General features: G+C 28.0%; 1 protein-coding gene across 4 annotated transcripts; it reads right to left on the bottom strand.

Annotated features, from left to right (window-relative positions):
• Positions 1-14,601: 14,601 nt before the first annotated feature.
• On the bottom strand, positions 14,602-103,092 carry LOC135927777 (uncharacterized). 4 transcript variants are annotated; one of them, XM_065463955.1, is made up of 25 exons: positions 102,987-103,092; positions 94,681-94,911; positions 93,698-93,826; positions 92,350-92,614; positions 90,287-90,351; positions 78,214-78,755; positions 74,261-74,356; positions 36,665-36,929; positions 34,720-35,024; positions 32,378-32,510; positions 32,114-32,220; positions 30,434-30,593; positions 29,859-30,058; positions 29,166-29,296; positions 28,715-28,836; positions 27,193-27,386; positions 26,608-26,963; positions 25,302-25,468; positions 24,888-25,122; positions 24,149-24,762; positions 23,319-23,399; positions 23,134-23,218; positions 21,640-21,951; positions 19,804-19,924; positions 14,602-14,847 (listed from the first exon to the last, which is right to left on the bottom strand). In XM_065463955.1, exons 1-24 carry the CDS (start codon positions 103,060-103,062, stop codon positions 19,834-19,836), a joined length of 4,962 nt encoding a protein of 1,653 aa, XP_065320027.1. In that variant the 5' UTR covers positions 103,063-103,092; the 3' UTR covers positions 14,602-14,847; positions 19,804-19,833. The 4 variants fall into 4 exon arrangements, with proteins under 4 accessions (XP_065320027.1, XP_065320029.1, XP_065320030.1 ...); XM_065463957.1 differs by having other exon boundaries at positions 14,603-14,847; positions 23,134-23,188; positions 102,987-103,091; XM_065463956.1 differs by lacking the exon at positions 14,602-14,847 and adding an exon at positions 15,071-15,089.
• Positions 103,093-108,573: the final 5,481 nt, after the last annotated feature.

The raw sequence follows: 108,573 nt of genomic DNA, 5'->3' as shown, positions 1-108,573 counted from the left end.
CCCATATAGTAGGTAATTTATTCTCATGTAAGAAACTACTATTAAAATTGATAACTTGCTTCCTTTTTATCTCGATGATCAGGTAATTCTTTAATAAAGTTTGCGTCAGACATAGGAATAAATTGGCCTCTAGTTTAAATTGAATAATGATATGGGTAGCAAAATGGCGTCCCAGCTGTTTTTCATTGATGTACCCTTTTAATGAATGCATCGCCAGTTTGAGGTATTATTATACGTCATCGGGCCCCGCCTAATATTTTATGTATAAATTATCCGGCCCAGCCCAAAAATTTTCTATGCAAATTATTTATAACAAATTTCCGGTAGGAAGATCTCTAATTTGGACATCAAAAAAAAACGTCACTATGATTTTGAAAAAATAAATGATAACGTGACTAAAAAAAAATTCGGGGAAACATTTGGTGTATACTTGCTAAACAACTACCAAAATTTTATTAAAATACAATATGCTCCCCAGGATGTGATTCAGATTAAAAAATATTTGTAAATAAATGCATAATTCTTATTAATTTTGCCACCTTTTCACCTTATTTTTAAGAATTTTTTTTTTTAGTTGACAAAATTTTTGTAATAATTTTTCAGTGATTTTTTTTTTTTTTTGCAAAAATAAGCATTAGTTTAAAATTATGAAATGTCGAGTATACCAGGTATAAAAGTCAGCGACAAATGACAGTTTTTAATTTTTCGCTAAAATCCAATTTTTATATTTTATCTCGAATTCGACCGGGTACTGAGGGTTCTTACAAACTTTGTTTAGAAATAATCGAGAAAAAAAAATGAAACAACAAATAAATTTCTCTTAAATGGATCCCACATCATAATGTCGTACTGGGAGGGATCGGGCGATAGGGTATCCATGGGGATACGGTGTTTTCTCAATCATAGATCATTTGTTGAGGGTGATTCTTAAAAAGTTTAGCAGTCGTATTTGAATGGAAATTTATTCCGGTGGGCGCCGAGAACCCCATACTGTAAAATTTTTAAGATAATTTTGTCGCGAACTTTTGAATTAGTTACGACAAATTTTACAGCAGCCAATATGAGATACATGTAAACTTATTTTTGCACTATTGTTTCCTGGAAAATTTAAAAATGTGTTATAGTTTCTATATATTTTTCCAAAAGAGGATTACCGATTCTGGTTCTAGGTTTCCAAGATTTTCTCCTATGCCGAATATTCATTTTGATTTTCAAACTCTGATTAAGGTGTATTTAAAGGATTATATATCTATTAATTTATCTGTAGTGAAAATATTTTTTCTTATTTTTCTTCTTCCCTTAACCAACCCAAGAAATATCAAAATAGAAAATTCAATGCCTTACAAAAATGGTAAAATAAAAATATATCTTTCACCCGATGATCTCGTATAAATTAATTATAAAAATGCATATTTTTTTACCTTTATTTTTGAATTAAATGAGATTTTTTTAAAGAAAAATATGTGTGATTCAGTTTATATTTAATTTATATATAACAATAAATATCCATTATTATTATTGGAATTATATTTATTAAAAAATTTTTTAAAAATAATAATAATAAATTCCTAAAAGATAATACATTTAAAAAGTGATAAAAACTATAGGTCGGTGGTTTTTTTGGTGAAAATATTAAATATTTATAAAGATGATTGTTCTTTTTATAAAGTATAAAAAAATCCTAAATATTTTGGCATTATGATAAATTATGATATACCTATAATTTTTGAATATATCTGAATTTCAGTTTAAAAATATTGAGTTGGGATATTTATTTTTTTTAAAATATGTGATTTCAGTAATAAATCAAATTATATTAGAATATATATATTTTTTTAAATTCAATAATATATATTTAAAGGTACACACACTATATAGATCGATTTCTAGTGAAAATGATCATTTTAGGTTAATTAAATATTTATAATAAAAATGTCACACAACTTTAAAAAATATAAATCCTGAGGATTCATTTATAAATATTTATAAAATATACACATTTTAAAAAAAAGAAAATTTAATCAAAGAATTAAATTATTTTTTAAGAAATTAAGAAAGAACTTATTATTTCAAAAAAAAAATAAACTAAAATAAATATTTTTTATTTTCGTCAAAAAATCAATAATTATAAATTTAAAAAAAAAACATTAAAAATAAAAAAAAACCTTTAAAAAAAAGAAAAAATAAGATAAAAATTTAAAGGTTTTATTAAAGAGAAAAATTGGAAATTATATTTAAAATAAAAAAAAAATAAAATATAATAAAAATTTTAACGATCAATTTCATTCGAAATTTATATATAAGGTATCAAAAATTTTGTCAATCGTCGTTAAAACAATTTGAAGAAAAAAAATAAATGTAATAATATAAAAATGATAATTCAATAAAATTCATAATTCATAATATACCGAGCTAATGAGAGAGATGTCCATTCTTAAGGTAATTAAATATAAAGATAATTATTCAATCTCGTAAAGGTTGAAGGATTATTTTGAATAGAGCTTTTAAAAAAAATGTAAAATCAAAAATAAGCTTTTGAAAACACGAGTTACCCAAGAAACAATTTTTTATAGGTTTTTTGAAATTATTTTATAAAAATAATAGGGTTTATATAATAATTGAGGTTTGACTAAGAATACAAATGAATAAATTTTTTTGAGAGAAATGATCTCACTTCACTAAAAATATAAAAATCTGTAAAAATGAACTAATATATATATTTTATCTCTTTATAATGGTTCTGCTAGATCCGTGAAGTTGGCAGAACGACTTGAGGTTGCAATTAACAAATTTAGAGTCTAAATTACACCTAATTGCACTTCTATTCGGACATCAGAAGAATGAACTGTTCGTGAAGTTATGAGCAACTCTGCCTAATGTACAAATTTTGACAAGATCTCAGGCTTCTAACTCTTAAGAGTGGATAAATAAATTTATAAATTAAGCCACTTGCCGGAATGGCCCGGTCTTTCCTGCGCAAGTTATTTTAATAATATTCTTTTCTTATTCAAAAGGGTCCCCCGTTGTGACATGACAATTTTTTTTAAAAATTATATTCAATCTCGTATTCTTATTATATAAAAATTTGGAATCAAAAATAATATTTAATTCAAAATAAAAAAAAAGGAAAAATTTCATAAAAGATTTGATAATTCTTAATTTTGTTATTATTTTGATGCCACTTTTAATTTTAAATTTCTCAAGATTTTAAAGACAAAGAAAGGTAATAACTTTTTGACAACCTCATAAGTTATAACGTGAGATCAAAAAATTTATTTGATATTTATTATCTTAAAATTTCTACTAAGTATTTAATTATAATTTTGTGAATTTATATATTTTTTTTATTTTATATATCAACGTGAGATTAATGTAAAATAAATAAATTAATAATTTTTTTTTAATGTTTAGTATATTTTTAATTTTTAAAGAAATGGTTTCAAAAATTAAATACAGATACGAAAAATATAAAATTAATATAATATATTTAAAAAAAACACAAATAAGAATATTTTAAAATTTATATTTAAAAAAATAAAATATATATTTTATATATAGAAAAAACATTATAAAAGAACTACAAAAAAAAATTTAAAAAAAATTTATCTATCACCACCAGACAAGAGTGAATGCTTAATAATTTGGACCAACAGATTTGGAGAGAAATCTGCCGACGAAGACAAAATCCTTCATTGGGGTTCCCTGTGATCTGTCTCATTTTTTATCCTATAGTTATAATGAAATTGAGGGCCTCACTTCTGAACATGCCTAAGGTATTGGTAACGATGAACACTGTGTTGGTGAGGCCAGCATATTTGTTTTTTTAAAGACTTCTTCCTTTTTCGATGGCAGAAAATGTGAGGTTGGACTTTGCTGCAAAATCGACACAAGTATAGTCCCAGGTCAGCGGGAAACCGTTAGTCCATGGAATGAGGAATATACCATAAGGAATTATGGTGTTTTTATTTGAAAGGCCCACTAGTTCGGTTCGAGATTGGATGGGATATTAACTTTTCTGAGGGCAGCGAGGAGTATGATGTTGATGGATTTATGGCGGGGTTGTCTCCCTCGAGAGAACTTGCAATGCAAGGGATGGTAGGCATTCGATTCCATAGGCTGGCCATAATCAATGCCAATGGAGGGTACTATAGCATTATAGAAGGCGAAGGGCTATGGATATACGGGGCTGTTTGCCAGTCATGAGGAGGCCAAGATTGGGAATGGGCTTCCAACCATTCATAGCCTGAGTTTGTAAAATTAATTAATTTTTTTTTGTATAAAATTTAGTTCATTACTTTATGCTGTATTATTTATTAAGAATATCTCATTACCAGGACTATATAAATATATCTTTAGAAAAAAATATCCCCCCCCCCCTCCTAGACTCTATAATAATTTATTTAATATAAACTTTTATAAATGAACAATATACACTTCAACACAAATTTTGGTTTTATTAACGTTAAAATATATATTTTTTAATGATATCCTTACAACTCCGCATGAGGTATAATAATATAATACTTACATCATATATGTAGTCTTCGCAACAGCCAGGTTAATATTAGATGACATTATCCATTTCATTACAATATATTCTAAAAATATAAACATTTATGCTACTGAGTCATATTACCAGCCTTCGTTGATATTTAGAATCCCATTGAGCGGGTTTAATATTTCAGAAATAAAAGGCTAGTGTGGATATCAGTCTCATGGCATAAGAACAAAAGGGTATTCTTGGAAATAAAATTCTTAATAATGTATCGGAGTATTTGTAAAATCAAACACTCTTATCTCTTCAATTTAGTACTAGCAAAACAGGAAAACTTATTTTTTTTCTGAAAACTTCCTTCTTACTGTCTTAGGAAACTATGTGAAGAAAGATCGTTTTTTTAAAAAAATATCAAGGATGAATAAATAGTCTAAAGTATCACCGAGAATCCTAAAGGGGAAATACTGTTTCCTAGCTAGCGTGAATTCGTGGGATATAGAAAAACACACTTCGCTACGAATTCTGGCAAACTGTGAATGCAGGGTAAGGCAAAAAATGTTTATAATTGGAAATCGAATTAAAATTTTTTCTTGCATCAATGCTCAGTCGATTTACAATTCTTTAAAAATTTAATTAGAAAAGTCGCAATGGATCTATAGTTTTGAACGGCTCGATATGGTTCGATTTTTAGAAAGGGCCAGATTAAGAATATAGCAAAAATAATATTATATCAGCCTGGATATTTTGCACATAGATGGCCAAAAGGTTTAGACCTTTTGCTCTATTTGCCAAATCTCGAATCTTGCGAAAATATCTTATTCTGGCTAAAATAATCGGGCAGTTTTTGAAAATCGCCAATCGGGTTGTTTAACAACACCTATCTGCCTAAATTTGGGTAACTTAACAACACTAGTATTTTTAGATTTTTTTAAAAAAATAAATATTTATTTATAACATTTTTTTTTTCTGTTTTTTTTATTAATCTATATTAGCCTCATTTTTCTTTTTCTTTTTAATTTAAATATATTTTAAATTAAATATTTTTTATTAAATTAATATTATAGCAATATATATTTTATATTAATAATTTAGTAATATTTATTTTATGTATTTCACATAAGAATAAAAACATATGATATACATAATCGAAAAAAAAAATTATATATATTAAATATTTAAAACATAATTGTTTAATTATAACGAAAAAATTTTTTTGTGGCTAAATTTTAAATATAGTTGCAATGCAAAATATAAATAAAATTAACAAAACAGTTTTTAATATATAATAAATAACTATATTTGATAAACTAGGAGGAAAATGGGAGTGTTTCGAAGAAACATTTGTAGTTCCCCTTTAGGATTTCAAATTGGACTTTTTGTTTAAGAGATAGGGACTCGTTTTTGACCCCTATCCTTAACGAAATTCTTCTCAATTGATTTAAGAACTTTAAGGATTGGGGACCGGGGTTTCCAAGGACGCTAAAAATTAGGGGAATAAATATAAAAGAATTAGGGAGGAATCTATATTTATTAAACTTATTGGTTTCTTGTAGTTCCAAGGCGTCGGTATTTCCGTTAGCCGGAAAGGAGGTAACACAAGAGACTTCTCAGACACGTCTTTTGCCGCCGTGCCAAGACTTTAAAGACATGCCGTCGGGGCGCTTACCGTCCGCATTTAGGAGACTTAATGGCTCCAAACTATTAGGGAAACCGGCCGAAATCAAGGCTTTGCCGATTAACCTATTAAGGTTGTCGTGCCTCAGGAAACGGCCACTGACTTTGAGGCACGAGGAACAATGTCTAGAGAAAGGATCAACCTGTTTGTGACAGGCGGCACAGGTGTCCACAGAAGGGATAAGGCAACCAAGCCTATGGCCAATGGCAGTTTGAAACTCATCGTCTGTGAGTAACGTTTCCTTTTTACCACTCGGAATCGCGTCTAGCCATTCATGGCCGTTAGAGTTTTTTTTGCGTTTCTGAGCAGTTGAAGGTTAGTTAGATCGGGATACATACAAAGTTTTACAAACGAGCATTGAAGCATAGGGACCAGGAAGCTCTTTAGATGACAGGAAACTGGCTGCTCGGAGCCTTGGGTGATTAGAGTAAGCTACTCTTGTTTAGCTGAAGATAGAAGGGGATCGTCCAACTCGATAAGCGAGGAAATAGAATCGGCGAAGGATATTCGAGATGAAAGAAAGCACGCAATTGCCATAAGGAAGGGGGGTGAAAATCCCAGTCCACCCCGGTAAGCGGGCATAGAGGCGAGGGACCAATTGAAATCGGAAAAATTTAAGCCTAAAAGTAATTCGATAAAATGTTTAAATTTTAATTCGAAGACCTTAAGGAGAGTATTGTACTGAAAAACGGGGGAAGATTTAAATAAATGTAAGAATTTCGGTAGAAAAAGACATTTTTTGGTGAGAAAGAAGAACTGATGCTTGGGGAGATGAGGAAGATTCTTGAATGAATTGGAAAGGGACTGGATCAAATCGTCAAAAATTTTTTGACAAAAGGAAGTTGAAAAACCGATCTAAAAGACAGAGTTCAGAAAGGGAAAAAACATATTTAACCAGGCTTGTTAAATTTTTTAAAATGAAATTGAATTTGGCCAATTACTCCGGTCGACTTGAGTCATCTATGTACACTTATCTTAACCCTGTGATAAAAAAAACCGAATTGATATTATACTGGTATCCAAACAACAGTGATAAAGTTATTATTCGGAACTTTTCTTATGATTTTCAGTTTTCCCCATAACCAAATATGTAAATGGTTAATAAGAGGAAAAACCAAAATTTTATTTCCAGTTGTATTTTTTTTCCAAAATAAAAAATACGACCAATTTATTTATCGATTACGAATTCATGTAAATAATATACTTTAAATTGATAAAGACCTAAATTTCAGAGTTTTTAAACAGCTCGTTTTGAACCGATTTTTAAAAACGGCTAACAAAATATCTCATCTAGAAAAATATTACGCAAGCCTGAATATTTATTGCTCATTAGAAGGAACAAAGGTTTAAACATATATTATCGAAATCTCGAGGCTTAGGCAACATTTTTTTTGGCTAAAATATTGAGTTAGCCGTTAAAACGAGCAGTTTAACAACACTACTAAAAAAATTTTTTTTTAATTTACTCAATTCATCGAAATTGTAAAGTTTGAAAATAGTGTTATTTAAAAAAAAAAACTCAATTTCATAGAAAAATTTAGTCATATTCATGCGAAATTTTAGAGGGTTGGCTAAGATCACGATGTAGTCATTTTTTTAAAAAAAATTGGCTAAAATTGAGTTTTTTGACACATTAATTAGAATAGAAGATGTTTTATTGAATTCATGTTTTCTCCGTAATTAATTATTATTCTTATTTATTAGTATCACATAATTAATTTGTATAAATTTAAATATAAATATAATATATATTTTTTTGTTGTTGCATTAACATAACATAAGAGGAAAAAAAATATAATAAATTATTTATATATAAGGAATATAAAATTTAATTATTTTATTTTTATTTGTTATATCGTTATTTGTATCTTTAAAAAATTAATTAATTTTAATAACAAATCAGATTATAATTTTGTTTTTTTCTTTCTCTCACACGTCAATTCATTTGGCACTCTCCTCAGTATACACATTTCACAAATTTAATTTATTTTTTTTAGTTTCTTGAAAAGTGTTATGTTGATTAAAAATATGCTGCTATTATTTGAATCTTAGTTCATAAGCGTAAAAAAATTGGAGGATGGGGGGGGGCGGATGGCACCGTTGTGGATGGTTACCCTAAGAAATATTTTTCGCGGATTTTTATGTGTCTCTTTATTATAGGTCTTTGGGCTGGTTAAATGTTTTTTAAAAAATTATATTTATTTTGCAATCTTTTTAATAATTAAGATGCATTTTTTCTTTAAAAATTTTTGAATTTTTAAATAAATATTTTATAAAAATTTAAAATATAGTCATTTCTATGAAAAAGGGGATGGGATATTAAATAATGGGGTGTGTAAGGATGAAAAAGTTTGTAAGGAAGAAAGAAAGAATGAAAGAAAGGAATGAATGAAAGAAAGGAAAGAATGAAAGAAAGGAAAGAAAGAAAGGAAAGAAAGGAAAGAAAGAAAGAAAGAAAGAAAGAATGAAAGAAAGAAAGAAAGAAAGAAAGAAAGAAAGAAAGAAAGAAAGAAAGAAAGAAAGAAAGAAAGAATGAAAGAATGAAAGAAAGAAAGAAAGAAAGAAAGAAAGAAAGAAAGAAAGAAAGAAAGAAAGAAAGAAAGAAAGAAAGAAAGAAGGTTTGAAAGACTCTGCAGCCTGAAAATATAAAATTGCTAAATCAATAATATAAAATCACGTATTCGAAATTAAGGATCCTTATTGTTACATAATCCATTCAATACGATTCAAAATAAAATAATCCAAATCATTAAAAAAAAATTTTTCCGGTTCATGGGTTACTTTATATAAAAAATTAATTAATATTATAAAAAAAAAATCCAAAAATAAAAAAGTGAATGCAAAAAAAAAATGTTAAAAACGTTCAGGTACAAAATTTTTCCTAATTATATTACGTACCAATATCCCTCCCTCCTTTTATTCTAATGCCGATAGTGTCTTCAAAATTCCTTACATTTACCCCTCCCCCCTGTTATAGAAGTTCCGATTAGAGGTGAACGTGGGTCTAATTTTTTATTCAGGGCCCGTCCTCTCACAGTGGAATTAAAATAAGCCCTACGCACTCAAAATATTTTGACCGAACCCGCTCGCTCAGGAATGACAATATACGGTCTTTATTGCTATTTTAAGCCTTTTTGAATTTATTCTAGCATAGTTTTTATTTTCTTGATTTCATAATTAATATAACACAAAATAATTACAATTTATATATCAAAATTTTAGTTTAGAAAAAGAAGGTTGTGCATCTTTTTTTTTTTTTTAATAATGTTCGCATTTCCTAAGCGATTATCTATAGAAAATAACGTTCCATTAGAAGCTGAACTTGCCGGGGATGACAAAATTTTACTTATATTTACCTGCTTCCAAAATTTCAAAATATTGTAATTGTTATTCGTGTTATGAGCGATTAATCTTTTAAGTTCATCTTTACAATTTTCGTAGATGTTGCTGCTTCATCATAATAATCTAGAAATTCTCTAAATGTTTCATTTAGAATATACGGTTTTTATTATGTGTGCAGGATGAAATTAGAAAAGTTATAAATGATAGTTGGCATTGATTTATGTATAACATCTAATTTCAGTGCCGTGCCTAGACATTTGGCGACCCAAAGCAAAAATTAATTTGCCGGCCCCCTTAAAAAACACTTACCTAAGCTTATTTGATAAATTTTCGCAAGGAGAATAAAAAACATAACATTTATTAATTCTAGTATATTGAATAAGATTCTAAGAGCTTTAATTGCTGGGTTCCTCCAACTAATTACTCGCCTTATTTAGTAATATAATGAAAAATTCAATGTCATATATTTTTTTTAACATTTAATAGTCGAACCCATCTTAATTAAAATAATAACTCAATCTAGATTATAGTAATTTAAAGTACCCACCCCAAAAGGTCTATATATTGAATAACTATTGTGCAAAATTATTTATTTTAAAATAGACTTATCAGAATATCTAAAAAGTGCCTGTTAGCGATTACAACTACAAAAACTGGACCCCTACGAGAAAATAGGTTTTTTTACAAAAAAAAAAGAGAAATGTAAAAAAGACGTGAACCATTGGAACCAAATATATATCAATTTATTATCATTGGTTCATATTTATACAATCATAATTAAAAAAAATGTATAACATATTTACTCATATTTAAGTATTAAATATACATATACAAACAACATCCAAAAATCCATCAACAAAAGAACATCTGATCTTCTTCTTACATTAATCCTCCAAAAAAACCAAACTCAAAATCAAATGATCCTTTTGATTGACATTTCATATATATATTTATATATAAATACAAAACTACAACACTATGTATTGTACATGTTAGCGTCATTGTGTTATTTCCTGCAATGTGTTATTTCCTGCACAGGGTTGCCATGTCTCCCCCCATCAGTGGGAGTCTCCCACAATTTTTTAGTTTACCCACATACATCTCACTCCCACAAAACTCCCACAATTAGAAATCTTCCACAAAAATCTCCCACAATTTTTTAATTTCTCCCACAATTTTTTTTTTAGCTTATGTTTTTAATATATAAATAATAATTTTGAGAGACAGTATTTGATTATTTTTATATTTTTAAAATAAATTTTAAATATTTATTCGAAAAATATGTCTAGTTCTTTTATTTTATTTTTCCGCTAATTTTAAATTCTCCATCCAATCCAATCCATTCGACATTTTCAAAATTTGAAGTTAGAATAGTATGGGAAACTAGTGCTTTTTTTATATTTTTATTTATATATACCATGATAGTTATCTTCTAGGTGAGATTTAGATTGTTTTGAGGTTAAAGCACTAGTTTCCAATACTGATGTTGTTTTTTGGACAATAAAATGTTATAATTAAATATATAAAAAGAAAAATTATTTTCAATATAAATTGCTTATGTACTATTATATATTAAAAAATATATTATTAATATTAGAAGTAATATTTTTAAAAATTAGCAATGAAAGTGGAACTCATCTTAGAAAATATTATTATCCTAATCATCTTTAATCTAAGCTTAAAAAATCCTAAATATTATACATATTTTATATTTTTATTTATATATACCATGATAGTTATCTTCTAGGTGAGATTTAGATTGTTTTGAGGTTAAAGCATTAGTTTCCAATACTGATGTTGTTTTTTGGACAATAAAATGTTATAATTAAATATATAAAAAGAAAAATTATTTTCAATATAAACTGCTTATGTACTATTATATATTAAAAAATATATTGTTAATATTAGAAGTAATATTTTTAAAAATTAGCAATGAAAGTGGAACTCATCTTAGAAAATATTATTATCTTAATCATCTTTAATCTAAGCTGATATCCTAAGAGGCCGAATTAATGGTTAAACAAAATTATAAAATGTCATGCCAGGATTTTTATAAATATCTTAATAACGACGGTAAACGTTTAGTTCCATTATTTAAATCTCATATAAAATATAATTAACTATAACTTTGACTTCTATATTTTATAAAATCTTATTTATACATTTGCATAAAATCAAATAAATTTATTTTTTACATTGTAAAATTAATATTTTGAATATTTTGGCAAATCATAAAAATAAAGAAGCATTACAATCTCCTCAAACATGACATCATATTAAATCTTATTAATAATTATCCGATAATAGTAATATTCTTACTTTGGTATTTCTGCAGCATAATTTAGTGAGCCTTTATTAAATTATATTCTTATGATTGCAACTGCATATTAACAGCATATAGTAGATTTCCTATATGTAAAATTCCTAAATATACTTCTGCCATTTATTTTTGAAAATTATTTTCAAATAGGACAGCTTTTATTATCTATTTATTTTTTAAAGGTTTGTATTTTAAAATTCTACGATGGCGCGTATTAGGAGGAACCTGTCAACCAACATTATGCTGACTCAATTCTGTAAATACACTCTGGTTTTTGCCAAATTCACTGAGGAATTATCAGATCAGAAAGCTACCATGCAATTCATTGGTAATGCCAAATCTGCCATATTTACCATTATATATGGTTAGCTATGTCTTTGGATATTTCATATCTGGAGAAAATTTTTTTAATAGTTTTATTAAAATGACATTAATTTTGTTGAAATAGGGGAGGATCAAGGGAAATGTTTTGATATCTCCTTATTAGATGCATCTGTTAGAATTGCATATGTTTGCACATCTTTCAAATCGTCAAGAATTGACTTTCTGGATTTATATCCTAAAACATTGTTGATAGCCTTGCTCATTTTGTGTTCTACAAAGTATTCTATTCATTTATATTAGTCGTTAAATATCATGGGGAAAGATTCTACCAACATTGAGATGTTGAGTAACTCTCTGAATGTTGTACTGCATGATAGGTATTTACCATTTCCGCAACTGTAGTTGCATCTATATTATTTCTTATTTTTGAAGAATATTTTTGTTTTGAAATAGATGTTGATAGAATGCCCTGTACTGATTTATGCTTTGAAGATTTGATACCTCAAAATATCATATTCCCTTCCCCCATTTATTTTTTTACATTGTAAAATTACAATTTTTTATAAAATTTTATCTTGTTTACATTCTTTTGTATTTAAAAAAGATCGTTGGTTATTATTTTTAAACAAAATTAATATATTATAATAAATCAATATGTTTTTTTAATAATATAGTACTCTAAGAAATTTTGTGTCGTACAGTAATTACCTATTTTGAAAAATAGTTGGGTATTTTATTTTGGAAAATAGTTAACTATTTTATTTTGAAAAAGAGTTGGATATTTTATTTTGAAAAATAATTAGGCTATTTTATTTTGAAAAAGAGTTGGATATTTTATTTTGAAAAATAGTTGGCTATTTTATTTTGAAAAATAGTTGGCTATTTTATTTTGAAAAAAAGTTAGCTTTTTTATTTTAAAAAAAGTTAGCTATTTTATTTTGAAAAATAATTACCTATTTTATTTTGGAAAATAGATTAGATTTTATATTTATAAAAAATAATAAGTGGATAACTAAGTCAATTCTAAATCCCAGTCCTTTACAGGCCTTCGGCCTGCAAAAAAATTTTTTTTAGCAATTTCTCCCACAATTTTTATATTTCTCCCACAAAATACCTAATTTCTCCCACAATTTGAAAATTTTGACCTGGCAACCCTGTTCCTGCAATGTGTTATTTCCTGCAATGTGTTATTTTTTTACAATTTTGAATAATTTTTTGAGCTCGTTTTTTAAATTTAAAAATTCAGATTTTACAAGAAATATGTTCTATCATGTTTGGAATACCTACCTATCTTATGAATTATAGACTCATTTGCTGTTAACCAATTTATAATTTATATAAAAAATATATGGAAAATTTAATATAAATTATATTAAGTTTAAAAGTTCACGAAAAAAATTGTCTGAATTCCAAACATGACGGCATAGACTTCCGGTAAAAATCGGATTTTTAAATTTAAAAAAAAATGCGCTCATAAAATGTTAAAAGTTGAAAAAAATAACATATTGCCGGAAAAAACACATTTGATCGTTAACATATGCAAAAAGAAAATTCTTACTTTTTTTACAAAATTTGGCTGGTCCTAAAATTGTCTAATTCCCCCCCCCCTAAAATCTACACGAGTCTGTCTAATTTTATATCATTTCGCATTTTCATGGTTGTTTTATACATATCTTCCTTTTTCTTTGCCTATTAAAAACTTAAGACTTTTGAAGTTTGAATCTCGAATTTAGCCGATGACCAACTTTAAATAGATGAACCTTGGGCATAAAGGTTAAATAGATTGTATACATTATATACAAATTGAGATTTTTATGCTCTAGCATTTATAATGCATTAAAATTTTTTTTAATTCATTCATTCATCTTTCCATTTATTCATTCTTTATTCACTCATTTAATATTTAGTTAATAATTTTGAATATTTATGCTAACTAATCTATTCCTCTATCTTAGTTGCAAATTATTTAGAAAAAAAATATAAGCAATTATTTCTAAATTTAGTATAGTTTGATGACCGGACTATTACTCTTGGGTTGTTTAGTTTCCTGAAATATGTTAAATACTGACCAAAAGGAAAAATAAAAGTTTTTTTTTACCAAATTCTTTTGAAATAATATTCTTTCTTCAAAAAAAAATAATGATTTTAAGTTTCAAAAAAATCTTAGATTTCATTATGCAAGAAATTACAAAACTTATAGAAGGACCTTAAAAATAATATTTGGCATATTGTGGTAACTTTTATAAAATAAGTTTTTTCTGCAAAATTAAATATTTATATGTGATTGTATAATTTTGAACACAAAAATATATCATATTTTATTATATTCTATATATGTAATGTAATATCAAAGGCATAATTCTATATAAAAAATTTATTATTTTGGATATTAAGTTTTATATATTAAATATAATCACCGGATAATAAATTAAGAGTAAAAAAAATCATTTATCCCAAAAATTTATATTAAAAAAAAATATCTGTATATAAATAAATCGAAGCATTTTCATATATTTATTTGTATAATGATATAATACGAAATACAGTTTTAGTTTTATTAAAAATAATTTTTAATTTTAAATAATATATTTCTATTTTCCTTGAGTATAATTATTCAAAGTTTATTTGATTTGATTCTTAGGACGTTAGTCCAAGAGTTCATATTTCATCGAATATAAAATAGGACCGTACCTTAAATTAAACACATTATAACAAGTAATATAGTATACGTCATAGACTTTCTGCGGAGTAAATTTTGACCTGCAGATTGATTTCCGATATATGCATAAATCAAGAGAGTTTTAAGGTTTTTCTACATGTTTTTAGAATTTGGCCGGATCCCAGGGTTTTTAAAAATCTATTTCTTTAAAATTACAATATACACTGTGTCCCAATTGAACGGATACTCCTTTTTATTTTGGCAATTCTCAATTCTAAAAAATAATTCAATATATATTGATAGAGGGATAAATGATCTCAACCTTCTCGGGCAAATTTCATTAGATTCTATTCAAAAGGGTCAAAAATTATCCAGATTCAAAGTTGGACAAACAAAATTCAAACTTTCCATACCAAACTTTAATCGATAAAAACATGAAAGCATCAACTTTTAAAATTAATTTGATCCAAATGTTGTTTTTCAAAGCTGATGCTTAGAATAATGAGCCATTGGCTCGAATAGACGCTCCAAGGCGATCTCGCCATTCATTGATTGCACTATCATCAATTCCTTGATCAAAACCTCCACAAGTCGCAGCTTGAGATGGTCAACATCGCGTATGCGGATTTGTTAAATACTTTATTGAAGGACGCTATATTATATAGTAGTCGACCGGATTGTGATCAGGGTGATTAGGGCCCAAAGAGTGGGTGAGATAAAATTTGGAGTTTTTCTTGAAAGCGGATCAACAGTTTATCTAGCTCGGTGAGCTCACAATGTTCTGCTAGAATATGAAAAAATTTACTGCCCGATAATTGTTTAATAGCAGGATAAGTTCTTACCGAGTAAAATGTCACGATAGCATGCATCATTAATTTTTACCCCTGGATCGATAAAGATGATCTATGTTCAGCTAAGACTTGGTGCCCCTATTGAAACCATGACGAGTTTAGAGAAATTTGAAAGATTAGGAAGAAATCGATTGGCGGCAACTTGTTTTTCTCATTGGAACTGCGATGTATATATCCTATCATTTTAAAATTTACCTGTAAAGTTGTAAACAGCCTTTCATCGTGAATCACATGATGAACTAATCTCTAAGGTTTTTTAAGCATTTCAGCTGCAGATCTTTATGGAAAATCTCAGGTGCACTGAAGTGTGCGAAATACCAGCACTTGACAAATTGTTCTGTGGGTGTCAGGTCGGTTTTCTTGTCTCAATAGGAGCGTTTCAGCAGAATCAACATTTTCCATAGTATGAGCTGTGCTTGGTCTACTATCACCATACCGTTTTTTTCTGCTGATCCGGTAGCATCAATTTTCATAGGATTCAAGGTTGCGATAAATCAGTTTCTGCTAAGAAATCCTTTCAAAAATACTTTTGGCTCCTTAATATTTTTAATCAAAATCAAATCATTTTTGCTGAAAACCATTAAAGTCTCCCCCCCCCCCCACCCCCACAATAGCTCGTATGCCAAAAGGTGCCAGAATTATATTTTCACAATTTTTTTAGCTATTTTAACCACCCTAAATAAAAATATTAAAAGCTTAGATAATTGGATTAAATTATTATCATTTATATATTTAAATATACATCTTCCAACATCAAAATCAAATCTAACACAAAGCATCAAAAAAACATTAAATTCAAATGATAATACTTATTTTAATATTCCCAAACAACCTCCACATTCTTTCAAAAAGCTTTTGACAGATAAAAAAAAGGCCGAGCTTATTGAAAATAAAATAAACCTATGCAATGTAAATTCAGTTATCAACATAGACTGTTCAAGTGATACTATGGCCCCCAATAATGTTATAACTCTCATAGCCATGCAATCTAAACATCCTCAAGATTTTTTTTTTCACAAATCATCCTTCCACTATCTACGCATTTTTTAAGATTGAGGGAAAGCCCGTCCCATTCCACTAACCGAGATGGAAATATTGGAAAAGACATTCAAAAAATATTCTTCAGGAGGCATCGATGGCTTTCGAGCCATTTATCTCCAAGATATAATTAAACCAACTAAACCCCTATATCAAAACATACTTACACAATTCACCATTTTGCTTAATCATATCTTTCATAATAATATACCTAATCTCATTCAGCCCATCATTTTGGAGCCCGCTTAATATCCTTAAATATAATCAATGGGGACATCTGGCCTATTGCAATAGGGTCACTCTTCCGGCGAATCATTTCCAAAATAATTAGCTCCCGTATAAAGTCTAACCTATCCAATCTACTACAACCAAACCAGCTTGGTTTTAATGTTCCTGGAGGATGTGAGGCTGCATCCCACTAGACACGTGTCATCCCCCATAATACACATGATCAATGCATTCTCAAAATCGACCTACATATTGCTTTCAACTCACTTAGGAGGGAACATTTTATACCTTCTTTTTGTAAACTTTCCCAGATTATACAACATACATCGCTGCATGTTACAATCAACCCACCTTTTTAAAATTTAATGATTCTATTATTCTCTCTAAACTAGGCATCCAACAAGGAGATACTTTAGTTCCGGTATTATTTTGCCAAGGCATCCAATTAATTATAAAAGAGATCTCTTTCAATTGTGATCTTAAATTAAATGTATGGTACCTGGACGATGGCACACTAGCAGGCCCTTATAACGAAATCATAAACATTCCATCAATTATAAATCACTTAGCTCCTATTACAGGACTTTCACTAAACCCTCATAAGTGTGAATTTTATTCCCCTTCTGAATCAGACTGCCCACCCGAAAATTTTATTTTAGTGGACAAAGCCAACTTTACCCATTTAGGTTCACCTATTGGAGGGGAAAACGCTATATTTCATTTTAGAGATGTCCTTGCTAAATTTAATAGAATGAAAAATATTCTAAAATATTTACCTGCTCACCAGGCTTTCTATTTACTGGAAATTTTTTTATTCATTCCAAAAATTTTACTCGCCTTTCGTTCATTTACAATTTTCACATCCCCTGAGGTATTATTGGACCTCGAAGTCCACTTAAAAAATTCTCGAATCCATATTAAATATCAAATTTTCATCATCCTCCTGGATGCAAGGGGCTCTTCCACCAAAGCTAGGCGATATAGGCATACAATCCCCCATATCCCTAAGCATTTTAGCTTTTCTATCCTCAGTGGCTAAATTTCGACACACACTGAGAGACTTGTATATCGACCCACATCGAACGGCAGCACTAGAGCTCTGGAGCAAAAATGCCCCAAATCTCATATCCAGATTCACTAAAGCAAAGAGACTGGAACTTTCCATTGATACAGCATTGCGTTTATTACTTACTTCAAAGCTGTTCAAAGAAAATCTCCATCGCTCTTTCTCCACCAAAACCCTAACCCAATTATACATAATGACAATAATATCCAGATCCAATAATTCCAACATCACCCATATGCCATCTAGGATATGAATGGTTAGAAGCTGTACCTAGTTCTAATCTAGGCTTGTTATTAACCAACGAAGAACTCAGAATAGCCATAGGCCTTCGCTTATGATGTGAAATCGTAACACCTCCATCATGCGTTTTATGTGAAACCCACATCGATAGTCTTGGACACTACCCCCTTCACTGTCGTTTCTCAAAAGGCAGATTACCCAGACATCATGCTATCAATTCAATCATCAACAGAACCTTGAAATCCTTAAATATTCCCTCCACCCTGGAACCATCCGGCCTCAGCCCCGACAATCAAACCAGACCAGATGGTATGACGCTAGTCCCTTAGAACCAAGGTCTACCTCTCACCTGGGATTATACTTGTGTGGATCGTTTTAACAGATCTTTTTCTTCCAACTCTATCACGAAAGCCGAAAACACAAAAACAAACAAATATAGCAACCTTAATAATGTTTTGTTTGTTCCGGTAGTCTCAGATACCTGTGGATCATTTGGAACCCAAGCCCAATTATTCAAAACAATAGGGCAAAGGTTACGCTTAATCACAATGACCCAAAAGAAGGCTTCTACCTTCGACAGATATTATCAACTGAAATCTGCCGGTCTAATTGCATATCCATACATGGGTCTATAAGCCCCGTTGATCATACCTAATTAAATGTTTAAATATTATTTTATTTAATATAGTTTTTATATAAATTTTATTTTACAAATAGTTTACATGTTATTTTAAATATATATAATTTTTAAAAAATAAAAGAAATGAGAAAGATTTTGTTTTATTATCGCCTGCTTAAATAGAAACGATCATATTTTTTTTAGAGCAAGTAATAATGTATGCAGTTCACAAAAAAAATAATTTTTTATCATTAAAGATGTTGGAAAGTTCGAATTATGCTTGTCCAATTTTGGAATGTCAATCTCTTTGGACCCTTTTAATAGAATTTGATGAAATTTGCAAAATGCATTGATAATATATCCCACTGTCTCAATCTATGTCGCTAGAATAAAAAGGGTGACAGCTCAATTTAGACACAGTGTATTTGCCATATTGGGAATCTATGGGAATTCAGAATCTCTAAAGTTTTGAATCATTCGAGCCATTTTTAAGTTTTTAAAAATTTGATTTGGCGGGAAATGTGTTCCATCATGTAAAGAGTTTTCCACAATATGAGTTCCAAACAATTTTGCCACGACGATTATTTTTTAATGATATTTTTCATATGAATTAAAAAAATAAAAAAAAATTGTGAATATTCTGATAATTCATAGAGTAGGTGCTCTACACATGCTGGAGAATGCATTTCCGGTTAAATCAGATCTTTAAAATGTTTAAAATCGCCCCTGAGTTATTAAACTAAAAGAGCTCCTTCCGAATCCCCCATGTAAATTAGGTGCTTGTTAAAACCGGTTCTAACTAGAGTTTTCCAGAAGTTAAATTTGATTTTTATCAGTTCTAGGCGTTCTAGCCTCAGGTTGCAAACTCTGATGAATAAGCTTCCTTTGTTCTCTTTGGATATAATGATATATAATATTATATTATATACTCTTTAATTTGAAATACCTTCAATTAAACTAAGTCGAGAGGCTTTGGTTAATAATCGATGGATTTTACCAAGGTTTGCAACATTTGTTTTATTTGAGATATTTCGGTATTTAAATGCGTTTCCAAGTCAGTGATTCGTCTTAATATAATAGAAATAGAAATTTAAATTCAATATTATACCTAAATTGGAGAGTATTCATATTAAAAATATGGGTTTAGAAAGTGTACATAACATGCATAGTAGACAATTAGTGTTGTTAAACGACTCGATTTAAATCGATTCAAAAAATACGGGCTAGAAAAATATTACCCAAGTCTCGAGATTTTGCTAATAGATGTCTAAACCTTTGTGCCATCTATGAGCAAAATCTCCGGGCTTGGGAAATACTTTTCTGGAATTGATTTTCCCTTAATTTTTTTCTATTCTATTTTTATTTTAGAAATTTAATTTAAAAAAAAACAATAAATTTTTATATCGGATGCATCAGGCTAGGCTGGATTTAAAAAAACACACATTTTTTAAACCCGGATCGGTTTATATGATAACTTTGCGGCCCGGCCCGGATTTTCAATTTTTTCTTTTAAAATCATGCTCTGGTCGGGCTCTGTAGATCTCTGATATATTTATAATATATCAAATTAATATCATTTGGTCAATGTGGACCATAAAATGATGGTTATAGCTGACTCTCATATGCGAAGACATTTAAATCGTTAATATATATATGTATTTTACAAACTAGCTAGCTTACAAAATGAGTTAGTTTACTAACTATTTAGCTAGGGAGCTAATTTTGGTTTTAGAAATTTTTTCAAGATTTTGGGAATATTTGATAATTTTTAAAATTTTTTGTTCTCTTTTATTCATTTTTGAGAATTTTATCAATTTTTTTTTATAAAATCTTAACCCGGGGTTTTCCAATATTTTTGCGTACTTTTTTATTCTCTCCATCTATTTTTGATAACTTTTTTCGAAACTCAATTTTTCTCTCATTTCAAATTAATTTCGAGTTTTTCCCACCATTTATTTAAAAAAAAATTTTATTCTCATTTTTCTTAACTTTCCATTACTTTTATATTTGTTTTCAATTCATTTTTTTAATAGTATTTTATAATTTCTTTAGTTTAATTTTCTTTGCATTTTCCTAATTATTTGCCTTAGTAAGTATTTACTGATTATTTTTTTTAGTCCGATATAACCAAATTTTATAAATCATTTTCTTTATAATTATTTTCCTCCCTTTTTGCTTGATATAAACCGCTCTCACTTCTTACTACAATGATTTTCCAATGATTTTTCATATTTTTGAAAATTATAATTGAACTTTATGTTTTAATTTTCTATACGTTAACCTTCCATTCATAGTTATCACGAATTTAAGGTAATATATAAAAATACAGTCAGTAATATTTTGTATAGTTCGCCGCAAATTCTAGCTAATTGTGAATGCAGGGTCCCTCATTCGCTGTTAGCACCGAATTGCCATGTAGAATGTAAAAATATAGCGTATTTTGTATAATTGGCCGCGAAATTCGCGCTAACAAAGAATGAGAGGGGTAATGCGACATACTAGAAAAATTACTCGCACCTCTGTTAGCATTATACATTTATCGGTAAGGGATTCAATACTAAATAGTTATTTTCTCATAAACACATTTTTAGAAAGGCCAGCTTTTTACTCGCATTCCTTTTAAATTTTAACTCCTCCCAAAGGTTTGTAGAATAATGATTTACCTTCAAATTCTCACATTGACTTTACAATTTCGCGCCTTTTATTTTGTTTAAAATTATTACCTTGTGGGAGTTTGTAAGATAGCTAAGCCACAAAAAAAATTATATAATATGAACCTAACCGTGAAAGGTGGTCTATTTTATCGTCCACAATCGCTATAAAATCTTCCGCAAGTTTATAAGATGTTTTATCGGACATTTTGGGTGTCAACGTATCATCTAGGATTTCTTGGTTCGCGTTGAACAAAGTTTTTGTGGAAGATAAGTGCGAATCGTTTATAGTGTACCTATTAAGGTACATGCTGTTTGAGTAGGAGGGGTGACGTACTTTGACGAGAGGGGCTACAGGGTCCTCCGCGTACTTGGGCCGACCCTTGGCTCCGAGAAACGGAAAGGAATAGGATTTAATAAGCTTGCAACTATCTAATTTATATCTAGTGAAGCATTTATTATAATTATTCAGAGATTTGTTATTTAATTTTAAATTAAGTTTCTTGAACCTTTTTATTAAATTAGCTGTAACTAGCGATGTTAAACGGCTCGTTTTAAGCAAATTTTTAAAAACGGCTAACTCAATATTTCATCCAGAAAAATATTACGCAAGTCTGAAGATTTTGCTCATAGAAGGAATAAAGGTCTATACATATATTATAGAAATCTAGAAGCTTAGGCAATAAGTTAGCCGTTTTAAAAAATAGGCTCAAAATGAGCCGTATAACAACACTAGTTGTAGCATGTCGTCTTCTGCATAATTTAACTATCATTCTTAATAGCTTAATTAATGTCATTTTTTTAAAAAAAAAAAAAATTAGTATATTTGTTATATAAAATATGGCAAATTTTTCTGGAATTCTTGAGGATTATAAATCACTCAATTTTAAACCATTTATGTTAAATTTTTTTTTAAAAAAATATGATTTTAATGAAAATTGTTTTTATTTCGCAATGATTACTTTATAAATTCGAAAAAAATTTAAAGCTATTAACTCTCTTAAATGTATGTGTATATCGATATTTATGTTAATTTAAAAAAAATATATATATACAAAAAATTCATAGCCCATGTGAAACTCATAAAGCAGGTACTCTGCAGTAAAGTCAAGCAGGGCTCGTTGAATATTTAAAATAATCCAATAGAGATTTAAAATCAATATTTCAAGTTTGTGATTAGTGTTGTTAATTAAATGGCTAGATATAGCCAATTTTAAATAAGATGATAGCTACTCGAGATTTTGGATGTCCAAGCCTTTCTGCCATCTATGAGCGAAATCTCGAATCTTGCATTATTTTTTGGCTAAAATATTGGATTAAGCGTTTCTAAAATTTGGGCCGCTTAACAACGCCATTTGAGATTTCGCCCCTATAAGCTTTTCAAAAACTTTGACCGCGTCCGGAAGTGTGTATTAAAAGAATTAGCGGGTTTCGGGTGGCCTATGACGGATTTTTTTTTTACTTGGGAATATATTTCCGGTAAAATTATATTGTATGAATTTAAAAATGGTCCACGAAAAATAATTTTTTAAAAATTTGAGAAATTTCAAATCATCAAGTATTCCGAATAAAACTAATGGCATTGTATTTTTTCTTTTTTAAAATAATAGTAATAAGGTAAATACTTTTTGTTTGATTTGAAAGGTGACATTTTGAAATACATGCTTTTGCGTCCTAAACCTTTTAATATCGATAAAAGGAAATATAACACTTTAATTAAATATATATTATTTGGACACCTAGCGGTGATAATTAATATACCATATTAAAATTAAGGATTTCGGTTAAAATGTGAGATAAGTTATGATACCTTTATGGGCGACATCGTAATTGTCGAAAGTGAGCGTTTTGGTCAGATCCGTAAGGCTGTGTTTGAGATGAGAAAAGGCATCTTTTTTAAAAATAATTTACATCCATATAAAAATAATATATATGGCAGAGATATGATGATTGGATGAATCTGAAAATCGATATATTTCAACTTCATAGTGGAGATGGACACTGGGCTTATGAAGAATGGGTGTGTTGTAGTTGTTCAAAATGGCAATTAAATAATTTAAATAACAGCATATTATAAGGAATGTCAATCAATTTGGATTATGAATTTTGTTAAGGTTTATTAGAGATTTATGCTGATAAATGTGTTAATCGAGATTTGATTTATTTGATATCATTTAAATTTAATCGAAAAATTAGGCTCATTTTAGGTCCGAAGCGACCATGTTAAGTAGTTTTCTTTAGCTGGGGTCTAGATTTCTGAATTCATTATATTTTATAATTCGTTCCAGGACGGGCTCGGGACTTAATAAGTTTTTCTATTTAGCAATTATAAAAAATATTACTAATTTATAATAGTTATATTTTTAGTAAAACAATATTGTAATGTTAAATCTCTTAAAATATCCTTGTCCTAATATCAAAACCCCAGAAAATAATAATAATGAATAATCTTATTGATCAAAAAACAAAATACGCACGTGACTATTTTCGATCAATCGAAAATTGACTTCTTGATTGACGTTTGATTAAATAATATTAATCATACATACTTTAAACCTATGACAGTTATAATATATATATATATAGCATTATAACTTGCAAAACTATAAATGATAATAATTAATAAACAAATAATATTACCGTTAAATACATTGGACAAGGAGCCGTGTCTATTCGCCTCGTCTTTATTATCGACATCAGTTTGAGCGTGAGGTGATAGAAAACCAACGGAAGGTGTGGGACGAATTCGGCACGACGAGCTTAATAAACTCCTATATTTTTGGAGGGGACACGAATTTAGACTATAGGACTGGACAGGCGATTTTACTATTACGATGGACGGGGGCCTAGATTTTGCGTAAGTGTGTGAGTGGGAGAGGGTAGCCGTATGATTACTCGATCTCTCAAGTCCCTCGTTGTTCCTTTCAAAGGTATTAAGGTCTTGCGGAATCGGGTTATCATCCTGTAAGATATATTTCGGTTTGCCGTAATCAAACTTTTTATTTTCCAAGATTACTGACTCTGGGGAATCGAACAAAAACTTAGAGGCGTTAGCTGGAGAAAACATGGGAGGCGTGAGCCTTTCATAGGCGTAGGTTTTGTCGCGAACTCGTGCGGAAGAATTATCCATTTCGATACTGCTGTTGCTGTCGAAGTCATGGCTAGACAAATCATTTACCAAAGTTCGGCCTATAATGTTCGTCCTCCCGCCGCTTTTATCAAGTTCATTTATGAGTGAGTTTTCATGACCGAATCTTTATTTTTTTTAAAATATAAAATATATATTGTATAATCTAAAAAACAACAAATAATTTTTGATCGTTAAGAAAAAAAAATGGCGGAATAGAAAGAACGAAATTAAAAAATCTAAAGGTGAAACCTTTGTTCGGAAGAAGACTTCCTAGTTGTGCGATGAAAAACTTCCCCACCAAACCTTCTGTTTCGCAATCGAAAGGGTCTGAGCATTGTAAGAAGAAATTTATCACCCTTATTCTCCATTCCATCCTTTGCGGTAGAGTCGGCAAACATTTCGGTAGGGTCACCGTTATCGGGCGAAATGGAAGAGATTTGATTGGTTAGTTTAAGCGGATCCAAGGCTACGCTTAACTGGAGAGCTATTTGTGTGGTGAAAATAAAATACTTTTTTTTTAAAAGCATCAAAAAATCCCTAAAAAGAGTGTAGTTTTTATAAATCATATAGTAACTAACAACATAAGTTGCGAATAATAAGGGATAAAGCAAATTAAGGGAGATAGACTGGTTCAAATAAAAATTAACATTCCTTTAAACAAACCGGAAGTATGATTTAGTAAGGGTTCATTAGTTGATCTTCTATCGCCATTGGAATTACGCGTGATACGATGATCGTCCGATTTTGGCAGAAAATGTTGTATGATCTTGTTCAGGCTAAGCTTGGCTTTGCGATGGGAAGTTTTAGAAGTAAAAGTTTTATCGTTTTTGCTGGGATAAAATACAAAAGTTGATTTGATTTTGAAGTGGGAAAAAATATGTTTTTAAAAAAGTGATAAACTTCTCGAAGAACTAAGCCAGTGATGCTAACCCCCTCCCCCCCTTACAAATAATGTCAAAAATATAAAATGATTCAAAGACTAAAGAAAGGAGGGGGGGGCAGAACTAAATAGCAGGTGTTTCGCTCTTTTGCGATAAAATTTTTAAAATATTTTAGAGGATAAAACTAAGTATATCATTGGTCTACTCTGGGCGCTATTTAGGGTTAAGTAAAACTAGTTCTCATTACTATTTACCAACCTTGGGTAAAATGGTAAGCTCTTCGGGATGACAAATATCAAATTTAACATATAAAAAAAGATTTTTTAAAAATTTTTATTGTTATAATTAGCACATTTTTATTTAAAAATTAATCTTCACAATATGTGTACCAGTAAAATGGATCATTCCCTACCACAACTTGAATGTGAGGACATTTCGTAAGCTTTATTCAGTATTTGCGTTTATTTATTTGGATATATAATCTTTGTAATTTTATCGTTTTTAGAGTTTGATAATTTTTTCATATGCAATTGAATGAACTTTTATTTGCCATTTTACCCTCTGACGTTTAGCTCCAATGACTATGAAGACTATTCTAGATGAACCAGAAATTTGAGAACAGGTTATTTTTAAAAATAAGGAGGTCTCGTTACTAAATGAACATACCGTTAGGTAGTATATATATATGGAAATGTATCTTTTGACTCAATTTAAAACAATTAGTTCTAACAGTTTGTCTTTTTACTCCACCCACCGGATAGCACTGAACTCCGTTACCCTTGAGATATCCCTCACATAGTGTTGTTAATTTTCTTGATCGTAAAATTTACGACCCAATTTTGTGGTCAGAGCAGGTTTAATCGATTTTTAGACCCAAACCCCGGGCCTGGGTTTTACATAACCAACCATTTAACAACACTACCTTCACATATATCTCTTGATATTTCATGAAATGATTGATTAATCGTTTCCACCGCTTAGTTTTAAGACTCGGATTTTGACTAATACAATATTCCTTTTCATAAATATACTATTCAAATCAGGATATTTTTTTTTAAATACATATATATAGTTTAATATTTTATTACCCCGTTAATTTTTCTATGTCATAAAGCGAGAAACATTTGGCATGCCTGATGGAGGGCGACAGCTGTTTGAATTCATCCAATCTTTTTTTAATTTTGGAATCAAACAGACCATTTTTAACTTTAATTTTGACGACATCGGTATTTATCAAGGGTTCAGAGTCGCCCCTTTCGGTAATCAATTTTGGAGAACTGCCAGAGAAAAGTACTGACGGGGATGGGATGCAAGCAAAAGTAGTTGTGCTTTCTGGGAAAGGAGGTATCTGAGATTCTGGACTATTAACGTATGCTGGATTAGGTAGTGACATCCTATCTTTCCGATATCTGGCATAGGATGGATTGGAGAAATTTGAGTCTTCCTGTTTTAAGAAAAATAATATTTGCTTTTTATATACTATATAAATAACTTATAAAAATAAAATATTAATTCTTTAATAACAAAATGTTGGTTTTGAAATGATTTGGTCTGAAATATTTATAATATATATATATACAACTATAAGCTAAAGTTTTATGTATAATATTTCTAAAGTAACTGTCTCATAAACTGACTGTATATATAAGATGTATATCAACGAAATGTCTTACGTCTCTCAAGTTGAAAGTCAATTCCAAATTTTGTATGAAATGGGGAGCGAATTCGGGGTACATTTCCAGTACATCTAACAAATCCTCCCTGTGAATCCTGTGTAAATCGCAATAGGTTAACGCTCGGACATTGAAGTTAGATTTTCCGATGGAAGAAAAAATGCAAGGATTTTCGCCGAAAATATCGTCCTTCCCTTAATAAAATTCATTATTTTTTTAAAAAATAAATAAAATATAATAGAGGTCTGCAATTGGCAGATTTTAAACCGCTCCCGTCCATTTAAAAAAAAAATATAAACAGCTAACTCGTCCGTGCGCCATTTATCTAAAAAAATTGTATTTTCTTTAACCAGCCCCGTTCAATTTTTAGAAATTATTTTATTGATTTGGGCTCTTTATTTATTTTTATTTTAATAAATTTATTTTTAACTTATAAAAATATGCAATAAAAATGATTTTTTAAAATAAATAGTAGGGCTGTTCTATTCATTTCAAACAGAAAAAAAGATATCTCAAATTCGCCAGGCCATTATTTAAATATTTATCTGCATTGTAGACCTCTGGATCAAATATTATGTCGCGTAATAGAGATGAAATAATATTTCATATTAGTTAAATTCTATATATTTAAAATTAACTTTAAAAAAAAATAAGGAGATCTTTGTTGAAGAAAACCTCAAATAAGCGTCATTTTTTTTTTAAAAAAAAGGCTTATAATAAGATTTTATTTAAAAAATATATAAACAACCTATCGAGATTTGGTTATAAGTGGGCTAAAATTTTGTGCCATCTAATATCTTGAGGTTTAGGTTATTCTTTTTTTTGGCTAAATTCTTCTATCATCTAAAATATTTTAGCTAGGTAATCTTTTTATAGCTAAATTCTTCTATCATCTAAATATTGAGACTTAGGTTAATCTTTTTTTTCGGCTAAATTCTTCTAACATCTAAAATATTTGTAGATAATTCTTTTTTTCGGCTAAATTAATCTATTTGAGGCTTAAGTTATTCTTTTTTTGGCTAAATTCTTCTATCATCTAAAATATTTGAGGCTTAGGTAATTCTTTTTTTTGGCTAAAATCTTTTCAGCTATTTTTGTTTTAGAAAAAAACATTTAATCCATAGCGCATAATTTCTTTGAATGCAAGATAAATCCAGGTATTTTTGGCAACACTAATGGAAACGAGATCAAATTATGCACTTATTTTCGCTACTCAATAAGCGTGGCTCATGATATAACTTATAAATATAATTCTTATTCAATGTAAAAAAACTAAGAAGCTCTTATATCTCAATTATATAATTGTTTGGAAGAGAATGGCTTACATAAATCTCATTCCAAAGACGAATGCTAACAAAGGATAAACACAATTCCTCTAAGACTTGGGGAACTAGATTTAAAAAGAATTCCCGTTTTTCTCGAGGATTAATCTACGCTTTATATTTTATTTTATTTTATACAATCGCGGAAATATTATCTCAAAATACCTTCAGAATAAAATGTCATGGTTTTAATTATTAACTTAATATGGCCATAACTTCCTCGTCTTTCAGGATTTCGATAGAACCCTTGGCTATGAAATACAAGTTCATGAGCACGTCTCCCTTGTGAACTAGAATATCGCCAGGCGGCGCATGCGTAGTTCTAGTTAATTAATTTTTAATAAAAAAAATATATAAAACATCAAAGTAGATCAATAATATCAGAGACCTGCTGACTCGGACCTCCCGGGCATATTTAAAAATAAGGGGGCGGGCTTAAAAATACAAAATTAGGACCGGGGCTAAAAAAAAATTTTTTAAAAAAAAATGCCCAAGTTGGGCCGTTTATATGGTACCTCTGCAGATCTCCGAATAATACCAGAGGCCTAATGATTCACATTGTTTCCCGCTTACCCGAATAAAATTTCTGGGGTAATAGGATTAGAAAGGTTAAAGCAGGAAACTATAAAAAAAAAACATAAGCTTAAAAACTTGAATCGCAAAGATAGGGCTCTTAAGCAACCGGGACTCGCTTTGGAAAACGCTTTGCAGTTGCTGAAGAGATTTCGATTTAAATGTAAACATATATCGGCTTGTAAACATTCGGGAAATCCTTTTAATACCTGTTAGAAAAAAATAAATGTTATTGTATACATTTTGAATAATTAATTTGTTAAGATAATAAAATTAACAAAAGAGAATATAAACTTAAACTTAAAAAATTTAACTTATTCCCAGTTTTTTAATTTTCTTTTCTTCCCTTTCATCATTCCCAGAGAAAGAAAGAAAGAAAGAAAGAAAGAAAGAAAGAAAGAAAGAAAGAAAGATAGAAAGAAAGAAAGAAAGAAAGAAAGAAAGAAAGAAAGAAAGAAAGAAAGAAAGAAAGAAAGAAAGAAAGAAAGAGAAGGAAGGAAGGAAGGAAGGAAGGAAGGAAGGAAGGAAGGAAGGAAGGAAGGAAGGAAGGAAGGAAGGAAGGAAGGAAGGAAGGAAGGAAGGAAGGAAGGAAGGAAGGAAGGAAGGAAGGAAGGAAGGAAGGAAGGAAGGAAGGAAGGAAGGAAGGAAGGAAGGAAGGAAGGAAGGAAGGAAGGAAGGAAGGAAGGAAGGAAGGAAGGAAGGAAGGAAGGAAGGAAATTGAAAATTAACGATTTTATTTCAAAGAAGAAAAAAAAATAAATATTTTTATACAGAATTCATATCAATGCCATTGGTATAAGACCAAGCGTGTTGGAAATATTCTTCGACTCTGTGCTTTAAAGGATCCGGGATTTTGTGAAACTTTATGAATTCTCGAACTTTCATCATTTGGGCGTGGTATCTGGCCGTGCCAGAATAGAGTCTTTGTATGATAGCGGATACGTTACCGAAAACGCTCGCATACATTAATGCTAAAAATAAATTGGATATACATCATTTACGTCTAATAACCCTTTTATTAAAGCAACTTTCCCAAGACCTATTTAAAAAAAACCATGATGATTAGTTTTGATCGGTTTAAACGGGGACCCTTCGTCATATATAATTTATTAATTTTTTTTTTGTAGCAGAAAGGAAAGATCGAAAAACCCAAATGTAGCCACGGGAAAAAGGGAGGGGTGGAGGTGAGAAGAAATATTTAAAAAAAAAATTTTATTTTCTAAAATAAAATAGTTTTAGGATGAATGACTTAATCGGAATATATTTAACAAATGTAAAAATGGTATATAGGGCATTAAATATTTTTAAAATATATATATATATATAAATTTAAATATTCATTTTACATCCAATCAGCATGACGCATATGGAAAACACTTTTTCGGTGTTGGTGTTCGGTGATACGTTCCCGAAACCTACGCTGGTTAAGGAGCTGAACGTAAAGTAAAGCGCGGTTATATAACGCGATTTTAAAGATGGCCCGCCCTGGGTTGTGTTGACGTAATACTGATTTTTGATATTTAAAAAAAAATATATATAATGAATTTATATAACGAAATATATATAATTTAAAAAAATATCTTTAAAAAGGTATTATTGATCTAAATTTTCCTTAAAGTTCAAGTTGGAATAAAAGATTGATCATTCTAGTCAATAATAATAATAATAATAGGTGTAAAATATACATTTAAGTCCCGCAACAAATGGTTAATGGTATATAAGATAGAAGGTTATTGATTTTTTTTAAGTGTCTTTTTTTTTAAATAGGGGAGACAGGAGTAAAACGATTGGTAATTTGCATTTTTATACATGAATATTTTAAAACAGAAGGAATATGTAACCCAATCCCTTTCATATAAAATAAATAGAAATGTAGTTCTCTACCTATAATATTGTAGGAGCTATGATTAACTATGCCAACTGTGCCATCATCGCCATAAAGTGGGGTTAAAAATAAATTTTGAACATGAACTTTAATGTTTATATTGAGTGCAAAAATATTAGCAATTGATATCTTTTAAGAAGTTATATAATAAAAACTAATCAATATTAATAAGGGAATGTAAATAAATTATCAAAAATTGCACATTTTTTGAGTGTACCCATACTAGGCACATAGTGAATTTCAATTATTCTTAACCTTTTCGATTATCTTTAACATTTTTATTACACACATATATATATATAACACATAAATTATTGATTAATGTTACTCTTGGCTCAAAAATATCTTTTTAATATGTATTAGATGATAGCGTGGCTTCACTTAAAAGTTATAGGTTTCAGATAAATCTTATTTTATTAAGACCTTACGGCACATTTATACAAAATTGAAAATCATGATGATAAATATTTTTTTTTTTAAAAAAACAAATTATACTAGAAGGTTAAAATTTTATAATTTTTGAGTAAAAAATGGGTTTTTTTTTAGCAAAATATGACAAACCAGAAAGATTTACCAAATGATGAACATAAGATAAGAAATATATAAAAATACATCTTCATACCAAATTTATAGTTTTTATGCTCAAGGGTAGTGCTGTTAAACGGCTCGATTTAAACCGATTTTAAAAAACGAATATTGTCTAAGCTCGAGATTTCGTTAATAGATGTCCAAACCTTTGTGCCACCTAAGAAGCAAAATTTTAAGGCTTGCATAATATTTTTTCCTAATAAAATATTGAGTTAGCCATCTTTAAAAATCGGCTCAAAATGAGTCGTTTAACAAACACTACTCAAGGGTTAAGAATTTATTCGCGTTAACATTTTCACCCCCATCAATCGCGTTACCCCGATCTACCTTATTAGATACCGCCGCAAATTATATTTATACACAAAAATTTATCGTTGTCTTTGAATAGCCTGTTTGACTCAGAAGCTAGAGACCTTAGGAGATGAATCCCTATATGGGTATCTAATCCAGGTCAGTGTTTATTAAATTTTCTTTTGGCAAGGCATATATAATATAATTATGGAAATTTATATAAATATAAATATATTTGAAAAGACTTTGAATTGAAATTAACCTGATGCGTTTGTCTGGATAATTCATCTAGCCATCCTATTTTGGGTTCAGATAAAAACGGTCTTTCCGCGTGACCAATAGCGTACCATATACACGCCAACCAATGAGCTTAAAAAGCATAATTTAAGTTTCATTAACTCATATTTTTTTTTATCTACATATATTTCATTTATATTAGAGAGCCTCTTAAAAAAGGGAACTAGATTATCGGTGAAAACGAAATTGAACATATCCTATGAAATTAAGAATCGGAGCTTCTAATTACCAATCAGAGCGAAGGTAGCCATGAGCAATAAAAGAACAGCTGTGCCATATTCGGAATATCGGTCCAGCTTTCGAGCCACTCTCACGAGCCTCAATAATCTGGCAGTTTTGAGCAATCCGATTAATGTGGTCGTCTATATTTGACAGACATGTAATCATCCATTTATATATATATATTTTAAAAAAAATAAATTAAAATAGAAATTTTAAAATTAACTCGCTTATTATTTTTGGAACCGGAAGGAAATACAATAACTATAGTTGGTTCTTTGTTCTTAGCTGGGGGTTATAGCTTGCAAAAAATGGTGGTAAGACCTAGCTCCTCCCCAAAAATTATGACTACCGACTGGGGAGGGTGGGGGGTTTAAATATAGCTCAATTTTGAAGTAAGTAAAACCTATAATGTCAAATTATCATTTTAAAAATAATATATTATCACCCTATATATATACATTATCATTTATAATTGAATAAAAAGAAGGAAATTTTATTATTGATTTGATTTTGCCAATACAAATGTGAAGGCCTCACTTTCCGTTGAATGTGTAATAGTGTGCACAAATTGAACGACGCTGCGTTGAAAAAACGTAAGCGTAGCTATGTTTAAATTGAAGCGTTATTATATTTTTTCAATATGAAACGTCTAAATTCTTGACAAAAAAAAGGGCTTGCCCTATATATATAATTAGCAAATCTTTTTGTAATATAATTCTATATGCTAAAAATATTATTGTATCATTTAATATAATTATTTTACTTTTTAGAAGATGGTGTACCCATGCCTATCACTTCAAAATTTAAAAACGTTTCAAAAAACGCTAGATATTTTGTTTTTCAATAAATAATTTAAAACGAAAATGTTTCCAATTTAAACAAATGCATTATTTGCGTTTTGAAATGTTGTGTTGAAACATTCAATTTGTGCGCACTATAAGTAAGTCCTGACATTTTTTTACATTGAAAAAATTTTTTTATTATGATTTTCTATTAATATATTTAAAATTATCCCTTACTTTAATCTTTAATGAATTATTTATGAACAATTTTATTCCTTTGTGAATGCAATTTTTTAAAGTATTTCCTGATTTTTTTATTCATTATATCTAAAAGAAAATAATTACAAATTGTTTTATGCCATTTTTGATCCAAAATATAACTGTTATAATAATAAAAAAAAACTTTATTAAAATTAGTATCTCTTTTATCCCACAAAAGTAGTGTTGTTAAACGGCTCGTTTTGAGTCGATTTTTAAAAACGGCTAACTCAATATTTTCGCCAGAAAAATATTGCCTAGGCCTCGAAATTTCGTTAATAGATGTCCAAACCTTTGTATCATCTATGAGCAAAATCTTTAGGCTTGCATAATATTTTTTCTGAATAAAATATTGAGATATCCGTTTTAAAATCGGTTCAAATCGAGCCGTTTAACAACACTACCCCAAAAGTTATAGATTGATGCATCTCATCTTTTCATCCTATAATAACCATGACTATTAAACAACCTAATCTATACAAGCAACTGCACATAGATATATATATATATAACATGTTATTAATAAAATAGGATACTACCTCATATAAATAATATTTATTACCTATACACTTTAAATTTTATAGTCATTGTAAAGTATAAGTAAGATACCAAATTTGAGATTTAAAATAAAACGAGCAATAAAAACAAAATTAGCACCTCTTCAAGGTATGTAGGATAGTGTAGTGTCATAAATAATGCTAATGAAATTATAATGATTCTTTAAATTTGTCCGATTAAATATCCTTAAAATAAGCTAAATTTAAATAAAAAATTATGGGCCCAAGCCCATGAAAGAATTGTTTTTAAACCCCAAGCCTGCAAGAAAATATGCTATGTCTCTGATTCCAATTCTATTATAAAGTAAAATTTATCTAATTTGAGATCTGATAACTGCGGCATCCTTAATTTGACCAAAATTATGAGTCCCAATCAAATCATAACTACTATAGAAAGTAAAAGTATTGTTAAATTGGGCTAATTGTCTAAGTCGGGAAAAATCTTGGTCCTATGCCAAAATTAGACAGGTTTTTACTGTATTATAAAATTTAATTGAAACAGCCATCTTATAAAGAAAGTAAGAAAGAAAGAAAGAAAGAAAGAAAGAAAGAAAGAAAGAAAGAAAGAAAGAAAGAAAGAAAGAAAGAAAGAAAGAAAGAAAGAAAGAAAGAAAGAAAGAAAGAAAGAAAGGAAAGGAAAGAAAGTGTAAAATTTGCGACACTAAAATGCACTCAATCTAAAATTAATTTGCGATAATATAATAATGAAAATTCTCATTCTTAAAAGTTTTAGTTTTTTTTGTGCTATATACTTCGTCAGTTTGAGAGCCAAAAAGTAGTAAATCAAATGGGATGGCTGCTAATAGATCTATGATTAACCAACCTCTGAAGTAGTGAATGGCTATCTTTCTCGGATCACTAACAACCTCGTCATTATTGTTAACAAAAGTGGTTCTGAAATTTATAATTATATCTATCATGAACATTATGTCCACCACCAGGTCAAGTATAACTAAGGGATCTTTGTATCCTTGAGACGCCGATGAGGAGTAGGAAGACTTGGCAAAGCTTTTTGTTGAATTCTTATCAGAAGGTTTGTAAGTCTCTGATCGGATTTCTAAGGTAAAAATATAAGAGCTATATATCAGAAATATACAGGATAAGCTAATTTAAAAGCAGTATTTTTAAATAACTCATGTAAAAAGATCTCAATTTTTTTTAAAATTAATAATGTCTTTTTGTTGTAGTTAATCTGATTTTACATCTAATTTGAACAATCGATAAAGGTTCACTATATGTTACAGCTATTTTAATAACCTAGCTAGTTTAAAAATTGGCCATATGCTTAGTCAGTATGGTTAAAATAAAATTAAAAGTAATGGTAAAAGCGAAATGTTAAAATAAAAAATTAGTCGAAAAAATTGGAAAATATACAAAATAATGATAAAGGGGTGTTATATAACGATAACTATAGATTCGGTACTAAAAATTCATTATATTAATAAAACGTATTTTTTATTATATTATCTAACTAATCAAAAACTAATAACAATGAGGTATATATATATTACAAAAAACAATTTAAACACAAACAAGGTTATAAGCTAAAATAATCGTAACATATTAAATAGGTTATGTTCAAATAATACCAATTAAAGTCAGGGTTGTGCGTTTGGCCGGTTAAATACGTTTCGGTCGACCGATATTTGACCGGTCAAATATGGTCAAATACGGTCAAATGTGGTCAAATTCAAATATATGTTTTTTTAAGTTAATAATAACTTTATTTTGAATAATATAGTAAAATGAAATCTACAATATTAATTTTTTAAATCATTGTCATTCAATAATTAACGTGTAGCTATCTGTAGCAGAGTTTTGTTCTGATTCATATTCAATATTATCATTTTCTTTAATATTTTTTAATCAATTTTCCTGATGTCTTAGATCTTCAATCGATTTCTATTTTCATAAGAATATTAACCCAAATCGACCTATTTCTTTCTAAAGAAGTAGAACTAGGAATTGTTAGTCTCTTAATGGGCAGGGTGGACAAAGTTTAATCTATTAACTAGAGGTCGGAATTGATTGTTTCTGGAAATTACTACTTTCCACATAATTTGCTATATTAAACATGCTGTTTTTGCTTCTGAAATTAATTATATCACTTAAAATATTTTGGTCATCACTACCTTGTAAAATAGCTAATTCTTGAATTATATCACATACTTCATTAATTACACCACTAGTTAGTTCTCCTCTTGATATTGTGGACACAAAAAATAAGCAAACATTGTGATCACATGTATTTACATCGTTTTTCCCTTTTTTAAACATATCTTTGATTTATTTTTCCTTTAAATTTTTTAGAGTATTTGACCGTATTTGACAGGTCAAATACTCCTCCGGTCAATTGACTGAATTTGACTTGTCGATTGACCGACTTGCCAACCCTGATTAAAGTTATATAAAATATCAATATAAATTTAAATATATATAAAAAAAAATCAATCTCAATTTAACAAAGGGAGAAAAATAAAGTTTTTATTTTAAAAAAACTATCACGTTTATAAACTCGCTAATACTATGTTTGTTAATAGCTCTATAATATTATTGATCTATAATGCATGATCAAAAGATCGCCTTGTAAATTCAATAAAAAAAATTTACTTCCTATATGCACTTCTGCATATAAAATGTAAGAAATGGAAATTTCCCTACACTTAGAAAATATAATGAGTAGTTGGGTTATTTTACTGAAAGACGACGTTGTTTGAAGCGAGTTGACAGTAGTGGTACCCCTAGAAGTTGTTGATTTAGTCAACAGTTCCTCGTCTTCATTGTGGTTGAGCAAGAAGGCTGCCACGTAAGGAGTAAAAACGGCAGTATAAATGACTAGCAATAAGACTATCCAATCCCAAAATGCTTTGAAAGGGGAATAATGTACTATTATGTACCTGTGCTTGTGATGCGATTCCTGAAATCTGTATTGAGGTAAAATCTCGGCTCCCAACGTTAACACCTTAATATCGTGTTTATGAAGCAATTTTAAAGTATATAATTAATATAATATTGAAAAAAAGAATCAACACATTATAACGACAATTTATGAATGAATATCTTGAAATTAATTAATAATAAGTAAAACGGTTGGTAAATGTGTAATGAGTTACTTTTTACAGATCTAAAATTGTAACCAGCTACTTTTAAAAAAGGAACGTTAACAACCCTATTATTTGTATGATCTATAAATTGTTAGATTTGCTATATATGCTAATATTGTATTTTATCACATTTTTAAATTAGAATAAAAGTTAGATAACCCCTCTCCCCTCATACTGACCCCTGATAAATTAAGCTATCTGGAAAACAAATAATGGCGTAAAATCGAATGGGGATATCCGAATAATACTTAACAACTATAGTGTCGATCGTAAATAGTCAGCAATACTCTTATCCTTATCTAAATAAATTTTGAGGTTATTATAAAAAAATACTCAACTCAGAAAAATTGTTTTTTAGATAGTCGCATCATTAATAAGAAATTCTGCCAAATTTTTGTTTGCTCTATATAGAAGGGAAGCAAATCTTTATCACCATCTAGTCTATTTTAAATGTACTTAATTAATTATTCTAATTTTATTTGAATTTTTGCATAATTTTAAAGGTCCAATATATAATTTATATATATTATGTTATATTGAGATGAACAACTCATATTTAATTAATTAGTATTAGTTTCGGTCTTTCATTCCTGTCTAAATCTGTTTTCCGGCTAAACGGTGCAATGACGATATTACCCCGGCCGCTACCCCCTGATTCAAGCAAAAAAATAGGAAATTTAGATCTCCTTCCACTCCAACCTCCCCTCATCTTTATCCCTCTTATTTGCCCCTCATTTTTACTTTATTTTAATGAAGATAGTTTTGAACAACTCCTTACTCCCATTCGATTATAATGATGATTTTGCTCTTCATACTCTTTCTGGTGGAAATTTTTGCCTGTCAATAACGTCATATATTGATTTATAAACCTGAAATGTTTTTTTAAAATACTTATAAATTTTTGTTAAAAATTTCTATCACAAACATATAAAAAATACTATAATATTAAAACACTGTAAAATTAAAAGTACTAAAAAAAAATTAAAAATTCAATTTCATAATTTTAATTCCTCCCCAAAAAAGAAACCATATATTTATCTAAAAAAATTTCTATCTGTATTTTATGACGTATATGTTATGTTAGCGACAATGTGTTATTTTTTCAACTTTAAATCATTTCTTAAAGCGCGTTTTTAAAATTTAAAAATGTGATCTTACCGGAATTATATTCCATCATGTTTGGAATACCTAACTATAGACAATTTCGTAGTTAACCTATAAATTATATAAAAAATTTATGGAAAATCAAATATAAATTTTATTAATTTCTAAAGTTTATGGCAAAATTTTCTCAAATTTATAGGGTAGGTATTCCAAACATGATGGAATACATTTCCAGGAAAATCAGATTTTCAAATTTTTAAAAACGCGTTCAAAAAATGATTTAAAGTTGAAAAAATAACACATTGCCGGAAAAACACATTGAATAAAATTCTTGATCCTCGTTTGTAAAAAAGCGAAATTTTTGTGCCAAGATTTTTTTATAAAAACTAATAGGTTAAATGGCAAAAAAAAATGCCCGTTTGTGGATGGAAAAAAATCAAAAAAATAAGTCAATCTTATAAATTTTAACACTAAATATAATAATATAAAATAATTTTAATTTTAACCTCATTAATAAATAATGCTACTTTTTACAATTGATCGAAAGATATCATTTTCTAAGTTTTTTAAAAATGCTTAATAAATAAGAAAAAACATTTGATCCATATCTAATTTATTAAAACAAAACAAAAACATTACAAAAACTATTTATAGGTCGTGTCGCGAAACTAGAATAGGGTATCAAATACCCCTAATAATAAATTTCCTATCTAATATATATACAGTCTCAGTTATCAAAATATGATCGTTTTCCGATCATCTTAAAGTATTTTTAAAAAAGAGAGGAGACTCTACATATGGGTTTTTAGCCCAAAAGCCCGTAGGCCCAATGTTTAAAAATTTTTAGCCTGCCCTTACAACCCGCCCATAGTTTTAAAAAAAATATACCCTCCCGCCAGCCCATTAGTCTAAAATTTTTTTATCCGCTCGCCGGCCCATTATTTATACAAAATTTTTAACCCGTACTCGTCAACGTAAAATTTAAATATGCCCATCCTTTCAATTTTTTTTTTTAAAAATATGACTCAGTTTCAGCGCTACATTCTCTAAAAAAAAATGTGTTTTATAGTATAGGAATAATATCCAATTTAAATTACGGATAGGGGATTTATTCGATCCAATAAAATATAAATAATAAAATCAATATTTATTGATATTATTTGTATTTATAAATGCAAAAATAATGATTGAATCAACATTTTCTGGTTTCGAAACACATTCTTCTTAGTTCCAAAAACCTCACAGCAATGCCAACTAAATCCTCGTTTAGAAAGAAGCAATAGTTGCAGGAAAGTAATTTTAATCAATTGTGTATAAATTGTAGCCTAAACTAAGTAGCCTAAAATCTTGTCACATTTAAACACCTTGTTATATCATTAGATACTGTGCTCTCTCCTGTAACAACTTCATCCTTCCATCTGTTGTGGTCTAATTTTGGCGTGGATACCATCTATTTCAAACATTCGCATTTATAATTTAATACCCTTTAATTGAATTCTCTTTGGTAAAAAATCAGATTTTTCATTCATGTAGATGTTATATCCTTCCATGCAAATCAAATCCAACATGTTTTCGATATATATATTTATTTTTTTACTTCATTTTAATTTCTTCTGAAGAAAACATCCTCAGTTGTAGTAACTTTGGTATTAAAAATGTTGAAATTTTTTAACCTGCCCGCCTATAGTTTAAATTTTTCTAATAACCCGCCCGTCCATTCTTTAAAAAAATTTAGCCAGCGTTCTGGCTAAAAATCAGCCCGTTGCGAGCCACTACAATATATCCTAATGCTGTTTTTTTTTGCCAACTACCCCTTAATTTTACAAAAATAAATGGAATGTTATATATAAAACCAACCTTGAAACAGGAAAAATTTGATTAATAATTATTATATTATATGTCATGGTAAAAAAAAAGGGTGTCAAAGTAGGAACGACGTGATACAAATCGCTCATTTCGTTACTATACCTTTTGCGTTATTATTAGTCTTTTACTTTTGTAATAGCATTTTTAAGCCCATTTTAAATTGTTTTTAATTATATTTACATTTATTAACAATTATATAAAAAATTCTGCAAAATTCAAAATATTTTTTCCCAATATAATATATCCAAATGGATATCAATTTTAAAATTACTAATAATTTGTGATAATTGTTTTTTTTTATATTAATAAATAAAAAATTAATAGATTAAAAGATAACATTTTATAATTTTTCAATTATAAAAAATAATAATTAATAATCATTAAAATCAAATTTAAAAAAATAATATAAAAATATAAAATTTACTATGATACTTTAAAACAACATGAAAGAAATCATCAAAAAATCGATATTTGGGAATTACAGATTAAAAGTGGGGTAATATGGCAAATATTTTGGCACCCAAATCAATGGAATTAATTATTTTTTGTTAAACGGCTCAATTTTTTTTAAAAAAACGGATAACACAATATTTTAGCCAAAAAGAAAAATTACTCAAGCACCTGTAGATTTTTGCTCAAAGATGACTGAAAGGTTTAGGTTAGACATCTAATAACGAAATTTCGAGGCTTTTTAATCTAAAATTGGTTAAAACGAGCATTTCAACAAGCAGTAATTTGGAGAGTTTTTTTTTTTACTGAATGTTAATCATATAAAATAACAGCAAAGTTTCTAAACTACCCTATAGTTCCTTAAATCTAACTTTAGGCTTACGAAATTTCTGATAGGGGGGAATCGGGGAAAGTTGGGGACATGGAAATGTTATTCCGATTCAATTTATTTTTAAACTGTTATCTTATAAAATTAGAAAATTTAAACTTAATATAACCCAATTGTGTTATAAATGGCTATAGCTCTTTTTTTAAAAATATGTATAAACCTCTTCTTCCTAGCGATTTATTAACCATACATAGCTGAACTTTAACCTAATCAACCCTAACCAGTAAGTAGCCAGCTATTAACCCATCTATATTTTGCTACATTTTTTTTCTTTCTTTTGTTCTAAACCCGGCAGAACTATCATATTTCTGAAACATTTCCCTTCGAAGAATTTTAGTGTTAAAAAAAACCCTTAGAGAGCAGGGTTAAAGAGGGTTAATATTTTTTTTAAAAAAATCACTGGAGATCAATAAATATTTTGCTTACCACCTAAAATGTATCTTAACGAGCACTTCAGAAAGAAAGAAAAAATGTCGAGTTGCAAAATAATTTTAAAATGAATATTCATCAATTTATATTATATTATATTTTAATTTTTTTTCTTTTTTTTTAAAAAATATTTGACTCTAAAAAATCAAATTTTATTTTTACATTATCTTAATTGCGAAATATAACTTTAAATGCTATGTTAAGTTTTTATAACGATAAGAATATGTTTTTTTAAATTTAATATCAGAACCCGTATTCCATTTGGTAACTAAAAATATCTCGGCACGTTATGAGGTATATACGTTGGTTTAAAAAAAATATATATTAACAATTTTAAATCGCTTGATTACAAAAGTATTATATTATTTGATGGGTTGAATATGAAAAATGTCTTAACTTTTTCGCGATCACTAGTGTTGTTAAACGGCTAGTTTTGAGCCGATTTTAAACGGCTAACTCCAATATATTATTCAGAAAAAATATTAGGCAAGCCTGAATATTTTGCTCATAGATGGCACGAAGGGTTGAAAATTTAGTAGCGAAATCTCGAGAGGCATTATTTTTCTGGCTAAATTATGTAGTTAGTCGTTTTTAAAAAATCGGCTCAAATCCAACATTAGAGATCACTAATACATAATAATTTTGGAATAGATTAGATTCTAAATTTTTTTAAAATAATATAAGTATGATCTGAAGAGATGTTCTTGATATTTTAATTGATCATAAATTATTAATAATTATTTTCATATTTATACAGCAATATATCTTTAAGAAAAAAAATAGATTGATTTTTGTTAATTGTTTTATATCGTTTTTCTTGACATTGACACTAATCGAAATAATTGCCTTAGATTATAATATTGTATTTTTTTTAATAATATAATTACGTTAATTAAGTAATAATATATATATATATCTATTTCTACAAAAGTATTAATGCATTTTTCAAATTAATTCTGGTTGCGTAAAAATGAGACTCAAATTTATTTCTCATTCCATCTTTTTTTTTGGTTGTAGAAGAAGTTACTCAAATTTTGACATAGCTTTATATAACGCAATTACAATAATAAATGTCAAAAAAATAATTAATTATGCATTATAAAGAATTTGTCCTGGAGGGTGGGGTGGGATGGAACCATAAATGTAATATAGGCCCACCTCAATTAAGCCAAATGAAGACCAAGTATGGGAGATATGCCCTAATAACCAGTGTTAAGAGTAGAGGCAGCTGTTTTAGCAATTTTGATATACTTTCAACCTTGTTTACCTTGAATATTGTAATAACTTGTACAGTGGGGGTATGTTAATTTTATTTTTGTATGTTTTGTCGCTAACCCCAATAACCATGGTGAACAAGGAGGAAAGTGGTGCATCAAAATGATATAGGAGTATAATCTTATGGGGGGGGGTGCATCATTCCTCAACTAATTTGAGGAATATGATACGTCACCCCTAAAAATGATAATATGCAATAGCTTTAAATATATAATAGGACAAAACATATTTTTTTAACGTTTGTGTTGAATGCTAAATCAGGTTAATGGTGCTTAGTTTGAGGTGGGATTTGGATGCAACAATTTCTTTTCTTCCCGTGAAAAATATTTTGATTTTTTATATAAAACATGTGAAATTTAAATCCAATATTAGGGTTTTGGGGTTACAGGCATTTATTCAATTTTATTGAAAAAAGAAAGAAAGAAATAAAGAGAGAAAAAAAGAAAGAAAGAAAGATTAATTCTCATTTCCTTTCTCTTTCAATATTCCCAAAATGTTATAAGATTAAAATTATATAATAAATCATTGCACATCCCAAAGTATAAAGGGATGATAAATGGTAGGGAAGAAAAAAAACATGTTAGTACACAGATATGAAATAACAGTAAGGTAAATTTAAAAAAAAAAAAATTAAATATACAATATTGTTTTCTATTTTCTATTATGCTAATCTTAAAGATGGTTTTTTAAGCACAATTTAAGAAAAAATGGAATAATATAATAAAAAGTATATTTTCGAAGATCTATTTTGCACGTTAAAAAGAGTATGAAGTGTAATGAGTAAAATCAAGTTGATCGCATCTCAACCTCGAACCACTAATCGTGTTGTTAGATTTGAGCCGATTTTTAAAAACGGCTAACTCAATATTTTAGCCAAAAAAAGAAAATAACTTAAGCCTAAAGCTTTTGCTCATAAGATGGCCACGAAGGTTTGGAATATCTAATAACGAAATCTCAAGTCTTTGGCGATATTTTCCTGGTAAAAATCTTGAGCTAGCCATTTTTAAAAATCGAGCCATATAACAACACTAACCACGATAGAAAAATACTTTCAAAATATTTTAAGAAGTCTTCTTTACAATTTTAATTATCTTTTATAATTTTAAAAAATTTTTTAAACATTTTAGTATCATTGATACAGTAAAACAGATAAGGCAAAAATTCGTATATACCCCTTTCCTTTTATAAGGTTTGGATTAGAGAATAAGAGAGGGCAGTCCGGAAATTCGAAGCGAAGGCCGGGTCGGGATATTAAAAAAAAAATTAAAAAAGACGGGGCGGGAAAAATATTTCAAAATTATAACGGACAGGTCATTAAAAGTCAGACAGGGTCTGGTAAATCTTTGACTTTTTGGTAAAATTTTAATAAGCTAACCCGGGCATTAAAATATTAAAATTTTAATATAACATTTTTTTTCGAACTATTTCAAAATAATGTTTATTTATTTTTTTTTAGTTATTTTAAGAGTGTCTAATTAAAATTACGAAATCTAATAAATATAATATATTAAATTCACAAAAAAAAAAATATAACAATTTATTTATTTATAATATTAAACAATTTATTATTTATGATACGATACAATTACAAAATGTAACAATACAGGATAATATAAACACAATTAATTTATAATAAAAACTGTTGTCGTAGAAGTAGAGAGCAATAGAGGAAAGATATAAAAGCCTTGACATATGGTGGGGCGGGGGATAAGATATATATATATTAAAAATTTAATTGCCGGAAGATTGGTATAAGCAAAATTTAATGGACCGGGGTGTTTTTGGGCCTGACTTTACGTAAAATCCTTACAGGCAAGGGATGGGCAAATTTAAATAACAATTATAACGGGTTGGGCCAAGCAAATTTTTTTAAATAAACTTTAACGGAACCGTGCATGTTAAAAAAAAATTCGGGCTTTGCCGGGCAACGCGTGCGAAAATTCGTAACGGGCCGAAGCGGACCAGGCTTCGCAGACCTCTAGATTGGGTATATATATATAACCTAAATGTATCAATTTGTTTTGCAATGTATAAGCCATAGACTTATATAAACACGTAGACTGCTCAACGCCCAGTTGTATAAGTTATAAAAAACATCATTTAAAATAATCGTCATTGTAAATAAAAAAATATTTAAACGTTTAAAATCATGATAAACAAAAGCAAAAGTTACTCTTTCAAATTTTATTCAATTTATAGGATATATTCCACTATGTATACGCTACTCTAGCTCATCTAAAAAAAAACTACTGGAGATATTTAACTCTCCTCCAGCCATGTGGCTATAGAAGTGGTAATGTAAGAAATTTGAGAAGCAAGAGCTTCCCAGGGAAACAACACTACAAAAGATATTAAATGAGTTATCTGCCTGTCAAATCTACCCACAAAATCCTGAATATTTTTACCGATTAATAATATATTTGTAAATCATCGGAAATGTTTTTAACCATAGATGTTATTCTTTCTCCCTTATAGGAATAACTTGATAGAAGATAATTATTGAAAAATATCATAAATGTCAATGGGATCAAATGTTATTTTTTATAAAGGTTAATAGTTGATAAATTTTACAGAAATGTGCGCTTAAAAGGTTTTCGAGAAAGGTTAGAACCCAAAGGTTTGAACCGATATAAATCGAACCTCAATCATTAACTGTTATTTTTTTTTATTTTGAACTTATACCTGAACTGAACGATCTAACTTAATGTTACTTAGTGTGGTTAAACGGCTCGTTTTAAAGCCGATTTTTCAAAACCGCTAACTCAATATCTTAGCCAGAAAAAATATTTTGCCAAAGCCTGGAGATTTCGATAATATATTGCGTAAATATCTTTCTGGATGAAATATTGAGACCGTTTAACAACACTCATGTAATATAATTTAAGTAAATTCCTAGTATATTATTCCTCCCTTAAAAAAGCCAAAAACCAAGCCGAATATTTTCTAAATTTGATCAAAATCAAGATTTTAAAAAAAAAAATTACCTTCATTCTCGGAATGATGTCAAAAATATTTTTTTTCTAACAGCCTAAAATTTCATTTCTCCGAGGAAAAAAAAGGCGAAAAAATTTTAGGTGCTAATTAAAATATTATATATATTAATTTTTTTTGCGAATTCATAATTAATATATTTTTTTGTTTATAGAAAATTATAATGTGATTTTGTATAATAAATAATGTAATTTTTTTTGGACAAAAAATAAAAAGAGATTTATTGATTTATTGGAAAATATTAAAAATGATCTATTTTGTATACTTTTATTTTTGAAATAATTTTAGTAAATTAAAAATTGTGAGTAGTTTTCTTTGTTTTAATTAAAAATAGTTTAAAAACCTAAGCGTTAATATTTATTATGATAAAATTATTGATAGGTATGTAGATATGTAAGTAGGTAAGCAGGAAGGAAGGGAGGAAGGAAGGAAGGAAATATGGTGGAAAAATAGAGAAAGTTATTCTAGGAAAATAACAATTACGAATTTTATATTAAAATATGGAGTTTTCTTGCTTGAAAAAGTTAATTGAGTATTAAAAAAGTTCTTATAACAGTTGCGACAATATAATTTATTAATATTAAAAAAATAAAAAAAATTTTTTAAAGCAAATTAAATAGATATTTGTGTTATAAATCGCAAATCAATGTTCGCGGACAATCATTATAAACAAAATTATCTTGAAATTAAAATTTTTTTTGAATACCGAAATTTTAAAAAAATAAATATATATAATGACCTTCAAATTTTAGGCGTAATATAAAAATTAACATGATTATTGTATATAATACAGGACATTGAAATTGAAAGAAGAAAAAAAGAAGAAAAATAATTGATGAAGATTGTTAGAAGAAAAATAATTGATGAAGATTGTTAAAAGATAATAAATGGGAGTTTTGATCCATTATTAAATAAGATGTTTCATAAAAAATAAAAAATTTCCGGTTGTGTTTCTAGATCGGCTTAATACTTAATAGCCGAACTAAGTTAGCCGTCTTCTAAGTGTGGGCTAAATAGCCAAAAAAAAAGCAAAAGTAAAAATTAAAAAAAAAACGTAAAAAACAACAAAAAAAACAAGAATAAAATACAAAAAATTAGTAATATACCACCAAATATTTTAAATAAACCAAAATTGGATGTTCTAGATTAAATACTTTTTAACCTGTTCTAAAAAGTAATTAAGTTATCCAAATTAAGCCGACCTACTTAGGACACGGTTTTCAGATTCATTATACGTTACGAATAATGAAAAGAAAACGTTCTATATTCGAAATTATTCGCAAATATTTGAAATTTTTTAAGAAAGTATTCGAACATATGTTTCTTGTAAAATTTTTCTACTAAATATGACAATTCATATTTTTATTTTCAATTCGACCAATCGAATTAGTGTTTCCGTTTTATTACTCGTAAAAAAAAATTATGAACTGGGAATTATTCAATTCTTCCATTATTGTAGTACCAACCAATAAAATTATTATAAATGCTTAGATCTTACCTCTGTGTGTGTATGCATAGATTTTTTTTAAAAAGTTATTTGTGAGGATTTTTTTTTCTTTCAAACTTTGATTATTAAATTGATAACTTCTCTAAACAATTATAAATTTCTTCAATGGTAGACATGCTTAACTCAGCTCTTTCTCCTTAAGCAGTGAAAATTGATAGTTGCATCAGAAAAACAAAAAAAAAATTCTTTTAAAAAATAATGTTTTTTTAATTCTCCTAAAATCATTCCAAAAAAAATAAATATAATATGGAAAAGATGTGTCGTAATCGCAAAACGAATCTAGGAAAATAATTCGCCGGAAGAAAAATCAGCGGGAAAAAATTCCCTAAGAAAATAATTCCCCAGAAAAAATTTCCCCCCTTTTTTTTATATCCTAAAAAAATATTTAAATTATTTGTAAAAAAATTAATAAAATAAAGGAAGAAAAAAAAATCCCCGGAAAATAAAATATGTAAAATTTGTAAATAAAAATCGTTAAACAAGATTATGAAATAATAACTAGTGAAGTGTTTAAATATTGAATTTTACATTTTTTTTCAATTTTAAAATTGTAGAACTTCTTCCCATAATTTTCATCTATTTCTAGTGTTGTTAAACGGCTCGTTTTGAGTCAATTTTTCAAAAACGGCTAAAACTCAATATTTTAGCCAGAAAAGTATTGTATAAGCCTCGAGATTTTCAAACCGTTATGCCACTTATGAGCAAAATCTTAAGGCTTGCGTGATATTTTTCTGGGTGAAATATTGAGTTAGCCGTTTTTAAAAATCGGCTCAAAAATAAGCTTTTTAACAACACTATCTATTTCTATAAAAACCTATCATGTTTTCTTTTCCAAGATGTCATAAAATCTATACTTTTTATGCTATCTACCAAATTATAAAGTATCAAAGCTAACAACCGATTTATCAATTCTCATATTTTTAGATTACCCTATTTAATCGCTTAGAAATTAAAACAGAAATGCTCAAAAAATCCTTTAAATGTCGAGAATATAAATACTTCAACGTTCAGAAAATATTGAATATAATTTTCTTTTGGAAATATTTTCGTTATTTTAGTGTCGTTATTTTTGATAATTTTTTTTTAAAAAAAAATTTCTGGTTTTTTTTTCCGGGGATTTATTTTCCTCTATATCTAATTTAAAATTTAAAAAATGGGGAATTTATTTCCGGGGAATAATTTTCTACGGGAATTTTTTCCCGGGTAATTATTTTTCTAGGATTCTTTTTCCGAGGAATTATCTCCCATTTTTTTCGGGGAATTATTTTCGAGGATTTTTTTTTCCCTGTTGCGGTTTCGATTAACAAAAATCTTATAAATTTATTTAGCATAGCAGTGGAATAAATTTATTAATTAATCCTTTCAATTATGTTTATGATTTAATTATTTTTTTTAATGCTTAGGTGTACAAGGGAATAAGTGTTTCGATTTTTAAAAACGGCTAACTTATTATTTTAGCCAGGATAATATTCCATTAGCCTCGAGATTTCGCTAATAGATTCCCAAATCCTTGTGCCATCTATGGGGAAATTTTAAGGCTTAGGTAATATTTTTCTGGATAAAATATTGAGTTATGCCGTTTTTAAAAATCAGCTCAAAACGAGCCGTTTAACAACACTAGAATAGACAAGGATTGTAAATTAAACTATGCCAATTTTACTTGCCATAATTGTAAACTGGAAAAATTTAAAGGGTCTGAAGAGGATAAGGGAACTATTTAAAGACATATATTGACTGGACCTTGATAATATTATTCAATGTCATATAAAACTGTCTCAAGGTAACATTTTTATATTAAAGCACCCCCCCCCCCCCAATTGGATATCATATACTAGCTAATTGCATTATTTCTTGTGGATTGCCTTTATTTTAGCTTTGATCATCGGAACACTTCCTCTTTGCTGGAAGGAGGGCCGGGTGGACTCTGACTTAAGGGAAGGGGAGGGGAGGAGAAGATGGGAATTTTTAGCTCACCTTTTTAAAATAAAGGGAATTTTAATAACAAGTTATATCTCGAGATTGGTCTACAAGGGAGAGGAGTGTAATAAAAATTATATTTTGTAAGTTGTTTTTTATTATTTTTTTTTTAAATGTTCTTTTCCATGATACGATATATTTATATGATATTTGATTTATATTTGGAAATTGATGTTCGCTTATTATTTTTGATAGTGTTGTTAAACGGCTCTTTATGAGCCGATTTTTCAAAAGACTAACTCAATATTTTAAGCCAGAAAAATCATTGCCTAAGCCTCGAGATTTTGATGATATATTTCCAGATCTTTGTTCTTTCTATGAGCAGAATCTTCAGACTTAGCTAATATTTTTCTGGATAAAATTTTGAGTTAGCCGTTTTTAAAAATGGGATAAAAACGAGCCGTTTAATAACACTAATTTTCGATTTGATATATAAAACCCGAAGTTGTAAGATTTTCAAGCTTGGCCCCCTGTTTAAAAAAAAAAAATTTTTGATCATTTTAACGGCCTTATAAGTGTGCAAAAATTGAACGTTTCAACACTTAGTTTCAAAACGCAAATAATGCATTTCAAATGCATTCGTTTTAAATTGGATACATTTCCGTTTTGCATTTTATATATAAATATCTTACGTTTTTTTTTGAAACGTTTTTTTTAAATTTTGAGGTGATAGCATGGATAACAACATCTTCTAAGAAGTAAAATAATCATATTAAATGATTACAATAATATTTTTAGCTTATGGAATTATGTTATCACAAAAAAAGATTTGCTAATTAAATATAGGGCAAGCCTTTTTTGTTTTGTTTAAGTATTTAGATGTTTTTCATATTGAAAAAAATAATAATAAAGGTTAACGTTTCAATTTAAAAATACCTGCGTTTGCGTTTTGAAACGCTGCGTTGAAACGTTCAATTTGTGCACATTATAAGCTGTGAATCTCGGTGTATTTATGTAGTGTGGTTAAACAACTCGATACGGGCCGATTTTTTGTAACCAGAGTTGTTAAAGGATCGTATCTAGATCCTCTATCTAGATATAAAAATGTGGTATCTGTATCTGTATCTAGATAGATTTTTGATTAAAATATCTGTATCTAGATATTATTTTAGACGATGTATCTGTATCTAGATCCATTTTAAAAGTATCTTTTAACAACGTAACTCACTATTTTATCAAAAATGATTACGCAAAAAGAACTTTTCTCAGAGATGGCAAGAAGGTTTTGAACATCTATTAACGAAATCTCGAGGCGTAGGGCAATATTGTTCTGGCTAAAAGATTGAGTTAGCCGGTAGTCTAAGATTCGGATCAAATCGAGCCGTTTTAACAATCACTCAGATTTATATTTTTAAAAAAAACCAAAAAAAATGGGTTAGTAAATTTATGAATTGCGATATATCATTTAATTCAAAAATGTAAAATTATCGAAAAAGAATTCAAATTATTAAATATAAAATAAAATAATTTGTAATTAGAAGAAAAAAATCGCTTAAAATTGTGATCAATGAATTACGAAAATTAACGGTTTCTTTTAATCACGAAGAGCAGAGTTTGGAAAAAAAAATCTTCAAAAAATTTTTTTTTTGAAGAACAGAAATTTTTGATCAAATTTTACCTAAAAATGCCAAAATCTTTTGTAACAAAATGAAATCCAAACATTTTTTAAAAACCCTGAAAAAAAGAGTATTCGATCCCGAAAAAAAATAACAATGGCCTACCCAATGACATATAATCATACTTAGACTGACGCTACATTCAGAATAATGTACTCGTTGAGTGCAAATCAGCTGGATTCGCCATTTTGGTAACCCATATGGTAAATTATTCTCATGTTAAAAACTGATATTAAAATTGATAATTTGCTTTCTTATTATCTCTGATGATCAGGTAATTTTTTTAATAAAGTTTGCGTCAGACATAGGAATAAATTGGCCTCTCGTTTATAATTTGTAATAGTGATAATATGGGTAATCAAAATGGCGTCCCCAGCTGTTTTTCGTTGATGTACAACTTTTAACGAATGCATCATCAGTCTAGGTATTATTATATGTCATTGGGCCTACCCCGATAAAAATTTGAAATAAAATTTTTAATATAATTTTTAATTCACTCAACAAATAAATTTGTTGTATATACGCAACTAAATTTATGTAATATTTTCATTCAAATATTTTTTTTTCCCCTCTTATATAAAATCAAAAAAAAAATCATCCTTTTTCAAGAATAAATATAAGATCTGGGGCTATAAAAAAAGGCGTGAAATAGAAGTTCACTTTATGTACCCAAACTAGAGATGTTAAACGGCTCGTTTTGAGATTTTTGAAAAAGGCTAACTCAATATTTTATTAAGAAAAATATTACGCAAGCCTGAACATTTTGTTTATTTCATAGAAGGAAGAAAGGTCTAGACAAATATTATCGAAATCTCGAGGCTTAGGCAATATTTTTCTGGCTAAAATGCTGAGTTAGCCGTTATTAAAAATCGGCTCAAAACGAGTCGTTTAACAACACTAACCCAAACTCAATAAAGAATATTATGGGATTTTCGTGATCTAAAACTTGCTTATTTATATAAATATAATTTTTTTTTTAAAAAAAATACATCAATTACATATATTTCACCTGACCCTGACGATCAATTCATCAATGTCAATACAAATCGGTCTGGTAATATTTTGGTTTCAAATAAATAAAAAAATTCTAAGATTTTCATTTAGGCATCACCAGCTGATTATATTTAAGGCTTCAAAATGCTCATAGGAATTAAACTGTTATATTCCATTAGTGTCGTTCGGGTTCGATTTAAACAGATATTTTAAAAACACGGCTAATTTCGATATTTTGAGCCAGAAAAATATTGCCTAACCCCGTGAGGATTTCGCGAATAGATGCTACAAACCTTTGTGTTATCTATGAGAAAAATCTTCAGTCTTGCGTGATAATTTTTCTAGATAAAATATTGAGTTAGCCGTTCGTAAAAATCAGCTCAAAACACTATATCTGTCACCATTGTCTCCGCTGTGTTCAATTTTTTATTTTTTTGAATGTGGCTACTACAAAGGGATTAATTTTTAATATTTCATTTGTAAATGCCTTTTTTGATTTATGTTTTTTTTTTGGTGTAAATAAAATATCAATATGATAGAAATTCATAATATATTTAAATAAAAATTATTCAACATATGGCCCAAAATCCTACAAAATTTTTAGCGTTATTAGGTTTTTTTTGTATAAAATTTTATTAATTTTAAATATAATATTTTATTAGTAGAATCATATATTTTATTTAATTTAAAAACGAAATTGGATATTATTAAAATCGAATTTACGCACGCAAACATAATTATAAGATTTTCTGAATGTGTATAATATGTTTAACTTAAAAAAAAAAGATGTTATTTAAAAAAAATTGAGTGGTAATAATTAAAAAAATGGCATTATTTTAAAATCGAGTTTTTATAATTTAATTAGATCTGAAAACTAGTGTTGTTAAACGGCTCGTTTTGAGCCGATTTTTTTAAACGGCTAATTCAATATTTCACCCAGAATAAATATTACGCAAGCCTGAGGATTTTGCAAGAACAAAGGTTTGGACATCTATTAGCCAAATTTTGAGGCTTAGGCAATATTTTTTTCTGGCTAAAATATTGAGTTAGCCGTTTTTTTCAAAATAGGCTCAAAACGAGTCGTTTAGAAACACTAGCGAAAACCTATAACGTATTCCTTAGTATATTAGTAATAAAAATGAAAACTAAACAATTTTTGTTTGACAAATGATATTTATTTTTCATAATCCCAAAATATTCATTCGTGTAATTTTTCGTGGTCAGTTTTCAAATTTTTTATCATATTTCAGGTTACAATAAAAGCTTACAAATGGTGTTTAGAATCTAAAGTCAAGGCGTAGCGGATAGGGGCTGAGGCACGGCGTGCCCTTAGAAAATGGAAGAAGAAAGAGGAGGGGATTAGTGTTCTTCAAAGAAAATTCTTTTCCAAATACATTAATATTCTTTTAATTATTACGAAAATAAAAATTAAATATCGTATTTTTTTTTCTATAAGAACAAATTTGAAAATTTGAAACATTTCATTTAGTCCAAAATTTCGGAAAAAAATTGATGTGTTTTACAAGATAAGTTGAAGGAGATCCGTAAATACTGAGAGGCTAAGGATTTTACTCCAACTAAATTTTTGCCCCCCCCCCAACTTAAAATATTGCTGCAGATTTGGTTATTTTCGTGACAGAGTTAAATTTTAGTATACTATATTATTTAGTGACAAAAGTAAAAATTGTATAAATTTCCAAAAAATAATCTCAAATCAATTAAGATAAATTAAAAGTGTTATATATATATTTTTTTGGAGAAATAGGCTTTTCCCTTCAATTTTAGGACTACAATACTGTTAGAACCTAAACTAATAGGGATTCTGATTCCAGAAGTAAATATATATTTTTTAAAGTGATTACAGTTTCAGGTATTTAGATTGCGCGAGGTTCTGAGGGTTTCAAGTCTGGGTTTTAACTTTGCATATGAATGATAAAGTGTTTACTTGGAAATGTTAAGCTCATTAATTGGAAAAGTAAAGCTCAGCTATCAATTATTTAAACTCAAGATATTTTTATTGGGGTTTTCCTGTTACGGAACAGGTGTGGAATTTAAATTGGGCATAATCTTAATTTACAGAAACCACTCAATCAATTGTGAAAAGGTTGCCAATTATAAATTAGCACGTGTTAAAAAAAAAAATAGGGCCTATGTAAGTTGTCGAATTTGTGCTTGATGATCTGCATCGATCCCAATCAAAATTATTTTTAAAAAACAACTTGTCCCACCGCCCCGATCCCGAAAACAATTTTTTATTTGTCCCGAAAAGTCCGACCCGAAAAATACTTATTTGCCCGCCATTTATTTCAAAAAACTGAATGCCATTTTTAAAAATTTAAGGCCCGACCCGGCCCGGCCCGAAACCCGTTCGGGTAGGTCAGGATTTGCCTATCTCCAATTGACATAATTACCTTTCCTTTTTTGTTTTTCATGTAAAGTGTACGAAAAAAAAAATATGGGAGGAAAACGTTTGTGTACTGAAAAATGTTCAAAAAACTATATAAAAATCTTTTTTTATCGATTTTATTATATCCCAAAAAAATATACGAAAAACAAAAATTTAACGTACGAATGATGAATAAATAAATCTGCGCTATAAAAAAAAAGTGGATATTCTCATAGGAGCCTGTATTTTTCGTAAATCGAAAATATCGACTCCTAATAATCATTATAAAAGGATATTATAAATTTATCAAAAATTGTATATCTTTCATTATGACATAAAAATTAAAATTTGTTAGGAATCCCCGGTAGAGTTAAAATTGAGCAGAGTGTGTTTTAACATGATTAAAAACACACTAATAAATAATTTGGCCATTTACGTCAAATTCCTAATTTATCATGGACAAATAAAATATAAACATAAGAAGTAAAATAGTGATTAGAAAAAAAAAATGTTTCATAATATAAATGGTCAAAATAACCAATAATCATTAAAATAAATCAAATTTTTATTAGTAATTATTAGAATTCACCTACCCATTAATATTATATATAGCAATATTATTTATTAGTATAATGTATAATAAGCGTTATTTAATGTGTATTTTTATTTATTTACATTTTTAACGAATATTTTGGACAAATATGAAATTCCTTTATCATTCCTCTCCCCCTGACCTTCCAAATTGCTAGCGCGCGTGTCACTGAGAGACGAATGCCTCGGATCAACTGCCCTGCTACCATTAGACATTATCTCATTTTCGTTGAATTTATCTTTCCCGCCATCCACCTTTACATGGCCATTAGATTTTATGACACTTTTCCTTTCGTCATTATGTCGTTCTCCATTTTTAGAAATAGTGGGCTTGTAATGGACGCCTACTTTAGTCTTGTCGCAATAACGATGAGTGGAGCTAAAAAAGTTACCCCTCTTGGCGGTTCTCTTGATTAGGGTGGAAGTTATAACGTTAGGGAGGGCGGAGGTGTTCCCCGAACCGGATCCTTCTCCCCCCTCTTCGCCGTTCTCGTGATCCGCCTCATCGGTCGACGCTCCATTGTTAGCCGACCCGTTACCACTCGTGAAAAAACTCAACCTTTTCCACTTGGAATGATGATACTTCTTAGAACCAGGAACTGTGGCCGTTCTGTCCAAGTCAAACGTTTCGAATGTTACGCCTTTCATGCCAGAATTTTATCAATAAATTCATTACCCCCCTTCTTTTGAAGCTCTAGGTTTTTAGTGAGTATCGTTTTTTTTGAAGAAGATGAAGTTCCTGGATTGTGGAATTTTTTCGTGTTTTGCTTTTCATATAAAAGGAGAAGTTTAAATGCTATTATTTTTTTGAAATATTGTCCAGGAAAGAGAATATTATATTCAAGATTTAATGACACTAATTAAGAATCCTGGAATTTTTGATGAACCTAAAAATGCGAGTAATCTTTTTTATTCGTTCGTTCAATTCATAAATTTCCATTTTTATTTTTTTTAATGTTAGATTTCCACGTTTTTTTTCTCTAAAAAAAATACTTTTTATAACTAATTTTTTTTTTACTACCATTTGTTAAACATAAAAAAATTATTAAAAGAAAGGAAGAAAAAATAATTGAAATAAAATATAAATAACAATTTTTTGAAAAAAAATAAATGAGAAATTAAAAAAATGAAACAAAATAAAATAAAATAAAATAATAAATTTAATTTTTTCTGAATCGGACGTTAAACCTTATATTGTGTTAAATGTAATATTTTTTTTTTTGGATATTTTTTTATTTTTGGTCATTTTATTTATTCCTTATACTCTCGTGATTTTCCGATCACATAACTTTACAAAAAAAAATTATACAATTTAATTAATTAAATCCTTTTGTTTATAGGATAATTTTTTTAGTTTGAAAAGTTCGCCGAAAATGGAAAAATAAATTTTTTTAAATATATATATTAATTAAAAGGTTTTAAGAAGAAAAATAAGGAAAAAGGGTTATTTTAGTATACTAATTTCGTATTTTAATGTTACTTGGAAAATGTCCCAAGTTGCGTTAATTAAAAGTAGTAATAACTAGTTTTTGTGAACTAAATGGTGGAATCGTATGTTATTCCTATAATTAGTATGAAACGGCTGCTTCGGCTCGCCTGGTTACAAAAAAATTTAAGAAAACCTTGTGGAAAAAAAAATCGTTATCGCATCCAGAATTAGCGGGATTAGAAATCTTGGAAGAGGGACAAATCTAGGAGTCAAAACCGGAAACAAAACTCCATGCTTAAAATAAATAGAAACCGGAAATTTTCATGAAAACCAAATTTGGAAACGTTTGCTAGAAAAGTGCGACTAAGGCTTCTGGGAAACAGAATAAAATGATTGATTCTGAACGAATCAGTATTGAAACATAGATTACCCGGGCCAAACTGAAATACAATATAATCTAGCTATCTAGAATAGCCAAGACAGCGCCCTATCTAAAACAGAAAATAAATTAAATTAATTCTACAAATTATACTATATACATTATCTTTTATTTTGGAAATAAATATTTAGGGGAAAAAAAGAAGAAGATTAGCCGGAAAACATGCCTAGGAAATTGCTTCAAACAGAAAAAAAGGGTTCGTTTTGGGAAATACCCTTAAGTCGTAAAATAAAATTTTTTTCTTCATTACTTTATTAAACAGAGTTAAGAATATGAAATATGAAAACGCATTTGCCTCATTTTTTAAAAAAAAATTAATTCAAGAAAGAACAAATTTCTAGTGTTGTTTTAAACGGCCCGATTTAAGATTTTAGACAAAATGGTATAATGTAGGCCTCAAGATTTGGGCAGAGGTTCCAGAACTTTCTGCCACCTACATAACAAAATCTTCGGGGTTACGTTATTTTACTTTGGAAATCTTAAAAGGGTGGTTTTTATAAAAATCGACCCCAAGTCGGGGCCGTTTAACGAACATTATATTAAACCGAATCTGGGAGAAATATGAGTTCCATTGTTTGTTTTTTTGTCACATAATTTATCTTGGATTAGTTACATGTTATAAATATTATTTTAAAAGTTTTCTTCTTTAATTAGTGTTTTTAAAAGGCTAGTTTTTAAAAACGGCTAACTCAATATTTCATCCAGAATAATATTGCGCAAGCCTGAAGATTTATTTTGTAGAAGGAACAAAGGTTTGGACATCTGTTAGCGAACTCTCGAGGCTTAGGCAATATTTTTCTGGCTAAAATATTGACTGCCTAACAACACTATTCTTAATTCCAAATTATCAATAATACTAATGTAATTATTACTTTTTTCTAATACTCATTGTCTATTCTGTTCAAAAGATGTAAAATGATAAATTTGGAGAAATATATATAATATATATAATTGCTTCAAATTGGCAGCACGACATGTCTACAACTCTGCAGATCATGTATGAATTATTAATATTATTCGATACAAAAAAAACGGTTATTTAATATGAAATTTATAATAAAAAACACAATTCACAATTTATATAATATATAAAATGACTTTATGAATAGAAAAAAATTTAGTCAATATCTTTTGTAATTTTTTTGTCATTGTTAAAATATCAATGCCATATTTCGTATATAATCTTAATAAAGAGATTTTACAAAAATAAAAAATAGATTTGAGTTAATAGCATTTTAAAAAAAATATATATTATGTCTTAATGGTTGATTATTCTTCATTCTAATAGTAAAAGAAATAAACTAATCATAATTTACTACCCCCCCCCCTCCATCCAGGATGAATGCCAATGATGAAGATAATCCTTCTTGGGGAACTCAATTTTAAGATGAAGCAGCGTGGCTTAAAGTTCAACCAGTACAAGGATTGCAATGATGATATATTCATGTGGAATATAATATTTTTAAGATCTTGGTCCTTGTAGTAAGCTTCGATAAAGTCCTATCAGTATTATGAGGCTCTAGAGCGGAGGGGATTAAAGTCCCCTGTTATAAAGCTTTACACCTTGCTAGAAAATTCTTGTGCATGCATCAGGCCTTTCATTTTCCACTAAAATGGCAATCAGATTTAGAAGCATTGGAACAAGTGAAGTGTACCCGAACCCCTACTGTGAAAGCATTCTAAGACTGTTTTATCCTGATAAAAGGGGTATTTTGGTGTTTTGTTTAATTATGTGGCAAGATGATGTTTACAAACAATTCCGTTGTATGGTAAGGGCAAACCCAAATTACTAATTATTGAGTTCGAGTCAAAGATTCTTGGAAGGAATTACTGCTTTATTACTTTTATTACAGACTATGCAAATTAGAATATTTCGGAGATGTAAATTTTGAAGGAAAGATATATATTTGAGATTTTGTGGATATAATTTACTTCTCAATTTTTTGGAAAGAATTCTTTTTTTATTTTTCATATAATTTTTTTATAATTTATTTTAAATTTATTACTTATATTTTAAATTTTTAAGTCCTATTATTTTAAAATTATGTTGGATCATGTTGATAATAAGATTATTTAATATTTATATATATATGTTGATTATTATTTTATAGCAACCTTATATTTATAGGTAACAGGGTCTTTCAAACCCTAACTTATTAAAGTTATTTACTGCTTGCCAACAGTTCTTATATTATCTTCTATCTAAATCTATTCTCAAATCGTTACCTCAATTTTGTTTTACTCTTATGGATAACTCTACTTTTAAATTCTAGAATATAAGCATATTTTAGGGATATTTAAGAAAAATTAAGATTTATGGACTTGATAGAAAATATAATATTTTCTCGGTGCTTCCAGGGATGGCATGGTTTTCTCAAAGAAGAGCTCCACCTTTTCAGCTTCATTGATAGGGATAGAGAAATATAGTGAGAAGAACCGTTTCGATATCATTGGTTTATTACAAAAACAAAAATCAAATAACAATTACATTTAGTTTTTTCAAATAATAATATTTTCTTTTCTTCACCAATCACAATATCTTAAATTGTTGATTCAGTGGCGTAGGCATGGGGGTGAGGTTTGGGGGTTCAACCCCCCTCCCCCTATCCCATGATAAAATCCTGGTTACGCCACTGTGTTGATTGGCATTTTATATATAACAATAGGGGAGACCGGGGATAGTGTGTTCCCGGGGTAGGTATTTCCTTCTCAAATAATTTAAAAATTAATAAAGTTTAAGATTTGAAATTTAAGCCATATATGTATTATAATAAGATGCTTAAGTAGGTCCAAAATTGTTTCGGACAAAATTGCTCATGAAAAATTTTAAATGCAAATTTAAGTTTCAAAATACCCAAAGCAACTTTTTTAAATTTTACATTTTCACGAATAAATTTTTTTATAAAAGTTGTTCAGACTATAAATTCTAAATGATAAAAAAATCTCCATTTTATCATATATAAAAATATTGACAATCATTATCTTAATTTAATATTTTAAATTTAATTTTTAAATGATCCTGTGGACCTGGGGAAGGTATTAGCGGGGTGCGTCTTTTCCTTTTACATACATTCATTAAAATATTGGTTATGATTTTGTAAAATGGTTCGAACATATATTAGAAAAACTAACAAAGAAAATAATGATAATCAAAAGGCAAGTATTCTTCAAATGCTGAAAGATAAGATACCTTTGACAGTTATAACCATGAATACGAATTTAAGTTATGGGAGGTATATTTTTATATTTAAATAGTATATATTTAAGAAACTAAACATTAAGAGGTATAATAAATTGTTCAAAAGGAATGAAGATTTTCAAGAGCTATATCTTCACAGATCAGTATTTTCTCCAGAAGCTAAATTAATAGATTATTTAATTAAAGGATCAAGATTATTTTCAGGATTATGCCCTAAACAAGTATTTTAATCCTTTGTTATATCATATATCTCTGTAAAATGAATTATATAATCTTTAAATTTATGCCATGGTATTTCTTTAGTTAAATAATAATAAACTTGAGAAAATTTTTTAAAATTATTTACATTATATGTTAATGAAACATCTTTATTAATTTTAAAATACTTTAAAGTAAGAATTTAATATATTAGAATGATATTTATTTAAGTGTGTATGATATATATATGTAAATAAAATGATGCTGCCATTTATTTATAAAATGATGCTGCCATGTATTAATTTTAAAATGATGCTGCCATGTATTAATATTAATTTTAAAATGATTTATTAATTGTAGCATTATATATATTATATCATGCATTAAATCATATCTTACCTATATATTAAAGATTTAATTATGTGTATATGATATATATTTAAAATAAAATGATGCTGCCATGTATATTAATTTTAAAATGATTTATTCATTGATTTAGCATTAAATTATATCATGCATTAAAACATATTTTGGTTCTTACCTATACATTAGAGGTTTAATTATGTATGATATATTTTATTATATTAATTATAAAATAAATTCAGAATAAAATTTAAGAATTAGGATTTTAATTAGATTGCCTTAATATATAAATAATTTAATGTCTTATGTTTAAATTTAGGTTAGAGTTTTAGCTTATCAAATGACCAAGAGGTATAGTTTACAAGTACCAAAATATTGGGAAATAACTCAATCAGCTGGTGAAGACTGGTTTGGAGCATTTATTAAAAGAAATCCAACTATTTCTTTGAGAACACCAGAGGCTACAAGTATAGCCACATTGGATAGAACTGTTTTTGGACCTCTAAAAAAATATTACAACAGTGCCTTGGATGCTTGGATGAAAATGCATCCAGGGAAAAGTTTTACTATATATGATATCCCTAGAGTAGTAAAGGATGTCCTTCCAAAAGCCACCTCAGCTTCAAATATTTAAAAGGGTTTTGAATCCTCAGGTATATGGCCCCTAAATCCTTTAATTTTTAATGATGAAAATTCCAATCCTTTATATTATAATAAAATAACGATCCTAAATGAGAATTTAAATTTATCTGAAATTATTTCGCAACCATCTGTCAGTGATAGTTCTGTTCCATCATCTTCTCACGTGGAAAAAGATTTTGCTCCAGAAATTATTAGTCCCCATCCAACAATATTTAAAAAAACAACACGTAATCAAATGACTTCAGCCATTTTAACCTCTTCACCTTACAGAAAAATAGCCAGATCTAGGGCTAATAATCTGGAAAAAAAATCAAACCAATAATAAAAAAAGTTTAAATATGAATGCTGGCAAAAAAGAATTTTGTTTAGTGTGCCACAAAAACTATCAAACTCGCCACCATAATGAAGATTGGTTCCAATGCCGTAATTGTCATTTATGGGCACAATGTTGTGATTTTAATCCATTTTTTATATGTAATAAATGTGTTGTATGTTAATATTATATGTTTGTTATGATTTTTGTATGAAAAAAAATGAATAAAATGCTTAGAAAATGATAGTCTAAAACATGCCCCACAAAAGGATAATACGTCCCCCGTCTCTTTTTCATGACTCAAAAATTTTCATTTTTTTAAAATTTAAATATAATATTTTTTTATTAGATATTAATTTCTACCGTAGATAATTATATAAAGAATAAAATAACATCCAAATTATTTTGATAAATTATTTCTCCTCCTTTTCACAGCCTCTCAATTTTTTATGGACAATATAACCCCGGTCTCCCCTATATATAATTATTTATGAAATATGCAAGCGATGACAGTTCGGACCAATTTGCAAGTTCTTTTAGATTTCCTTTGGGAGTGTGAGATCCATAAAATCAAACCAATATCATATATTTATTAACAACGGAAAGTCATAATCTATAAAATAAATAAAAAGTTCGTATTTCAAGATATAAAAAGGAAAAATTAATTAACAAGAGCACTTATCAAAGTATTAAATTTATATAATTATTATAAGTAAAAAGCCATACAAAAAAATGTGCACCATTTATAGCATTAAAAATGATACTAATTGATTCAAATGACCAAAAATACATGCCATAATTGGTTTATATTATTATTACATGGAATTATAGAGTAGAGGAGAGGTATTTAATTATGTAGTAAATTTATTAATATATTAAAGTAATCTTCAAAGACTTCAATTATCGAGTCGCGAATATTTTGGAATTTCCATATAACTCCTTCATCTTCATCTTCTTTCGTATTCTTTACTATGCCGGCTTTTTTTTAAGAATCAAATTTTAATTAATTCAATTTTGCTTCTAAATTATTTATATAACTATTTAGATAAACGGGTTGTAAAACAATTTTAATCTTCAAAGCATAGCATCTATAAATTTTTTTAAATATAGAAATATACCTAGAAAATTAAGTTTAATATAATTCATTAGCTAATATGATTATATTATATTTAGATTTGAATTATATAAAATTAGACAAAACTAAAAAATGCCTTTTTTTTTACTTTCAATCAACGTGTATAAAATATTCAAAAATTAAAAGAGAAGTCAATATAAAAGGAATTTATTTTTTTACCGTTATAATAAAATATCCTAATCGCGTTTATAGCGTAAATTTAGCTAAATGAAAAATATAATAAATAGCCAAGACCAATAACCAATGTTCTGATGTAGGGAAGATATTAAAAAGAAGATTGAATATTTTCAATTCCTTATAAAACAAGAGATCAGCTTCTGGTGTGGGAGCAACCTAATTCCCGATTCAATCATCACTAGATAGAGTTACATTGATCCAATCTGGTTTTAATAAACGGCCCAATTTAGGATTTTTAAATAAAAATGATCCGATTAATATTTCAGCCAAAATAATATAATGTAAGCCTCGAAATCTCAGGGCTTACATAATATTATTTAGGCTAAAATCTTAAACTGGCCATTTTTTAAAAATCGAACTAATCTAATCCAATTATACTGCCCTACTCTTTCCTTTTGAGCTTTTAAATTAATTTTTTTTGAAGATTTTATAAATTTTTACGATGGATATTAACGTTTTCTACCGAAAATATTATCGATTGATTTCATATAGCCAATTTTTTACATTTTATATAATTTTAATTAATGAGAATGTTTAGAGGGGAGTTTAAAATAATGTCTTTTGAAGAAAAATATAATTTTAAGGTAAACGAACCCCGCTTAATTGAAAACAATGAGTATATAAAGTGAATATTTGAAAGTATATACAATCGAAACAAGCAGATAGAAAAGTGAGAGAGGAGAGCGAGAAAGAGAGGGAGGGAAGGAATGAAGGAAGTAATGAAGGAAGTAATGAAGGAAGTGATGAAGGAATGAAGGAAGGAATGAAGGAAGTAATGAAGGAATGAAGGAAGTAATGAAGGAAGGAAGGAAGGAAGGAAGGAAGGAAGGAAGGAAGGAAGGAAGGAAGGAAGGAAGGAAGAGGAAGTATGATATAAGAATTTATATTTGAAAAGTTTTCTCTTTATCCCTTTACCTTTGCCTTCAAAAAACAAAACTAAATAATAAATAAATCTCTTTGATTTTTTGTTTCTTTTAAGACTACCTTTTTTTTTAAATGTTGAACAAATAATTCCTTAATTTATTTCTTGTTTTTTTCCTAGAATTTTACATGAATTATTTATCGAAAATATAATTTAATCTAACAAAAAAAAATTCTCCAATCTCCAAGCATATTTTCTGAATCATAAATAATTTAATCTTTTTTTTTATGCAATATACTTACATATATTATTTAACTAGCCGCATAAATTCTCAATAATGAATGTGTTAAATATATATTTTTAACAAAGATTAAAAATATTAAGTAATTTATGTAATTGACATTGCGTGATTTATCAAATGAAAAAAAAATAGTATAATAAATAATATTATATCTAAGTTATACTAGCCTACATAAAAGGTTTCATCCTACTTAGTATTGTTAAATGGCTCGTTTTGAGCCGATTTTTGAAAACGGCTAACTCAATATTTTATCCAGAAAAATATTACCTAAGTCTGAAGATTCTGCTCATAGAGGGAACAAAGGTCTAGACATATATTATCGAAATCTCGAGGCTTAGGCCATATTTTTCTATCTAAAATGTTCGAGCCGTTAAAACAACACTACTTCCTACTGCTACCTAGCTAAACTCTCTTTATTCCTATGTTATCTCCCCAGTTATAATTGGATGAATATAAAGAGCAAGCGTTAGAATCTTGGGGTATTTTTTTTTTCTCTTCTCTACGGTTTATCATTTTAATATAAATATAAAATAAAATTATTTATACAAATATCACTTTAAAAATGAATTTTGACTAAAAAAAAATTATTCAAATGTCTGCTTAAAATAAAAATTTTTTTTATAATGTAATAATCGACAAATTTTTTTTTTATGAGAATAATTATAACGGTAATCAAAAAGCCATAGTGTAAGGTTAGCGACATCATAAAGTCAAGAGTTCATATATTGATATACGAAACGAATTTTAACACATTTTTTTTTAAAATAGATGTTATATTAGGTAAAGAATTATTGAATAGCAAAATTACATTATTTTTTTTAGGTCATATGGTTTTTGTCATACGATAAACATGCATATTGCCAATTTTATGAATTCACTTTGATCATAAATTTTGCCGTTGTTTTCGAATAAAAACTTGTATTATGTGGGAAGGCGAGCAACATTTTTTACAGTATTCCCTTTCAATTCGAATAACATTATTATTAAAAAAATATGTCATTATCCCTATTTTTACAATTCTTTCTAACAAAGTCCAAATTTAAAAAAAAAGATAAATTTTTTATCCTTAATATTTTTATTTATGATGATAATTTTGCCTTATAAGATTTGAAGAGTTTAAAGAATCGGATTTTTACTGAAGGAGATTTTATAAAAGAATGACATTATAAGTAATTTTATTTTATTTTTTCTTAACAAAGATCATCTATGTGTCATTTTTTAAAATATTATACTAAGAGGAAATTTGTTCATTTTGTAGTGTTGTTAAATATAGTGTTGTGATGATTTAATGAAACATTAAAACCCATCCATTTAAAAATATTTTGTTTGCAAAAAAAATAATTAAAATATAGACAAAGCATTATTGAAGATTCTTTTATTCTTTCTTTTTGTTATTTTAATTATATTTGCAAACAAAATATTTTTATATGGATGGGTTTTAATTTAATCGTCAACATGTTTCATTAAATCATCACACCACTGCAGCTCCAATTTTAAAAACGGCTAACGTAATATTTTAGCCAAATATATTATGCAGGCCTAGAAATTTCGTTAACAGATGTCCAAACCTTTCTACCTTCTATGAGGAAAAATATCCAAGCCTGCGTAACATTATGAGCCAAAATATTGGGTTAGCCGTTTTTAAAAAATCGAGCCTTTTTAACAATACTAGTTTACTTGGTAGAAAAAAATATTAATGCGCATAATTTAGTTGGAACTTGTTAGGAACATATTTTTATGGATAAATATAAAATTATATTAAATTGAATAGGGATTACCATTCTATAATAGATATAGCTAGAATTTTAGACATCGCCAGACATAAAGTCAACCGTGCCTTAATTAAGTGATTCCAGTGAGATTTTGTGCAAATGAGCGCGAAGAAAAATATTCCAAATCGAAAAAATTATATTGTTCGAAAACAATGGCAAACCCTATAATTAAAAAAATTTAAAATTTTACCGCAGAGTAAATTTTGAACTATTTTAATATTTTATAAAATGTTTAATTTATTAGTTCACAATAATATGCGCTCATCCCGAAAAATTTATAAAGTTATTCCTACAAGTGCTGTAAACATTGCTTCAAAAAAGAAACGTGTTACCGCTACTCGTTATCTTGGCGTTACTAGCTATTCAAAAAAAATAAAATAATAACGTGTTATTTGTTACTTAAAAAATATAAAATATTATATATAAATTTTATTTTTTATTCATAGATAATAAAATAACACAAAAATAATATATTTATAATATAAATTTCTTTTGTAAATTTTTATTTATTTATTTTTAACAACTATAGATTTTCAAAATTTTGATCAGATAAACAAGTGTCCGAGTGATTCTGAAACTGTAACTCTTACCTTGGACTCAGGCGATAAATATAATAATTGATCTTCTATTAGAACTTCACATTCATTTGAAAATAAATCTAAAATCCTATTATTTAATATTAAACAGGTAAAAAATTTTTATAAAATGACAAACGTCGCTTGAGCAGTCTACGATCAAATTATAAAGAGCCACAATAAAATCATCGGTAATTTTCTAAAATATATGAAGATATATTTAAATGTTAACCTTTTTAGTTCCTAATCTTGTTCTTAGAAAGCTTCATTTTTTGTTAGCCTAACACAATAATTTTTAAATTATTTATAAGTTGTTCTAGTAGTCATATATTGATTTTAATCGAGACAAGTGATATTAAAAGTTTAGTAAATTGATTAAAATACAAGTTTAACAAAAATTTAAAATAGTATTCGCTAAAAAATATCAATTTTAAGAAATTTGATGCCAGATAAATTGCAGGGTGAAAAGGATTGTTATTAGGTAGAGCTGGGCCCAATATTAATTCGTACTAAAGAAATCATATTGGAACGGAAAAACTCATGCTTGCGTTTTTTTGTGTACTTTTTTTTAAAGGCTATAATTATATGATTTAAAAGAAGATTGATTTTCCTATTTTTTTTAAGTTGGTTTCAAAATAATCTTAGCATTTGTAACTCCTGTTTAAAACCTATATTATAAGCTTAAATGGGTTGAATTTAAGATCTTTAATAATATAGATCATAATAACCTTAAATAAGAAAATTCTAGTGACTATATATATTTAATAACAAATGTGCATACAATGATGTCAAGAGTAAGTCATGTATGCTGTATACTGATGAGATCTAACAAGGTCGAAACCTCTATAGTTACGAAATTGATATCATGTAATGTACTATAAATTTTTTTATAACCTGTTTATAAAAAAAACTAATTTAAGTTTCAGTTTAAAAATTTATTTAAAGTTCGCTTAAAATTAATGTTAAATAAAAGTACAGATTTTATTCCCTTTAACACGCTGTATTTCCAATAAATAAAAATATTGAATTCAATCAGTCATAGTAAGCCTGAGATGCTTACTTAAATAGAGATCGAATACATGCTGGATAAAAAAATTTGACTATATCGGGGCACCAGTAAGATATATTATTTATCCTTGAAATTTTGCTAGATAATTATAATAAAACATATTTCTTTGAAAAATAAGAATTGATAGATTAAAAAAAAAAAATTAAAACATTCTTTTTAATTATTAGTAAAAAAAATATATTTAAAAGCATTTGTTAATTATAGTAAAAGAGCATCAAATGCCTAATAATACCTATTTAGATATCATAAGTGATATTCCATTTTAAAACACAGAATTTGATATAAATATAATGTTTACAATAATTTACATGAAAATATCTTATTATTTAACGAGTAAACCCTTTATATATTTTTTAAACATAAATATATTGCGATAATAATAAAAATATTACAGGATTTCCTTGAATACTATGGCATTAATGTTAATAAGCGATTTTCTAATAGAATCTCACATTCATTTGAAGATAAATGGAAATTATTATTATTTAGTCAATTTTTTTCTTCAAATAACAGATAAAAATTATAAAATGACAAGCGTAGCTTGAGCATTCCATTATTCCTTGTCACCTATCCTTACATCGAATCCCTATTCATCATACCAAAAATTTCATTTTTCTTTTCTCTTTCATAAGCTCTCATATTTCAATCAAGTCTCAACTTTCCCCTTATAGACATATCATGGAATGCTGCCCCGCATTTTCTAAAATATAAAAATCACCAAACACAAAATCAAAGGCATCTATGTTCTGAACCCGGAAAACTTCTTTCTTGCTTCCAAAACCATATTTTCCCTCTTTTATATTCACACTAATACTCCTACCTCATCCAAAAACGCCTACATACATAATTCATCAGACACATTTATTCCCCTCCCACCTACCATTCATGATGACATAACCAATCTCCTAAAATCCGATAAACCTCCAATTATCTGTAGAATTCTTAAAAGTCCCAGGGTACAGGTTTTCAAAGCCCTTTCCACCTGCCTTCGATTATTATTAAATAACTTTTCCTCTCTTAATCATAGGCTCAAATTTTTCTCATTTTTCCTTCACCCCTCCAACCTCCCAACCCAGGGATTTAGAAATCTTTAACCAAAAAGTTCAAAGACGCAAACTTACATCCCCTCGTTCTTACATGTACTCAACCTCTTAAACCCAAAAATCTTTTTAGCCTACAATGAAAGGCCAAAATTTCTAACATATCAAATCCGCCCTCCACTTACTAACATCTGACGACAAAATTGTTGTGATATAGTTTTGATATATGAAACAAATGTAATACTTTTTATTTGATAACTATGCTTCTTGATGTGAGTTTGAGACATGTTTACCAACATTTTTTTTAAAATTAATTAATTAAGCCATCATTTTTCAAAATTAAATTATTCGTACTTTTTGATAATTAATTAAGCTAACATTTTTTAAAAATTAAATTTGTTAATCAATATATTTTTTTGGTTAAATAAACATTTAATATACCTTTCTTGCAGGAAAAAGAAAACCCACAAAAGTAAAAATTTTACTTTTGTTGTATATATGTCGTAATTTTTAAAGGGATCATGACTATCCGGGATCTTCACTGGTTTTAAAGGGATAACTAAAAAATTAGGGTTTTAAGTTAAGGAATGATAATACGGTATTATCACGTTTTACCGTGATAAAGAGGAATCTTATATATTGTTATTTATAAATTTTCAATGTTGTTTTATTGGTCTTATGAAATAGGTTAGGTCTAACATAGGGTATCAATCGAGAGCTAATAAAAAGATCTATTCAACTGGAGGTCAATCTCTCCGCCGTAATGAGCGAGTCTAGGTCTGGGAACATAAAATATCGATATGGGTATCAAACAAAAGCTAATTTAAATATCTTTTGACTGTAAGCACTCATTCTTGGTCTTGATGGGTTATGACTTGGTGGGGGGGGCGGATAGAGGGGGGTGGGGTTAAAAAATAGTTTTTTTGATATGGGTATCAAAAAAGGTAATTTAAATATCTTTTGACTCTAAGCATTCATTTTTGGTCTCGATGGGTATGACTTGGTCTGGGGGGGAGGGTGGATGAAGAGGGGGGGGTAAAAAATATAGTTTTTTTGATATGGGTATCAAATAAAAGGTAATTAAAATATCTTTTTATTGTAATAATAATAATCACTTTAAGCGGGTGGGTCTAAGTCTTGGGGGGTCAGAAATATTTTTATAAACATAAAAATCGATATGGGTGTCAAATAAAAGCTAATTTAAATTTCTTACGACTGAAAGCAGTCATTCTTGGTCTTGATGGGTATGACTTGGTCTGGGGGGTGGATGAAGGGGATGGTAAAAAAGAAGTTTTTTTTATATGGGTATCAAATAAAAGCTAATTTAAATATCTTTTGACTCTAAGCATTCATTCTTGGTCTCGATGGGTATGACTTGGCCTGGGGGGTGGATGAAGAGGGGGGGGTAAAAAAATAAGAAAGGTAATTAGAATATTTTTTTACTGTAATAATAATAATCACTAAAAGCGGGTGGGTCTAGGTCTTGGGGGGTCAGGAATATTTTTATAAACATAAAAATCGATATGGGTGTCAAATAAAAGCTAATTTAAATTTATTATGACTGAAAGTCTTGGCCGTGATGGGTATGACTTTGCCTGGGGGGGGGGGGGTAGAATAAAGAGGGGGTGGGGGGAGGGGGTAAAAAAATAAGTTTTTTTGATATGGGTATCAAATAAAAGGTAATTAAAATATTTTTTTTATTGTAATAATAATAATCACTTAAAGCGGGTCAACAAGTACAAAGATGCTGGAGAAATCTTTGACAATCATCAAAAAACAAATTATCACAAAAGCTGTGAACTGATGATTTCTTCAAATTAATTCAAAGTGGGGTTATGATTCCCATTTTATCACATATTGACAAAAATAGAAATAAAATAGCAAAAGAAAATAGATGTAAGATAAAACTAAGTAGAGGCCATTCTATATTGTGGATTGCAGATCATAGCATTACGTAGCCATTTGGATTCAAGAAGTTTGAATTTCAATAATAAGATAATGAAGATAATTTTCATGGTCTTATAAAATTTAAAGCATTAGGGGATTCTGCATTAATGGAAAACCCCACATAATATTTTAAACAGAATTATTTCTGAAACTCTTTGTCCAACAATGAGAAAGAAATCGCAAAAAGCTTGTCCAAAGAGATGGAGTCCTCGCCATCAAGCAGTAACAGCTTTCATGGAGTAAGAAGAACCGATTATTAATGCTCTTACTGAAATATCACAATAGCCTGAAAGAGATATTTCCTCAGAAGCAAGCAAATTATTGGATTAAATCCTTATACCAAATTATACAAATATTTTATGTAATACTTTTAAAAAACATGACATTGACTTGATTGAGACGATGAGAGTAGCGGAGAGCATTTTTTTAGAACTCAAGGAAATTAGGGCTATTGTTGATGAAGAATTTCATATTTTATATATTGTTGAATCAAAGGCAGAGCTATACGAGTTTAATATTTGTCTCCCTCGACTTGCAGCAAGACAAACTCATCGTCCAAACATTAATATAGGGTAAGTAGAAAAGTATTATAAAATAAATGTCTTTATCCCTCTCTTAGATACATTTATAACCCAAATAAATGAACGGTTTTTAATTCATCAGGCAGCACTTACCAATCTGCAGATATAATTTCCACAAAAACCTTCCCAACCTTTTTCAGATGGTGATAGAAAAAAAAAATATTTAGCAGATTTTTATCATGAAGATGTTTAATTATCTTATGATGCCTTATTAGCTGAATGCCAACTATGGTATAAAAGATTAACTATGGTTGATATAGTCCCAAAAAAATGCTATGAATGCTTTGCATCATTTCAAACATCTTTTAGATTATTTTTCCAATGTATTAAATTTATTAATTCTCGATAAAAAAATTAACACAGGGTATAAATTTTTGCCGTAAGATGTGATAGAAGGTTTTATCATCAAACAAGACTAGTAGCTTCAACATGAAAAAACATAACGGTAATATATCAAATAAATTTAATGTCAATGTGTAGCTCAATCCTTAATCTCTAAAATAAAATTAGAGCATCTATGATAGTTTTTGAGCTAGATGAGTTTATATGAAAGTTGATTTTCTGCCCCAGTCTAAACATGATATGTTTCAACTGGCCATGCGATAGCGCGCTTCTTTTTTAATGCTTCCTTTTTTCTTATCTTCCTCTTTTTTCTCCTTCTCTATTTTAAAATATTTTTTAAATTTTTATAAATATTATTAAATGTCATTTCTATTTAATATAAAAATTATATATGGGAGGATGTCTGTTATTTTTTAAGGAAATGATTAATGATAAAAATACTAACAAACATATTCTTTTAATTTTGGAATATTTTCTAAAAATATATTTCCAAGAAAAATTTTTTTTATCATCAAAAAAAGGAAAAGATAAAAAAATTATAAAAAGGGGTGGGGGAAGTGAAGATTTAGAATATTTTTTTTATACTTAATTTCAAATTTCTTTTTTATATATTAATAAATTCAAAATATTATCATTTTTAATAATGCCCCAATTAGTTTTGCCAGAAAATCAAACCCAATATCAAATTTATTAAAAAATTCTAATGACTAATAACTATACAATCATTCCTGGAATAGATGCCAAACTAAAATTAAAGGACTTTTTTATTTAAAAAATAATATTATAATGTTATCGAAAAAAATAAGCCAATTTATTATATTATCCGAAATGGATGAAATATTTTAGAAGCATCACAATGATAAAAATCATTTTAGTTATTTTGTTAAACAATAAATTTTGATAATAAATTATTATTATTAAGACCCGATCTCAAAATCATTTAAACGAAGTGTTTCAAAATTTTTCAATAATAATTATATATATATATACACACATATATTATAATATTTTATGCGGCTTTACCTTGTTTAAAATATTAACACGAATCTTCTTAACTTTTGATGAACATTATTTTATAAAATTAAAATTTATATAGAAATATATCCGTTAGATGGCGTGTAATGTTATATTTTTTAAAATATGTTTTTAAATTTAGAAAAATTGCTCATTAAATCATCGCTTTTTTTGCTATTAATGCATATTATCTTACCAGCAACGGGCACAATAAAAGTTTTTAATAAAGAATTAATATATCATAATAATAATTATATTTACTCAAATAAAAAAATTACTGCACAACCTAATTATGCATTAAATCTTACCTTACATGATAGTTATGAAGGCGATTACAGGATAGTTTTTAATGCTGCATTTATAATATAAGCGCGATTCGCTCAAGCAAAGCGAAATTAATCTCTAACGAAATCACAGCTGATTAGTCACAGGCGATAATACTTTTTTTTTTGAAATATACGAAAACAGCTGTTGCAGATTTCATTGTGCTCAGTATTTATAAATTGAACCTATTATTGGCTTGATTATGTAAATTATGTAGAGAAAAAAAAATTGCGCTTATGCCACGCGGGAATTGAATAATAAAAATAATTATGAAATGGAAAATATACTTGGAAAAATTACAAAGGTAATTGGAGACAAAGAGACAAGACAAGGAATGCGAAAGAAAAACATTTCAGAAGCTACAAGATGAGAAGGGAATGTGGTAGGAATAAGATAATTTTATTGAAATTATTATGTTGGATATAAAGATCTGCATCGGGTCTAAAAATATTTAGGCCAGTAATAAAGATGTTTATCATGGCCTGAAGAAAATTATAAAAACCAATTCCGACCCCGGGCAGGAGGGGAATTGGTCCAAGCTTTGAGAGTCTCTAATTGGATATTGAATATATAAGCATATTTATTATTAAAACTAAATATAATCCTGGTTCTATTTAAACCCCTAATCGAACTATGATATAATTTTACAAAATTTTAATAATTGAAACCTGTGAATTCGAACTATGTCCTGCAATTAAGTTTTTTTTTTGATTAATATATTTCTTAAAATAACTAGTTAATTAGTGAAAAGCAAAGTTTTAACAATACTAGGGTATACTCTAAGGAAGGAATAAAGTATGCATTATGAACATGCACATGAGCCATAAATCTCGTATACAAGTTATTTTTAACGCTATTTAGAAGATTTATATTCAATAAAATTAAGCATTGAATACTAACATTATCTACAAAAAAAAATTACTATTCTCTTTATTTAACGCGCACTTAATTATATATACGCAATCTTTAAAAAATCTGCCTAAAGATTTTATGATACATTTTGAAATTTGTCCCGTTACGAGAAATTATTATTTGTCTCCCCGATTCGACTAATTTTCACGCTGCGTGAGTAAATAATGCATTTCAAATGGCCTTGTGCAAATTAGTAAAATTACCGCTTGGCATTAGCAACCAAAACAATATTTTTTTTATCATCGTTTTGTTAATATTATAATAAAATTTAATATAAATATAACTTACTTATATCCTAAAAAGGAATATTTAGCAATTAAAGAAATAAGAAGGCAGACGATAATATAATTTCCAAAAACAAAATCCTTTATTTTTAGAACTTATTTAAAATTTTGAATCGGACGATATTTAATAAAAAGGCAACCTCAATTTAAACAAGGGACGCGTTACTAAAAAATTACGGAAAAACGTACACTCAATTTGTGTGCACTATAATAAATCCGAATTCAATTTAAGTATAGAAAAATACTGGATTGGAGAAAAAGTACGATTATTCAAGGAAAGCTGTAATTTTGTTTTTTTAGACGCTCGAGGAAATATTTAAAAATAAAAATGATCTTTAAAATGAGTGAGGTTCGAGGTTCAACACGATTCAAATGAAAATTTTGAAAATCAAGGTCCGATTCGAAACTAGTTTCAAGAATCTAATAAAAACATAATTCTAAACATTGGAAATTCTATAATAGAACTAATTCCTATTTTTAAAAAAATAAATTCTTAACCAAGTTTCTGCCTACCTACCTCGTCTTAATTTTTGTTCTTAATCCTGAATTATACTCAGAAAACGATATGGGCACCCTTTTAAGTTTTTAAACTCATTCCTATTTATTTTATATTCAAGTCTAAAAAATCACTTATTTTGATAACTGTTTAACTCTATAATTTTTAAATATCACGGAAAATAATAAATTTATATATATACTTGGGCAAATTTTTCTCCTACACCGTGGGATGATAATTGAAGGAATTTGGTGGATCCTACCTTTGACGTTTCCAATTTTTTATTCTTCAGCAATTCCTAAATTAAAATTTTTTTTTAAATATCATTTTTTAAGCGAGTTTTTAAAGTATATATATATATGGTAATTAATGTAAGAATTTTATAAAAATTTAACCAGTAGGTGGAGAGCAGTTCGATTATTTGAGCCCTAAGTATTACTTATAACTAGGCCTCATTTATAGGAAGCACCATAATAGCGCGACATCTCATCCCATCCATGCTTAGTTGTCATTTTGGCGATGATTAAAGAATTGTTAAACAATCTTAGCAGGTTTACTATAAACAAAGCCTTACTTTCCACATTATTCCGCAATATTAAATTTTTCCCAAAAAATATTTTGTAGGAAAAGGTAAGCTATAACCGGAGAAGGTTTGGCCTAAAATTATGGAACCTAGATTAAAAAGAGTTCTAGTTCCGGTGTTCAAAACATTTTGCATAATTATATGTAAATTAGCCGCACTTTGTCAGACCTAGTGTTGTTAAAAAGCCCGATTTGGGTCAATTTTTAAAAAACTGATGGTAGCCTTAAAAATTGGTCCTAATCGGGTTAACAATTCTACCCAGGTCCGGTTCCCAGAAATTTTTATATTTTTGGTTCCGAAGGATCTGAGTTCTGTTGTTACGATCTATTTATAATCTAGTGAAAATGCTTATAAAATAAATGTGTCTACAAGACTTAGAAGTCCAGACTCATAAAATTCTAGGGCCTCCACTAATCTAGAAAAAAAAACTCTGACTTGAACTCGAAGAATATAACGTTCTTCGTTATGAATAAGTGAAAGAGTTTTTGATATGTCCTAGACCTATTAAACATAAATCAGTGTTGCTACCTTTTATTTGTGACATGGTTTTCAATATATTATTTTAGGACATTTTTTAAAAAATTACTGGACTGAAGCACCTTTGAACTAATTAAAATTTTTATAAAAACCATTATGAGCAATTAACTAATATTTTAATTATATAAAATTTAATAAAAAACTTTATAAAATTTACCCAATGGAAAATACAATGGATGACGATTTTTAAGAATTTAGTTTATATAGTGGATTATTTAATAATGCTGTAAACTTTACTGCAAAAAAAGCAAAGCGTTACTCGCTACTTTTTTTTTAAAAAAAAGGAACTCGTTACTTTCTATTCAAAGAAAAGTAACGAGTAACACTAAAAAATACTATATATATATAAAAAATTTTCCCCCCATAGATAATAATAATAAAATTATATACAAATAAAATATTTTTGTAATAATTTTGCCTTAATTCTCAGAAGATTTTCAAAATTTTGATCAGATTAAACGAGAGGGCATAGTACTCAGCACGGCTCACACGTTCAATTGGTGCAGAGGAATAAAAAAAATTTTAATTGGGGGAATTTATTAAAATTTGTTAAAGAATGATCTTTATTACCAAAAAAAATACAGAAATCTTCATTCAGATCCTGGTCAAATTTTTTTTTAAAATCTATCAGAATTTTATCTAAATTCTAATTTTTACCTTCATATATCTATATAGATTTGTGCTGGACAAACGGTTAAAATTACACTTAGAATAAGTGTAGACTAGTGTTGTTAAACGGCTAACTCAATATTTTAATAAGAAAAATATTATTTCATCCTTAAGATTTTGCTCCTAAGGTGGCAACATCTATTAACGAAATCTCGAGGCTTAGACAATATTTTTTGGCATTGAGTTTTAAAAAATCGGCTTAAATCGAGCTGTTAAACAACATTAGTGCAGACTTAGTGCCTTAATTATCTTTATTAGTGTAAAATATTACATGTTGGGAGGAGGGGAGGGCATGGCAGAGTTAAACTATCTTCACCAGAAGAAATAAGTGCTATTAACATTTATATTCTATCTACAATATATTATAATAACATACTTGAATGTATAAAATTCAACAATAAACAACAAAAATATAAGAAATAAACTAAAAATGAAGTACTATGTTAGTTGATCTGAATTGAAAACTCTGCGTAAATATTAAAATTAAAAAAAAAATGAATTATATAATAAAATATGTTTTTCCCACTTTTTTGAGGAAAAATTTAAAGTAACGAAAGAGTAACGTTTGCATTACCATTACTCAAAAAAAATTAACTCGTTACTTACCTTTTGAAACATGGTTATGAATGCATCAAAAAAAGATACACTATTAGTAACGACGTTACTTTCATCGACGTTACTTTACAGCAGTGCAATTTAATTACGAAACCGCATATGTTTCAAATTCAATACAATCCGTTTATTTAAACCAACTATCTTTAAAAGCCTGCAGAAAAGACCAGTCAATAAAATGATAATTTTGGCAAAAACGTGAAGGGATGGTTAAATTAAAACCTTCCCATAATGAAAAATCATCGATTCGTCCAATCACAAAATAGAGAAATGCACATTTTCCTTTGTGTATTATAATTATTATAAAAAAGTAATTAAATTTCTTCTTTTCTTCTATTCATAAATCCCATAAATGATAGAGATTTTATTATTTACTCTGAATTAGTGGCGTAGCCAGGATTTATCTTGGGGTGGGGTGGGGATGTAAACCCACTTGTTATGATTAATTTCATCGGTTAGACAGTGTAAAGAAGAAGAGCTAAATATTTTTAAAAAAGCCAATAAAATTGGCAACATGCCAAAATAGAAAATATTAAAGAAAGAACTAAACATCTGGTTTAAGTTACGATTTAGTGCTTGTCGCCAAAATAAAAAATATGACGTCACGCTTTAAACGTGAAGTGGACCACATTTTGGAGGGCACTAATTCTGAATATTGTATCAAACCAGTAAGCAGTGCCTAATTAGTAAATTTTATTACTTTAAATCTATGTGGAAGATGGGTTAAAATGATAGGGGGGGAACTTACTATGAGTGATCGGAGAATATAGAAGACCTGAACATCTGGTTTGCGTTAATATTTAAATAAACCTTCATACATTTTTGCCAATCACAAAAAATAAGTCCGAATTATACGTCAGATAAAAAGTAGGATATTATGCCTTGAGCGTTAAGTCAGATATCAATAATTTATAAGTATTTGGTAAATTTTAGTGATTCAATCCGTTTGATTAGTGAGAAGGACAGAGATTTCTGTTTGGAACAGCCGACAGCCATTTTTAGCCCGGTTTAGAATTCTGAATAGCTTGGTTGGGACATTGTTAAATTTGATTTTTAGAATTTATATGTGCCTATGGTATTGTTTATTAGATTTTTAGGATTTTTTCCTGCACCGTTTAAAATAAAAAAAACTTCTGAGATAATTTAAAATAGATAATTGGAGAATGAAAACACATCCATTTTATTTAATCATATCTACCACGGAGAGGGGGGGGGGAGGTCAGCCCATCTTCTACTTTACACAACTGCTATGGATCTTTGAGATTAGACATTCGTTTTATTAGAAAAAAGGTTTCAATTAATTTGAAATGATTTTACATACTCCATCAAAAACTCATTTAAATAAACCCCTCTAAAATCCCAAAATTGGGAAACAATATAGTTTTAATGAGAAAACATGGTTATGCGACATGATATCAATGCAACATGATATCAATTCAACATGATATTAATGCCAATGCAATATGATATCAACGCAACATGATATCAACAACTTATTTGTGAAGAATTCCATATAAAAAGAATTACTCTCTTACAACTCTATTATAAGATTTAGTGTCTCTTTCTACTTTATTGACTAAAAATTTGACTTATTTTAAGCCTTTCTTCCTCATTCTATTTGTTGGTAACAAATAACCCCTAGAATAGCCTATTAACATTTTTCGGTGGTAAATGAAAAAGGAATATTTTAACACTGGTTTAAGTTATAAAAGATGACTATAAGTTTATAACAAAGCATGGGACTTGCGTTTTACGTCGTTTATACTATCCAGAAGTGACATGTTTCGTGTTCCATTGTTTTGACCAAAAGCCCTCCGCCTATGTTTTCCTAATTGCTCGAATGTTCTGTTAGTAGCATTATTATTTATACCACATTGGGCTATTTCGTCTATCCCAGATGGCATTGAACCGGTTTGAATCCTAAAGGAAGGGGATGTCAAAGTAATCGGAGATGATAATTGCAGGGTCGAGTTCTCAAGGCTTAAATTTGTAGGACGTATCTTAACCTTTTCGAGAGTGGGTTTAACAATGTTCATATCGGCGCGTATTTCGAAAGGGTTATACCTGCCCCTGGAATTATCAACATTTGTAGGCTCTGTCATTATATTGTTATTGAAATCGTATCGAAAGCGGGGTGAGAATTGTTCGCCGCGTCCATGGCTAACGGGTCGGTTAATTTTGGCGTTATTTGTTTGTTGGTGGTAGAGAGAGGAATGTTGGTAAAGGTAGGCCTCGAAAGTATAGTTTCGCTGTTGATCTTGATCTCGGCAGCTATAATCGGTATTACTGTTATTATCTAAAATTGGAGTGGTAGTATTTTTCCGTATGGATAAGATTTTTTTAAAAAAAAATGTTTTTAAAATGAATTATTTTTCAAAAAAAATTCATTGATTTTTAGGCAAAAGTTCTTATTATATAGTGGTTATTTAAAAAAAAAAAACTCTTTAGATAATACAATTATATACAATTTTTTTAAAATAATATCTAATATTTAATATTTAATATCTAATGATAATATAATACTTTTTTGGGGGAAAATTGTTATTTTTTTTTGGTCTATCAAAACCATATTAAATATAAAAAAAAATTTTTTTTAAAAAAATTCGAGTAAAAATAGATAAAATATTTTATTTATATAAAATATAACTTTTACCTTGACTACGATATTATAAATTTCGGATGTTAGTATCGTTATAATGATTTTGTTAACGCTTTTTAAAGTGGTAGAGGGTTAGGATATAAATGGGTGGGGGGGGGAGGTCCCAATAATTTATTTTTTAAATTTTGCTTTCTTACATTTTAAATTTTATAAACATATTTAAGAGAAAAAGTTAGCTACGGATCAAATATCCTTTCCCTAAATTGAATTCCCTAATTTTTAAAATATTGCTCTTCCAAATAACAATTCTTCTTTGCAAGAATTTACCCGTGCTTTCACGGAGTAACTAAACAAAGGGGCCATTTATTTTTTTTATAAAAAAGGGATTCGTGAAGAAATATTCATTAAAATTCTCTATTTTAACTAGTTTTGTTAAATTCAGAGTTGTTAAAAGATACTTTTTAAATGGATCTAGATATAGATACAACGTCTAAAATAATAAATAGATACAGATTATTTAATCAAAAATCTATCTAGATACAGATACCACATTTTTAAGTATCTAGACCCTTTAACAACTCTGGTTAAATTACATAGCTTTGACCATCTCAATTATGTCATAGTCAAACTTTAAACCTAAAAAATCGAATTAAGCTTTTAAGTTGTGAGTCTCGACTTGAAGATTGATTCGAATATTTTTTGGATAACAATATGGCCACGCTGTTTTATAGTTGACTAAAGTGTTAGGTAGTTTAACAACACTAATTTTAACTAAATGGATTTTTTTTTGTTTAACCTTTTTGCTTAAAAGTGCGCTGTCTGATTTCCCCCCCCCCCCTGCATTACTCAAACTCTAGTACTGTCATTAAATGTTCACTTTACGGTGGTAACGTTTTTGGTCAATTATAGTATACTTTAAAGGCATTTTAAAATAGCAATACAAACAATATTTGGGATGTCAAGAATTATGATACTAAAATATTAGGTGTGATAATCATCAGTGTATTAAAAGGGGTGGCAGCCATACATTTAAACCTCACCCTCACTCCCTAAATCTATTAAAAACTTCAAATCAAAATTAAAAAAAACATTGATGGAAGAAGTTTTTACAATGTTTTAATTGTGTATTTAACGCGCTCCACAACACCGAGATGAGGTATTAATTCTAATTATATAATATTACACTAACGCCCAATACAATTTGGCTGTCCCTAAAATTATTTTTATTTGGCGGATGGTCTTTCTTTCTTTCTTGCTCACTCTGTTCGCATGGGCCTGCTTCTTTGTTAAAATCCCTTCTTATATTTTTTTTAGCGATTAATCAATTTTTTTTAAAAAATATAAAAATAAAATATAATAACATAATAAATATTATTTTTAATTAATTTTCAGGTCAAAATGTAATGCTATAATACTGTATTCATAAATATAAAATAGTAAATTATTTTTATTTTATAAAAGAGTTAAATTTTTTTATAGTAAAAAGTTATATTTTTCAAAAAAAACACACATCAAATTATATTTAAAAAATTTTTTTTATGCCATGTTTGTTGTTGTATGATCATTTATTATATAGAGCTGCATATAAATTATTTTTTTTTTAAAAAAAAAAAAAACACATCTATCTTCTTCATCTAGTTCAGTTTGCTATTTATCATAGTTTTTAATACATTTTACTGGTGTTGTTAAACGGCTCGTTTTAAGCCGATTTTTAGAACGGCTAACTAAATATTTTAGTCAGGAAAATATTGGCCAAGCCTCGAGATTTCGTTAATATATGTCCATTGGCGTACACAGCGGGGGGGGGGGAAGCAGGTAACCCCCCCCCAAGCCAAAATGCAGATGCCGGACATATTTTTCAAAAATATTATTTTCTATATTTTATTATATTTATTCATATCTTCTTTTTAAATTTTTATATTATTACCTTTTTCATTTACCAATTTACTTTATCAATTAATTTCATTTTCATGTTTTCCTTGTGGCGGAATATTTATCTATTATTTTTAAATTTCCCGGTATTATAATTTTCAAATTTCTAGTCATGGATATTAGAATTTTTTTAAAAATGCTGAAGGTGAAAATCATGCTAAAAAGCAAAAAAGTATAGTATAATAATTAAATAATATTTTAATTTAAAAATATTTTTAGCAATTAAAACCCCTCCCATAATAGCTAATAATGAAAGAATTGTTGAAAAAATAATAGATAGTCAGCATTTCGTGGCCACAAGGATTCAGGAAGCTTAAATTTTAATAATAATGATAACGAAGGTAATTTTCGTGGACTTTTAAAATTTTAAGCATTAGGAGATCCTGTATTAATGGAGAGCCTCATTAGTACCAATAAAAATGCTACTTATCTCAGCCCTAGGATACAAAATGAGATAATTGATATTTGCAACAATATCATTTTAGAAAAATTGATTGTTGAAATCAATTCTGCCCCATGCTTCTCAATTTTGGCAGATGAGACCACGGACATTGCTGGCATTGAGCAGAAGTCGTTGTGTGCGCAATATGTAGATACTCATAAAAACATTATCAAGGAAATGTTTCTCCAATTTATTCCTGTTTCAAAGCATGACTGGGTCTGCTTTAACTGATGTAATATTTGTGAATCTTAAAAAATTAAAAGTATTAATTAATCTTATTATATAATTATTTTAAAATATATAGCTAAATATAAATATGTTACGTGGGCAAGGGTATGATGGAGCACGTGCAATGAGTGGACAATTCAATGGGCTTCAGGCATTTATTAAAAAATATGCCCAAGAGCTACATATGTCCACTGTGCTGCCCATTCGCTCAACTTAGCAATATCGGATTCATGTTCTTTACCATTGATATCAAATTCTTTAGGTTTTTAATTATTAAAATTAAATTTTTTATATTTATATCAGGTAAAATATCTACCATCTATGAGACGTTTAGATACCCCAAGCGTCAAAATATTTTGAACAGAATTATATCTGATGCCCAACAAGGAAAAAAAAATGCAAAAAGCTTGTCCAACAAGATGGAGTCTTCGACAGCAAGCAGTAACAGCTTTTATCGAGTTAGAAGAGCCGATTATTAATGCTCTTACAGAAATATCACAATGGTCTGAAAGATATATTTCTTCAGATTTTTTACGCATTTGTATTAATAAATTATTTAATTATACAACTATTTTATGTAATACTTTTCAAAAACCTGATATTGATTTGATTGAGATGATGAGAATAGCAGAGACAATTTTATTAGAACTCAAAGAAATTAGAGCTAATGCTGATGAGGAATTTCATATTTTATATGTTAATGTTGAATCAAAAGCAGAGCTATACGAGTCAATATTTGTCTCCCTCGACTTGCAGTAAGGCAAACTTATCGTCCAAATATTAATATAGGGTCAATATAAGAATATTATAAAATAAATGTCTTTATACCTCCTTTGGATTCATTTATAACCCAAGTAAATGAAAGGTTTTTAAATCATCAAGAAGCACTTATCAATCTGCAGATATTACTTCCGCAAAAGCCCTCTGAACCTTTTTCAGATGGTGATAAAAAAAAAAATAAAATATTTGAAAGATTTTTATTATGAAGACATTAATGTATCTCATGATGCGTTATTAGCTGATGCCAACTATGGTATAAAAGATTAACTATGGTTGATATAGTCCCAAAAAATGCTATGGATGCTTTGCATCATTTCAAACATCTTTTAGATTATTTTCCCAATATATTGAAATTATTATATATATTAGCAACTCTTCCCATTAGTACTGCAACTAATGAGAGAACATTCTCTTCTTTAAGAAGATTAAAAACGTACCTAAGAAGTACAACTTCTGAAAGTAGGTTGAATGGTCTGGCCCTTTTGAATATTCATAGGCATTTGACGCCAAACACGGATGAGATAATTGAAAAATTAGCTCACTCCCAACGAAGATTGGATTTTACATTATAAAAATATAATGTTTCTATAATATTTTTTGTGCTATCATTTTTTAATGTCTTGTATATTTTTCTTTTACATAAAAAATATAATTATTCATATTTCCAACATTTAGATTTTTTATACTTTATATATAAATTTTAAAGGCTCAAAAAAATTAAAATTCCTATTATGGATTATTTATTTTATAGTCATCATATCCTGGTTATATCCATTTAATATTTTATAATTCAGATTTATTTAAAGTATTTATATGCCGCCGGTTATATCCGTTTAATAATTTTTAAATCAAATTTATTTTTATATACCGATTTATATATTTAATTTTTTATAATTCATATTAATTTAAATTTGTATATTAGAAATAGTAATTAGTACTAATAAATTTATGCTTGATATTTTTAAATAAAAATAATTTTAATTTAAAAATTTTTAATTATCCCCCCCCCCCCCCCCCACATACCAAATTCCTGCGTACGCTACTGTATATGTCTACACCTTTGTTCCTTCTATGAGCAAAATCTTCAGGATTGCGTAGTATTTTTCTGGATGAAATATTGAGTTGGCCGTTTTACACTACATTTTTCATAATTTATTTGGAAATATTTTACTTCTAATTTGTTCAGTTTATAAAGGATGTTTCTATTATAAATAAATATTGAATTTAAAAAAAAATTTGTCATTTTCTATGAAGTCTCTATAGAAAAAAAAGAGAAAGGAAGCAATGCGGACTTGAGATGGTCATCCATTTTTTGAAATTTTCCCATAATGGAACATTCTAATTAAGCTGATAACTATTCTTTTCTTTTTGATATCGATGAATATTTGGATTTATACGATCAGCGTTTAGGCTTGCGTTATAATCCTCTCCCCTAGTTCCAGAGATGTACCTTATTATTGGAATAAAGGATGGCACGGGATTTTATTTCTAGGCTACCTTCCCATTTTAAATGGAACCAAAGCCTATCACTTTAAAATAGCATATGGACCCGGCAGCATGACTTTGATTCCTTGGCATAGAGGTTAAATCATACATTTGGGATCGTGTTTGTGTTAAGGGTTTTTTCTTCAACTTTAGGTTAATTAGTTATACCTATGTTAACAATTACTCATAGGGTTTCAAGTTTTATAATGACTATAGTCCTTTATTTCTCATTTATCCAGGATATAGTAGTTTAAAATTTGAAGGCTTTTAAAATCCCTGACTAAAAATAACGAACCCAAGCCGATCTTTATAAATAAGATTCAGCTGGAAATATCGATGGGGACGCTTAAATATTTCCGCCTCACATTTTTTATATATATCCAGGGGTTTACATAACTTTCGTAATAATTTAAGTTATACAAAATTTTCTTGAGTTTGATTTTAGATAAAGTATTTATGAAATTCTTAAAATGTATTAAATGGAAAAAGAAAAAAAAATGTCTATTCAAATTTATAATAAATTATTTATAAAACTGAAATTTTTTTATAAACCCTCAAATTTTAAAAAAATAACGAAATTGATTTTTTGTTTTAATAAATTATTAATGATATTAAAGAAACTATATCTTATTAAATTTTTTTTTAAAAAAAAACGAAGCTTTTAAGTGGTCAAATTACGTTTGTTTTTAAAACTTTTGATTTCCTTTTGTTATTTAAAGATTATCTGTTTTAATTTTAAACCATTTATATATTTAAAGATATAGGTGTATAATAATTTGATTTACAATCGTCTAAAATATATTGTATATATTCTATCTATCGGCAATGGTGTTATTAAACGGCTCGATTTGAGCCGGTTTTTTAAAACGGCAAATTCAATATTTTAGCCAGAGAAATATTGCCCTAAGCCCCGAGATTTCGTTAATAGATGTTCAATCCTTTGTGCCACCTATGAGCAAAATCTTAAAGGCTTGCATAATATTATTCCTAATAAAATATTGAGTTAGCCGTTTTTTGAGCCGTTTAACAACACTGATCGGCAGTGTTATATTAAAGATAAAAAGTTAAAACGTTTACTTTTCAAAAATAAAAGATACTTTTTAAATGGATCTAGATAAAGATACAACGTCTAAAATAATATCTAGAAAACAGATTATTTAATCAAAAATCTATCTAGATACAGATACCACATTTTTATATCTAGGTACAGTATCTAGATCCTTTAACAACTCTGGTAATTAGTAATTGTTGTTAAATGGTCTCGATTTAGCTGCTTTTGAATTAGGATTGTAGCTTAAAATAATGTTATGTTATGTTAAGCCTCCGTGGTTTCGTTAATAGATGTCCCCAAATCTTTCTACCATTTATGAGCCAAATCTCTAGGTTTGTGCGTGATATTTTTTGCCTAAAATATTGGGCCAATTATAACAACACTAGTAATTAGTAACCGCAACTAGTTATATTTTAACGAATGTAACAAAACGATAAATATAACTAATTAATTTTATAATTGTTAAATTATATATTATCTCTCAATTCATTAACTTTATATGAATATCTCCTTTCCCAAAATTTAAAATTATACTATTTATCAAATACAATGTCTCGTTTACCTTAGGCGATCCTTTAAGGCGGTTTAGGGCCCGAGAAGGCTTATTTTAAGAGAAAAATGAGTACGCCTTTTTAGATGCCAATTTTTTAAAATAATTTATTGTTAAAAATCAAATAAATGTATAATACATTAAAACATTGGCGTACGCAGCGGGGGGGGGGCAGGGGAACAAATCCCCCCCCCCCCCCAAAGCTAAAAAATGCAGATGCCGGATATATTTTTCAAAAATATTTTTGTTTAGAGTGTTGTGCAGATTTAATTTAAAACATTTCCATATTTTTTAATTCTTTTGTAAATAAAAATTTTAATTTGTAAAAATTGATAAGAATATATAAATATGTTATTTTAACAACTTTTTACAAATCAATATTTTCAAATAAATAAATAAATATGGAAATGTTTTGAATTAAATTTACACAGTACTATATTAATTTATATTTGTTAATATTTATTCCTATATATTTAATTATATTTATTATCACATTCATCACTAAGTTTATCAATTAATTTCGATTTAAAGTTTTCCGCCGTAATATTATCTTATTATTTTCAAATTTTTAGTGGCGTAATATTTATCTACCATTTTTAAATTTCTAGTCAAATAATAATTATTCTGAAATTGTCCAACAGGGAGAAAGAAATTGCAAGCTTGTCCTACGAGATAGAGTCTCCGCCATCAAGCAGTAACAGCTTTTATGGAGTTAGAAGAGCCGATTATTTGCTATTACTGACATATCACAATGGCCTGAAAAATTTTTCCTTAGAAGCAAGAAAATTATTGGATTCAATGCTTATTCCAAATTTTTTTTTTCATTAATGTACAACTATTTTATGTATTACTTTTCAAAAACATGATGACTTGACTAAGAAGATGAGAATAGCGAAGAGCATTTTATTAGAACTCAAGAAAATTAGGGCTAATGTTTATGAAGAATTTCATATTTTATATGTTATTGTTAAGTCAAAAGCAGAGCTATACGTGTTTAATATTTGTCTCACTCGACTTGCAGCAAGGCAAGCTCATAGTTAAAACATTAATATAGGATCAGTAGAAGAGTATATCTTAGATACAAATACATTTATAAACCAAATAAATGAATGGTTTTTAATTCATTATGCAGCACTTACCAATCTGCAAATATTATTTCCATAAAAGCCATCCCAACCTTTTTCAGATGGTGATAGAAAAAAAAATATTTGTTGGATTTTTATCGTGAAGATGTTAAAGTATCTTATGATGCTTTATTAGCTGAATAACTATGTTTATAAGATTAACTATGGTTGATACAGTCCCAAAAAATGCTATCGATGCTCTGCATTATTTCAAACACATTTTAGATTATATCCCCAATGTATTAAAAGGGTTTATATATATTAGCAACTCTTCCCAATAGTAAACTAATGAGAGAACATTCTCTTTTTTAAGAAGAATAACATAGCACTGCAGAGGTACCATTTGCAGGGCATGATCCGGATTTTTTAAAGATTTTTACGGCTAAGCTCAATTTTCAGGCCCGGCCCGCTTTTTTATAAAATAAATTATATTTATTTTTGATTTTTATAGCTAATAATAACGATTAAAAAAATTTTCAGCCCGGCCTAGATGTTTTTTTTTAAAAATTTAGGCTCAGCCCGGGTGTTTATTTTTAAAAAATTTGGGCCCGGCCATACTGTCCAGCCCGGGGCCGGGCCTGCAGGTCTCTGAAAAACATACCAAGAAGTACAACTTTTGAAAGTAGATTGAAAGGTTTGGATCTTTTGAATATTCATAGGCATTTGACAACAAGCAAGGATGAGATAATTGAAAAATTAGCTCAATCCCAACGAAGATTGGATTTTACATTGTAAATGTATGACATACAAAATACAATTATTCCCTAAGCTTTTTGTGTATTAATTTATATTTCTAACATTTAAATTTTTTTAACTTTATATATAAATTTTAAAGCTCAAAAAATTCAAATTTCTATTTTGGGTCATTTAAGTGAGTCTTTACATATAATTTTTTTATAATTCACATTAATTTAAAAATGTGTATTAGAAATAGTTATTAGTCCTGATAAATTTATGCTTGATATTTTTAAAAAACAATAATATTTCTTAAAAAATTTTATTATCCCCCCCCCCCCCCCAGACCAAATTCCTGCGTACGCTACTGCATTAACAATATAACGATGCGGGTTGCAGATAAATATTATATTGGGCTATTTCCTTGAAAAATAAATATTATATTATTGTAGTATATTTTTTTTTAGGGCAATTACTTTATTTAAATTCTATCTTTATTTAAATTCTATTTTTCATAAATTTATAATATTAAAAAGTATATGTTGTTTTAAATAGTTTATAAAGTAGCTTACAATGTGTAACTAATTACTCTCAAAATTAAGTTACTTTAAAAAAAAATGTAACTGTTTATGTTACCTTTTAAAAAATGTAACATGTAACTGAAACTAGTTACTTTTAGAGGTAAACCTTAAAGCAACATTGATTACCTGGGCACAGCACAATCATCTATGTGTAATACCTAATAGAATTATCTGAAATTTAAAGTAATATTTTACATATGCAAAATCCCATATTTTTAAATAAAACATGCCCATAGGTAGGAAAATAGAAAAATAATTTGATGAACGCGTTTTTAAATTTGAAGATATAGTTTTGCAGAAAATGTACTTTAATTAGTATATATATATATGTGAAAAAATAAAATAAGACAATTTAAACTTCAACATAATTTACTTATATGTATATATACACACTAAAATTACAATGATTAAACTGAAATATAGCCTCCGGTTACTAAAAATATACATATATTAAGTCTAAAAATTGATATGAAAGTAATCTAGAGTTCCTTCCAAGAAAAAAATAATAATTTATTAGAGACTCCATAGAATCTGAGGTCTTTTCCCTTGTAGCATTTGACCCCCCCCCTCACCTGATATACGGGTGGTGGCTCTCAACACAGCTGATGTAATCATATATATGTTAGCCTCAATGTGTTTATTCCGGCATTGTGTTATTTTTTCAACTTTAATTCCATTTTTTAAGCGCGTTTCTTAAAATTTAAAAATCGGATTTTACCGGAAATACGCTCTATCATGTTGGGAATACCTATCTTATGAATAATAGACTAACCTTTGAGTTCAAATTTATATAAAAAATTTTTGATAAATCTAAAATAAATTTTATTGAGTTCAACAAGGGTTCATGGCAAAATTGCACGAAATTTACAGGGTAGGTAGATGGAATACATTTCCGATAAAATCAGATTTTTTAAATTTTAAAAAAACGCGCTCAAAAATGATTTAAAGTAGAAAAAAAAATAACGTTGCCGGAAATAATACATTGATTGACGCTAACATAAATCTTTTTTTTATGATAGGTTGAATATTCTTATTTTGACATTTCATTTAACCTGAGACGTGCAGGTACAAACCGTAACTAACCGGAAGAATTAATAGCGTTTGAACGTTCTGTTTTTTAAACGCGTTTTTATTAAAATATTAGAGAGAGTTGTTATTCTTTCTTTCTTTCTTTCTTTCTTTCTTTCTTTCTTTCTTTCTTTCTTTCTTTCTTTCTTTCTTTCTTTCTTTCTTTCTTTCTTTCTTTCTTTCTTTCTTTCTTTCTTTCTTTCTTTCTTTCTTTCTTTCTTCGTAAATATTTTTTAAAAAATGGTTGTTCTTCTGACAGCGTCTGTGGCCTACTACTGTATATGTCACCCTACCGTATATAATTGGATTAGAATCCAATACGGATCGGTTTTTCGGAAGCTTGCTATGCGGTTATGTGTTATGGTTGTGTGATATATAGAATATCGGAAGTGCCCACGTGATCCCGTTAATATTTATTATATTAAGATAAAAATGATGAGTCTTCTTATCGTATTTTGATAAATGTTTAACAGATTTGATATATGATGACTAAGGCTTATATATATCATTAATTTAACTCCATCCGCGAGGAAACGTTAAAAATTTTTTTTATATTGGAACCGTTTTAATATTCATTTATATACTGGTCCTATTTCCATATATCTCAAAAAAACATGCAAAATAAACTTTAAACGCCTGGCCGTAAAAATCATCAAGAATAAAAATTCTGAGCTGAGCAGAGCCAAAATCCCAGGCTGGACTTGATAAAGATCTTCTTTTTTTTAAAAAAAACCCCCTTCTGGTCCGGATCCGAAAATAAATTGATTTTAAAATTAGGATCGGGAATAAAATTTTTCATCTCTGCAGATCCCTGGCGGAGTCGTGTAAAAACAGCCCGACTCATGCGGATAATTTAGTTGTAAAAGTCTAGTTCGACTTGACTAAATTTTATTAATCGAATCAAGTCGATAGATTTTTTTTTATAGTTTAAATCTTAACTGAACCTGAAAATTAACTTTATCAATATGTTAAAGGTTTATTCATTAGGACATGTCTATCACGATTTTAAAAGTCAAATGTGCATCAAAAGCTTTAATCGGGGAAATTATCACGAAGAAGATAAATAAAATGAAGATATATTTAAACATATATTTTTTATAGAAGTAACTCTAAAAAATGTCATCAGTTACCTTTGTCGTTACATTCATAAAAGTATCTAGTAGCAGTTTTTTTTTTGCAAAAAATGTGACTTAGTGACCGGTAAATAGTTAATTTAATAACACTTATATTAAAAAAATTTGGATTAATTATTGATTTTAAGGTTAAAAAAATAAGAAGAATCAGAATATAAGAACAAAATTTTAAATCTTACCCGCCTCATCTGAATTGCAATTAGCTGGTGACGTTAAGTTAGATTCAATTCGCCGGACATCCTTCCTTTTTGATTATATTTTTTTAAAAAACAAATGCATATATAATAAACTTCTAAAATTCTTAGCAAAAGGAACAAGGCAGCAGACATCATATAAGATTAGAATCTATAATAAAGTCTCTATACCCAGATTTTACTTTGATGGAAAAGAAATATTACCTAAATAACGCGTGTTCATTTAAACTAGTAATGGGGGGAAAAATAACACATCTAAGGAAAGATTACCCCATAAAAAAGGCCCTAACTTAGAAAAAAACCGCCAAAATTTGAAGGAAAAAAGAATCCTAAAAATAAATTTCCCCAAAAATTGGGTAAGGGAAAAAGAATTTTTTTAAAAAGGATAGAGAGATATGAGTTAGGCCTGATGTGTAGTAAACGCGTCATGTTCACGCCGTGCGTTATTTACAAAATCAAAACCATTAAATAGGCATAATATGAAAAACATATGTTATGACGTATATTTCAAGCATTTCCAACCCTATGTAGAATTACTTGTGATTTCGATAGCGTTAACTAACGTAAGGCTTAAATATAACGCGTTTACTATAGATTCAGCCTTAGCGATAATATATATAGGTCCCACGGGAGCAAATATTTTCTGAGACCACCGCACTACGATTTATAATTTTATTTAATTTTTTTTTTTACAAATTTCGATTTTAAGACTGAATGTCCTAAATAATTTTTGTATAAGATAAGTGATGGTATTTCATTTTAAGTTATTTTATTTTATAAAAGTAACTGTTTAAAGCATCACTAAAATGTAACCAGTGACTTTTATATTAATTATTCACTATTATAGTAAATTCTTGAATATTTTGAATAAAAATAACGGTTATTCTAAATTTTACTTACCCTGCGGAGGTCTCTAAGCTAGGCGCTTTGGACCCCCCCCCACCATTTTTACCCTACCCTTTTAAAATTAGCACCAATTTAGAAAAATGGATAAGCGTCCTATTTTTTTCATTTAAAATTCTCCATTTTAAGTAATCAGCATAGCTATTTTAAATAACTTTCTTACCAAATTTTGTAATATTTTAAATAAAATTATTATTTTTTTTTTTTACTAGTGGCATAACAATTGCCTTTCCTTCGCCTTAAGCAAAAATAAAATGGTAAAAAATTATAAATGAAATAAAGGTATATAATCTATGATTATATTTTTTTAAATTATTATATTATTAGATGTTTCTACACTCGTTTCTAATGAACAAGGACAAATATCAAACTTTAGACCCTATTCGAAAATGTTGAAATTTATTCATTAACAATTAAAATCAATACCAATTTAAACTAATATCGTACAATATAAAGTAAATAAGTATTTAAACCTAATCAATAGTTCGAAATATGATAGTATTGCAATGGTATTGTAAGCCAGCCCTTACAACACAGAAGTCTTGATAAACACAATTACGGGCAAACTAATTGTCATTTTAAATAAACATGCTACATATGTTTTATGACACTGATACTATATTTTGATTCCCGAATTTATAACACATTAATATACACGCATAATTATATAAAAGGCATTTCCCTCAATGAAGCACATGTAGTCGAAATCTTTTTGATCTTCCCTTCCAACAGTTATTTTTTTACTATATTTATTAATATATATATATAAATATACATGGTATTTATTGGTCATTATTCAATTCATAGTCGTTTTTGAATAGGCCTAATATGTAGCATATTGATCTATTAAACATGAAATCGAATTGATTATCCTTTAGCGGAATATTTATCAATGTTTTATTATTTGAACATACATTATTTGGTTAGTTTTACCATCATCCCCAAACATTGGTTCGTAAAATTTAACTCGAACTATCGTAGAGATTTTATTTCAAGACTAATTCTATATAAAAAAAAAATTGAACCTACGTGGGGATAGAAAATGGAGACATGTAGGTTTTATAAATTAAAAAACTTTACCATTAAACCCAGGATAGCCATTACATTCTTTTATTATACAGAATACGATTTGGATTATATTTTACTTTAGAAGGTAATTTTCGTTATTATCAATCGCATCTAAAGATGAAACGAAATGCTCATTCGTGTTCCCCTGTCTTGATTCCGGTGATGAAGGCGAGTTGAACTTACGCTTGGATAGTAATCTCTTAAGACTTCGGTAAGAACTTTGTTCAAAAAACTTATTTGGTTTGAGGCGGCTCAAATGTAGTCTATCGTGACGATTTTTATATTTATCCAGCAACAATGAGCGCTTGAAAATTCTGAGGCTCTTGGAGAAAGACTTGCTCCCTTTTCAAAGATTGTTTTGTAAAAAAATTTTAAAATATTTTTAAATATGGGTAGTAAAACTATATAATTGTTTACACTGAGTCTTGATATATATATATAAAAAAAATATTCAATAAAATATACATCATAATTAATATAATATCTGCAAAAATTTTATATGGAGAACTGAAAATAAATTATTAATGAAAAGAACTTTTGTTATAGAATATAATATGTTAGAAATCAAACTGTTTCGTTTTGATATTAACAATTGTATATAAAATTTTATCTGATCGGATAAACATTTTAGAAATATTCATTATATTAATAATAAATTATTTATGGTAAAGAATTTGTTAAAAAAGCAAAAAAAAAAATTGTGTTTTTGTTTTTCCTCGAGCCCTAAATAGTTGTTTCAACATAATTTATCGAATGGGTCTAAACGATTTCTAATGCTGTACTTTAATTATACCTTATTACGATATATACCCTTTAAATCATCTTTTATATTATTTATTTAAAACTCTCTTTTGGAACGTTTATCTTATAAACATATATTCCTTATAACTTAAAACAAAATGTGTAATATTTTTTAAATTTATTTGAAAAAAAAAAAAACTATATAAAAAATTGCTATGGATTAAGAGTTATTTGAAATTTAAGAAAAAAAAATATTCAGGCCCGGCCCGGATTTTTTCAAAATATATTATATTTATTTTTGATTTTTATAGCTGTTAATGGCGATTTCAAATATTTGGTTTTAAAATATAGGGCCCGGCCCGGTATACTTTTTAGAAATTAAAATACGGCCCGGGCTTAGAACCAGGCCTGCAGGTCTCTGATATATATTATACTAAAACAATCAAAATCTTATTAAACTCGATATTTTGTTCTAATAATTCACTTTTATATACCTAAAAAAGAGCTTTGAAGTTCGTAAAATGTATCATTTCAAAATTTTTCCAGTATTATATATATCTTCTTTTTTTTTCAATATGGGTTAAATAATTTTTAAAATTATAATTTTATAGGTTTGAAATGTATTTTTCAACTTTTAAATTATAATAATATATTCAAAAAAAAATCTATATATAATTTATATACTGGTCATCTTTTTAGAATCCTCCGAGTACATTGGGCACCCGACCTCTTTAAAATTGAGCACGTATATGTAAATTAAGCCCGACGTATTTCTTATGGGAACGACCAATAGATTGAAATATCCAATGTCGCCTGTGATTATTATTTTTTGTATGTATAATTATGTTCTTTTAAAATGAACATCTATAGAAATCGTCAAAACATGACCTATATCATTATTATCTATTATTACTATTTGCCCAATGTAACGAGGCTTAAAGTAATTTAATTATCTAACATATGGCAAAATACTATATAGTCTTTTCTAAGAATCGATAAAAACATTCAGGCTACGTTCTGATTCGTCTTATTTATTTTTTTTAAATTCTGAATAGCCGAGTAAATAGTGATTTATAGACCTATAAAATATAAGAGCAAGTATACACTTCAAGTGTATTTTTAATATCATATCATCACCCATAAACTATTAAATAGTGATTTATAGACTTAGCAAGTACACTTTAAGTGTATTTTAGAGATATCATCACCTATATAGATGACTAAATAGTGATTTATAGACTATAAAATAGAGCCAATATACACTTCAAGTGTATTTTAAAAGATATCATCAACCATATAGCCGACTAAATACTGATTTATAGACTATAAAACATAGGAACATGTAGACATTTCAAGTGTATTTTAAAGATATCATCACCTGCATAGTCGTCTATAGTGTTTTATAGACACAGCAAGTTTACATTAAGCGTATTTTTAAAGATGTCATCATCTATATAGCCGACTAAATAGTGATTTATAGATTTATGGACTATAAAACATAGGAGCAAGTTACAAGTGTATTTTTAAAAGATATCATCACCATATGTCAGAATCTTTATTCTAAAAGCTCATTTTCTGAATAGAACTCAGAACCAAAATTAAAACGAGATAAGACGTTAGCCAAACCCATTTTTCGTAAAATTTGTATATTATGTTTATTTATAAACCTGTTTTTTTGTAAAAATAGGCATCGACGTGCTTGTTGATACCCTTGATTAAGGCGTTTTCGATCTCCAATTTTGCCAAGGTCGACGTCATTTCCCCGAATAGAAAATGGCAAAGACTAGATTTTCGCATGACTTGCCCTCTCGAATACCCGAAAATGGAGGAAAAGGCATCGCTAATAAAAATGACGGGAAAATCTTTGACCCTCGCGTTACTGATCAAAAAAGATCTGCCTATTTTTTTTAGTTATAAAAAATTAAAGATATTTTTTTTTGAAATCTTATCGGAATTATTATCATGCCTTTCTTATCACATTCTCTTTCCTTATTAAATAGGAGGTTAATATAATCATATAAAACAAAAATGTTCTAATAGGTTTCTGGTCATGGTATGAATCTTAGGGTAAAATTATTTTATTAGGTTGGAAGGGGAAATGGAGATAAAATATCGCGGTCTTAGGGTCATCGTGGATCTTTGCCTCGTTCACCAGAAAATATTTAGTTATCTATGGATATATATATATATGTGTCGTATTGGCAATCCACGGGGAATTCGTGATTTCTCAATTTTAAAATCATTTATTGAGGGTGATTTTTTTTATGTTTAACAGATACAAATTCGTTGGAAATATCTTCTAAAAATATCTATAATACCTACTTAGCCTGTGAATATCAGAAAAACTTTCGCCATCAAATTATGTGTTTACTTTAATTTATTATGAAATATATATATATACATATAAATTAATATGTGCGAAAATTCGCAGTGCTTATACACTTTTTCATTTCTGCGATGTAATGTCCGATCAAATTTGTAATCATCCAAAAGTAGAAAATGGCCCCTCGATAAAATGATTTAAAAGATTTGTAATCCCAAATCCTTATCCCAATTCAAGTTTTTTTTAAAAAATTATTATTAATTATTATAATTGATTGCATTCTCGTGGCAAAATTACACGATAAAAGTTTTTATCTTTTATGTATATGTATAGTACAAATAATTAATTAATATTTCAAATTTTTCGAATAAAATTTATCGATCATTTTATAAAAAAATAAAATAAAATATAATCAAAAGATAATTTTACAAAATAAATTAAATTGATTGATGATTTAAAAATTAAATTTCTCCCCATTATCGAATAATTTTCCAATTTTTATTTTTTGTTTTGATGTTAATGATAATTGACATATAATCAGTTTGCTTATTTTTGGACTAAAAAATATAATGATTTTATAGATATTATATATAGCAGATTTTTGAATTAATTTTTTTTTTATAAATATAACATATATTTTATAATTGAATTGAAAGGCGTATAAACTTAGTGTTGTTAAACGACTCGTTTTGAGCTGTTTTCGAAAAACGGCAATTTCGATATTTCATCCAGAAAAATATGACGCGATCTTCAAGATTTTGCTCATATAAGGAACAAAGGTTCTAGACATATATTATCGAAATCTCGAAGCTTAGACATGAGTTAGCCATTTTAAAAAATCGGCTCAAAATAAGCTGTTTAACAAACACTAGTTTAAACTTCCACGCGCAACTCTCCGTTTCCTCAAAATTTATCTAAATCTATATGCCTAAGTAAGTGTAAAATATCATGTTATAATGGAAAAACTCAAAAGAAAAAATGAAAGAAGGAAGGAAGGAAGGAAGGAAGGGAAGGAAGGAAGGAAGGAAGGAGAGGAAGGAAGGAAGGAAGGAAGGAAGGAAGGAAGGAAGGAAGGAAGGAAGGAGAGGAAGGAAGGAAGGAAGGAAGGAAGGAAGGAAGGAAGGAAGGAAGGAAGGAAAGAAAGAAGGAAAGAAAGAAAGAAAGAAAGAAAGAAAGAAAGAAAGAAAGATGAATTTTAACAATTTATTTATAATTCTCTCTCATGCTTCAAGGTTGTCGGGGATATATAATAAATATATTAAATATTTTTATATATAATCAAGATACATGACAAGATATTTAAAAAATGAACATTTTCAATAATAATTATTATGCGGATAGAGTTCCCGTTTTTTTTACTAATAAAAAATAAAAAACTTTAAAACATTTATAATAAAATGTAACATGTTACCAAATATATAATATATATATTTTATAAATTAAATTAGTAATAAAAATATCAATTTAATTTGCTAGTAATTTGTGATAAAGCGAAAAGCAAAAAAACAGGGTAGATTAGATATGATTTATAAGTTCCGACAATTAATAAGTTAGTTTTTTATAAAGAACTATTTAACTTTAAAGTATGATTTATTTGAATTAGTTTGTAAAAAAAAAAAAATTAAAGCTATAAGTTGAAAATAGAAATTATTAACAAAATGTATCTTTTCCTAAATAATTTTTTATTTTTTTAAAAAAATAAAATAATTATTTCTCATTAAAATTTTTGGCCTATTTTTAGTAAGAAATAAATAAATTTATAAATTATTATATAGAAATAATGTGATATTGTACAGTGTTGTTAAACGGATAACCCAATATTAGCCAAAAAATATCGCAACTCTGGAGATTTTGCTCAGAGATGGCCGAATGATTTGGACAACTATTAACGGAAATTTCAAGGTTTTTGCGTAATATTATTTTGGCTAAATTCTTGATTTTATATTGGCTAAATTGAGCCGTTTAACAACACTTGTGCAGAGCTTGCCCAAAATTTTGAATAAAAAATCTTTGACGAATGACATCATGAAATTTTTTTTTAAGCATTTCATAATTCTGATAATGTGTATGAGTTTTACTTCCATAAACAAAGAAAATTTAAACTTTGAGACCACTGAGGTTAGGGGTCGGGGAAAGGGGTATAATAAAATCACGTGTTTACTTTCGCTAATTTCGTAAAATTTGCATAAAATAGAATTTGAAAATATTTTATTTTAATGGTCGCGTTGAAGGATGTAGGCAGAAGGTGTATCGAGACGATGTATCTTCCTTAACCCTAGTAAAATTAGACAGTTACAGTGTCCACATCAGCGAGGGGTTCGAGGGAATAGTATCTATTTGCCTCTATATATATATGTAGAGGGTAGGCTCCTATGGGGTAGGACGTAAGTAGTGTTTTAATGCATAGGGAATAAATCTAGGTATTTTGTTATCTACTTCTTTTTCCTTCTAGAAGGGGCTGCAGACACTTATGGTTAATTCACAGAGCTAGTGTATAATTTTATTGACAGTAAGTGAAAAGTATTTGATTAATTATATTGGCTTTGCTGGCACTAACTTGCATTGAAAGTAATAGCGTCTACTTGATAGGATTTTCACTGGATGTAAACCCTCCTAAAAACCTATGCCTACCTCCCTAAAAACCTATGCCTACTCCTTAATTTCGCCACATTCGGTGGATTTTACATTGTTAATTACTCCCTTTTAATTAAAATGCTACTCATAGATTTCAAGCAGAATAGCTAAAATTATTTTAGATCTACTACCATCTATCAAAATATTGTGAATATAAAAGTTATTTTTTAAAACATAGATTCAATTAAAAATCCACAATTACAATAAATGCATTATTGTAGTATATATTGTTTAGCATCAATATGAGTTTTCTAAGAATGTCTAACCCTTTTAAATAGCAGAAAGTTTTATATGGGAAGTAATAACTATGATTGTATGCAATATATAGATTTGGTTGATGATTAGCAATATCATTGAATTATAATAACTCTATAATAAAAAAGTATTATTTTTTACAGCAATATATTTCGCCCTATTTCATCTAAAAATTTAATATATACCCCCCCCCCCCTCCCCCACAATAAATTTATCCAACCCCCCTTAAAGGCGTCTACCCCCTAACCCCCTTAAAAAATAAGGATGCAAACTGTTCCTACCTAACCTCCCCCCTGCTTATGTAAACGCTAGATCCGAAGTATTTAGAATACAAAAAAACGATTACGTCAGCCGTTTCTTTCCTTCCTTCCTTCCTTCCTTCCTTCCTTCCTTCCTTCCTTCCCTCCTTCCCTCCTTCCCTCCTTCCCTCCTTCCCTCTTTTCAAAAAATCAGATATAAATTAACTCACTCCTCTCAAAGCTTAGATGGATTTTATATGGCAATAACCTTGTTGAGCTTCTATACTATTTTTATATATTTTATAAACGAAGAAAAATGGCGCTAAATATTTTAATTTGACGAATTACATCCTTTTACTTATTATAAAAAAAGATAAAAACCCATATTGTTCACAACTACAAAAAAAACCTGGGAAATCCAAATAAGGAACATGAATAAAAATGTCACCTTATCAATGTTACAACTAGTGTTGTTAAACGGTTTGTTTTTAGCCGATTTTTAAAAACGGCTAACTAAATATTATAGCCAAAAAAATATTGGCCATGCCCTAGATATTTCTCTATTAGATTTCTAAACCTTGGTGCCATCTATGAGCAAAATCTTCAGGCCTGCGTAACATTTTTCTGGATAAAATATTGAGTTAGCCGTATTTAAAAATCGGCCCAAATCGAGCCGTTTAACAACACTAGTTGCAACAACAACTCATAGATTTGTATTTTGGAAGAAGAAGGGGAAAAAAAATCAGAACTCCTTGGACGATTTAAGCATTGATTTTAAATAATAAAATAGACATGAGCCATTATATTTTACTCCGCGAGGAAAAAAAAATTATGTCCTTTATTGAGCAGATTTAAAGCAATATTACGAAGTATAAACTATAATTTATCGTCAATAGACCATTAGAAGATAAAGATAGTGTTGTTAAATGATTCGATTTTAAGTTGATTTTTACGGCTAGCATAATATTTTAGCCAGAAAAATATTGGCTAAGCTTTGAGATTTAGCTAATAGATGTGCCCAAAACATTTGGCGACTATGAAACAAGATCTTCAGGCTTGCTTAATATTTCTCTAGATAAAATATTTCTTCTTTTTTTAAAAAAAGGTTCGATTCGAGCCGTTTAACAACATTCGTTAGGGACAGACATTCAAACGTTGAGAGGAAGGAAAATGTAGAACCAGCTATCATTAGAAATACAGCAGAGGTGGAATATGTTAGAGATGTCTTTATAATATTCATATTGTGTACACTTATCATGATGTATTTTCTTTATAAAAGAACAAAATGAATATTGTATTCCGTTGTAGTAATCAAGGAGACAGCTGGAAATCTCCACTTAAAATTTGCAAATTTTAGTGGATATAGTTTTATGTAATAAAAAATATACCCCCCCCCCCCCCCCACCTATCTGAAAAATCGGGCCTAATAACCCTTCAATTAAAATTTATGAGAAGCCATTCAAACTCCCAAGAGAATCTAAGATATGTTAAAGCGAACAGAGACCTTCATGAGCCTTAGTTTGTTGACCAAGCCCGACACCAGGCCCCTAAAAAAATTATCTTAGGCCCGTCCCGGCCCGGCCCACATCTAATATTTAAAAAGAAAATTCTCAAGTTCCATAATAAGTTTCACAAAAAAATTTCTTAAGCCCGGCCGTATACTCATATCCAAAATTTTAATTTATTGTATTTAAATATAAATAAACAATAGTTAAGTGAATTTAGGCAATCATTTTGTTTACAATACCGAAATTTATAAATATTAGAAGAAGGAAAAAAAATTTATAACTCCCAAAATAAAATATGATTTAATAATGATACATTTCTATATATTCCATTATTCTTTTGAATATGGTTGAACCCAAATAAATTGCCGTTGTAACAACCGATTTATTTAAATATTCATAACTACATGACCTGTCAGATTTGAAAGATCATAATAAAACTCCTTACAGTTTTTAAATATATTTCATATAATCAAAAAATCTCTTTCAAGTTGAATATTCTTTGAGTTTCAACTATTATCTTTTCATTTTATTATACAACATTACCCCCCCCCCACCCCCTCTTCATTTTCCCCCTCTTATGACATATAAATTTGACATGACACTTACGACTTCTACCATTTTTTTTTATCATTATATTTTAAAAAAAATTATTTTAGTCTTTTTTGCTTTTTTTGGGAATAAATTACGTGATGTATACTATACTGGTAGAAATTAATATAATATATTCAATTGTTTTCAATTTAATTATTCATTGTCTTATTGCTTTTCGATTTTAAAACGGGGTAGGGAGGGGGATGTTTTAGCTCACCTGACGGAAAGTGCTGTTAGGGTCGGTCTCGAGTCGGGTTGGACCTATGTGTGCTTAGGTTAGAGTCGAGCTCGGACAAATTTTTTTTAAAATTCTAGTTCCGACCGTGAAAACCACCTTTGCAAACCTCTATTCGTGTATATTAACGTATATATCTCGCAAATTTTAGAGTAATTTTTCTTAACTTATCGCAATTCTTAATCCATCTCCTAAAAGAATTTTATTTTTAAAAATGTAGAATTCTGATGATCAGAATTAAAATGACAAAATAAATGGTAAATTCCCGAAATAATTTTTTTTCTTATGACCTATCTTATATTACGTTTTGATGAGAATGACATTTTATATTTTATCGTTGAATTTATTTTTAAAGTCTAAATATTTTATTTTATAAGAATGAAATAATAATAATAATATAATACCTTTAAAAAAATGCTTAAAAAAGCTTTAATTTTTATTTAAAATAAAAATAATTTGTATTTGGTTTTAATGACGTTAATTGACTCGAAAATGAAATATTTTATCATGCATATAATTTTTTTTCTAGTCGCAATCCGTGATTTTTTCAATTTTGTTTATTCAATGGGGAATCCAAAAAAAAAATGGTTTTTTATTTAAAAAAAAATTAATCATAAATTTGGCAATTATATAAAAAAAAACTTACAAAATTATTACAAATTGGAATGATATTAATGTAATTTTTTTTTAATATCAATAATTTTTATCTTTTTAATGATCAATGTCCATTTATACAGATATAATATTTTCTATTAACTAATGTTATCAGAGGATTTCATGGATCCACGTTTTGTAAAGTAAAAAAAAATGAGAATCGATTGGTCAATTTTTTCCGACCCCTTTTGAAATTTGATATATTTATTATTATTTACTTAATTTAACATAAGATAAAATAGAAATATCACAAATTGAACAAAAATCTCATATTTTTTTTTATTTTTTAAAAAAATATATATTATAGAGATCTAAATCTCGACCCGGTCCGCCTCCGCCTTGTTAAAAATTTTTGGCGCAAGTTGCCCGACCCCTTAAATTTTTTTTTTGCCAGACCATTATATTTTTGGACATACCACCTCAATTTCCAAAAAATTTTCAATTTCCTACTTCTTTTGCTTTTTGTATATTATATTATATTAATTAGAATAATTCTAATTTAATTTAAATTAGGGGATCAGGTGAAAAAAGATATTTTTTGCGTTTCCTGTTTCGGCAGAAATAAAACTAAGTTCCGGTCCATGTTTCGAAACTTTCGGTATGCGTTCTATAAATGTCTAATTTTATTTCTACTTTTAGTGCGCACAAATTGAACCTTTTAACGCAAGCGTTTCAAAAACGCAAATAAAAAAAACGTAAACACAGCTATGTTTAAATTGGAGCGTTAACTTTTATTATTTTTCTCAATATGAAAGGTCTAAATTCTAAACCGAAAAATAAGGCTTGCCCTATATTTAATTAGCAAATCGTTTTTGTAATATCATAATTCTGTAAGCTAAAAATCTTATTGTATCTAATAGATGTTGTATCCATGCTTTAAAAATTTAAAAAACGTTTCAAAAAAACACAAGATATTTTGTTTTTTTTAAAAATAAATAATTTAAAATGCTAACGAATGCATTTGAAATGCATTATTTGCGTATTTAAGGGTTGCGTTGAAAAGTCCGATTTGTGCGTATTATTATATACGAAATTTTACATCCCCCACTTAGTAATAATTAAGGAATTTTATCATTTATATTTGTGCCGATGGTGTTAAAATTGAATTTTAGCATCGAAAAACATCTCTTCGAGCACTAACATAGTGAACAATATTATCCATTGAAATTTAAAAACCTTTTTTTAATTATTATTATGAAACACTTAAAATTATTTTAAATTGTTCTGGGAACGCGTTCCATATTTTTTTTCTCAAGTTTGTTTTCCATGTCCCTGATTTAAATAGCTCCCAAACAATTGGGAGTCATTAATTTTGAACTTTCTTCCTCCCTCCCTTCCTTCCTTCCTTCCTTCCTTCCTTCCTTCCTTCCTTCCTTCCTTCCTTCCTTCCTTCCTTCCTTCCTTCCTTCCTTCCTTCCTTCCTTCCTTCCTTCCTTCCTTCCTTCCTTCCTTCCTTCCTTCCTTCCTTCCTTCCTTCCTTCCTTCTTCTTCCTTCCTTCAATATTGAAAATAAATAAATATTTATTTTTTTTACCTTGGCTATTAAACTTTTTGATCAATGTGTTCAAGAAAGTGTTTTGCAAATCAGAGTTACCCCTCTTCATAAACATATTTAAAAAAAATTTTTTTTTATATAGGAATATAATTATCCAATTTATAAATATTTGATTTTTGACGAAAAGATAAATAATAATAAAACAAAAACAAAAGAAAATGATTTTTGCAAAATATAAAATAAGATTAAAATGTTAAATCTTAAATGATATTTAATGTTATAAATTTTAATATATTTTTTTTTTTAAAATACCAATAAATTGATAAATAAGATTGTTATCAAAACTCTAATTTATTTTTATTTTTTTGTTTGAATTGGCTATTTTCTTTTTAGTAATTTATAATTTATATATTATTTCTTAAAAATCATCCTTGGAAATTAATTTAATTATTATAATATATTCTTTTATATTATTTTCTTTCATAATATAAATTATAAAAATTAAAAAAATAAATCTTTTTAAAAACAAATTTAAAAGTTTTAAATATTATAATGAGATTTGTTTAATTTAGCTAGGCAAATTTATACAGGTGTAATGGTATACTGAAGTACTCTGGTTTACTCTCTAACATTACAAACGCAATTGCGATTTTTGCATTATAAAGATGAGCTTAAAAATACAATTCCAATTTGTAAACGCTAACGCTTTTCTTTTTTGAAATTCACGCAAATCTCAACCTCCCAAGTTTACATTTTTTTTTTGTTTCAATAAAATTAGTTCTGTTGTTCTTCTTATAAGTTATATAATGCCTTTTTTTTAATGCTGCACTTAATTTGTTCCACTTTTTTAAGTTAACCGCCTCAATCTGTAGTAATTATTAATATAGAAATGCAATATCATCAATCTCGTTATCATTAGATCTCGATCTAGAAAAGGCCTTCGATAGAATCCCAAGAAAACTTATCTGGTGGGCGCTACGCCACAAAAAGTTCCCGAAAAATATATAAGAATAATACAGGATATGTATATGGGACATACAACAATGGTCCGTAGCACAACAGGTACTTCAGCAGGTTTCACAATAGCCGAAGGAGTTCATCAAGGGTCGGCTCTCAGCCCACTTCTCTTCATTACAGTAATAGATGTATTAGCACAGTCTATACCTCAAACAGTCCCGTGGAATATGATATTTGCTGATGATATTGTGATACTTGCCGAATCCAAGGATGAAATGAAAGAAAGGTTAGTGAATTGGATAAATATCCTAGAAACGCACGGATTAAAAGTAAATAGAGAAAAGACGGAGTATATGGTGATAGGAGGAGATGAAACGGAGAGTATTGATATAAATGATTGGTAGATATCCGCAATTGAAAGCTGTAAATATTTGGGCTCCACTATACAAACAAACGGCACAATAGAAAAAGAGATAAAGAATAAGATTAATCAAGGGTGGTTAAAGTGGAGATCTTTATCTGGAGTGCTATTTGACAAAAAGAATCCCACACAAATTAAAGGAAAAATCTACAGTTCCATAGTACAACCAACTATTCTATATAGTTCGGAAACATGGCCAACCAAAGAATCAGACGAGAGAAGTCTACAAACTATGGAGATGAGAATGCTGAGGATGATTGCTGGGGTAACAAGAAAGGATAAGGTGCGCAGTACAAGAATACTAAATAGTTTAAAGGTAGTGCCCATTAAGACTAAGTTAATGGTAAACAGACTTAGGTGGTATGGGCACACAATGAGAAGGCCTATGAACTACATAGGAAATAAAGTTGAAAGTTTGGAAGTGATGGGCAAACGTAAAGAGGAAGGCCAAAACTTCAATGGGGCCATAAAGTTAGAGCCAATATAAAGAAGTATAAAATAGATAAAAGAGATTGTATGAATAACATAAAGTGGAGAGAGATGTTGAAGGAGCTTACCACCAGAAAAGGTGAAAGCTAAAAGAGAGAAAAAAAAATAAAATAAATTCTACATAGCCAAATGAAATATCCAGCACAAATTTTTGTTTTCATCTCTTAATAACCTCAAAAAGCCGTTAATAATGTTATAAAAGAAAATTAGCTGCTGAAACTAATAAAGTGAACTATATTTTTAGCCGTTTAAGCAGGCCAATTTTTAGCTAAAAAATAGCATCTTCGACTTCAGAGTTTATAGCCGCTCAAATTTGGAAAGAAATGAATATAAATTAAACCGCCTGTATCTTAACGAATTTTCTCTGGGCACGCGCCTATAGATTGGGCAGAATTAGCCGACATTTAGCCATTCCCTTACCATTGTGATTACACCAAAAATATAATGTTATGAACATAACACTTTTTTTTAAATAAAATTTTTGTTTCCCCTGCCATTGATTGGCCTTAGAAAATTGAACCTCCTTCAAGGTACACCATCCAAAAGTTTTACTTCCTTAGAAAAATTCTGTTTAATCCTATAATTTATATATAATTATTAACGGATTTAAAAAAAAGAAAATTTATGCTTGGATGAGATTATTTTATATGAGGCTTCATTTCTTTGTGTTGTGTTTAAATGGTAGAAGAAAACCTTCTAATTATTTCTTATATAATTTACATTATTATATACTTGTTTTAAAAAATATATATTTTGCAATTATTTTTTTTACTATATTAAGGGGTTTGTGGCGCATAAAGTTTAAATAATTCTTTATATGAATTTTCTGCTTAGACCCCTAGAATACAGAATATATTTCTCTCATATATGCAGCTCCATCATATCCTTGCCCTTCACACTTATTAAATATCAAATTAAAGCCCTAAGAAATATTAGATTATAAAATTTTGTTTATTAATTTCGAAAATTACATTTAAAATTCATAAATTAATAAATCTTGGACTATATATTTTAGCAAAATTTGAAAACTTCCACAAATTTTAAAAGTTAGTATATATATCTATATAAATATTATGTTAAATTATTAAAACTTTGTCTAAATTTTTATGTAAAAACAAATGTTTTCTGACATGTCTTTTATTTTTCTAAATTATTAAAAACATTATTTCTTCTTCAAGTTTTGAACATAGCCTATAAAAAAAAAACATAATATATTAAATCTAATGAAGGAAGATAATTCCTAAGGTTTTATTTTTGTAAAACTTTAAAACTTATTATAATATATCGATAAACAGAATGTATTATACATTGTAGAGGATTGATAAATTTACATAAAAACAATTATTAAGGAAAACAATTTAAAGAATATATTATATTATTTAACAATTAGATTAAGATATAAGGAATCAATCAGCCATCTTACGATGACGATGGTCATGGTCATGGTCATGAATCTTTGAATAATACTTATAAACGATTAATAAAAGGCCTTAAAAGTTATTTATGGTTTTCTTTGGTCAATTAGTCTTAAAAAAAGAAAAACTAAGATTCCTATCCTACCAAACCTGATGTCTTGAAATGGTACGAACGGGATAAATATATTATAATGGTCAATAAATGTGCATATTTTGAAACATTTTTTCCTGGCGGATTATAATTATTATGAAAACGAGGGAGCCAACATGTCAATTACACGCCAAAATCCCAAAGATTCTATAAGCGTCGATCAAAAATTTTTAACCGAAAACTTTTACCTTGGCCCCCTAAAGTTTTATAAAAAAAAATAACACATTTACGAGGAAAGTCGGAAAAAAAAATTAACTCGGCAAAACAACCCTAAAAAAAAGTTGAAAACTAGAAATATATTATTTCTACACTAGGTTTATTTTGACGATTTCAGATAATTCAGAAGCCTAGATTGGGATCTGACCAAATCAGCAAAAATTTTAAATTAATGTTTTAGTTAACTTGTATACTATGTGCTTTACTGCTTCCTTTTAGCATTAGAAAAAAAAATGACAAAAAAATATTTATTATATTAAAATCAAAATTATAATTAATATGCAGAATGAGTAATATAGTTTTAAAAAAAAATATTACGATTTTATATATAATTAATCTTGCATTGGTTTGCCATATATATTGCTTTCCAAAATTTGTAAAAAAAAAAAAATTGTAAAAATTACATTATTATAATGAGTATAATAAGATTCCGTTAAAATCATATTAATTAGCGTTATTCAAAAATAAATTTTTACTAAAAATAATTTAAATTGTTAAGAAAAAAACAGATTAATATATATGAATTCTTCTCTTCTCTTCTCTTCTCTTCTCTTCTCTTCTCTTCTCTTCTCTTCTCTTCTCTTCTCTTCTCTTCTCTTCTCTTCTCTTCTCTTCTCTTCTCTTCTCTTCTCTTCTCTTCTCTTCTCTTCTCTTCTCTTCTCTTCTCTTCTCTTCTCTTCTCTTCTCTTCTCTTCTCTTCTCTTCTCTTCTCTTCTCTTCTCTTTTCTTAGCATATGATTTATCATTTCGTTATTTAATATTTATGAATTAATATCATGAACAATTTATTCAATTTTTATCATTTCATAATTGGACAATTCAAATTTATTATCATTTTAATTATTATTACTTCTGGGATTATTTAAACTAATAAAATGACAATTATGAATAACCAACAACGGCGCGTTAATGACTGGCCAACCAAGAATCACGGAAACAAGCTAAGACACCAAACTAAATGTTTCAAACAACTGGAAAGATGGTAGCCGCGAAGAAAATTTATAAAGAATAAAATAAAAATAAAACTCGCCAACATTTTTACACATTTTGTGGTTTACCATAAATTATATTTTAATTTATTTATATATCAAGCAGTTTATATAAACTTTATATTAACCGATTTGTTAAAAATGAATTTAACTAACCCGTTTATATTATAACCTAACACCATAATATATAACACTGTGTGACAAGAAAAATGGGAGAAAAAAAAATAAAACAATTTTGTGCAGAATTTGACTCTGAGTTCGAATCCGTTTTTCAAATTTTCTCTACAAGTCAAGTTTTAAAAATATTACCGTATAAAGACAACTTTTTCGAAATCTCAAAAATGGTAAAATTTAGGTCTTTATACGGATATATTTTAAAAGGTATCGAATAAAAATCCCTGAAAATTGGTAATAGTGTTAAACTTATATTTCTTTATAAATTTACTAATTTTTATAATTTTTTATCGATTGGTTTTTGAGAAAAATGGTAAAGAATTTTGTTTTGGGGGCCTTAAGTTTTCAATTTAAATTACTTTCAAAATTATTAACTTTAGAAGATAAATTTTATATAATTTTGCTTCAAATATGCTCAAGATTATATATTAATTCTAATTATATTTCAAAAGTACTCTATGCCATGAAAATTCAACCAAAATCTATAAATTAAAAAAGTTGGTACAGATATTTTCGAACTTTTTAATTTGTACACTTTTTGAATTTTTCTCTGCATAAAGCATTTAAAAAAAAAATTAAGGTAATATTTATCTTTTTTAGTTGTATTTAGTAATATTTTATGCATTTATGATCAATTTATACCAAAATCAGATATCTACCCACTTTTTTTAATTAGTACTCTTTTTGGATTGAGCATTTTGAAGCAAAATTCATTTAAAATGCAATAATTGGTAATTTTTTCATATTTTTTATTAATATTTATCTTTTTTAGATGTATTTAAGAATATTTGTTTTTTTAATCAATTTATATCAA

Source organism: Gordionus sp. m RMFG-2023, chromosome 4 (genome assembly GCF_954871325.1).
Source record: "Gordionus sp. m RMFG-2023 chromosome 4, tfGorSpeb1-WG-v2, whole genome shotgun sequence".
NCBI classification, from domain to species: Eukaryota; Metazoa; Nematomorpha; class Gordioida; order Chordodea; family Parachordodidae; genus Gordionus; species Gordionus sp. m RMFG-2023.
Note: the sequence above shows the minus strand (reverse complement) of the source record. Positions and strands in the feature narration are given on the sequence as shown.

Excerpts from the sequence above, each read along its gene's own strand:
- LOC135927777 (XM_065463955.1), bottom strand. The coding sequence starts at position 103,062 with ATGTTTATGAAGAGGGGTAACTCTGATTTGCAAAACACTTTCTTGAAC. Across the intron at positions 93,827-94,680 it reads CTATTTTTACAAAAAAACAG|GCGACATTGGATATTTCAAT; the intron begins GTTTATAAATAA and ends TAATAATCACAG. Across the intron at positions 78,756-90,286 it reads TTGCAATTCAGATGAGGCGG|ATAATAACAGTAATACCGAT; the intron begins GTAAGATTTAAA and ends CTCCAATTTTAG.